General features: G+C 49.6%; 5 protein-coding genes and 1 non-coding gene across 13 annotated transcripts in view; 3 read left to right on the top strand and 3 right to left on the bottom strand.

The window, feature by feature from the left end:
* Positions 1-1,576: 1,576 nt before the first annotated feature.
* On the bottom strand, positions 1,577-8,158 carry TRMT61A (tRNA methyltransferase 61A). Of its 3 annotated transcripts, XM_036014193.1 has the most exons (5): positions 8,028-8,146; positions 7,251-7,448; positions 7,091-7,166; positions 4,460-4,726; positions 1,577-2,642 (listed from the first exon to the last, which is right to left on the bottom strand). In XM_036014193.1, the coding sequence occupies exons 2-5, from the start codon at positions 7,419-7,421 to the stop codon at positions 2,377-2,379; spliced, it is 780 nt and encodes a 259-aa protein (XP_035870086.1). In that variant the 5' UTR covers positions 7,422-7,448; positions 8,028-8,146; the 3' UTR covers positions 1,577-2,376. The 3 variants fall into 3 exon arrangements, with proteins under 3 accessions (XP_035870086.1, XP_035870084.1, XP_028362932.1); XM_036014191.1 differs by having other exon boundaries at positions 7,091-7,454; positions 8,028-8,158; XM_028507131.2 differs by having other exon boundaries at positions 7,091-7,448; positions 8,028-8,142.
* Positions 8,159-13,068: 4,910 nt separating this feature from the next.
* Positions 13,069-16,353, top strand: CKB (creatine kinase B). The gene is made up of 8 exons (XM_028507198.2): positions 13,069-13,205; positions 13,504-13,708; positions 13,920-14,074; positions 14,143-14,275; positions 14,534-14,705; positions 15,360-15,483; positions 15,694-15,883; positions 15,970-16,353. Exons 2-8 carry the CDS (start codon positions 13,516-13,518, stop codon positions 16,146-16,148), a joined length of 1,146 nt encoding a protein of 381 aa, XP_028362999.1. The 5' UTR covers positions 13,069-13,205; positions 13,504-13,515; the 3' UTR covers positions 16,149-16,353.
* Positions 16,354-27,025: 10,672 nt separating this feature from the next.
* MARK3 (microtubule affinity regulating kinase 3) lies at positions 27,026-119,001 on the bottom strand. 6 transcript variants are annotated; one of them, XM_036014150.1, is made up of 18 exons: positions 118,801-119,001; positions 97,028-97,219; positions 89,071-89,124; positions 68,190-68,238; positions 66,233-66,298; positions 61,306-61,376; positions 56,254-56,310; positions 53,209-53,445; positions 52,928-53,047; positions 52,371-52,470; positions 51,958-52,070; positions 51,299-51,452; positions 47,790-48,007; positions 44,152-44,255; positions 35,666-35,923; positions 31,956-31,982; positions 30,670-30,714; positions 27,026-27,959 (listed from the first exon to the last, which is right to left on the bottom strand). In XM_036014150.1, exons 1-18 carry the CDS (start codon positions 118,849-118,851, stop codon positions 27,614-27,616), a joined length of 2,262 nt encoding a protein of 753 aa, XP_035870043.1. In that variant the 5' UTR covers positions 118,852-119,001; the 3' UTR covers positions 27,026-27,613. The 6 variants fall into 6 exon arrangements, with proteins under 6 accessions (XP_035870043.1, XP_035870050.1, XP_028361557.1 ...); XM_036014157.1 differs by lacking the exon at positions 118,801-119,001 and adding an exon at positions 112,300-112,317; XM_028505756.2 differs by lacking the exon at positions 31,956-31,982.
* Positions 59,974-60,110, top strand: LOC114493719. The gene has a single exon (XR_003684321.1).
* Positions 110,743-111,056, top strand: LOC114491638 (non-histone chromosomal protein HMG-14-like). Its single transcript, XM_036014173.1, has one exon. It carries the CDS (start codon positions 110,743-110,745, stop codon positions 111,043-111,045), a length of 303 nt encoding a protein of 100 aa, XP_035870066.1. The 3' UTR covers positions 111,046-111,056.
* Positions 119,002-138,580: 19,579 nt separating the features above from the next.
* Positions 138,581-141,732, bottom strand: part of EIF5 (eukaryotic translation initiation factor 5) — an 8,861-nt gene continuing 5,709 nt past the window's right edge. The window contains exons 11-12 of the mRNA XM_028505700.2: positions 141,341-141,475; positions 138,581-140,806 (exon numbers count right to left, since the gene is read on the bottom strand). Of these exons, the coding sequence (XP_028361501.1) occupies positions 140,717-140,806; positions 141,341-141,475 (225 nt within the window). The 3' untranslated portion in view covers positions 138,581-140,716. The remainder of the gene's footprint in view (positions 140,807-141,340; positions 141,476-141,732) is intronic.

Here is a 141,732-nt window from a genome sequence, read left to right as displayed (position 1 = left end):
CCGCCCACCTTCCAGCAGCCCTCTGGACCCTGCACAGTGCCACCTCTCCTGAGCCTTCCCACATGACAGCAGGAATCCCTCCTTCTGGCCTGTGTCACGCCCTAGGGGGATGTGCCCAGCAGGGGCCTCTGATCTGGGAGGTCTAGGTGGGTGGGGGTGTGGAGGCCTGGACCCCCGTGAGTGGTATCTCCTCTGGGCCCGTGTCCCCACCTGTGCAGTGGCCTGGGGCGGGGCAGGAGGAGCCCACCCGCCCACCAGCGAGAGGCAGTGGGCATGTTGCCTGGATGACAGACAGGCCGGAGAGGCACTGGGAGGACCGGCACCCAGCACCGGGGGCGAGGAGGCCGGGTCAGCCAGGCCAGGGCTTGCTGGGGGAGGCGGTGGGAGCTGGTGTCCAGGACTCCAAGCCAGGCCCTGTGGTGGGACCCTGGCCTGGGGCCCTGCAGGCCACAGGGGGAGCCGGACAGCACGCCCCAGTTCTTCGTCAGGGGTGGGGCGGCCCGGGGCAGGGTGTGGGGATTTCCAAGGAAAACTGAGGGCTCCCAAGTGTCGGGGTGGGCAGGGGAGTTGCCGGCTGAGTCCTTGCCCTGTGACTGGCCCCAGGGGCTGATTCAGTGACTGGTGTGACAGTTGGTCACTCGCTGGCTCTGCCTCTCTGGGCATCAGGCTCCCCACCTGCAGAATTGGGGTGCGGCTGGACCCCCCCTCCTCAGCCTGCAGGCAGCCCCCTGAGCCAGCAGGGGCCTGTGGGTACAGAGGGGGGTTGAGCAGGGCACCCCTGCCCAGGGGTGGGGGGTGGGCGGTGCAGAGAGACACAGCTGAGAGGGGCCCTGAAGGATGAGTGGGAGCCCGGCCGTGTGCTCTGTGGGCCCCGGAGAGCCCGCCAGCAGCCCACACCCCGCAGGGCCCCTCCTCTGTCCCCTAGGCCAGGCAAGCACTTGGTCCAAGGTCAGGACGGGCCCTGGAAGTGGGGGTGGGAGCCCTGGGGCAGGACTCCTGGTTCCGAGACCCCGAGGGACCCTGAGGGGACGCAGTGGACCAAGGTCTTCCCCGGAGGCTGCACAGGAGAGGGAGCAGGGAAGCCACCTCGTCTCGGACACTGACACTGGGGGACGGGCCCTCCCGCAGGCCCTTGGTACTTGGCACCCTCCAAGGACCCACAAAACCCAAGGGGTGGCCTCGGGCCAGAGCAGCAGGTCTCAGGGCCCTTCAGGGAACACTCGAGCCAGCAAGGCACCCACGCTGTGACTGAGACATTGGGGTGGGCTGGGGCGGCGGTCGGGGGGGGCACCCAGAGCTCCGGGGCCAGCGGGCCACACTCTGCTTGCTTGCAAGCATGCGCTCCCTCCTGCCCCGCCCGCCCCAGGGACAGTGGCCCTTTTTGCAGCCTGATGGGGGTGGCCACACACTCGCTCCTTTGTCCCAGGCATCCCAGACCTGGCCCTGCAGCCTGGAGCCTTTGCTGTGGGACCGGAGGACCAGGGCCTGGAGGGTGGTGCCCGCTGGGGTCCAGCCCGGATGCTGCAGTGGGGGTGGGGCTCCAGCTCCTGGGGACCCCAGAGACCAGTCAGCAGGTGGGGCCACAGTGTTTATTTCTGCAGGAGGCTCGGTCAGGGCCAGCCCCTCGCAGGCGCCGTGTGTGGGCTTCCTGGCCCCACGTGGGGAGGCCGAGGCCAAGGGGGGACACCCAGGCCCTTCATGCACAGCGGCGGGCAGGGACGCCAGCCCCACACCACAGAGCAAGGAGGCAGCTGGGGGGCGGGGCACAGGAGGAAGCCGATGGGTGGGGCCGCCCCTCCCCCCTCAGGAGCAGGTTAGGCAGCAGGGAGCACCGCACGGCCTCCTCTCCCTGGGGGCGGAGCCAGCCCGGCCCCTTCAGCACTGGGGATGGTGGCGGAGGGGCCAGGGCAGAGCTGACCCCTCGACAGGTTAGTCTACGGACCTGGTGTGGCAGCCGGGCCTTGGGGGTCTGGGGTCAATGGCAGCACCAAGCCCCCGGCCCTCCTCCTTGAGTCTTTGCTCCCCCACCTCCTTCCCTGCGTGGGGCCGCCTGGGAAGGGGTGAGACCTGGGCCCACCTGCACCCCTGGGCCTCAGCACTCGGAAAGCCCTGTGGTTGTGGGGACTTCACATGGCAGTGAGCAGGAGGGCAGGAGACGGGCAGGGGCCTCCCTCCCTGGGGACCGGAGGCCTGGGGCTGGCCGCCCGCTTCCGCCACCTAAGAGGCCCCACCCTGCACCCCACCCCGCCCCACCCCCTGTGCACACACAGGCGCGGCAGGCGTCCGCTGCCCACGCGAGTCGGCCCGCAGCAGCCTGCGCCTCCCTGCCCGGGCCCATGTGCTCCTAGCTCCCTGGATCTCCTGGCGAGCAGCCGGCTAGCCTGGGTTCTTCGTGGCGAAGGTCAGGTAGCCAGTGTGGCCCACGGCCTCCTTCATGGGCGTGCCGCTGCGGAAGGGGCCGGCGTCGGGGGCGGGGCCCGGGGCGGCCCCCAGGTCCGGTGCGGGCAGGCTGACGGTGCGCACGTGGTACAGCTGCGGCAGCACCTCCAGCGTGCTCAGCTCCAGGAAGCCTCGGGCTGCCAGCGCCTGGCACGTGCGCTGCACCTGCTCGATGCACGGCGAGAAGGAGCAGAAGCGCCCGCCTGCGGTGGGGGGAGGACGACGGGTCAGAGGGCAGGGAGCCTGCCAACGCCCAGCCCGCAGGGCGGCCTCCTCCGGACGGGCGCGTGTGCCCCGAGTCCTTCCAGGAGGGGGGTCTAGTAAAAAAAAAAAAAAACCACCAAGAGCGAGGAGAGTGGGTGCTGGGCCTGGCCCTGGGCCTGAGGCTGGCCATGGGCTCCCCCAGCCACAGAGAGCTGTGGTCAGGGGTCAGGGTAAAAGCTGGGCTGGGGTCAGGTGGGGTCTTGACGTCACAGCTGCTGGTGTGCTGTGCCCAGAACAGCTTTTGGCCACACAGCCCTCACCACACACGTCGGCATGGGCAGGGGCAAGGGGCGCCCAGGTGGCCGAGGGTGTGGCCATCACGGGAAATCAGAGGCTGCCACCAGCTCCTGGAGCTGGAGGTGCCTGCTCTGAGCTGGGCCACAAGGCCGAGGGCGTAGAAGTGGGGGCAGGAGCTGACAGACTCGTCCTGCCGCCTCCCACGGGGGTGCCCACCGCGCCCCTCGGCCTTGTCCACAGCCAGCCCAGGTCCCAACCTTGGCAGGGAAAGTCTGGGACACCAGGGCACGGCAGGGGTGTGACCCGGCAAGCCATCGAGGGCCCGTGAGGCCCGGTCACTGCAGCCCTGACCCCAGGGCCGCAGGGCGGTCTGGGCTTGGAGCTGGACGCCAGGCCAGAGAGGAAACCGTGTCACCCCCAAGAGGGGACCCTGCCTCTGTGTACCTTATTGGGGAAACTGAGGCCCCGCCAGGTGAGGGCCTGAGGCTGCCGGCCAGCCCGGGGCCCGGGGAGCAGGGACTGCTGCTCTCGAGGCTAGCCTCGCCCTGCAGACGGGCGGGAGAGCGGCTGGAAACCGCCAGCAGACGCCAGCCCCACGAGTGAGTGAGTCAATGATCTCTGGGCCCAAGACAAACAGATCCAGGGAACACAAAGGGCCCGGAGGAGGGGCTCGAAGGGAGGTGGAGGTTGGGCGCAGCAGACCGCACGGCTCCCCGGCCAGCGACCACCCGCAGGGGCCTCGCTGGGACCGTGGTCTGCACCTGCCAGTGTCCACAGAGCAGTGGGTGGGGGGCAGGGCGCTGGTATCAGGGCAGAGCTGGGGAGGGTGCAGATGTGGGGGAGCCGGGGCCACCCCTTCCCCAGCCCCGGCCACCTTGGCAGAGACCAGGGGCCCGGGAGGCCAGGGTGAGCCCGAGCCAGCTGGCAGCAGACCCACTGGCCGCCGCCTTGCCGTGGGAGCCACCGGGCATCCGTCTCTCCGAGGGGCAGCCTCCCCCTCGGCTCGGCACGGCACGGGCCCCGCTGCTGGGAGGGGGCTGCCGCCCGGTCGGCTCCTTCTCCAGAAAAGGGAAGGACCCAGAGCCCAGCCAGCGCCTCCCTGGCCGGGAGCCCGCTCTCCGCCTCTGCACCAACTTCTTCCCTAAAAGGGGCCAGCTTGCCAGGCTCCTGGCTGGGGGGAGGGGCGGCTCTGCAGGGAGCCGCTGGGGTCAGGGGCTGACCTCCGGCTTCTGGCACACCCTGCAAACGCAGGGCCATCGCCTCTCTCACGGGAGGGGCTGCCACGCTGCCCTGGGCTCCAGACCCTCCCACCAAGCAGGCGCCCAGCTGGGGCCCTGTTCTCCCGTACCTGTCCCCTCCGGCCCCACCGGCTCCCCACACGACCTCCCCGGGGGCCGCCCGGCCAGCCCCAGGGACCCCTCGCTCAGGCCCCTAGAGTCCGGGTCCTGGCTGGGCCCCAGAGCTGTGTGGCCGGGCCCAGCTCGGCACCAGGGCACACCCCTCCCAGAACCCCGCGCACCTTCGACCTTGAGGGCGTCCCAGGCGTGGCCCACGGCCTCCCACGGCGACGGGATGTCCAGGAAGACGGCGTCGGCCTCGTGGCTCACGCCGAAGCCGCTGCGGCACACGTCCTGGTTGTGCACGGTCACCCAGCGGCCCACGCGGTGCTCCCGGAACTCCTCCCGGGCCTTCTCCGCCCGCTGCTGGTGGAACTCCACGGTGTGCAGGTGGCCCGTGGGCGCGATGGTGCGGATGAGGGCGTGGGACACGGATCCGCTGCCGGTGCCTGGGGGATGGCATGGGTGTCGGGCAGGACTCCCGGGTCCACCCGGGGAGCAGCCCTGGGAGCCCCGAGCGACCCCCAGAGGGCCCACCAGGCCGGCCGGCCCCAGGCACCGGCGGCACCACGCGTGAGCCACATGCGGGGCCTGGCTGCCCTCTGGCCCCGGGCTGGGGCAGGCAAGCAGGGGCTGCCCGGGTGTCCGCCCCGCCCAGAGCCAGCGCGGGAGCAGACCCCACCGCCCAGACCTGGAGACCAGGTTCCGCCAGAGGCTGGGGCAGGCCCGAGGCTCCACAGTGTCTGCGCGGAGCAGACAGCGTGGCCTGGGTCTGTCCCCGCTCGCCTGCCATGTGGGGGCCGGCCCCCAGGTCCCCGAGCTCAGGCCCACTCGGGCCGGTCCATTTCTCTGCCCTCCAGCCTCCTCCGCCCTCACCTTGCTGCCCCTCTGGGCGCCGTGACGCCAGCTCTCCACGGAGCCCCTCTCCTCACCAGGCAGCTGCCCCTCTCGGGGCTTCTGTCTTGCAGCAGCCGGCTGGGGCCTGCGCCCCCTGTCCGCCCCCCCCCCAGCCGCAGCTGCCGCCTACGTCGTTACAACTCCCCAGAGCCACATTCCTCCACTCTCCTCCACTTGACTCCCACCCAGCACCCCTGGCACACTCGCCGCCTCCCTGCAACACCCAGACCGCGCGGCACTGACAAGCGCCAAGCGTGGCCAGATTCGACGCCAAGTGCACTCCCTGCCAAGCTTTCCGCAGCCCCACCCACCACACCCACTGCTCAGCAGACGCTGCGAGGCGCCCTGGATGCTCTCCTCTCCCACCCACATCTGATCCACCAGGAACTCCTTCCACATCTCTCCGGGACCCACGGCTCGTCCTGTCCCCACCTGCCTGCCCAGCCCGCCTGGGCCCCTCCCTCCTGACTCTGCAACCGCCCCCACAGCCCCATCAGGCCAGGCTGACTCCCTCCGCACGACCTGGCCGAGCTCCGCTTCCACACAGGGTGGGGTCAGGCTCCTAATGACACTCTGAGCCGAGGCCGCGCCCTCCCTGGCCTCGCTGCTTGCTCCTGCCATGCTGGCCTCCGTGTGTGACCCTCGCCAGGGGCCTCTGCACGCTGTCCCTCGGGGTGACACGCCCCCTTGGCCCTTGGCAGATACCTCCTCCTCGTCACCTCCAATTCAGTGTTCCTCTGCGGACAGGTCTCCCCTGACCGCTGGAGCTGCGGGGACCCCTCTCTGAGTGACCCCAAACACGCAGCCCCGCCTCACAAGCCTCAAGCAACCACCACATGGACACGGTCCCACTGAGGAGCAGAAGTCTGGTCTGCCTGGCCCACGGCTGCACCTGCAGTTCCTAGAGGAGAGCCAGCACCCCCGAGGGGCCCGGCGCGTGCCCGCTGGCCAAGTGCTTTTTACTCGAGTGGAGCGAGGCCCTGGCTGAGGGCGCAGCAGGGACAGGCCGGAGCCGGCTGCCCACCTGCCACCGGCACCCCAGGGCCCTTGTGCTGAGGACTCGGCCTCTGCTCAGCCCACACACTCCTGGCCCAGAGCCTGGGGCCTGCATCGGACCCTTCCCCTGGCTGGGCAGCAGGGACCACCCAACCATCCATCTGGAGAGGCCGAGGCCCAGAGAGGGCCAGGGTGGCCCGAGGCCCTGAGAAAGCTGGCAGGGGTGGGGCCAGGGACTCCCTGTGACCCCTGACCCTGGCTGTCCAGCCCATAAGGAACACGCTGGGGAGCTGGGGCGCCTGGGCCCGGGCTGTGCTTGGCCAGGCTGCGTGCCGCAGCGTCCCCCCTCGACCACCCCAGTGCCCGCGGCTGTGCCGTGTGTGGGACGGCCTGGGAACAGCGTCCTTCAGGCATGCCCACCTGCACCCCAGGGCCCGGGCTCGGAGACACTGGCACTGGTCGGGGATGTGCACGGGGCAGGCTCCCCACACACCCTGGGAGCACCTCGAAGTAGCCCTGGCCACCCTCCAGGAAGGGGCGCCCCTCAGCCCTGGGCTGGGGTCCCGCTCGCAGCAGCTGGTGACCTTGGGCCTGGAGCCAGGCATTGAGGGAACGGCGGTCAGCACCTCGGTCAGCAGCAAGCAGCACGGTGGCCCCGGCCTCGGCCACCTCGTGCAGTCCCATCCCTCCTGGTCAAATCCCACCGACTCTCTCTCAGATCACAGCACCAGCCTCCTAACCAACTTCCGTAATTCTGCCCTCAGTCCCTGCAGTCAGCTCCACAGAAAGGTCCCGTTAAAACAGACCAAGTGGCACGCCTGTCTTCAGGAAGGGCCCGCTGGACGCTGCCTGAACACTGGGCCTGACCCCCACCTTCCTGTCGACTTCCGAGGCGGCACGGAGGAAGCTGAGGAACTCACCGGACTCACAGACCACGGAGCCGGGCCGCAGCTCCAGCATCATGGTGAGCAGGGCGATGTCAGTGGAGTAGAGGATCTGGGTGCGGTGCGGCAGGTTCAGTGTCCAGAGCTCAGGCGTGGGGTGCAGCACGTACACCCAGCCGCCTCGGCCACAGGTCACCTTGGAGCCGAAAGGGCGGCCAATGAGGTCTACGGAGTGCCTCAGGACGCCGTGCCGGGTTTGGGTCTGTGCCCCGCGCTGCACGCGCACTGCCATCATTGCACCGTGGCCCAGTGACAGGATGGCTGTGTCACCCTCTTTGATCAGCTCTTCGTAAGCCACGAAGCTCATGGTGCTGCTCTCCGGCGGTGCCTGGGAGGAGGCAGAGGGTCATGAGCGTGCGGAGGAGCGGGGCGGCGGGATGTGCGTGGTGGCTCCCAGATCCTGGGCCGTGGGGTGGGGGCGGGGTGGCTGGCCGGAGCCCTGGCACTGTCCACCTGGGGCGCCCAGTAGGGCTGAACCGGGCCGGCACTTGAAGCCCTTCTTGGTCTGGGTCACGAGACAGAAGCCGTCAGCCCAAATCACAGATGGAGAGACGGGGGCCAGGCGACAGCAAGATTTCCCACCAAGTCGGGACCGGGCGCTCTCATCGCCCTTCTCCTGGGGCCTGGCGCCCATTCTCCGGCTGTGAGAGGCCGCCTCGGCTCCAGGTTGGATTCAAAGGGACACTCCTCACCCCAGCCTCCCCAGGGCGGGCTTCTGGGCGGATGGCGGCAGGGGATGCCGGAGAGGCAAGGGCTGGGGACGTCCAGCGGGCTGAAGACTGATGCACCGGCCCGGCCTGTGCAGAGGGGGGGCGGGCCAGGCCAGGCTGGCACGGGGCTGGGAGGCTGAGGGACGCACCGGGTCCGCCGGGCGCCCTCGCCCGCGCACCGCCGGTGTCCCCGCGGAGTCCCACCTGCGATGCCGGGCCAACTGCGGCCCGGGAGGCCCCGCACGTGGTTCTGGTACCGCGGCTGCAGCCCTTCCGCCTCCGGCGCGGCGCGCGGCGCCCACCGATGACGTCACGGCGCCTCGCCGCCTCTCGCCCCCCCCCCCCCGCCCCGCGTGCTATTCCCGGGTTGACACTAGCCGGTGGGAGGCCCGCTGGACGTCCCACGGTCCCCGCAGCCGGACGCCGCGGGCTGCGACCGGGCAGGGACCTCGGCAGCCCGGCAGTCACCGGCCGCCCGGCCGGCGGCCCCCTGCCCAGCCCCAGGAGGACCCTTTCCGCGGACGCTTTGTCACTGCAAAACGCTGTGCAACGCCCCCGACTGGGCCCCAGGGTGCCTTCCAGAACAGGGAAGAGGGTCCCAGGACAGAGGGTCGTCCCAGAAGGCTTTGGCTGGGGTCAGCGCGGCCGCAGGAGATTGGGGGTCTGGCGGGGTCTGCGAAGTGGCTTCCTCCCGGCCCGCCTCACCCTCGGAGGGCGGGAGCTGCTTACAGGAGGGAGGCGGCGCTGGGTCCCCTTGGGCCCCGGTGCAAGGAGAGCTGGAAGAACTGAGCGCATTTGGGCTCGGGGGGATGGGGCCAGGGGCTGGGGGAGGGGCAGAGAAGGGAAGGCGAGGCTCTCTGAGTAACTCAGCAAGGCGGATTCTGAGCTGGCTCCTGGGGGAAGTGAGGGGCGGGGTGCAGGGACCCGGACTGTCTGCCTGCGGCACTCCGCTTCCTGCGGCCAGAGCTTGTCCTGTTAGCCCCGGGACTGGAGACCTCTGTTAGAGAAGCGCCAGTCCACCCCGCCATCCTGGGGCTTAGCCTGCACCTTAACCCAGGGCCAGTTAGCAATGACCCTAGACCACACTTCTAAGGCCCAGCTGCTCCAGCCTGGTAAAAGGGGAGTGGCCAGGCCTCTGCAGAGCCAGCCCCTCCCCAGAGCCCCGCCAGCCCCTGGGGCTCTGAACTCGCCCTCCTCTGGGGCCAGGACTGGCCAGCCTGTGGCCCTTGCCGTGGGCGCCTCGGAGTCCATGGTGGAAACCCAGGTGCCTGACCCCAGCCCTTGCCCTGGCTGGGCCTGGGCCTGGGCGCCCAGGGTAAGAAGGTGAGGGGCTTTTAGTGACCCCCTACCCTCTGCGGGTTCATGCACCTGTGGGGCCAGCACTCCGGCCACCAGATGCCTGGGTGGCTGTATCACGGCCCCCCTGCCGCCTGCTCTCAACATCCGAGACAACCCAGCCCTATCCACAGCTCTGTAACCTCTGCTCCAGGAGACTCTGCTCCACCCGCTTGGCGATGCTGGGCCCAATCTCCCCCTAATTGCTCCCTTGAGAGAGCTCGACTTTCCACTTCTCTGGGTGCGGGGTTCCTCTTTTCCCGGCTACTCGGCTGTGGTGTGGAGCCCAGGCAGGGCACCCGTGAAGTCTAAATTAGGGCTGCATGACTGGGCAGTGGTTTCCTGAGGTCCCAACTTCCCATTTTGGCGGTTGCTGGCTGACCAGCTCTTCTGTTGCCCCCTCCTCCAGGCAGCCTTCCCGGAGCTGCCTATCTGCACTGGCCTCCCCCAGGCCCCAGCTGATCGCCCAGGGCCCAGTCTGTGTGTCAGGACTCCCCTAGTAGTAACTGATGCCACATGAGCCCCACTGAGTGTCACTGCAAGGACTCCTGGCCATAGCCCTGTGAGGGGCCACTTTACAGATGGAGAAACCAAGGCTCAGGGAGGTTAAGTTACACAGTCAATGTGGCCCAAGTGGAATTGGGATTTAAAACCAGTAAACCTGGACCTGGCTGGCGTGAGTGTCGTCCCATAAATGAAAGGTTGCCAGTTCAATTCTTGGTCAGAGCACATGCCTGGGTGGCAGGCCTTGTTTCTCCCCCTCTCTCCCTTAGCTCGCTCTCTAAGTAATAAATCTTTAAAAAAACAACAACAGTAAATTTGGCTGCAGAGAACTAACGGTGGATTGAAGGAAAGTGGGAACAGGCAGGAGGAAACGGTCAAGGTCACCCTGGAGGAAAAGGAGAAGCTGAGGATGCCCACGGCTGTGGTGGCTGTCTGCCCACATCCCTGGCAGGGGTCATGTGACATGAGGACCCTCCTCTCCCCTCCGGCCAGCCCAGCCCAGCACTGTGCATGCGACTCCGAGGAAGCACCGCCCCTCCTGGCCCAAGCCAACTTCCCCTGTGGGGTCTGCAGAGCCCAGGCACGGGGCAGAAGGAGGAAGCAGCAGCTGCACCGGCTCCAAGGGTGGCCCCTGGCCCCCAGCCCGGCCCTGGCACCAGGCCCCCTCTGCCAGCCCTGCCAAGTGGCGGATGAAAGGCCAGGGACTCCTTTGAGGCTCCCCTCCCTCTCCAGGGCAGGTGTGATTTCTGAGGACCGTAAACTGGCCAGGTGATGTCACCCAGCTTCTCTCCTAGACGCCACCAAACCGGCTTCTGTGGGCCCCCGGGGGAAAACGGAGGGTCCAGAGGGGAGCCAGGCTGGCCGGAAGCACCCTTCCAGCGCCCGCCCCCTTGCTGCCCTGCTCTGGGACCACCCGGGCTCCCAAGCAGCCACTGCCTGGTACGGGGCCTCCCCATGACATTCGGGTCTAAAGGCCTCAGAGGCCTCCTCCCCTTCCTGCACCCTTGTAGCTGCTGAGCACCCTTGCTGTCAGTCTGAGTCCAGCTCGGGTCTGGCCTGACGGAGGTCCCCAGGGTGGGCCCAGGCAGGTGGCCACAGGGCCAGCCACTCCAGGACCCAGGGTCACTGGGAGATTGCTGCACCTCTGACCTGGCCCCCGCCACCACTTTCTGATCTTCCCTTTGCTCATTTGCAGAACGGGGACAAAACACCCACCTCGGGAGGCCGAGGAGTGCCAGGGCCCTGCAGGACACCCCCAGGGCCTGACCTTGGCCAGGGCAGCCCCAGGCCTCCGGGCCCCCTCTGCAGTGTGGACCTTCCCTCTCCCCAACCCCCAAAGCGGCCAGGTCCTTCCTCCGTGGCCTGCAGGTGGGGGTGGGAGGGGCCTTGTGAGGAGCTGCAGAGGCTGCAGGCAAAGAGGAAGCTCCGAGTGACCCCCCCACCCCCACCCCCGGGGTCTGAGAGTCAAGTCAGCCTCCAGGAGCCGGCAGCTCTGGTTTCTAGAAACAGAAACTTGAGCCCTCAGGCCTCCGGGGGTGGGGAGGGTGGCCGCAGATATTTCTAAAGTTGGGGGGAAGGGGCTGCAGGGGGCACAGATTGCAGAAATTCCGGGCTTAAAGGAGCCTGCCGTCTGACCAGCCTGGACCATTTTTACAACGGTTTGTTTTATGAGCCTAAAAAAAAAAGGAATTAAGAAAACCCCAAATGCTGACTGGGGACAGGCCCAAACAGGCCAAGGTGCGGGGGGTGGGGGCAGAGAGCCAGGAGCCCCCTCTGCCGCCACCACGGGGACAGCCGGGGGCAGCGAACAGGACTCCACACCCTCCGATGCGATGCCCACTCCACAGGGAAGGGACACACCGTCCCCAGCCAGCGCACGGGGCTCCCTCCCTCCCTCCGCCCCGCCGCTCCCAGCCCCGCCAGCCTCCTCCCATCTGGTGTTTTGTTCCCCGGCTGCTCGGGCCGACTGTGTTCGCTCACCCTGCTGCCCGCAGAGCTCGCGGTGCAGGCCCGGGGAGGGTTTTGTCAAATACACACACAGATCAGGGTTCTCCCTCTTGCTTTAGTCTCAGAGCTACTATGACGAACAGGAACCACAGAAGCTGTGGTTCACTTTTTTTTTAAATTTTTGAACCCCAACGTTTTGGTGTAAGAAACAATGATCCCCAACTGGCTGAGCCACACGAGGGACACTCTGTTGAAACAGCCGTGTACTATTCCACCCCGGGCACAGGACCCCTGCCCGGGCCAGGGCCCAGGTGATGGGCATCCGGCCGCATCCACGCTGTTGTGTGCGAGTGTTTCCCGGTGTGCATCTTTCCGTCCGTCTGCGAAGAGAAACGCGGCCGGATCCTCTCTGCGGGCTGAATTCCTAGAAGTGGGGTCACAGGGTCACGGAGTGCGAACATTCTAAATTCCAGCGGATACTGCCAAATTACGCTCCAAAAAGGATGTAGCAACCCACAGCGGCGGATGCCTGCCTGCCCGCATTCCGCCCCACAGCCGGCACTGGCTGCTGTCAATCTCTCTGTTTGGATAATCCGGGTGTGTTGGGGGGAGTGGAAGGTGGAGTCTTCGTTGTTTTCATTTGCGTGATTCTGACTCGCAGTGGTTTTTAAACCTCTCACGTACCGTTGGTTCGCGTTTCCTCTGGGCTTTGCTGGCGTCTGGGCTGGCTGCCTGTGGGGGTGGGGTGGTGAGGCTGAGCCTACCCCCCCGAGGAGAGGGCCCTGGGGGGTGGGGGTGGGGTCTGCAGACGGAGACTGTGCACTCACCGGCAGCCTCTCCGGGCGTCAAATACCAGGAGAAGCAGGGCCCGGGGGTCTCTGGCTGGGATTCCCCAGAGCGCTCAGGGACTTGCCCAAGGTCAAGGCATCGTGGTGCCTGGGGCTGGGCCGCGGCCAGGCTGCGCCTCCGGTTGCCTTTCTCTCTGCACCAAGATCGCCCAGGAGATGCCTGCGGGCACCTTGAAGAAGGTCAGCCTCTGGGAACCAGCTGGGGTGGGGCGGGAGGGGGGCGGGAGTCAGGAAGTGCTGCGGCAACCCAACACGCTCGAGACCGGCCCCTGGCCGCCGCCGCCGCCGCCGCCGCGGGGACTGGCGGGAGGAGCCAAGTGGGGGATCCAGGGTGCAGAACAGCCCGAGAGTCCTTAAGTTCTCGGGTGCCCGGTGGCTCTCCTGCCTCAGTTTCCCGCCCAGAGTAAGGGCCAGGGGGAGCTCCAAGATGTCCAAGGGTCTGAGCTTCCGACCTCGGGGTCCCGGGGCCGGCGACTGGTGGGGTGGGCGGACTGTGCTGGGTCCCGGATAGTGGGTCCTTAAGGTGGGTGGCCAGGGGGGGTTGGTCTAGGGCGACGGGCAGCGGACAAAGGGGCGACACCACCCCGCAGTGTGGGCCAATAGAATGAATGGGCTATAAATAGCGGCCAATGGGCGGCCCGCGTTGCATCCCTTAAGAGCCTCGGGAGCGCGGAGGAGCTGCTGTTCTCCTGCGCCGCTCCCGGAGCTGAGGAAGGAACGAGCGCTCCCTGCACCACCGGTCGCCGGGTGAGTGGGCCCGGGGGCCGGAACAGCGGCCGCGCTGGGTGCCGGGGCGGGGGCGCGGCGCACAGAGGGGCGTGGGGGCTGCGGCATCCTGCACTTGGGCACGACGGGGACCCCCGCCTGGAGCGGGTGCGGCGGCAGGGCCGGGGGTCCTGGGCGGTGCGGTTGCCCCTGCGCGCACGCGGCGAACCCCACTGTCCTTGGCCACGGCCCGGATGGCCGGCGCCGCGGGGCCCTGGTGGTCTGCAGGTCCCTGGGAAGCGGGAGAGCCTGGCCCCGCTGATGCCCGTGTCTTCCACAGCCCGCCGCCGCCATGCCCTTCTCCAACAGCCACAACGCGCTGAAGCTGCGCTTCCCGGCGGAGGACGAGTTCCCCGACCTCAGCAGCCACAACAACCACATGGCCAAGGTGCTGACCCCCGAGCTGTACGCCGAGCTGCGCGCCAAGTGCACGCCGAGCGGCTTCACGCTGGACGACGTCATCCAGACTGGAGTGGACAACCCGGGTACGGGCAGCGCGGCCCCGCGGCCCCGGGTGCCGGCGCCTTGCGCCTTGCCTGCGAGACGTTCCCCGGGCTGGGGTGCGGCGCCCTCGCGATCGCACCTCGGGCCGGGGTCTCCGCGCCCCCTCCCTGCGCGCAGCTGCAGGGCGGCGCTCAGCGGCTGCCTCAGGCCTGGCAGTGACGTCACTGTCCCCGTTCCGCGCCCCCCCCCCAGGCCACCCGTATATCATGACCGTGGGCTGCGTGGCGGGCGACGAGGAGTCGTACGAGGTGTTCAAGGACCTCTTTGACCCCATCATCGAGGACCGACACGGCGGCTACAAGCCGAGCGATGAGCACAAGACCGACCTCAACCCTGACAACCTGCAGGTGCGGGGCGGCCCGGGGGCGGGCTGGGCTGGGGGGTGTCCCGGCGCTCACCTCCACTCGACCCGTAGGGCGGCGACGACCTGGACCCCAACTACGTGCTGAGCTCGCGGGTGCGCACGGGCCGGAGCATCCGCGGCTTCTGCCTCCCGCCGCACTGCAGCCGCGGGGAGCGCCGCGCCATCGAGAAGCTCGCCGTGGAGGGTAGGGGTCCCCGCCCCCCGGGCCGCCTGCCTTGTTTACGCGTCACCCGAACCGCCGCGCGCCCTTATCTGCAAACGCGGTCCGGTTTCCCAAGGGACCGAAGCCCAGCCCGCGCCGACAGCCGCGTGGGGCCCGGCGAGGTCACCACCTCGGACCGCCGCCAGGAGCGCGTGGACTGGGCTTCCCACAGGGCCGGGCGCACGCGGGGAGGTGGCGGGCGCGTGCCGGCGGCGGCCCCCTGAGCGCGCCTCTCCGCAGCCCTGTCGAGCCTGGAGGGCGACCTGGCGGGCAGGTACTTCGCGCTCAGGAGCATGACGGAGGCGGAGCAGCAGCAGCTCATCGACGACCACTTCCTCTTCGACAAGCCCGTGTCGCCCCTGCTGCTGGCCTCGGGCATGGCCCGGGACTGGCCCGACGCCCGCGGCATCTGGTGCGTGTCCTCCCCACCCTCTGCGGGCCGCGCCTCCCCTCCCCTCCCCTCCCCTCCCCTCCACCCGCGCTCTCAGAGGCCTTGGAGGAAGAGGGAGGGGCCGCGCTCCTGGGGCCTGCTGGTGCCGCCCCAGTCTCCTCGCAGGTGACCTTGAGCGCCCAGGTGAGCGCAGGGGCCGGGCTGGTGGAGGCCTCCCCCTCTCTGGATCGTGGAGGTGGGGGACAGATCGTGCTGGCTTCTCGTTTCCACCCCCCTCTTGGGACCTGGAGCTTCTTGTTTTCGTTCTCACCCGCTTCCCGCCCCCTCCTCCGGGACTCTGTCAGGTGCTGGGTGACGCAGCCGCCTCCCAGTGGGGGTGGGGAGGCTTACAGCCTCCCGCCTGCCCTCACCTCCTGGGTGGGCACCTTGCGCCCCCCCGTCAGCGCCCACCCCCCAGGAACATGACTGGCAGGGTCAGGCACAGCTCGGGGCTTTTTGAACCCTTTCCAAGGCGTCCTGGCCTCCCTGCTGTGTGCCCCGCCCCCCCGCACTGCCGGAAGGACACCTCAGGGACTTGCCAGGTTCCTCAAGCCTGGGGACCCCCTGCAGTGTTTTTCTGGGACGTGCCCCGAGACCACAGCCCAGGAAGGCGGCTTGACTGTGCCCCTCCCCCAGGCATAATGACAACAAGACCTTCCTGGTGTGGATCAACGAGGAGGACCACCTGCGGGTCATATCCATGCAGAAGGGGGGCAACATGAAGGAGGTGTTCACCCGCTTCTGCAACGGCCTCACCCAGGTCGGGCCTGGCCACCCCACTGGGGCGGGGGGGACCCGGGCTTCAGTGCCGGGGAGGGCCCGGGCTTCAGTGCCGGGGAGGGCAGGGCTAGGCCCCAAGGGCAGGCCCTGCTGGTGGTGGGGGAGGGGATCCCGGGCCCAGCTGGTCCTTCGGGGGAGGGGTGTCTCCTGCCACAGGCCTCCCCTCTCATGCCGTCGTCTCCACCTCCAGATTGAGACACTCTTCAAGTCTAAGAACTTCGAGTTCATGTGGAACCCTCACCTGGGCTACATCCTCACCTGCCCGTCCAACCTGGGCACAGGGCTGCGGGCAGGTGTGCACATCAAGCTGCCCCACCTGGGCAAGCACGAGAAGTTCCCGGAAGTGCTCAAGAGGCTGCGGCTCCAGAAGCGAGGCACAGGTGTGTGGGGCGGGGTCTGCCGGAGTTCCCTCCCCCTGGGGCCGCCCCGCCCCCGCCCCGCCCTGCCCACCCGGCTGTCTCCCCAGGTGGCGTGGACACGGCTGCTGTGGGCGGGGTCTTTGACATCTCCAACGCCGACCGCCTGGGCTTCTCCGAGGTGGAGCTGGTGCAGATGGTGGTGGACGGCGTGAAGCTGCTCATCGAGATGGAGCAGCGGCTGGAGCAGGGCCAGGCCATCGACGACCTCGTGCCCGCCCAGAAGTGAGGGCCCGGCCCGCCCCCGCCACGGCCACCAGCCCTGCTGCTTCCTAACTTATTGCCCGGGCAGTGCCCACCACGCACCCCGAGGCTCGCCGCCTGGCGGCTGAGCCCTTAGCCTCGCTATAGAGACTCCCGTCGCCCTCGGTAGAGTTTATTTTTGTGATGGCTGAGATGTTGCTGACGCTGAAATAAACTAGGGTTTTGGTCTGCCCAGACTCTGCCCTTTCTGCTTCGCTGTCTGCAGGACGCAACAGGGCCAGCAGGCGGTCACCCTGCTGTGCCCGTCCAGGGCCAGGCCGTCCTGTCGACTCGGCTGCCCTGCAGGCCTGGGGTCGGGGGACAAAGCGAGGGAGGAGCTCCAGGGTGGCAGCGCCCCGACCTGAGCATCTGAGAGCATCTGTGCCTGGGGGGTGGAGCTTGGCACTGGCTCAGCCCCATCTCTGAGTGGGGGCAGTGGGGGTGCTGTGAGGAAGGGGGGCGGGAGCCGCACATCTCCCCCAAACACTCCACCCCACCACCCCGTCCCCTCCCCAACACCTGCTCTGCTAGAGTCTCGCTCCCCTTGGGCTGAACTGGCCCCTCTGTGGTCCCAGCCCAGCCCTCCAGGTCCTTCCAGGCAGCCCCGGGGCCCTTAGGTCTCCCTCCCCCTCACTGGTTCCACTGTATATACTGACTTTACACAGGAAGGAAGGGAGAGAGGAACATCAGGTTCTTGTTCTACTTATTCATGCATTCACGGGTTGATGCTTGACCAGGAATTGAACCTGCAACCTTGGTGTTGTCAGGGCGATGCTCCAACAGAGCCACCCATCCAGGGCACAGACTCCTCTTTAGGAGCCTCAGGTCTCCCGGCCCCTTGGCCTCCCACAGTGGGTCCCACTACAGGGTCCACAGGTGCCTGGCAAGGGGGACTGGGGCTGTCTAGCCATGCCCGGGCAGCCACGGGGCTTGGGGAGCAGAGGGGTCTGCAGAATCAGACAGGGCCCGGCTGCTGCTTCTCCAGCCCTTCAGCCCCAAGGACAGTCTGTGCTGCCACCTGCTGGCCAGGGCCGCCTGCTACACCCCACCCCCTCCAGGGTCTGGAGTTTCCCTTCAGCTTAGTCTGGGCAGGCCTCACCCTCCCAAGGCTACACCCTGTCCTGGGCTGGGCAGTCCTTCCCACTGGAGATGGTGGGTGCTCCTTACCTGAGTCAGGTGGGAGTCAGGGGCAACTGGTCAACCCAGGCCCTGGGGCTCAGGACAAGCTGGGGGTGGGGGGGTAGAGGGCAGCAGTGGAGCCAGAGCTGCAAGGGTGTCCTGGCATCTGCCTGAGGGCTGGACTCAGTCCGAGGGGCCCAGGAGCCCTTGCGAGTGGACACCCGGCGGGGCTGGCCCCGTGGTGCACAAGGCTGGCAGGGAGGGCGCTCTGCACCCACGCTTTGGGCCCCGGGCTGCGCAGCCAGGAAGGGCCGGGCCAGGGGCACGTGTCAGGCAGGGCTCCCATCCCTCAGCCTCAGTGTCCCCGGCCCACGGGGGCTGGGTCAGACCACCAGGCTGCGCGGAGCGTGGAAGGAGCACCCCGGGACGGCCGGCCCTGCGGAGGGGTGGAGGGCAGCGCCCTCCCCGGCCAGTCTTCCTCGTCGCTGCCACTGAGGCTCTGCTGCGCAGTGACGGCCCCTGCCCCGCCCCGCAAGGAGATGGGCCACCGGCATCTGGCGGCCTGCTCAAGCCGGCTGGCCACGTCGTCAGACTGGGCCCTCCCCCAGCACGTCCCCCAGGAAGGCCCGGGGTGGCGGGGCCCAGCTCAGCATTCCCTGGGCAGGGAAGCCACTCAAGCCGCCTCCCCGGGGCCGGAAAGGCGGAACCCTGCCCTCGCCAACTGGCCCTCAGGAACCTGGTCAAGGGGGCTCCCTGCTGCGGGGGCTGCCTCAGGCTCCGCCACGCCAGGCTGGACCCCGGGGCTGCCCTACTGGGCACCCTCCCCCCTCCCTCGGGCTGCCTTACCCTCCGGGGGAGGCCGGCGCTCGGCAGCCTGCACACGGACCTCTCCGTCCGGGGCCCCACGACCTTCCCTTTCCTCTGGACTCCAGAGAGCTTTAAACAGGGGAGATTAATTTTCCCTGAGATCACGGTCGAACACGGGAAGCCTAAGGAACGCCACACACACTACTGGGGGGACACACTCGGCTCGTTCACTGTCTCGGGCGGAGGACACCAGCCGGCCACACGGGCGGCATTCAGACCCGGCACTGCCGCTGCGGCCGGGAGAGGAGCCCGCTGCCTGGCCCCACAGCTGTGGCCCCAAGGACATCCGGACAGGACGACTCTCGGGGGGTGGGGGGGGGGCCCACCACGGGCCTCCAACTTCTAGGTGCCAGCAGCACGGGGACCAAGACTGCCCCCCGGCCAACACCCACTGCCCTCCAGAAACAGCTGAGAGACAGGATGACTCAGAACGGGGAAGAACGGGCCGGGGCCGCCGCGGCCACCACAGAGGGCCGGTCACACGCCTGGAACGCCTCCCCCGACACGGAGCCAGGCAGGCACCGACAGCAGTGCGCAAGGCTCCGTGAAAGCGCCGCCCACGTGCTGCGGGAAGCTGACGCGGAAATCGGTTATAAAACAGCCTGTCCTTAGATCCCACACGGAACATGTATGGAAAAACCCGGGCACAGCAGCGAGCTGTAGGTGGAGAGCTGACAGGTGACTTCCTTCTTTAAACGACTCCCAAACTCCCCGCAGTGAACATGTATTAGTTACGTAAGCTGAGCCAAGTTCTTTCAAGCGTTTTTTTAAAAAGTGCTCCCGTGTGTCACAGTTCGTGGGAGACTGCCGCGGCAGGACTCCGCTGTCACCGCCCCTCATCTGCTCTGCTCGAATGACCACCGCCCGGGGTGGACACTGGGACCAGGGAAACCGAGGCTCAGGGAGGAGGGAGGACCGGCCGACCTCGGCTCCCTCACGCCCCACGGCGCCCCAGCCCGAGCGTGCAGAGCTGCCGCTCCGGGCAGGAGCTGAAGAGGCGGCTGCCTGACAGTTCCTTGTTCCGAGTTTCTATTTGGAGCACCCAGCTGACACCAAAGCCTCCCACGGCACCCTGGGGGCTGCACCCTGGCCTCGCCGGATCTGGAGTCAATCTCCTTCCCTACAGGTGACAAAGGGAAAAACAATCCTGGACGACAGAAGTCCCCTTTCTGGCTGAGGTTTTCAGGAGCCAGGGACGGCGTCTCAGCTGGGAGGGGCGGGGCTCCGTACAGGAGAGCTGTCTGCGGAGACCCCGGGCCCCACGTCTGGCGGGCAGGACCCGGAGGACGTGTGCTGCGTGAGGACTCTTCCCGTGGCTCCCCCACGTGCTCCTGTCTCTGTGGGTGCGGCTCTGCTCGGTTTCGGAGGCCCTGACTTCCACGCCCTTCTCAGGGCTGGGGCTTGTCAGAGTGGAAGGCCTGACTTCAATAAGCAACTGGAGACCCAGGAAAACTACACGTACTCTCTCCAGCTCCTCCCATTTCCGAGGAATCTGTGTAGCTGGCCACTAGCCGCCCAGCAGACACCTACCCACCCCTCTGCCTCCTTGTTAACAAAACCTGCTCCCGAGCCTCCTCCCGGCCCGCGGCCGCCCAGCAGGAGCAGCAGGGTTCTGAGGCTGTCGCCGTGGGACAGAACATTCCTGTGGCCGTCCTGGGGTGAGAGGACGAGGGCCGTCCGCCTGGTGCACACGAGCAACGACCAGCGCTCCTGACTCGGGGATGGGGATCGGGGCTGGGACCCCACGCTGCCATCACTGACCCTCTCGGAAAGGTGGGGCCCAGGTGGGGGCTTGCCAGTCTGCTCAGGGTCCTGCAGGGCCTACAGGTGCAACTGTCCAGTTGGAACCGAGACCAATGGTTGCGGAAACAGCCCGCTCTCGAGCACCCGCCGTCCTGCCATGTCCGCATGCACTCAGGGCAGTGTGTGCAGGGCCTGGGCCTGCTGGAGGCCATGGCACCACCTCCAGGCCTTTGCAGTTTGGGTCTAACCTGGGGCTCCCTCCTGCGTGTCTCTCTCTGCTGTCCACACTGTGCCCTGCCCTGCCCACCCAAAGCCCGGGGCCCACCTCTGCTCCCGGCCTGCCCCGGCCCTCCTCCTGGGGAGGGCGTCCCCCTCCCCCATCGTGCTCCTCGGGAGGGACGCTCCGTCACGCTGCCCAGGCATGTCACTGCGTCACGGTGGACGCTGCGTCTGAGCATGCAGACTGGGGCTCAGGCCCTGGGTCTTCCCCTCCCCCTCACTCGGCCCCAGCCCAACGGGGCTGCCTCCATGACTGGTACAGGTGGTCGGCGTTGACACACACATGCTAAGGTTATCCCAGAAATACACAACCTGCTCAGCGCTTCAAACGCTTTCCGGTTCCAGGAAGAAGTAACAGAGGCTTTACATAACCGTCCACACTTAACCCCGCTGACACCGCGCAGCGGTGGACGGCCACCCGCACTGCCACACAGATGCCGCGGCTGCTGGGCCGGTCCAGCAGGGCTGCCGCCTCCTCCTCTTCATTCTTCCTGGAGGCCAGCCTCGAGGACACGGGAGGACACGCTCTCTCCTCCAGTCCAGTCCCAGGGTTTCGGCCCCATGTAGTAATGACACGACAGCAGGCCCCACGGCCCCGCCACGCACATGCACGCTGAGACACTCCAGGCCCGGGGATGCAGCAGGCCTTCCCGGGGGCAGGACTCCCCTCACCACTGCAGGCCGCGCGCCCCAGGACAAGCCCGTCAGGGTTCTGCAGAACTCAGAGCACGTGGGGAGGAGACCCAGGGACGGGGCAGCAGAGGAGGGGGCCAGCCGAGCTGGGGCTGAAGCTGGCCTGGGGGCCGGGCAGAGGAACCTGCCCAAACAGCGCCCGGAGTACGCAGTCCCGGTGCCTTACGAAACGAACATGACACATGTGCTGCTTCCCAGCTCATTTCCATGCAAAGCAGGCCTGCTTTGAAGAGGGACCACATCGCCGCCGCCTGCTGGCACTCCCTCCCGGGAGGCGGAGGCAGGTTGGTACAAAGCTCTCACCCTGGAAGGAGCCAGCGTGCCAGGTGCCCCATGCCAAAATGCTTCCTCTCCGGCCCCCAGGGGCCTGGCTCCCCACCCAGGGCAGTGGGGTCTGTTTCGGTTGGGGGCAGCAGGAGTCTGCCCCGAAGCCTCCGGGGCCACTCTCGGAGGACGCGTCAGGCCCAAGTCCCCTTGGTAGAACAGACGTGTGCTGTCTAGACACCGCACCGTGACGACGACAAGACGGGGCCCGCCAGGCCCAGTCGCTGCCCCGCGCGTCTGCATGCGTCCCACCCACCCAGACCCGCTCCCTGCTCCGCCTTGAGCCCTGGCATTCCTTCGCCCAGCACGGGCCCCACCGGGTTCAGGGCCGTGTCTGCAGTGCTGTCCTGCGAGAAGGAGCTTCTAGGAGACCAGGGCTCTACCTGGTTTATTTCTGGATTCCCCCAGCTCAGCACAGGGCCCTCTGGAGCAGCTGCTGCTCCACCCTAGCCTGCCCCAAATAAGTATGTGGGTGAAGGAACGGAGGAACAAACAGTGACGAAAGTCTTCAGGTCTCTTCCCGAAACACCCGAGAACCGGGCGGTCTGGCTTGGAGCAGCAGCCCTCAGGGACGGGACCCAGTGTTCATCTTCAAAACCTGAGCCTCGACGGGAGAGCAGAGGACCCCACGGGCGGGGAGGGGGGACGGCCAGCACTTCTGCCCAGCTAGCTACTGGACCCCCGCAACCCCGCTGGAGGGATGAGCTCTAGACACTTAAAGTAACGTGGAGAGGCGGGTTACATGGGTGGGAGGAACGGTGTGAGCAGGAAGCACGAAAGGCACAGGCTGGGGGAAGAGCCGAAGTCTGACCCCCTCTGTTCTGGGTGACGCCCCATTCGGGCCCCTATTCATCACCCCGCAGGGTGAGAAAGTGCCCCGCCACGGCCAGAGGCCACAGCAACGAGTACCTGGGGGTCTGGAAGAGGACGAGGACCTCGGAGCTTGTGACCCATCGGCCCCAGCACACAAACAGCAGCAAGAATGCACGTGGATTGGCTCAGTCGTGAGACCAGAGCCGATGGCGCCCGGAGGTCACAGCGCAGCCCCCGTTTCCTGGCCTTCACCCCCGGAGGCCCAGACCCAAGATCTTCTCGGGCCGTGGCCTGGTCTCCACCCCCAGGTGACCCCTGAGGACTGGCTTCCCTGCATCCCTGAACCAGGACCCCTGCTCAGCAGATCTCCCCGAGGGACCGGCGCCCTGGACACGGTGTCCGGGGGCGAAAGACACTGTTAACACCACGACTCTCACCCTGACGCCAAGTCCCAGGTCGAAATCCAAACACACTGACCGCGTGACTCCGTGGTGAGGGACACAGCTGAAGGCGCTAAGCCAAGTGTTTTGACCCTGACTCTGGTCTGAGGGCCGGCGTCATCAGAGGCAGGGCCCACTCCTGTCTGTCCGTCTGTCCACAGCACCCGCCCAGAGGACCTGCCTGGCCTGCCCCTGCCTGCGCTCAACGACGCGGGGCGGCACCAGCCGTGTAGGCTGCGAGGGGAGGAGGGGCGCCTGGCCCCCCAGAACCCACTCCTCAGGCTCTGTGCTGGTCCCCAACCACGGCTGTGATGCGGGAAGGGCGGGCATGAGGGCTGCGGGAGCCACCAGGACCTCTGAACAGTTCTGACTGAATGACTGAAGCCATTCGAGCTGCCTGGTGCTTCTGAGGTGTCTCTTGCCTGTGCTTTATCACTATTATTTGAATACTTGCTGTGCACTATGTACCAGGTGCTATCCCAGGTACCTGGGATACGGGGGGTGGGGGGCGGAAGGAGGAAGACCTTTGCCTCATGGGGCTGACGTTCTAGTAAGGGTGGGAGGCAGACGCGAGGCAAGTTTGTGAAGGGTGCTGGCTGCTAGTGCCGCAGCGGAGCGGGGACCGGCAGAAACGTGAGGCCAGAGCAGGCCTCTCTGGGGGGGGTGTGTGTCGGGGGGGGATACATGGGCCAGGCCCACAGGGGCAGAGGGTGGAGGGTGCAGTCCGCCCTCTCTGGGTCCTGCCTGTGCTCTTACACCAGCTCACCGCTCTTCCTGTCCCCCCGGGGACGCAGAAGGGCATGGAAGGTGGTGGCACAGGCTGTCAACTTTTTTAACAGCAGGCCCTGTGGGAAACCATTACCCCATGCCTGAGGAACTATGGGGTTTCCTTCTCCGCCTCGGCTGGCGGGGCAGAGTCCCAGAGTCTGAGCCCGCTGCCCTAGGGCTCGGTGCCCCCGCCAGCTGGGAGCGGGCGGCGGGGTGGGGAGGGGACAGCCTGTGATCCTGCGCCTGTGCGAGCAGCTGTTCTCACCAGCACCTGCCGGGCGCCCCGCCCTGCCCCTGCTGTCTGCTGGACTCTGCCCACGCCCTAGAGGGAGATGTCACTACCACGCTGACTTTCTACGAGGGAACCCGATGGCACGAAACTGGAGCCTGGAAACCAGGCTGCCTGGGTCAAGGGCGTATACCTCAACCACGAGGCCACACGGCCCGAGGCACCTTTAGACAGGGTCTGCCCTCTGGGTGGACTGAGTCCTCAGACGTCCTGCTTTGGAAGGAAGCCCAGCCCATGCCAGCCTTGATGGCCAGGCAGACCCTGCTGTGGGGGCCCGTGGGGCAGGCCCACAGCTCAGCCTCTCCGGGGCACCCTGCCTGGCACGGGCCGTCCACTCTGCTCTTGGCTCTGCTCCCCGGCACGCTGGCTCCCCCTCCTTGGGTCTGGCCCACACACGAAGGCAGGCCTCAGCCCCACCCACCCCACTCTCCCTGTCCCCAACCTTCCCCATCCCGTCATCTCCCTTTCCTGGGGACACGAGACAGGTCCAAGGCCCTGCCTGAGCTCTTTCTGACCCGAGGACCACGAGGCTGCTGAGACACTCTTGGCCCTGAGTCCCCTCTGACCCAGCTGCTACACTGACACCACCCGCGGGAAGTGTCACCTCTGCCTGGTTTCCAGTGCCTCAGGGCGGCAAGCCAGAGGCCACCGACAACACCGCTGGGCTCGGTCCCCTCCCGGAACACCAGGACACCCGGGTCCCACTGTCCGGGAGTCACACCGGGGCCCGTCTGTACACTGTCAGGACACCTGGAAGACACATCATTCGAGTCACACGAGTCCCTCAAGAGCAACACTTACCTCGTGAAGTGATCTCATGGTAAGTCACCAATTAAAAAAAAACCCAACCCCCCTGAATCAATAACCACCAATTACCCCCCCTGCAAGCACAGTTGTAAGCGTCAATCCAGGCCCGTGCTGACCCCTGGCTGCCCACACATGTCCCAGCGCTCCTGTGGTCTACGCCGGCCCGGGGGACGGCCCCAGACGGCCGCCAGGCCCCTGCACTTCCCACGCTCAGCAGCCACTCCCGTGGAGGCCACGGCCACTGCGCGTCCCTCACTGAGCAGGAACCGCCTGGACAGGGTGTTTCGGGCGGTTTCCACAGTAACAGCACCTTGCTCCTCATGCGCACAGGGAAGGCCTTCCTTTGAAATCCCATTGCTTGCCAGGCCCCTGGAGAGCCCCCCCGCCGAGCCGCAACCACCGCCGCAACCACCACCGCCCTTCCTCCCGCCAGTCAGCCGCGTTCCTGCTGCAGCTCTCGGCGCGGGCGGGTCTCCAGGCGCAGAGGCCGGGCAGCACAGCTGACACTCGAGCCTCGTTTCTGGAGCGGGACGGCGCTCTGCTGCTCGGGGACGTGACACCCGCAGCGCTGGCCCGCCAGGTCCCTCTCACCTCACCTCACCTGCCCTCACCTCACCTCGAGTCCAGGGACGTGAATGAGGGGAAAATGGGGCCTTGTCTTTGCTGCTTACGTGATTTTTAAACACTCTCGAATATTCCCTTCCAAAACTCACTGTATCCAGAGAAGGTGGCATCTAGAGGGAGGGGCTGGGCCCCCTAGGAATGGGTGCGAGTTCGTGTTTCGTCCTCGGTACAGGAAACACCGTGCTGCCCCTGAAGTCAAGTCAGTGAGCGTCCGTCAGTGACAAAGCCCTTGGCTCCCGTGGGAGGACACTGTCTCTCAGACACGCCCGTCGCTCAGGGCTCAGGGCTCAGGGCCGTATCAGAACGCAGGCAGGCGGCAACAGAGACGCAACGGGAAACCACACCCACTTTTCCTTTGCACGGTGGTCACCTCATCAGGGCATGCGGTGAACGAACTTCCCTTAAAGGAGTTTCCCTCACAGCGTTCAGTTTGTCTTTGAGGACAGGAGCAAGGACAATTTGAAATGTGTCCCAGGTGTACAGACAGGAAGAACAGGCTGCAGCCACACCTGCGCTGGGCAGAGCTCGGCCACATCTCACCAGCTCCTGCAGGGCGGCCAGCACGGGAGCCGGGCACAAAGAGCTCAGTCAGGGAAGCCCACCGGGAGGGGTGGGTGTGGACAAGGAAGTGAAGTGCCCCCAGGGGAAGGGGGGGGGACCTATTTATTTATGTAATAGCGGAGGTTCGAAATGTTCTGGTGAGGTGAAAAATGACGCGCTCCACACTTGGTCAAAGGGCACTCCCCCCCACTTCCCCTGGAGGCCCCGGGCCTGGGCTCCACCTCCCTCCCTGGCAGCCTGTCCAGGGGGTGCCCCGGGCCCAGGGCGGGTCCTCTCCTCTCCTCCAGAGAACTTCTTTCCCAACTGTCAACAGGAACCAGCCAGACTGTGGGCCCCCAGGGTCCCTCCAGTCTCCACCTGGTGCCACAACCTGCCCTCCTCGCCCACCCAGCCTAAACCTCTCCGCAGCAATCTGCCCTGACCCACCCCACACCGCATTCCTTTTGCTGTTCATGCCAGAAACCGAACAGCTGCCCTTGGCTTTTTCTCACTCACCCGTATCTGACCCCAGAGCAAATGCATGTGACTCTTATTTCAAAACGTACCCAGAGGCCACCCACCGTCCCACCAGGCCAGCATCTCCTAATTACCGCCAAGAGCCTCCAAACTTTCTGGGTTCTCCCCGCTCCGTACAAGGAAGCCGTACCACAGCTGCCAGCGTGGTCCTGTGCTGGAAACCTCCCCCCCGGGCTCGTGTCACACAAGGCCGGCACATTTGCAGTGAATGGCCTGCAAGGCCCGGGTGGGGTCTGCCCTCGAAGCCCCGCCTCCGCTCAAGCACCCCACCCATCATCCCTATATTGAACACAGCACCTCTCCAAGCACTGGGACCCCCGGAATGCCTCACCCTGCGCTGCAATTCTGTTCATGGCTTTTCCCGCTTTGCTCCCGAGCGGGGACTTTACTCACGACGGCTGACTGACTGCCATCCTATGGGAACACACGCTTTAAGAGGTCAGGGATCTTTGTTTTGTGCGTGGACGTGTCCGAAACTCAGGACAGCGCCCTTCGGTGGCAGGCGTGAGTGTCGTGACTGAGTGCCTGTGAAGAGTTTCCTACTGTGTGACCGACAGGAAGCCCAGACCAGTCAGCGCGGCAGCTCCCCGGGGCGCGTGGAGCGTCAGACTGACTGATGAGCTCGTCGCCCCTCAGACAACTGCAGGGGTGCGGGGAAAGCTGTCGGTCGAATTCGTGTAACGATTCACAGAAAACGAGAGGAAAAGCACATACGTCACAGAGAAGAAATCCGGAGCCATCCAGACCTCTGCGCACGGACGCGTGGAGTCTCTGGAGCACGCCGGCCCCTCCTGACACCCTCCTCCGCAGGCTGCCAGGAGGCCGTCTTCTCCCTGTGTGGCCTTTGGGGGAAAAGATGCTCGTAATCACAAGATGTCAGGGTCCCCGCTAAGGAGACAGCGGCCCCAGGCCTCAGGCACTTTCCCACGGCTTCTGTTCAACTTGCAGGTGAAGGCAAAAACAGGTGCTTTTAGGCACTACCTTGATCTGAGTCTTAAATACAGTACTGAGAGACAATGCGAGGTTTTACTGAGAAAAAGTGAATTTTTAATTATCTTGTGAATCTACTTATAAAAACACAAGCAATGTTCACAACTATAAATTTAAACCTTTCGCACTAAAAAAACACGAAACAACAAACACAAAACCACAGGCATGAACTGTAAACCTGTATTCATTATCAACTAGTCTTAAGGTTAATTCTTAGTAGTAGTTCAGTATTTTCCTCCTTGGCAATTTCAACGTTTTAGCACCAAATGATCTCTCACAGAGGTCCTGCGAACACCTCCGGCTGCCAGGCAGGGAGAGGCTTCTGTGTGCACTACCCCCCACGGCCCATGTGCGCCCACAGAGGCACGTGGAGGTGGGGGTCACCCGCTGACCGCCAGGGCACTGGAAAGAAGACAGAGGGCACACGTGTCACACAGCTTTAATGTAGTGCATTCGTGGGAAAGGCCAGCTTGCGCTCCCAGGCGTGCTCTCGTCCTCGTGTCTAATATCATGATTCAGAAGATGCAGACGTTATTGCCTAAATATTACTCTATACATTTCCGTCAGTGTTCAAGAAGACTGTAGACGGCTACTTTAATTTACACCATAATTACTGGGTTACAGCTTTAGCTCATTGGCAATTTTGGAAGCAATATTTTTGAAAGCTATGGATGTCCCTGATATCCGCTTGAACCGGACCCCGTTCAGAGACAGTCTTGGCAGCTTGCACACCTCCATCTCCCACTGCACGAGGTTCTCGGCGTGCCCGTCCCCGTGGACGCAGAAGAGCAGGAAGCGCTCTCTCTGCTCGTAGTCGCAGTTGTTGGCGTCCAGGACTTTGCGGATTTCCCGCATCATGTCATTGGGGTCCATAGAACTAGTGGTTTTCATGCTCCAGGTGAAGCGCAGGGAACGAGGTTTTGCTTCTTTGTTTTCGTCCTTTTGCTCCGCAGATACGTTGCGACTGAAACGCACAGTGGCAGGTTTATTTTTATTTGCACAGGAAAGCCAGCCCCTTCCACTCTAGCTAGTGCACGACGGACTCTTCTCCAGTGTGAGAACCGACGCCCATGCCCCTCCCACACAGGCTCACGTGCCTGCGCCTTTTTGAAGGAGCACTCATCTATTCGCCTCCCCCAAAGTCATAAGCCACAAGATGCAGAGAATCTACTTGGCTGTAAAATCTCTACCAGTCATGGTAGAGACTAAACTAAAATTAGGGACTTTTAGAGACTTACTAAAATAAAAAAAAAAAAGTAATAATTTGTTTCCACGCTGGTGTGGCTCAGTGGACTGAGTGCCGGCCTGTGAACCGCAGGGTCACCGGTTCCATTCCCAGTCAGGGCACAGGCCTGAGTTGTGGGCCAGGTTCCCAGTTGAGGGCATGTGAGAGGCAACCAGTCAATGCATCTCTCACACATCAATGTTTCTCTCCCTCTCTTTCTCCCTCTCTTCTCCTCTAAAAATGAATACGTATAATAAAATATATGACAAAATAATGTGTTAAATCAGGCAAAGTAGAGATGGGGTCAGGGGCGCGTGCACACGCTGAGCCCAGCTCGTCCACCACAATGTTCCTCTCTAACTCACTCGGCCTCCACCGTTAGCCGTCATTCTGGATAACTGGTGATCTGGCACAGCTCAAACTACTTTTCCTGCAAACGGTCCCAGGGGCTGAGTGCACAGCTGGGTAGGGGGGTGGGCCACTCTCTCAATCCCCTCTACCCGTACCTCAGTATTTTTCCTCCTATTTTGTTACTTTAAACATCTAGTTTCAGTTTAAAAGAATTTTTAGTTGACACTCTTACCACTGAAAAAGAAAAATGAAATGTTAGGGCACATTTGCTGCTGAGCACCAAGGCGACCAGACTGAATGCAAACTGCGGACCCACAGAGTACAAACTGCGGTCGCCACACCTGCGAGGTGCTGTCGAGGGGGGGCCCAGGCACGGTCTCTCGGGGGTCCCGAGAACAGGCCTCTACTGACTCGCTGTCTGGGGCCTTTGATTGTTACTGACACAAACTGTTATGTATATTCCCTGAGTGTCTATGTGGGGGCCTCAGTGAGGACAGTGAATACCTAACACTGTTGTGCATGAGAAACACCCAGCACAGGATATTTAATACACTTAATCTTCTGGCAAATTCATCAGAGCTGAGGGCGGGCCACAGGTTGTACTGTGCACACAGCTCTCCCTGTTGCCAACCTGCCTGCAGAACATTCCATTGGATTCACATCCATCAAAACTGGTTGGAGGCTTCCTATGTATAAAATGCTGTGTCAGATACTGAATAGATTATAAAAATGAGCAAAAGCTCTCAAACTAATCTGGGGTCAGGGGAGAGAAGCCTGCCTTGCAAGGAAGCAGCAGGTGCACAGGGAAGGCACAGGGCAGCCACAGCTGCAGGGTCTCATGGGAGAGCGGCTGGGCCCGCCTCTTGGGAGGAGCACCAGGGAGGGCAGGATGGAGAGGGAGGGAGTTCTGCCTGGAGGGGCGGCCTCTGGGAGGAGCTCCGAAGAGCCCCTAAGCGTTAACACCACCACAGAGGTGGGGCAAGGGTCCCTGTGCGTGCACAGGGAGCGTCGGCAGAGGCCCGGAGGTTCGGAAGGTACAGAAGGTTCGGGGCTACTGCAGACCGCCTGGGGGCAGGTGTGCCCACTGTCATCACCACACCCAGGGGCAGGGCCTATCATTCCTCTGATCACGGATGGGGAACAAACTTGAGTCTGGAATGGGGTGGACAGCTGCCCCGCGCTCAACCTAGCACCCCGCCTGCACGGGGGGCTGCTGCTGAGGCCACACAGGGCCTCACAGGACATGGTGGGTCAAGCAATGGGGCCACTGCAGGTCTCCACTCAGTCATATGATCAGAGCTGTGTTTTAGAGACGAGGAAGGGAGCAGATGGGTCAGCGTGGACCTGAAACAGCATGTGGCAACTGCTACAAAGAGGGACAAAGGGAGGGAGCAACTACAGAGATGGAGTCCTGAGCCTAGCTGGTGACACCCTGCCCAAGTCTGAGCAATGGCAGCTATACAAAATTTAAAGGCAAAACACTCAATTACAAAATCATTCCTTTAAAAGTCTAACTTGAAATATGAAAATTCTAAGCCCTGGCTGGCGTAGCTCAGTGGATTGAGTGCGGGCTTCGAACCAAAGTGTCGCAGGTTCAATTCCCAGTCAGGGCACATGCCTGGGTTGCAGGCCATGACCCCCAGCAACCGCACATTGATGTTTCTCTCTATCTCCCTCCCTTCCCTCTCTAAAAACAAATAAAATCTTAAAAAAAAAAAGAAATATGAAAATTCTGCTCATTATTCTGCTTTCATGCCTTGAGACTAGAACTATGCTAGAAGTTATCAAGGTGTCCAGAACAATCCCACCAACTCCCAGACCTCAGTTCAGGTCATTAGGGCCCAGGCAAGGGGGGTGTATTTTAACACCCAAAGGCCCAGGTGAAGCCCAGGTCAGGCAGGACTAGGAGGAGACTCCCTGGTGCCCTCCTGTGGCCCAGCACTGGCCCAGCTCAAGGGTGGCAATGGGGACAGTGGCAGCACCTGTGTATCCCAACCGCAGAGTACACACCCACCCAGCAACCCACAAGACAGCAGGAAAAAGCATCCCTAGTGCCATTTTTAAATGTAAAATATAGTTAAAAAATCGACGCCCTCACCTGGAGCCCTCATATCTCCCGTTCCTCTCATATTCAGTCGGAAGCCTCAAGGAACAGAAGGCAGAAGCAGAGAAGTGGGAGAGAGAAAAGAGGTCTTACACAGCAGCACACGACGCTGGCACAAACACAATACCGCAACCCCGACAAACCCCAGGTCACCGGGGGCTCAGGACTCTGCCCCTCTCTGTGGGGACCCGGCCAGCACGCCTCCTTCCCGGGCTGAGGGCTCCTGGCCTTCAGCTGGAGGTGTCATTCTGACTCTTTAAACTGCCCCCCCAAGTGCAGTGGGCTTCCACAGAAGGGAACTGGGTTTAGTTGAACTTAATTACAAAATTTTCTGCCCAAGGAAAACCAGGCGACTGGGAAGATCAATTCAGAACCACCACAGACCGGTGTTCCCCTCGGGAAGAAAGCAGTCTTCTCAGGGTGGCCAAGGACTTGGGTCAGCAAAGCCTCTGAGAAGCCCAGGGAAACCACAGGCTGGCTGGGAGGCCGAGGCCCAGTGTGGCCCAGCGGCAGCTTTTCTGCCTCGCCCGTGTGCACTCCGAGGTAGTAAGCAACACTTTCGGTCTTTTGACTGCCAGCATCAAAAAACAGTTACCTAGTAGGAACAACATTTACTACAGTAAACGCTTTAATTAAAAATGAGACATGGTTTCTTTGGTGGTTGGTGGAAACTGGCTTTGGATAGAATACTATTTACTCTTCGACTCTAAAAACATTCAGACATTTCTGCCATGCAGGTGCCCAAACCCAAACCTAATGAGACTGTAAGGTCTGACTATTATGCTTGTCTCCAGTATAAGAACATTAGCTCATTCTCCTGTCACTTTAAAACCTTTTGTTAATTCGGTGCTCCATGAGATAAAAACTGATGACGCACACATCACCACTTACCTTTGCCCATTTGAGGCCAACCATAAACGCACATTAAGTTACTGCACGTCTCATTCCTCAGACAGAAGCATGCTGAGGGGTATTAGTGTGAAGACAGAATTATCCGGATGCTGCACAGCCCCACAAAGACAGACGGTGTGCGCGGCATGCGGAGGCCTCTTGTTACGTGCGTGCCAAGTGCCTTAAAAAAGCCTGGCGGAGTTATCTGCTGCTCTCCGCAGTTCCTTTTCAGAGGAGTAAGTACTTAGTTCTCAGCAGAGCTTAGTTTTTTTAAGTAAAAAATACAAAAACAAACAAAAAACAAACAACAGGGCTAGAAAGCCAAACCTGATGTTAATTGCAAGAGCCAGTGAGGATTTAAAAAAAATATGTGTATATATAAATCCTACCTTTTGATAAACCTGAATGACATGTTTCTAAAAGAAATTAAGCCAAAAAAAATTAACAAAAATGACTTACACAAACGAAATATAAAATCTTGTCAATTACAGATCTTTGTCAATAGAGAAAGAAAAACAACAAAGAAAACAGGGTTCCTCTTCTGTCCAATCAACAATGAAACAGGGGCATTTGTTATAAAAGTAAAATTATTACAGGTAATTGAGTATGTAATCTTTTGAGCAGAAATTTGTAAAAGTCTGTATTGGCAAGCAAACACTGAGCAGTGAACAGCGGTGCCAGCTGAAGTAACACTTGTGTAAGGCTCTATTAAGAAAGTCAACAACTTGTTTTAAATAAATGACTTAAGTCATTTGCAATAAACTAATAACATTTGTCAATTTCTTCAGAATATCTTATGAACAAAACTGCACATTCTTATATAGAACCTTTAAATGTTCATTATAAAATGTTTAACCATTAATAAAATCCTTACTTCAGGAAGATGATATAAACATTAACAGTGGTTATAAATTACTTTTTAATAAAAAATAAGTCACTAGGGCTTAAAAAAGAGCAGACTTTTTAGATATGGAAACAAATGGAAATTACGTGACAAGGTAACAGTAGGGGTTCACTCTCATGTTTCAGCAATAAGCTGGGAAAGTGGTGTTTAACAGAGGTGACTCTGCTTGTCAAAAATTTAAGAAGACGCTTGGGGTGCGCTGAACAGAACTGGGCCAAAGAAATCGGAAACTGCGGGTCAGGCTGGTCAGGCCCGTGTGACCGCACTGTCAGCACTCCTGAGCAAGAGGGACCTGAACTCGTCAAAGTACTTCTAAACCCAGTGCTGTGCCTGAACAGAGGAGGCATGTGTATGCATTTGCTGACTTGCTGAATTAATGAACCCCTGGGTTTATTTTTTGTAACCCGGGATAACTTTGGCATTGCTTGAGGTACTGACCAATTTAAAACATCTCCAACTACTGTGAGTGAACACCAGCCACTTCACAATCACATTCAATATGGTACACAGCAAGTAGAGAAGGTCACACATTGAGAACATTTTGTAAATAATTATGCACTACATAAAGGCAGTGTCGTTCAAAAGATTGTTTTAGCTGAAAATTGATTAAAAGGTCTTTAAAACATATTTTCACCTCTAAGTTCCCTGCCTGAGGAAAGTCAGGGGCATGGCCAGGGCCCACAGGGCTGCTTCTCCGGCCTTTCCCTCCCTCCGACCCTCGCGGGGTCAAGAGCAGGCTCCCGCAGGCCCACCCCCGTGGGGGGCCCACAGCTCTCCCAACCACTCAGCCTGCGGGGCAGCACTGCGAGCAGCCCCACCCTCTGCCCACCACCCCGGGCAGGTCTCCCTCACAGGTCCTGAGTGCCAGCGCCCAAGCCTATCGAGCGCTACAACGGCCACGCTACACTCGCTGTCAGGGGAGGACCAGAAGCTGACGCTGGTGACGGCGGCAAGGACAACTGCTGTTAGGAAGGAACTGAGTACATCTAAGGACACACAGAGGGCACTCCATGGGCTACAGTACACTAAGTACTGCAGACCTCAGCCTGCAAACTGGCACAAACAGAAGACCACCTGTCTGAAAAATGGGGTGGAAAAGGTAAAATACACGTGAAATGATCCACCCCTGGAATTTTTCAAACGAGCAACCCAACTCTCCATTCAAAAGATTGATCTCCATTTCAAGACAGATACAAGACATAAATTTAGTTAGAACCCGAGGGCAAGGGCTCGCGCCCACGCCAGTGCTTCAGGGTTTCCTGTGGGAGCACCATGGAGGGGCCTCAGGGGCCTTTTCTGGAGTCGCCTCCCGGCTCAGCACTCACTTGTTCCTGTGCCTTAATCTCTCTGAACCTCACCCCCAGGTTCTTCCACGAAACTGGGGAGCACCTATTCCCAGGGTAGGCTGTGCAGATGAAATGAGTGGGTGAGAAGGTTGTATTTACACATGTAAAATGAGTGTATCTGTACCTATAATTCTATAGACATCTACTTATCTTAGTCCATAGCTAGCACTCAATGAATGGTAACTGATACTATTCTTATCAGTAGTGAAGATGAGTATTAAGATTAAAAAAAAAAAAAAGCACAAAGGAGACGATTACATAAGTTCAAGGACTTTAATGAGGAGCCCACTACAGAGGAAGTGCAGGGACACCAAGCTGACTGCCATGACTAGCCCTCAGCCCGACCTGGCTGCTGTCCTCTCCCTGTGCTCAGAGCTGAGCGGGAGAAGCACCAGCGAGAGCAGGCAGGGTCAGGGAGGTAAGCAGCCAGGTGACTGACACCCAGACTTCACCTTCCACCCACATTTGAGAGGCAGCCTCCATTTCAGCCGCGTCCCTGTGGAAGGCGCTGAGGGACAGGGTGGCCTGGGGTAGGCCATGGGGTGACACTGAAAGGAAAAAGTGAGTTAGTCTGTAGGTCACCGGATGCTCCTTGGACTGAACTCCAAGCCTGGCAAGACCCTAAGACCACCTGCTCTTCTGCCCAGTCTGGAGCAAGGTGTCTCAGCAAAGGGGCCAAGAAGAGAGTAAGGGACCAGACTGGAACTTTCTGAAGTGCTCTGGCCTCTGGCTGATGCTACTGGATGTCAGAAGTCATCCCTAATCTGGTATTCAATGTCGCAACAACACACCCCCCCTCTGGGGACACAGTTTAATGTGACCCATCCAAGTTTTAGACGACTGATCTAAAATAAAGTTGCTGAAGGGATTAAGGAGACTGCAGAAGTGGTATTTAGCTCACAGGTGAAAAAAGGAGGGTGGCATGACCCCGAGCAGTGGGGCCAGAGGGAGCACAGAGACAGAGGGAGGGTGTCAGCTGTCTAGATCCGAGGAGGTGCCCCACCGTGCTGTGGGCAAGACACACACATGACGAACGAGACGCCTGTGAGCAGGTTCCTGCAGGGCCCCTGAGACGCACTGTTCCACAGCCAGGCTCCCTCTGAGTCTCCTCTGGGAACCCTGAGCCCTCAGATTTCCTGGGTGAATTCCTGGCTGAAGGTGCCCTTGACTGTTTGCTTATGGTACAAAGTGGCATATTTTCTTTATCCTCTTCTAGCAGCCAATGTTTCTAGGCTTTTGCAACCTCCAGCTAGGTCATGGAAATAAAGTTAAAATAACTCAAGGGCCCCATGGAGATTTCTAGAGATTTCCCAAGACCCCAAATGACAGCCTACTGGACACATGAAGGATTTTATACACAACCAGATACTAGTTTCTTCCTGAGAATAAACCAGGGATTTAATCTCCACAGCTATACCATTTAAGAAAGTTACCCTGTTTTCACTGTCACTTAGATCAACAGACAGCATAATTTCAAGATTCAGACTCTAAGAAACTTAGTGCATCTCAGTAACAACGAAATGGAATGAGGGAGAGGAACAGTCTCCTTGGGAAACGTCTGGGCACTGAGCACCAGCCCCGCCTACCTTGGGTCGGGGCTCCACTACACCCCGTGACCACCTCTGCAGACAAGTGTGTGACACAAAGGAACAGTGACTAAAAGCTACCACCTCCCGAGTGCTGGAGAACTTCTACTGGGATTTCTCTTCTAAAAGGCTTTAAAATCTAGTTAGACATGTAAACCAGAAAAGCACATGCTAAACACAAAATAAACAGCAGCCAGGCAGTGGCTCCACACACAGGTCAGGTCTCCTTCCGTTTTCAACAACCACTTCCACCTGGTACTTACCTCCTCGTGAGTTTTGAGGTTAATTTACTGAAAAGGTTAGTGGAGCCTCGGCTTCGAGTCTGGGACAAGGGTGTGGCTTCATGGGACAGGCTGGGCGAGGCAGGCGGGCCGTTGTACGTGGCAGTCCGCCGTTCCCGGGGCTGGCCGTGGAAAGTGCTGCGACTGGCGGTGCCTCTGGGGAAGCGGATCCGATCCGGGGTGGCCGCACTGCTAATACTGTGAGTGGAGGCGACCGGCGTTCTCTGATCAGGACCAGTGCTACGGGGTCAGAAAACACAGATCCTCACAGCTCTGTTCGCCACATCCCATCTTTGTGGCAAACATGCACACAAAAATTTACAGTCACAATATACCTTTGATACAGAGTGGAGAAAATCAGTTTTAATAAATCCAGATCCAAGGGGTGTTTCACAGGACTCAGGAGCAAAAGGTAAGTTAAATGGGGAAGGGGACCAGAGGAATCATATATAATGAATCAAAGCCTCGTGGTGTTTAAGGGGACAGCAGACACAGTTCGAAGGACAAGATCATGCAGTTCTGGACACAGAACGGCTTGAAACGCAATCGTTTCTCCTTTGCCTCCCTCTCAGGTTGCTCCTGTGCAGAGAATCTTGCCAACACAAAAGAAACACAGTCTGTGCCAGTGAAGTGGAAGAACAGGAGGCTGGGAAGTTACGGAAGCACACACATGGCAAAACTTTCGTAAAACCACACACTGGAAGCCACCTGGAGAGGAGGGGGCTCTCACTCCCTCCACAGCACGCAGAGGCACGAAGACACGCACATAGATGGCCCGGGACGCAACGAGGAGGAGGTGCGGAACTAAAACCACCCACAGGAAGGGCACTCTGTGGACCTGACCGAAACCTCGGACTATAAAACCCACAGCACGAAACTGAGCGGCAGCGGGTACACTTTGGTGCCACAAGGAATGTGCACGTTTCTCACACAGCCGTGAAGTTACCTCTTGCACTGTTTACTGGAGGTAACAGCACCTCGGGGTGCCCAGAGGCTGACAGGGACATCGACGGCTGACGTCCCAGCGGACAGATGGGAGGTGTGGTGCAGACTTAGGCGGGGCTGGCTGCGTAAGCGGACATTTCTGTCAGGCCGGGAGGGGTGTGGGTTCAGGCAGAGGCAGAAACAACAGCACGAGGGACCAGGGACAAAAAGAGCAACCTGTGGGGTAAAGCACACACCTCCTTCCCCAAACCATCTAACTCCTGTCAAAACCCAAACTCTCTTAGACTGGTTTTGGGGATTCTGAAGTAGCGGCTAACTTGTAGCTGCTTTTTCCTCAAACAGTAGTTCTAAAAGTTTATTAGCTTTAAAGGAGACATCGTACACGTTTGGATGCTGATGTCGGAGGGACAGTGACTTCTGAGCTACACGTGAAAGGAAGCCTCTCCCGAAAGACAGGTGTCCGTGCACACGTGCGGGCAGCGTCAGTCCGGGACATGAACACGCTGCGGCCCTGTCCCGCTCCCACAGCACAGTGACAGTGAGATCACGGGCACGGGGACCAGCTGTTATTAAACCTTGTTAGGCTGTTTAAGTAGAGCTGAGGATTTTTCTACTCAGTAGACATTCACTTCCTCAAAAACAAGTCAAAACTCCTAAGGGGTCAAAGGAGCCCCATTTTTCAAGGTGGCATTAATGAGCAAATGAACCGTTTACAGACTGACAGACAAAAGTGGCCTCACGCCTGCAGCTGCACCTGGTACTCACAGCTGCAGGACAAAACCAGGACCTCGACATCCCGGTTTAATTCCAGCTCAGTCATCATGTCCTTGGCAGTGTCTCCGCTTTAAGGATAATCAGGATGCAGCATCCTGGCCACCCTTCTTCAGTACTTGAAACCCAGGGACCACCAGGTTCTTTCCCTCCCGCCCCACCATCCAGAGCAGCCCCGTCCACTGCTCCGCCCTCTCCTGAGGACCCCTGGCCTTCACCTGCACACCTTCCAATCTGCCCGCTGTACAGCCGTGAGCTGCCTAAAATACAAACCGGACCTCATCCCTCATCACCTTTCAAAAAGCACAGTCTTCAGGACGAGGCTCCAACTCCTCACCCTGGCACCCAGGTCACATCCGCAGGTACCCACAGCCTGGCTCCTGCCACGCCTCCAGGCTTTGCCTTCTAAGTCACTTCCTGGGACTCTCCCTGCTCCTCCTGACGCTGTGTAACCCCCCAGTCACGCATCAGGTCGAAGAACGTGCACAGGAGCTCTGGGCCCAGGAGGCTGATGTCTACTTCTACTCCCTTCAGTGCAGGTGATGCACACACCCACTGCTCCCCACCAGTGTTGCAGGACCCCCCCACTCCTGCCTGGCGCCCTGAAAGCGAGACCCACACTCTCTCCCACCAAGGCACCCGTGTGCGAGCAGAAGGCCCCAGCCAGGGCAGGTAGCCCGGAAGCGCTCTCCTACCTGAGAAGGGATGTCAATGCAATGAGCCACTGGAGTTTGGATAGCCCCGGTACGAGGGGAACGGGTCTTTCTAACAAATGCTCAAGAAGACCTGCTATTCCGTGAACTTCTGAGAATTCTGCCCTGAGACTTGGGAGAGTGGCTCCACCACAGTCACAGAAATGCTAAAAACAAAGGCCTCGGGAAAGTCAAAATGGAGTCAGTTTTGGGTTTCTGCCACTTAGCACCCACTCTTTCCTTGTAGTAATACCACCTAAGTCCTGCTTTGCGGGGGAAGGATTCGGGGTCCTAGACATTGCTGGCTCCACTCCAGACACTTCCGGCTTCCCTGGCCAGTGACAGGCATAGAGCCAGACCAACAGGGACGAAGGAGACGCCCCCTGCTCCGGTCTGAGCACAGCTGAGTGTGGGAAGATGGCAAGTCTGATGCCGCTGTGCCAGGCAGGGCCCACGACAGAGGAAGCAGAACAGAATAAGGTGTCGTGCCCTGGCTCTACTCTTAGACTTTCCAGTTTTAGGGACTCACAGATGCCTTGTTTCATTTTAGCTTTTTTTATACAGAGCTCTGTCACTTGCCACCTAACTGATTCAACAGTTTGAAGGAATGCTTGCTTGTTCCCAATGTATACATACAGATATACATTAACATATGTACATATGACTTAATTTTATTTTTAACAAGTTACAGATAAATTCAACTCTTTGGGCTCTACTATCTGTGGAGGACAGGACCAGGGTCAACATATTTCATCCCTCTGTCAGCTGCTGCCACTCGCCTAAACTGAGAGCTGGGATCAATGGACACATTAAAGAAGTGAGGACAAGAAGGGGAGGTAGGGGTTGTTTGGCTTTTTCCCTGGGGAATATAAGTGGTCCGAAGCCTCTGGGGAAGAAACAGGCTTTTGGTCAGGTACCGAGCAAGCCCACGCTCCAGCTACTCCCTGAAGAACGGAGCCACTGGATGCACAGTGTAGGCAACGTCTACACCACACTTGGCAGCAAAAAGGACCCTTCCTAGAGACCTTCCTAAAAAAAGAAATGTAACTGATATTTTCATGATAAATTATTGTTTTTGACATACTAATCTTGAAGGCAATTAAGCTAATTCTTTCTTTTTTAAAAAGATTTTATTTATGTATTTTAGAGAAAGGGGAGGGAGGGAGAAAGAGAGGGAGAGAAACATCCATGTGTGGTTGCCTCTAGTGCACCCCCTACTGGGGACCTGGCCCACAACTCAGGCACATGCCCTGACTGGGAATGGAACCAGCGATCCTTTGGTTCTTAGGCTAGCGCTCAATCCACTGAGCCACACCAGCCAGGGCAACAAATTATTTCTTTAGAAATTTAATCCACATTGCACCACAAAGCAAGGAAAAAAAAAAGGATGTGTTTTCTGACTTCTACAGTAGGCCTAACACTTTGATTCAGACAACAGTACACTCAGTAAACACTTGCTAAATTTTAAGTTTGTACAATTAAACTCACAAGAATTCTATTCACAACAGACAACACCAACATCACAAGGGGCCGCACAGGGTACAGGTCCATTGGGCTGGTTGTTGGGAAAGCTGGATGGCAACTGCCCCATACCTTGGTTACCTACCAGCTGGCTGGGGTGTGTGAGAGGCAACTGATCAATGCTGTTTTCACACACAGTCTTTCCTCTCCCTTTCTCCCTCCCTTCCCTTCTCTAAAAAAATAAATTAAAAAACCTAAAACAAACAACAAAAAAAACCTTCCCTCAAAAAGAGGGTTAAAAATGATGGTTCTATTCTGTAAGCCAGCTCAAAAAACCTACAGAAGCAAGACAATGACCACATCACATTGTTAGTAGTTCTGGGTCTAAGGAAGAACCATTTTTTAAACCTTAATAGAAATAACGTGTTTCTTAAAATTCAAATTGCACGAAGTTCCTATTACTCTTCCTAGGTGCTCTGTATTTTATGTCTGTTTTTTTCTTTTTTAATTTTAAACTCTAACCCACTGAAGGTTACTAGCAGATAAGTATTTCCAATTTGCTTGACATGACATCTATCCCATTCTGATATGAAATGTTTTGGTTGCTGACTCAAAGCACAGGAGTGACTGAGCAAAAGAAGAATTAAAAAAATATAATCCAAAAGATACACGTGGTAACTGTGATCAAGCATTCTCTGCCCAGTCAGGCCCTGGGACATGATGCAGGACAAGTGTGTAAATGGGCAAGATACCACAGCAGCTGGGTAATTATAAAATTTATGTAGGATATCAAATTCCTAAACCTCTGTGAAAAGGGTCTGCTGTGCTTTGTTACAATGAGTGACACCACACCAGTTCTTTGGGGGCCCTCCAACGAAGACACTTACAACAGTGACCTAGGGCCACCCTAGCACACGAAGGCGGGACGAAGTGCCCCTGCTGTGTGTGTGCTCAGCAATGCCACCGAGCTGAGAGACTGTGCAGAGTCAGTGTGCACTAAGAAAACCCCTCCCGGTCACACGTGGGCAGTTCATAGCCAACAGTGAGAGCCAGCGCTTGCTGAGCGCGGTGGTGGTGGCGGTGGCGGCGCTGTGTGGTGGGAGACCCTGGGAGCCCGCAGGGGTCTGACAAGGTGATGATGCAGTGAAGACGCAACTCCACCTCCTCACGCCTGGTTTACCCTGGCTTTAAAAAAATATATTGTGCTATTTTTATTTTTATTTATTTTTAAAATATTTTATTTATGTATTTTTAGAGAGGGAAGGGAGGGAGAAAGAGAGAGAGAAACATCAATGTGCGGTTGCTGGGGGCCGTGGCCTGCAACTCAGGCATGTGCCCTGACTGGGAATCAAACCTGTGACACTTTGGTTCACAGCCCGTGCTCAATCCACTGAGCTATGCCAGCCAGGGCTCGGCTTTTTTTTTTTTTTTTTTTTTAAGATTTTATTTATTTATTTTCAGAGGGAAGGAAAGGGAGAAAGAGAAGAGGCAACACTGACTGGTTGCTTCTCACATACCCCCAACTGGGGACCTGGCCTGCAACCCAGGCATGTGTCTCAGCCAGGAATTGAACCAGCAACCTTTTGATTTGCAGGTTGATCTGATTAACCCACGGAGCTGCAGTAGCCAGGCCTACACTGACTCAGGGCTGGAACACCATTGACAGACCAACAGCTGAAGGTGCAATCATCACACCACGGTTTCAGCAAGAGCTGGCTGACTTCAGCATGCCTAGTTTCAAAACGACAGTCTTAAAAATTTCTCACATGACTTGTGCCAAAGCAACAATGTACTACATACCCTTTCCCCACTAGACACCCATGACTAGCTTTATTTTTTACACAGTAAAGTTGATAAAACAGAAAGGTTGCACTAGTAAGAATCAATAAATAAAATTAATTTTAAAATGAAAATAAACTATATTAAATTATTTTGTGTTCACAAGAGAAATACATTTGGTGAGGCTTTAAAACATCATTCTATGTTCAGAGCAGAAGGCTGAAGACAGCTGAAGAAGAGCTTGTCTCAGACATGGGATAACCTTTGGCTTCAGTTTCCATATAGTTTTCATCAGCAAGCATCATTCCCAGGTTGGAATTCTGTATGCACACTCACCCATAAGAAAAAAGCCCAAAACATTCAAGGCTAAAATTGGAAATCACTGTCCTTTCAGACATTAGCACCGACCCTGGCATCCTGGAGCTCACCAGGACTTCAGCCAAGGAGTAAGATGTGCATGTGGGAGAGGAACAAGTGACAGTCTGCCCAAAAAGTCATTTGTGCACCGAGAAGGCTTGATGCATCTAATTTCTGACTCATGCATCTATTCCAAGGGCGAGAAAGTTGTCACATTTACTTACTGCCTTACCTAAAAGTAAAAAGTATGACCACTAGAGTGTGGCACTCAAACCTCCAATAATTTTCCACATTATTGGAAACCCACTTTCAATTCATTTGTAAGACAGAAAAGGAAAATCCAGATGTTATGAACATTATGGGCCCGTCTTGTGTGGTGTGGTGCTGAGGCTCTGTCTGGTTAAAGACAACACTTCAGAGGCAAGGAGGCCCCATCGGGATGAGGAAGAGTCAGCCCCCGAGAGGACAGGATCTGCAGGCAGGAAAGACAGGCGATGACTCCACTGACACTCGAGGACTGTGAGAACTACTTCCAGAGTGGAGTGCACTGTTGTAGGAAGGGGGGGTTTAGAGGAGCATATGCACAAATACAAAGGGGAGACAGATCCTGGTCCTAATAACCTCTTAGAAAGTCGGACTGAACCTCAGAGAACTGTACGCTCTCAAATTCAAAAGGAATCTGATACACTGTTCAACAATTTAGAAGAATTATAAAAAGAGGAAGGGCAATGAAACATTTTCCTAGTTCCACAGACTAAAATCTCTAACATATTAGAAACTTCTAATTAAGTCTTCTACTGACATCGTCTATTAAATCAATCTGAACTAGAAGAAATAGATTTGAGAATGTAACTGTAATAAAATTTACCAGAACAGACTACTATTAAGAAATAAATATATGAATCAGGACTTACAAGCTATCTAGCCTAGTTGCTATATGAGTTATTAATCGAGTTTAATCATAAGGAAAAAGACAATGTCAGAACAAGCACACATACACACGAATCAGAAAAGAGAATACAGCCCTGACAGGTGCGGCTCAGTGGATGGAGTACTGGCCTGCGAAGTAAAGTGTCACCAGTTCGATTCCCAGTCAGGGCACATGCCTGGGTTGCAGGCCAGGTCCACAGTGGGGGGCACACAAGAGGCAACCCACACGTTGATGTTTCTCTCCCTCTCTTTCTCCCTCCTTCCCCCTCTCTAAAAATAAATAAAAATTAAAAAAATTTAAACATAAGAGAATACTGGAATGTTAATATTTCTAGAAATTCAACGAATAGCAGTATGATCTCATATAGCACGCTTTTACCCTCGTACCAACTCAGAGCTAGGAGCTCTGTGGGAGAGCAAGGTGAAATACTGCAGTCTGGGCTTAAGGACGACGGGGGAAGAAGAGCCTTTGCTCTGATGACCACGGCAATCCACGATCACACATTTTATGTGACGCATGACATCCAGCAGAAAGAAAACTTACAGTGCAATTTCGAAAAGTGTATTTTGGGAAAAAAGAAAGAACCCATTTTGATGCTCGACGTGGGAATGTGACATGACCAAGCAAGGTTCAAGTTAAGGGGTCAAGGACAATGATAGACGACGCAAACTCATTTTCTAGATTTCTACCCCACAGACTTCCCTGCTCACCTCACAGAATTTAGTTTATGTACTGCTGTTCCAACAAGAAAGAAGAAAATCCACACAGCCCGAGAACTGTGTTGTGTAGAGACTACATTTAACTGTTCTACAAACTCATCCTCTTCTCTCCCTGACAAACCAACTCCGTGCCCTGGTCTCTAGACCCACTCCTCCCGCTTTTCTGACTCGACTCTATCCTGCAAGTCCAGGAAAGCCGTACGACGACGCTCTCCTTACTGATGTCCTACTGGGTATTTTAAGTCGCAGTAATCGGCGTGCACTTGCCTCTCCACCAGACTGCAACCATTCAGAAGACTGCACACTCCAGTACTTGATTCTCAGGTGCGTCTCTTTACGGTGGAGTGCATGTTAACACTCGTCCCCCGGCCCCTTGGGCACACTGCTCACATGCAGCTGAGGGCTCACCCACGCTTCTAGTGGTCTGCCTCTTCCAGCAGCGTGGCTTCCTGCTCCAGGTCCTTCTTCTCCCTCTTTCAGCCTTGATCAAGCAATCAATGTGCACAAAACAGTCTTGACTTCACTATTTTATGATTAAACTATAGCTTACCATCTACCGCCTCTGGGGAAGCTGGTTAACCCAACCCCTTAATCATCAGACACAGCCAGCTGGCCAGAGGATAAGCTCTGGACAATGAGAAGAATTTGGAATTCTAGTATTTTACTAAAAATTCATACTCAAAATGAACTTACCATTAAGAGAATACTTACCATTATTATTTCAATTTTGATTATAAAAACTGAGAAGTAAACAACATGCTTCAATTTCCCTTGGGAGAAACAGAGATCCTGCCAACAGGTGAAGTCTCCTACCTGTTTTCTTTGCCATTCTGAATGACTGAATGCCTGTCAGCTGTAGTTCTTTCACTGCAGACATAGGTATTTCGCCGTGTCATTCCACCAGATGCTGTGTTACTCTATTAAAAAAAAAAACCCAGCATTTTAGTCTTATACTATTTAGTAAGTGTAGTACAATGAGAAAAAATAACTTGCCTATGTAAACACGAGTGCTCAATCCTTAAGTAGGCCTGCACTAACACAACCACAGCACTGGCCAGAGAGGCAGAGGCAGCAGTGCCCTCTCCTCCTGGCAGAGGACAGGAAGGAGGGCCGAGTGGCTGGGAAAGGCTGGCTACAGTGATCCACACAGTAGTAACTCAAGGGTTACCTAAAGCAGGGACATGGAGAGACCCACTATTTAAAAACTGATACTTCTGAAATACAAAACTAAAAAGCATTATGAATGTACAAATAAAATAAGATATACACAGATGTCGAGTCAAAACAATGAAACTATCAGGAAAAACGCAGGGGCTAATGAATCTGCATGGCCCTGGACTTGACAGGAAAGTCACAGACATGGCTCACAAAAAGCAGGAGTAACAACAACAACAACAACAAACTGGTAAGGTCGTCTTTACCAAAATGAGAAACCTGTGCATCAGAGCACACCACCAACAACAATCAGGAGATGACAAAGAGAGGGCAGCGGCCCGGAAGGCTGAGAGAAGGAGGGGCACTCAAGGCCAGGTGTGAACGGGGAGCTGAGAGCACAGGAGAAGGCAGTCACTGAGGCCAGCCCGCAGACAGGCAGGGCCAGAGGGAACAACTCGGACTTGACCCAGTGCACGCTCTCCTCTGAGGTCATCACAGAGGAGCTGCACGTGGTACCCTGCCCTATGCTGGACAGACACAAGAGGGCCATGGAGTCCACGCCGATGTCTCTTCGTCCATGCCTGCAACTGGGAACCTTACGCTGCAGTGGCTCTGAGACAAAAGCCTAGCTATACATGGAGCGGCAGATGAGTGTCAAATGTACTCGGAGAGTAAAAGAAACTGAAGCTGTTGTACATCTCTGACAGTGTGATTCTGGGGCTGGTCCTTCACTCTGAAGAGGGCTGGGCCCTTACCTGCCAAATGTGACATCAGGACACTAGAGCCTTTCCTAAGGAAGACTCTCCAGCATCTTGGAAGCAGGGAAATAGAGAGAAGAAGCACTGTCATTGCCCTCAACACATTACCAATGGCCAGTGGAGGCAGAAAGCCACCAGGGTCTCTGTGATGGACAGCCGGGATCAGTGTGCAGACACTCGCACTGCCGTTCTCCATCAGCAAGTGCCCAGTAAGATGTGGAGCACACACACTGTCCAGCCAGTCAGACCTGTGCTGTCCGCGTGGGTCACGTGGTCTGGACTGGAACTGTTGCCCAGCCTCAAGGTGATGAGAACAGGTGACTCCCAGGGCACAGGGTTCCATGTATGAGTGAGCTTCCACAGTTATTGCCCTTGCTTCCTAGTGAACTGTTTTAATTTTTTAGAGAAAACAGTGTAATTGTGGTATAATTCACATTTAAAGTGTATAATTCACTGGTTTTCATTAGATACACAGCTGCGACACCATCACCATAATCACTATGAGAATATTTTCATGACCCCAAGAAGAAATCCTATAACCTTTATAGTTCAAGCACCCTAATACTCCGTTCCTTCAAACCCTGGGCAGCCACTAATGTATATTTTGTCCCTATAGATTTGCCTACTCCAGACATTTCATATATTATAAATGGAATCATATAATAAATATGGGATCTTTTGTGAAAGAAAAAAAAGGAATGTGAAAAGAACCTGCAGCACAGGAGAAAATCTTTCACATCATGTATGTGGTAAAGGCTGAATATCCGGACTATATAAAGAACTCTTAAAACTCAACCACAAAGTGACAAACAACCCAATTTAGAAATGGGCAAAGGACTTGAATAGATATTTCTCCAAAGAAGGCATCTAAGTGGCCAAGAAGCAGATGGAAAGGTGCTGGCCAACACTGGTCACTAAGGAAATGAGAGTCAAAAGCACAGTGAGGCACCACTCTGCACCAGTAGGGTGGCCCTAAGAAAAATGGAAGATGACCGCTGGCAAGGATGTGGGGCAACGGGGACTCTCACCGTGACAGGAAAGCACAATGGCGTGGCCACTGTGGGAGCCTGTTGGGCAGTGCCTCAAAAGAGGTAGATACAGAAGAATTACCTTGATGAGCCTGCAATTTCGTTCCTAGGTATAACCCCAAGAGAAATGAAAACTAAGTCCACGTAGAAATTTGCACCAGAGAGACTGGTGGTTGCCCGACGCTGTGAGTACACCAGATGCCACTGAACAGCATGCTTCACGACAGTTAAGTATATGTCACATAAATTTCACATCCACTTTTTAAGAGCTAATACTTTCAAACCTAAAAAGCAAGGAATGAAAGTTGTAACGAAGGAATTCTACCAGATAAGAACAATTTTTACAAAGATAAAAGCAACCACCTTTAACATGGCACAAGCAGGCCACATATAGAACTCTAAAATCTATGGGAGAAATGACAGTAACGTTACCTTTTCCCTTTATGGATAATCATATACAGGTGACTGATAACGCGTGGCTGTATTTTCAAAAGGGCAGTGTGCAGATGAGCAAGGGACAGGGACAGAGCTATGAAGGCACAGAACAAGGTTTCTACCCTCCTCTGGTAACTGTCACCAAAAGTTGGAAGCTAAATTTAAATGGCAGGGTTAAAGAATGACATTCCAATTTTATGGCATTAGGAAGCCCCTCCAAAAAAGTCTTTTCATACAGGGTTTGCTGGGACAAAGCCCAAGGTCAGAGGCTGAACAGACAAAACCCTCCGGCCCTGCTATGTGCCCGCACCCTAGAGGGCACAGACAAGACTACCTAAGGGAGCAGCAGAGCCCACCTGGCCCTCACTGCAGGGTTTGTCTGGGGCGCAGGAGGGCTGCGCCCCTGTTCAGGTTGTAGGAGAGAGTGTGATCACAAAACATCCTTAAGACTGCTCATGCTCTGCGACGTCTTTCTAAAAATCACGTTAGGAGTGCCAAAGTGCATTACTACATTCGGCCAAATAGGCCACATTTCAGCGATTGGAAAAGTGTCTGAAGCTGAATATATTCTATTCATTTTAACAAATACAACTTACAAACCAGGAGATTCTGTTAAGGGTAGGGATTAAGAGGTAGATTCAGGTCGGCAGTATAATTTTAGGCAGTCACCTTTCTCCATTTTCTTCACCTTGAAATTTAATTAATGCATGAAAAAGGACCCAGCACAGTCCCTGGCACACAGAAAAGATGCAGTCCAGGCTCTTCACTGTGAGCCCTCTGAACGTGCGACACAAACCCCCAACCCAGGCCCACGGGCAGTCAGAGTCCTAGCACCCTGAGTGTGTGGCTACCTGTCCACGCTGCCATCAACTGGTTTGCTCGCCTCTGTTAGGTTGTGCGGTCTTTCCACAGCCTTTCTCACGGCCTCTGACACAGCCTAAAGCTCAGCAAGTGTCCGGGGGATAACCAGACACCGCCGTGGACAGACAAGGGGCTCATCAAGTGGGCAGGCGAGCACATGGTAGCCTCTTGCCCCACAACCCCCCAGGTGGCTCTAGAGGTCAGCAGGACTTACACTGGGGACAGTGGAGCCAGTCTTGCGCTCAGGAATGTCTGCCTTGTTGGGATTGCTCGCATTCCCAAGCATGGGGCTGGCGGGAGCGATCCCCTTCCCTCCAGCCGCACTGCTGCCCGACCTCCGGGAGGGAGCGCCGTCTTCTTTGAGGTCGCTGTCGGCCGTGCTGGTCTGACTCCTTTTTGGATACGCCACGACTGCAGGGATGGCTGGTCCAGCTAAAATAGAGAGACCACTCTTTAAAAGTCAGAATATAATTTCACACTTTATTCTGTGAAAATAAACATTTTATAAGATGACCCAAGACTGTTATTTAAAAAAAAAAAAAAAAAAAAGGACAGTAGAGTCCTCTACGATGTTTCCTATTCATGCACAGTGTTCACCCTGGGTAATGAAGTCAATTTTCAAATTTCACTCACTAGACCCCAGCTTTCCACGTAAATGTGTAACCACGACTATCAATAGGGCCTACAGTTACCCTTCAGAGACCTAGCCGCACTAACGTGACACACACGCAGCACCGAGAGCAAACGGCCTCGCCCGGCACAAGCTGAGTACAGGGGGCATGATGCTAACGCTTATCTTCCCCCACACCACCACCAGGGACGTCCAATAACACTGAATTTTTAGTGTTACTACTGATTTGCTTTGAAACTTTTGTTACCATATTTCTATTTAGAAAACACAGAATCTTTTACGATTTAAGATTGTACATGGAAACGGACACTGATAAAATCCCCTGACCTCATTAAGACCGCCCACTTTCCCTGCATCACATCTGTGTACTTAGTTCTACACACTTTAATCACATGTGCAGAGCCACGTGACCACTGCCAGTCAAGACAGGAGACTGCCACCTCAAGGGTCTTTCAGACTGTTTCTCCAGCAACCTGTTGTCCACCCCACTCCTCCCCTAAACCCTGCACCACTAACCTGGTCTCCATTTCTAATTCAGTCATTTCAAGAACTTATGTGAATGGAATCAACTGTATGTAACCCTTTGAGGTTTTTTTCACCACTCTGCACAACATCCTTGAGACTCAGGTATGTTGTTGTGCCAACAGTTTGGTCCCTTTAACTGTGGAGCGGTGTTCCACAGCATGGATGTATCACACCGAAATCTGATTTTTATGAAGTCAAATTTGTCAAGTGTTTTCTTTCATGGTTTTAGCGTTTGCAGCCATAGTTAGAAAGGCCCTTTCTGGTCCAAGGTAAAAAGTAAATTATCTCACATTTTCTTTTACTATACCTGTGGTTTTGTATTTCTATATTTACATCTTCCTTCCTGTTGGAATCTACCCTTGTATAAGATGTGAGAAATGAATGCACATTTATTTTTCTCGGTAACTACTAAACTGCCCAGTATCCCAGTACCATTTACTGATGAATAAATCAGTGATTCTTTATCTTTTTTTTAACAAAGAACCCCTCGAAAATCTGATGAGTATCACCCTTCCTAGAAAGATATTTGCACCTGCACAGGGGCTTCACACATGGGTCCCAAGTTAAGAGCCACAGACACAAATGAAGTTGTGGTTGTGCAGAGGTGGCCTCCAGAGGCAGGAAACAGGGGCAGGTGAGAGGAGGTGGGAGGCCGGCGACAGGCCCGTCGGCCTGCACTGGGTCTCAGTGGGCACGTTTACCAGACTGGCCTCTGGGAGCTAAAGGAACAGTGTTCCTTTAGCACTTCAAGAACAGTGCCAGCAACATAATTAAATCTTTCCTTGGCTGAACACTACCGTCTTCCCCATTAAAATAAAAAAGAATGTGGAATTGTGTCAATGACTTCCTATATATGTACATGGATTTCTAGAAATATTCTTTTATGAACTTCTTTTGAATATTACAGGATCCAAGAAGGAAGAAGACTGATGATTGTGAAAAGACTCCTCCAAGAGGAAACACACACGTTAGTGGACAGTCACAGGAGCAGGGACCAGAAGTCTGGGGTTCTATCCTAGGTGTTCCCACATCGAAGTAACCTTAAGGGACTTGGTAAGCTCTCTTGGCCTATTTCACTGGTCGTAAAATGGCAATTTGGTGAGCATATGATACTATGTCTAAAGACCTTTTTAATTCTAAGATTTTCTGAGCTGGGGAAAAGAGGTATTACCAATCCAGATGGAATCCATACACTTAAAGAAGAATGAATTTATCAAGACACTTGGTATATGAGAGAACTCCATTAACAGCTTTCTCCCAGGATCTAGGAACAGTTCCATTTACTTATTTATCCTTGCCTGAGGAAACATTTATTCATTTTAGAGCAAGAAGAAGGGAGGGAGAGACAAATATCAACTGGCTGCCTCACATGCGTGGGGCATATGTCCCACAGGAGACTGAACCCACAACCTAGAAACATGTCCTGACTGGGAGCTGAGCCTTTGGTATACAGGACAACGTGCAAACCAACCAAGCCACACCAGCCAGGGCAGGAATAAGTCCCTTTTCATTGGATGGTTTGGAGCAATATGTAGGTATTTTGATAATTGCCCTGCAGTTCAGAGGCCTTGAAAACCCCTCCTATTAGCAACTAATATGAACACAAAAGAGACAGAGACCCAGATGAACACTTGGTCTATGACTGCCACAAGCACGGTCCCAGGTCTCAGCTCTCCCCCGAACAGTGCACACACAGGCAGTTTACTGACGAGTCTGTGCAATGTGCTGCTTCAGCCCAAACCATGCAGACAGATGGCACCAGCAGGAGGACAACTGGGAACTGAGCAAAGAGTCATCACTCTGGGTACAAAGCCAAAGCTGTCCACACCTGGAATGCTCTGTGCAGTTATGAGTGCCAGCTCTCAAGGTGAAAAAAAGGAGGTGGACAATGTCTAGAGAAGGGAAGTGAAATGAACAAGAGAAAAATAGATGTTCTGCGTGAGGATGTATTTTCAAAAGTTAGGACCAGCCCAACATAGATTTGGTCCCCGAACCCTGCAATACTGGACTTAAATTAGACACACAAACAGCTGGAGTGGGGCTGAGAATGACCCAGGTCAGAACCTGAAATCAATTAAGGAAAAACCAGGGTGCTCTACATTGTTCAGTGCTGCACCATCCAATATGGTAGCCACTGCCCAGACATTAAATTAAACTGACAAATGAAATTAAATTAACTAAACAATACTGAAAATCGTTTCCTCAGCTCAAGTGCTCATTATCTACTTGTGGCTAGTGGCTGCTGTCCTGGACAGCAAAGACACGGTACACTTTCAGCACAGCAGCAAGTCCTACCAGACCTCAGAGACGGGCAAGAGAATGAGCTGAGAACAAGAGGCTGAAGAGGGGGTCACAGAGCGGCGAGTGGGTCAGTGCTCACCCAGACAGGCCTCACCTCTCAAAAGCCATGGAACACACCGAGTTGCTGAGGCCCTGAGATAACCACACCAGCAGCCAGAGGACACGGAGTCTAGCCCAGCCCAGCCCTGGGAGGCCCCGTGCCGTGCGAGGAGGCCTCTGGTGTAAGGGAGACGCCCAGAGAGCACTCAGCAACAGTCTGGACTTACCATGGTCACTGTACCGCCGCTGCTTCTGGCTTGAAGAGATACTTCGCTGCACCTTGTGGTGAGGTGACTGGCCAGTGCTGTTGTTGAGGTCACTGCTCGGCCTCACCTTCGCAAGGGAGAGATTGCTGCTGGAGCTGGAATCGCTAGCGTCCAGCTGAGAGCAAATGAGAAAGACAGAGCGAACCACACGCTGAACCAAAGGGTTTATTAGGAAACGGAGTTTCTCAGAACACACCAACCTCTCACCAACAGTTCCCTTCCAAAGAAGCCACAGCACCACGTACAAAGATGGCAACCCCTGCGGGCCCAGGCAGCAGTGCTGCTGCGACTGCTGGGGGGCGAGGGACACCAGGGAGGACAAGTGGGACGGTCTTCTCAGCTTCTTGAATCTACGTAAATGCTCTAGCCACTGTATCTGATACTTGACCTCATTTCTAAACTATGCATAGCTATAGGTTAACTTAGGAAAATCAAGTCTGTGACACTATCACCACTAAGGTGATTATCTTAACATACAGGTAATAAGATTTATTTGTGGGTACACCAAAAAATGATATACCAAGTGTTATGTTTAAAAAAATAAAACATAAGACAACAGTTTACATAAACTGGTAATTTACATAAAGGATATTTTAGTTTTTTTCTCTGATTACCCTTACCTCTGAAGATTTTCTCCCCAACAACAAATAGGTAGCTGTGATTTCATCATATTTCATTTTACTAAGAGATTCTTGAATTTCTTCTTGGGAATATCCCATTCCCACCATAATATCTAAAAGAAGGGCATAATATAAGGTTACATGTTTTGTTGGTTGGGTAAGAAATCACAGTATTGTAGAATTTTTAAAATTCCTCTATTTGACCCAAAGATCACACATCTTCTAACACAAGCAGGCAGCTGGCTTATCTGTGAGTTGCTGAGTGCTGCACCACAGGATACTACACATGAGCTCCTAAACATGACAAACAGCTAAGCGGGTTCGTGCAACTTATGCTCAACTCCCCACGATTTCCGCTGCAGGCGTCCGAGTCAAAACAGAAATGCTCCTGTGCGTGCACACAGAGTAGTTACCTATTCTTTTCTGGTCTGAGATGTCTAGTTCTGGTTCAACAAATGGTTTAAGTTCATCCTCCTCATGCCCTGCGTTGATCCACCGGTCCTTCATGATTTGCTGAAAGGTGAACTGTTCATTAGTAGCAGGAAACAGTCTGACAATCATGGTATTTAGGAAAATTTACTTTCAACATTTTACTGATTACAGCTCAAAGGGTAATTTAAAAAAAAAATATTTTTAATCCCTGGCTGGCATAGCTCAGTGGATTGAGCTCGGGCTGCGAACCAAAGTGTCGCCAGTTCGATTCCCAGTCAGGGCACATGCCTGGGTTGCAGGCCATGGCCCCCAGCAACCGCACATGGATGTTTTTCTCTCTCTTTCTCCCTCCCTTTCCTCTCTAAAAATAAATAAATAAAATCTTTAAAATAAATAAATAATAAAATGTTTTTAATGTCTCAACTCCCACTGTAAAAGCCCTGGGATAGTTTTCAATATGCTATATAAACCATGCCAAGTTCTAAAAATACTTTACAGAGCCTCCAAAATTGTTAGTTGTTTTCGCTCATGCGGTTACCTCCAGAGTGCCTCGCTTTACTGGGTTGAGCACCAGGAAGCGTTTGAGAAGGTTCTCGCAGTCTGTGGACATGTAGAAAGGGATTCTGTACTTCCCTCTCAGCACTCTCTCTCTCAGCTCCTTTGGAGAGGTGGGGAGAAAAGAGAACTAGTGAGTCAACTTCGAGATTCAAAAACAACCCCCATGGCCCCTTCAGGACGTAACATGAAACTATTAACACTCATCGTCTTGTAAAATTCCGTCAGCTTTCTGAAGGACCTGGATGCGACCGCTTCTCATACCTTCAGGTTCTGCCCGTCGAAGGGCAGCGACCCGCTGACCAGCGTGTACAGAATGACGCCGAGGCTCCACACGTCCACCTCCGGCCCGTCGTACTTCTTGCCCTGGAAGAGTTCCGGGGCTGCATACGGAGGGCTGCCACAGAACGTGTCCAGTTTGTTGCCCACAGTAAATTCATTGCTAAAACCAAAGTCAGCTATTTTAATGTTCATATCAGCATCTAACAACAGATTTTCAGCCTAGAGGGAAAACATCAAGAAAAATGAAATTTAACCAAAATAGAGAAAACTGTGACAGATTTAGATATCTCATAAAAGTCTTTTGCAATGATATCAGTTAATACATCTTAATAAGGAAACATTCTTTCCAGGAAAAAATGAGGATAAATCAGAATTTCAATTTTTTTAACATTAACAACTGATAAGATATGAGGCTCAGATGAATTCTAGTGCTAATTTAATGAGCAAATGCTCCATGATAAAGAAAAAAAACTTTAAAATAGCTTTTCCAATTAGGATACTAAGAGGCTTTTAAAAAACGAGTATTTGCTTTAAACAGATAGCCACCTTCCATAAAACACCACATAGCTGTGTAAGGGCGATTATAGGGGAGGGGAGATTTCTAAACCTCACTCAAGATACAGATCAGTGAGTTCAATGATTTCAACAAACATCACTTGTGGCAATTACATGCCAGGTGTTACGTCAGCGCCTGGATCTAAAATGATAAACAAGGGTCTCTGTCCTCAAGAAGCTCATGGTTTTGAAGGGGAGAAGCAGAAAAATAAGTGGCTACACTCTGGACATAAGTGCTGTGACAGAGGTGGTGTGGGGAACTGTGGGCCAGCTCTGGAAGGGCAGGGTTCCCAGAGGGGGTGAAGTTGAAGCCGCTGCCTGGAGGTTTAGTTGACAGCAGTGGGTATGTTGATGAGAGATTAATACCTATTTCAAGCAGAACAAACAGTCTGAAAACCCAGAAGGTAAGAGAGAACGTTTTGCTCAAGAAACTGCCTAGCTGGCTTGGCTTGGTTGAGTGTCATCCCACAAATGGCATGGTCACCAGCTCAATGCTCAGTCAGGGCACATGCCTGTGTTTCAGGCCCGGACACTGATTGGAGGTGCATGAGAGAGGCACTAATCAATGTTTCTCACCCTTTCTCCCTCCCTTCCCATCTAATAATAAATAAATAAAATCTCTTATTTTTTATTTTTAGAGAGAGGGGAAGGGAGGGAGGAAGAGAGGGAGAGAAGCATCAATGTGTGGTTGCCTCTTTCGCACCCCCTGCTGGGGACCTGGCCCACAACCCAGGCATGTGCCCTGACTGGGAATCAAAGCTGGTGACCCCTCTGGTTCACAGGTCAGCGCTCAATCCACTGAGCCACACATGCTGTCAATAAATTTTTTAAAATGTTTTAAAAATAAATAAAAATGTTTTTTTTATAGAAAAAGAAAGAAACAGATAGGGCCCTGGCCTGGTAGCTCTGTTGGTTAGAGCACTGTCCCGATAAACTATGCATGTGGGTTGGCTCCCTGGTCAGGGCACATACAAGAATCAACCAATGAGAGCATAATAAGTGGAACAACAAATAAAATCTCTCTCCCTGCCCCCCCCCCCAAAATCAAGTGAACAAAAACAAGGACAGTACATGGGAGACAGATACAAGAGAGAGAAATGGCTGGGGACAGGGCCATGGCTGACTCACGAAGGGCCAGCACAGCAAAGTGACTAACAGGAAGTTTGAGTGTCCAACCTCAGGGCAATGGGAAGCCACTGCAAAGTGTGTGCAAGCAGGAAGACAACAATCTTATTGGTATTTGTGTGGTAAAAAGACTGTTCAGGTTGCAATGTGGGAAACACATGGGAGGGAGAGGCAACACGGGAAGCCAGGAAGACCAGGTGACACGCTAGCATGGTCATCAAGTCCAAGGCGCTGGTGGTCAGAACCAGGACAACGGGCATGGGCACAGAAAAGAGCACAGTCAGGACACCTTCAGGGGACTGTAGCAAAAGCACTGGGGACTGAGTGGACGGGAGAGCAAAGGAGACAAGAGGCCCCGGGATGAGAAATGAATGTTCAGTTTAGACAGGAAGAGCTTCATGCTGTGAACCTGCAGAGCCCGGGGTACCCGAGGATGCTTCGGTGAAAGTGTCCTTCTGTCAGCTGGACATCGGGTGAGCACTCTGGCTCAGCAATGGACTCGGGTGACGAACACGGGGGCAGCCACTGCAGTTACCAGAGTGGATGCTGAGTGCCGCGAGGGTGGGTGCAGAGAAGAACCAGAGAGTCGGTGACAATCATGTGGGGGCCAGTTAGGGGGGCACAGAGGCAGTGTTCTGGAAAACATGGCCCTGAGAGGGAGGAGAGGACAGGGCGGGTCTGGAAGGGCGCTGGTGAAGGACGGTGCAGGCTCACGCAGCTTCGGTGAAGGCTGCTGGTGAGGGTGCAGCTGAGAGCAGGAAAGCGTGCCAGGAGGCAACACACGGGGCATGGCAGTGCCTGGGGGGAGACAGGACTCAGAACACAGAAGCACCCCCGTCCTGTGACAAGAGGACAGTTCTGAGAGGTGAAGGGCGCGTCAGGTGCAGCTGTATGAGGACCTGCCAAGAAACTGAGGCAATTTCTGCTGGGTGTTTTCGTTTTCTCTGTGACACAGGAAACCTTACCCTAGGCCAAGAGCAAGGGCAGAGCGAAGGACTGTGAAGGACGTCTCAAACAGCCACTGCTGTTGACAGGAGAGAAACAGAAAAGGGGGCCAGGTGGCACGGAGGAGGCTGTCTGTCCAGGTGGGGGGTGCACGCTTGGAGGCCCCCATCTGTCTGCTGGTGTGGTGATTTTTCTTCAGAAACCAACTACTAGCCACCTTAACTGTGATGTAAAGTACTTCTAATAAACCTTTTCATTTCTAATGCTCTTCACTGTAAGTGGACTGAAAGTCAATCACTCCAGGACTGAATTCATCACACGTAAGAGCAGTCTACCCATGCCTCCTGTGTCCCGGCTGCATGGACAGCTGCGCGTAGCGCCCTGGGAAGGCGCCAAGCTCACCTTGAGGTCTCTGTGAACGATCCGCTTCTGGTGGCAGTACTGGACTGCAGACACTATCTGGACAAGAGAGACGCCACATTAACAGTCGTCACTGGTGCACACCGTAACTGAGGCGAAGATGCGTCACTCACGTTCGCACGTGCTAACTACGCAGTGAGCACTTGAATGCCTGTGCGGACCTCCCAACGTCGTTTTCTCGGGCTCTGAACTTTTTAATTTGAAGAGGTTCAGGAGTGGGGGCAGGAAGAGGTAGGTGCAGATGTCCTTCTTGCTCTTTCTAGTTTAACTGGAATGGCCACCTCTTCTGGGGCCCTATCCCTTAACACGGCAGTATTTTTGAGGATCTGGGTGACCCCAGCTTTCCCCTGCTCCACGAGCAGATGGCTCTTGGGCAAACTCACCAGGCCCCTGTCATCAACTACAAACCAAACTGGCAGTTCTGGACTGGCCATAGCCAGGTGTTCACCCAGGTTGGCTCTCCTGTTAATTACTATCCTTCCCAGGAGTTTGCTCCCTACAACACTCTCTTCCTTTCAGCTGATGTGGGTTCAAGGACAGCTAAAGTCACTCCCCTTCTCAGAGGATCAGTTTCTTCTTTCTTAAAAGCAGAAGAATAAATTATGTGCATGAACTACAAACCATGAGAACGGTCACTGCTCTCTCAGTGAGGACCCTCCCACTCCTGGCAGATGGTATGCTTGCAGTTGGCTTCTCATCAGTCCTACGGTTAACACTGTGCAACAACTGTTTTGAGGAAATTTCGCATTTACTAGTAATTCCTTCAAAAGTCTCCTTTTCTAATTATAAAAGTTTATATGCTCATTATAGAAATTTTAGGGAATACAGAAAAGTTTATATAAATACATTCCGGTATTACCACCAAGCAGAGAAAACATTTCTTATTTTGGTGTATTTGCTTCTAGTCTTTTAATTTTCTAAAAAAAAATTTTTAAATTACTTTTTAGAGAAAGGAGGAAAGGAGGGAGAAAGAAAGGGAGAGAAACATCAATGTGTGGTTGGTTGCCTTTTGCACGCCCCCAACTGGGGACTTGTCCTAACAACCCAGGCTTATGCCCTGACTGGGGATCGAACCGGCAACCTTTTTGTCCATAGGCCAGCACTCAATCCACCGAGACACATCAGCCAGGGCTCTAGTTGTTGTTTTTTTTTTTAGTATCATACACGTGTGATACTAAACATGTACACACACACACACACACACACACACACAAAGCTGGGGTTATAATGAAAATACCACTTGTTTCTTCAATCGTTATCAAACTTTAACTGGAGGCCACACACACTCACCTACGCTAGACACAGAGACTCAGAGGGCTGTTCTATCAGGTGTGGTTTTGGTTTGGAATAAGCAGCAAGGAGAAGCTGAGCTGAGTCAAGGTGGGGTGGCACTAAGCCAGGGCCTCCCTCAGCAGACCTCAGCTCAGGATAAAGTGACTGTTGCGGAGACCGGACTGCCTCCAGCTGACGCGGCCCACAGCCCCAGTGCCAGCGCGTGCGGTTCGGAGCAGCTGGTGCTCTGGACATGCTGTTTCTGTTCCATCAGCAGGAAGACTGGAAACTGAAATAGCTTTGTTTTCCCAAACAAAGTTACAGGCTTACTGCCTAGAACACAGGTAACTTTTATCCCACCTCCACCTGATCCAATTTTCTCTTAGACTTCCCTCTCATACTGACATTTCTCTAGTAGGTTGTTTTCACATTCTGCTTCTGAATCAGATTTAACAATTTCCTACACTTTCTCAAGGAGATTAAAGAATTTTCTTTATTTTACCTCCAAAGAGCTCAGAACCAAAATAATGCCACAATAACATGAAAATATTCAATTAATTATTGCCCCTTTTTTGCATTCTGCTTTCAAGCTGAAGCAGTTACTTTCAGAGAAGGCTGAGAACCCAGGTGTTTCCCAGGTCAGAATGGAAATGCAAGCCCAATTCACTTCCGGTCACACGAGACAGGACAGAAGCAGCAGGGCCTCCAGCCCACCAAGACAGGGGAAGAGACAAGGCAGAACCAGGAATCTAGCGTCTCTCTTTCAAAGAACAAGAGCTCAGCCAAAACAGTGTGAGCAGTAACTAGAATGAGAGTGGTGAGAAAGCGGGAAAAGGAAAACCCATCTGCCAATGACTGCGGAAGAAGGGCTGATTTTTGACAGCAAACAGATCATGCACAGTGGACTTTGTGTGTGGCGTACCTTCTGCTTTGTCATAAGCAGAAAAGCTTTTTATCCATCAAAGGAAGAATGATTTCTGAACATTTGGGAAGTATGGCAATGAGAAACAGAGAAACGCAGGAACAGCACCATCATGCCCGACCCTCCCAGGTGTGACCAAGCAGTCTCACAGAACTACTGCGGCAAGGACACAGCGTCACAGGCACTGTTACAGGACAGGCTCTGTTAAGTGCAGTATACCAAGTCATTAGCCGTCACAGCACAGACACCACCATTCCCGAACGTACGGAGCAAGAGCAGAGCGAACTTTATGGACACTTCTGACAATCCAATGTGGACTCACTGTGAGCCCTGACAACACTGAGGTAGTGGGGTGTAACGGGAACACCCTCGGAGGGGCTGGACGTCTAAAACCACAAATCTGGCCACTTGGATAAGAACCCTGTCTGGACAATGGCATGAGTAGGACCTCTGTCCCTGGTGGCCTCGACCACCCACTACTCGAGCTCAGCCACACCTCGGGTCAGGCTCGCAGCCTTGCTGGACTTGCACCCCACTGGACGCGTGCTGCCACCGCAGCCCCCGGCTTGAGGCCGACACCTGGCTCTTCACCTGCGGACACTGCCAGTGACCAGAACAGGACACCATACGCTCGCTATGCTCGCTTCTATCACGTGAGCTCTCCCTCTCTGTGTGTGACCCGCGTGTGACTCTGCTGGCTTGCTGGGGAGGTCTCTCCCCATAAACTGGCACAGTCACAATGTGTGTGAGTGACCTGTTCCGGGGATGCTCCCTTGCTCACCACACTGGGCCAATTAATGTTCCCCAAGTATAGGCCTCAGAACTCCTCAAGGAAATTAAAAATCAAAATCTGGAGAATTTTCCCAAGATTTAGGTTAGTAAATGTCTAAGTCCTTCTGACAAGCCAGATCCCACTAGGGGGTGGGCAGAGATGGCAGAAAAGAGAATTAGAGGTTTCAGTGCTAAAGGCCCCATAGGAGGCATCCAGGTTCAGAGCTGCTGCCGCCGCCAGCCTCTTCCTCAGTCAGTAAATCACAGTCCACTAATGTCCGAAAGTCGGACACACTCATCTGAGTGGGAAGGAAATTAAGTTTTATGAGTAAAAAAATCTTGACTTTAGGCGGTCGATTTATAAAAATTAAGAGTACAGCTATGGAAAGGGCCAAACAGACTTGTCTTGTAATACAGAGAAATTGGAGTTTCCGTCCATAGGCCACAGGATAAAGTAATAGAACTGAGAAGAACTTCGTAATTTACCAGTCATAACTTCCTCTTTTATAACTAGAACTGAGGATCAGAGAAGTGAAACAAGCGCCAAAACTTAGCTTCAACTTTCATGCTTAATAGGTTTTAATTCCAAGTACCATTAGAATTTTTTAAACTTTTAAAATTAAATTTAAGGAACAGCAAAAGTTAAGAAACTTACAAGTAAGCCTTCAACTATAAACTCTAGACCAAGCAAATCGAGAGGCAAATGTTAAGAGAAATCTTGAAAATCAGCTAAAACTTTGTCCTGGCCTATGCTTTCTCCGCTCCCCTGCGCTCAGTTGTAACAGGGGCCTGGCAGGACACACAGCAATCTCCCTCTGCATTTAGGAGGCTGCCCTGAGTACAGGGCCAGCTCTTAAAGGCACAAGAAGACAATAAGAAAGAAAAAATAAAGAAAATCTAAAACCACCTGTCCAGTTACTGTCTATATCTCTATCTCGACAACCTTATTATAAGTGAATAAAACAAAAATTTTAAAGTTCTGAGAGAAATGAAACTATACTGCCATTTAATATAAAAAACTTGTAATTATGGGAGTACAGAGTCCATCTCACAGTAATCAAGTGCGTGCTCCTTCCCTTCCTTTAAATCAAGGGTGAGCAAACCCTGGCCTGCAGGCCCATGCTGGTCCGCCCCTTGTTTTGGTGGAGAAAGCTTTGTTGGGGGCAATCATGTGAGAGCATTGGTGACATACTGTCTACAGCTGTGTCTATGCCACAACTTCAGAGCTGAATTGCTGTCACAGAGACTGTATGGCCCACAAAGCCTAAAATATTTACTACGTGGCCCTTTATAGAAAGAGCGTGCTGATTCTTAGTCTAAAAATAGCACAACACAACAACTGAAACTTTGAGTTTCAGAGTCATAGGATCTGGCACTGAATCAATGGCAGGTCTGCTACTTGCCAGACAACAAATTTCGGGTACATTATTTAATCTGCTTGTGCCTTAGTTTCCTTATTTTTAGCAAATGGGCATAATACTCCTTAACTCACAAGGCTGCTGCAAGAATTACATGAATGTAGGTAAAGCACCCATTCCAGGGTCTGCAGGTAATGATCAATCAATAAATTGTAATTATTATTAATAAAGACAGGAGAGTTAAATCACCTTTATGCTGAAAACCTGTGTCTCTTTAAAGGCCAGCATAAAGACAAAACAAGGAGGTTAAGCAGTTATTTAACAGAGTAAGTTCCGTTTGGTTTTGGCTTCTGCAAGACAAAGCTAATCATGAATTTTGGGATTCTAACACTCTCATTGCTAAAAACTTGAAGATGGTTATGAAAGGATCCAGTTGTTTTTTTTTTTTTAAGACTCAACTGTCAAAAACTAAGGGTAACAGTGAAGACTAAACTGCAATTACAAACCCAGAGAGAGAGCCCAAGGACAGCTCTACCGCATCGCTTCAGGCACCGAAGGCACGTAATGTGTTTGCGCTGAACTGAACAGCCCTAAGCCCTGCTCCGTCCTATGGGCCCTATAACCATTTATACGGGAAAACACTTGTTTGTTTCAGGGTTTAAGTTAGATAACTTTATCAAATTAATAAACTAAAGGTACATAAATTCATACCTGTCTAAATTTAGCTCTTGCTTCTTTTTCCTTCATTCTTCCATGTGCAACCAAATAGTCAAACACTTCACCTATAATTGAGAAAAATAAAAGTAAGCAGAAGTCCTACTTCTGGGCACTAATTTCCCATAAATTGATGTTTCATTTTTAGCAATGCCTTAATTTTTATTTTTAAATATAGGTATGAAGATAAACAGAAGTATGTGGAATTTACACTAAGTTAGCCTTAAGTGTACTGCGGGCAAAGTTCATCAACAAAATCTTGAAGCTAGAGAAAAGCCTTGAAATTAAACTCTCAGGTTTAAATTATACAACTTTTATTTTAAAGATTATGTTTTAATAAAAACTTAGCAATGAAAATTGAAAGTTAAAATGGGTAAGTCAAAAGAGAAAAGAAAAAAAAAAAAAAGAAAAAAAAATGGGTAAGTTATTTGTGTTAAAAGAGGATGTCTTCACTGTAGGACTATGACAAAACAGCATTTCCTGAATATATTCCTTCATCCCACAAACACGTATCAAGTACCTCCTGACTGCCAGGCACTGTTCCAGGCTCTGGAGAAACAGAGCTGTGAACAAAGCAAGTCCCTTTCCTCGTGGCGTTTACATTCTAGTGGGAGAGACAGGTGACAGACAAAAGAACACACAGTATGTCAGAGGACAAGAAGTGCTATGGAGAAAACCTGGGGAAAGGAACAGGCAGTGTGTCTGTGTGTGCAAGCATGCTGCTGACTGCTGTGAGCACACAGCAAGGGAGGTGGTGGATGGGCAGAGGGATGGGCAGGAGGGGTGAGGGCCTGAGGGGTCCAGTGGACTTTGGTAAGGACCCGGGCACAGCTTATTCTGGGCCCTGACCCTCTCCCCCTCCAGCAGCCAGGGTGATCCTTGTAGGAGATCAGTCATTTCATAGTCTCCTCTACTCCCACAGACAAAGTCCAAGTCTGCCAACATAATTTTAAAACACTTTCATACATGCAAATACAATAAAAACCTCTGAGGAGATTTAGGAACCATAAAGTCATACTCACAATTACTAAGTTATCAATTAGGAATTCGATCCAGAACAGATCTCTTTCCCTTATTAAAAATGTATTTAGCACTCGGACTAAGCAGCTAACCTGACAACCTCTCAAGGCTATCTGTTGGAGAAACAGCAGCAAACAGGTCAGGGACTTGATGGTTAATGGAAGGACACTGAAAACAGGGCAGTGCAGAAGGTCCCTGGGTGCAGGTTCAAGTCCTGCCACTAGTGATGGAACTGCTGGCACAGAACACCTTTCAAGGATTTAGTTTCATCTGCAAAATTAGGATGATTTCTGAGATTCTTTCCAATTCTATAATTCTATGATTCTACTAAACTGAAACACATCAGGCTTGGAGAAGTAGGTAGTAAATTTAAAGAAACTTGAGTTATTCACAATGGCAAACACAAACAACCAAAGCAAGAGAAGTCCTGGAGACCGAGGGTGCTGTGTTGAGATGATCAGAGCACACAGCCAAAGCCAATGAACACCACCACGGCCCACGCTTCAACAATGCTCCTCAAGGGAGGGCCGTCTCCGCGAGCCCCTGAGAAACTCAGAGGCATGTCACTTACCAGGCAGCACTACACTGCCCATGAGAGGCACTAGCTAGACTGGCCCCTCCTTTCTTTCCCCAAGCCCATCCTCCTTCTACTAAAACTGGATGTTAACCTGACTGGTGTGGCTCAGTGGACTGGACGTCATCCTGCAAAGCGAAAGACCACTGGTTTGATTCCAGTCAGGGCTCATGCCTGGGTTGTGAGCTGGGTCCCCAGTTGGGAGTGTGCTAGAGGCAACTGACTGATGTTTCTCTCACACATCAATGTTTCCCTCACTCTCTTTCTCCCTCCCTTCCTCTAAGAAGAAAAAAATAAAGTTTAAAAAAAAAAGCTGAATGCTTCTCAGATGTTTTTGTCTTGCCCTATGTAAGAGCAATCCCTACAACCTGGTACCTAAACCAGATGGACACAGAAAGCCACAACCAAATAACACAACCAGGAGGGGCATGTGGTGTCAGAAGGCTGAGCTTCACACCTGGCAAAGGACCGCAGTGAGATGTCCCCGACTCTACTTCTCAAGGGTGAAAGCCTGGCCACACCACGGAGTCATTGTGATGGCCAAAGAGAGATCGGGTTAGAGAAGGAAGGCACCTGTGCACTGCAGGGGTTACACAAATGAAAAGGTAATGAACATCACTCTGTAAGATGAGTAGAAGGTAGAGGACTCCATATAGATTTTTGTTCTGCAATTAACCTCCAGCTCTTCCTACTGCTGTTCAGTTGTGAAAATCCCAACCAAATTTTCCAACCACACATTTAAAATAGAAATCACACAATTAATAAGAAATTAGGAGTATGAATAAGTGGTATCAGAGGCATGCCTACTAGAACTTATTCTCACTCTCAACAGGCTTCTAATTTTTTATTTAATAGTAAACTCACTACAACGAGGCTGCGATTCAACTTTCTGTCTTCAGGTTTTGCAATCTGGATCAAAGTGCTAATGATAAAACAAAACTCTAACCCAAACAATTTAAGCTATAGAGTCAAACAGAGTATGTTTCCAGGAAGTTATCATTTCATAAATTCAGTTCAATTCTTATTTGTTGAGAATCTACTAGACAATGTGCTAGAGATAGGGAACACAACAAAATAAGCAACAAAACTTCTGACCTACACAGACAAACTCACACATGGTCCAAAAACTACAAGCCTACCCCAAACTCAACCCTACATTGAGAATCTTCGTAAAAGGCAACAGCCATATACCAGGTCTGTCCATACTTTAAACAGCTGGTATACGAAGTCTGTCCAGAAACAGCCCAGCCATTGTTCATATGATGAGAACAGTCTGCAGCACATGGATGTAACCCGGCAGCCAAGGGGAGTGGACTGGAATGCTCATGCGTGAACAGTGATGCCTTCACTGCACTAGTCAGTGGGGGTGGCAGACGCCACTGAGTGAGCATGCGTGCGGTGTGGCCGTCGCATTCAAAGTGACTGAGTGAGCAGAGCAATGAGTCCACATCAACTTTTGTGTTAAGCTTGAACATTCTTCCCCAGAAACTATTCGGATGATTCAGAAGGCTTTCAGAGACAATGCAGTGAGTGTGGCGCAAACACAAGCGTGTGGCACAAACACGTCAAAGACGGCCCAGAATCTGTTGAGAGTGACCCACGCTCTGGAAGGCCTGCAGCAAGCAGAGCACCTGAGACTGCTGGGCGTGTGCAGGCTGCAGCCAACAGAGATCCGCAACCGACAGTGTGAGGACTGGGAGCGGAGCTTCAGGTTCCAGAAACTACTGTGTCCGAGATTCTGACGCAGGATCCTGGCAAGAAATGTGTCGTGGCAAAATTCGTCCCGTGGCGTCTGCTACCAGAGCAGAAGGAACAGCGTGCTGCAGTTGCCAGTGACTTGATTCAGACGGCTGCCAGTGACCTGGATTTCCTCAAGAAGGTCATGACTGGAGATGAACTGTGGGTCTGCAGCTCGCACGACCAGGACAGGGAGGCCCAGTGGAAGCTGCCTGGTTTTCCACACCCGAAGAAGGTGCGGCAAAGTCGCGGCAAGGCCAAGACCATGTAACTGTGTTTTCTGGTTGGGAAGGTGTTGTCCATCAAGAGTCTGCTCGCCCCTCCAGACCAAATGATTAACGAGGAGCATGACCTGTGTTCTTCGTCAGCTGAGAGATGCAATACGATGAAAACGGCCGCAGCTGTGGGCAACCGGTGATTGGCAGCTTCACCACAACAACACGCTCATTCATGCATCACGTCTTGTGCAGAGTTTTTTGGTGAAACATCAAATCACCTAGGTGACCCAGTCCTCCTACAGCCCAGATTTGGTGCCCTGCAAATTCTGCCTTTCCCCAAAACTACAATCACTTTTGAAGGGAAGAGATTTCAGACTGTCACGGAGATTCAGGAAAACACGACAGGACAGCTGATGTCGATTCCAATGAAGGATTTTGCAGAGTGTTTTGAACAGTGGGAGTGACGCTGGGAGAACTGTGTGAGGTCCCAAGGTGCCTCTGTTGAAGGGAACTCAGGCATTGTCCTGTGTACAATATTTCTCATATCTTGTGTTTTCTTCAATCAGTGCCTCTATTTTTAATATTACATTGCTGGATACTTTCTGGACAGACCTTGTTTATTCATATCAAAAAATGTCTTCATTTATATAAACTTGAAGGCAAATAATTACTAGTCCTTAATCTTTGAGGAAAATCTAACCATATACAGAAGAACCACTATGTCTGGCCTTGGGAAAAATGGACACCTTTAACATTACAATACCACACACCACATACAATACCACACACCACACATACAATAATGGAATATTATACAGCCTTAAAAAGGAAGGAAATCCTCTCACATGCTACAACATGGATGAACCTTCAGGACATCATGCTAAGTGGCAGAGGCAGTCAAAAGGACACACACTGTCTAATTCCACCCATATAAGGTCCCTAGGGTGGTCAAGTTCTCAAAGAGAGAAAGCAGAGGGTGGCTGCCAGGGGCTCGGGCACAGGTCATGTTCACTGCGGACAGAGCTGTAGTTTGCAAGACGAAGAGAGCTCCGTGGATACATGGCGGTGACGGCCACACAACAACATGCACCACTCAGTGACACTGAACTGTACCCTTAAAGTGGTTAAAATGGTAACTTTTATGTTATGGACATTTTACCACAATAAAAGAATCCAAGTATTTAGATACTGTCAATTAAAAATGCTAATTGTGAAACAAGAGCAGCCTACAAATGCTAACAGTCAGGTTTTCTGATTCTCATCCTAGTGTATTATGATTGTGGATATTAAAGAAACCTTAACAATCACCTGGATGGGCAGGGTGGATGTGTATTCTTCTAAAAGGGAAGAAAGAAAAACACCACCAAGTTCTTACCTCCACTTGCATACTCCATGATAAGGTACAGTGTTTTGTCAGTTTCGATGACTTCAAATAACTTCACTGGTCAAGGAGAAAAGACAGGAGAAAAAGTAACAAATGTTTGTATGCATACACCATGTACATATAAACTGTAACTACACAAAGTAACTTTTTGTGTTTAAGATTTTAATAGCTGGCCCTCTAAAACCTGCTTTTAGGAAGGTTATCAGATATTACAAGAACAGAAAAGAGCTGGTAAAGCATGGGAGTTCCATGAAATCAATTCTTTCTGGGTTCTGGAACCATGGAAGCGTGCATTCAGTAGTCCAGGAAGATGTATCTGGCCCCATCCCTCTGTCACTGTCTGGTAGCACGGCTACACTGGCTCGGTGCCCTCCCAGCAGTCTTTGCACCTTAGGAAAAGCATTCTTATTTCTCGTTCACACTGCAGAGACTGCTCAGACCTACTCTACTCCTGCAAGTCCGTTGACTTGTTCTGGCTTTAAGGATATATATAATTCCACTTGAGACTTTTGTTGCTTGGGAAACATCACAATTCTCCAAAAACATGGTTTTTTGGTTACTATTATGAAGACAGAGATGGAAAGAAGAAGGGACTGTACTATAATTAATTGAAAACAATTATAGAAATAATTATCTATAACTATTGTAACTTTGCTATACCAGTTCCTGTTACAGACAGAAATAATATTCCTATTACTGCTAATTCATAAAACTATAAAACAATCAGATATATACATTTTAAAATAAAACTGAAATTTCTAAAGCTATCAAATCACTATTTCACATTCTACTTTATTTTGGTAATACATTCTTTAAAATTGAATTTATCACACGAAGGAAATGGTAGTCATCTTTTAGATTTTGGGCTATTTTCTGATGCTTTAACACAGAGTATTAGACCAAATAAAGTGCCTAATGCAGAATTTAATATATGTCTCTTGAACTGATAAAATTATCATATTTCTAAGATGATGTGTTCAGGCTGTCAAGAAAAAAAAATCACTGAAAGAAATTTAAGGCATATATGCTAATAAACTATCAACATATAAATAAAACCTTTCTAAAAATCCCAATGCAAACATTAGCTCTCCTGGGAAAACCCCAATGCAAATATTAGCTCTCCTAATCCAATAGGAATTTAAATTTTTAGACATTTACATCTATCATCAAAGACGTCATTTAGTAGTAAGTAGAGAAAATGCCAGTAAGGGTATAACTTAAGTAATTAAAAAATAAAATAAATATGTTTGAGTTAGCTAGTTCCAGGCAATAGTTAAGAAAGTGTTTTTAGGTGAAAAGTTAAAATTTGAAATCCAGAATTGGCTGGCTAACCCCCAAGGTTGCAATAAAAAAGTGAAGGAAGATTTTCTTCTCACTATTATATTCCTTGTTATTTTTCTTTTCCACGTATTTTACTGATTTTAAGATGAATATTTTTTCACATTTTAAAATATCACTGATAATGGGATGATGGCTTGGTAGCACTGCTATTTTCTTAGTAGTTCATAAAATAATGTCTTTTAAATAATGGTGGCTCAGACTGGATGAAACAACTTTTTCTCTCCTGTGGCTCCATTCTCTTCTTGTGCCTCAGGAATGGGACAGGCTATTAACAGGAAAGCCTTAATATCAAACGTTACCTCTCTTACTTCCTAGAAGTGATTTTGATAATAAACTAATACAACTGTCTGTCTTCAGAGCTACATCACTTTCAAAGTAGTATTTTTAGATTGTAGTAGCTATCACTGTGTAAAGAAGCTGTTATATTATTTTTAACTAAGTTTTAACTCATTTTTAGTAATTTCAAAAGTTTAATACATGTGAAAAACAATCTGGATATATATTCTATTAAATGTGTACCTACATCTCCTGGAATACAAGTTTAGCCTTATGACATACTTTCAAGAATGCATTTAGACCCAAAAATACTTAAGAAAGCAAAAAGTACCTATGTTTGGATGATTTAAAATCTTCATTATTCGTACTTCTCTGAAGAGCTAAAAAACAAACACACAATCCCCCCAACACAGGTTACTATACATCATATTCGACTTTTGCAATGTAAGTTTACATCTTGATTTAGAAAACTGATTCAATGATAATGTTCAGTAGTCCACACTAGGACTAATATGAAGTCTAGCGTAACTATGAAGTAGCTTTTTTTTTAATGGAATGAGTTACTCTTTTTTAAAAGATTTTATTTACTTATTTTTAGAGAGGAAAGGGAGGGAGAAAGAGAGAGAGAGAGAAACATCAGTGTGTGGTTGCTGGGGGCCCTGGCCTGCAACCCAGGCATGTGCCCTGACTGGGAACCGAACCTGCGATGCTTTGGTTTGCAGCCCGCACTCAATCCACTGAGCTACACCAGCCAGGGCTACTATGAAGTAGCTTTATAACCCAATACCACGTGTTTCGATTTTACCTTGTTGAGGAAGCAGAGGTCCCAGGAGAACAATAACACAATCTGAACTCTATTTTGTAACCTTGAACGCATAAGATCAGATTCAGGCAAGAATAGCCCGTGACTAAACTTAGTCTCACTCAGTATCTACCCTGGGGTTCTAATTCTGCAAATCAAAACTTTTATACTCCCAGTAAGCTACCCCCTGAGTGTATCAGATTTATAATTCCAACTGATTTCATGAGATTTTGATAAAGCACTTCAGGAAATCCTCAGTAGAGGTAGGTAATTTAGCATGGAAGCTGTGAGAGGCTTACACTAATGGCTCTAATCAGTACTGCCTCATGTGTTCACACTTTAGCACTGGCTATGTAACTTGCCTTGGCCAATGTGACATCATCAAATTCAAAGCAAACAGAGGCTGGGCAAAATGCATGTGCAGCAGGGCTTGCTTTCTTGGAATGACGTCACCATGATAATGAATAAGACAGTCTAGCCTCCTCTTTGAGGATGAAAGACTGTACACTGAAGAGACCCACTGTTCCAGCTGAGCACAGCCCCCACCAACTTGCCACGGGAATGCTGCCAAACAAGTGACCCCAAGGGAGACTGTGAGAAAGCAGAGCTGCCCAGCCATCGCAGAGGAGGAGGAGAAGCAGTAACTGCTGTAGCAGGAACACATGCTGGGAGTTCAGAGGTGGATCACAGCATTAGGGTCCAGGCTCATATGAGATGATCTCAGAACATAATGGAAATTTAGAGGCCATCTCATCCAACCCTCTTGCAAACAGGCAGAAACCAGAAAAAGAGAGGACAAGACCTTCCAAAGTGCTAGCCCTCCGTAGGGAGTCCGGCCAGAACCAGGTCCCCCACACCCCCCACACCACAGCCTTCAGGAGACGAGGGCTGGGAAGAGTGCGGACGGACTAGACAGAAGGGAAGCTGGAAGACATCACAAGGCACTCACTGTCCTCGTCCTTGCCCGCCACTGCTGATCTAGAAGTGTGCTAGCAGCTACCAACTGGGAGTATGGAGAGAGACACGGATGTATCTGACCTACAAACTGAGCTCAGCTCTTAAAAAACACGGAATCACATTGAACAGACTTTCTGGCTAGAATACCACACCACCTCTAAAGGCAGGAGCACATTTTTCAGCAACAGAAACACCACCAGGTGCTATTGTGGTCACTCCCCACCTTTAATGTCCTGAGAGGAGTCACCCTGAAAACCACTTGGGTTTGAGTTCTCCCTTTTCTCCCCTCTGCCAAGCTACTCAGAAATCCTCTTTTCCAACCTGTTAGAGTTGAATCTGTACCTATCACGTGATTCTCCCCATTATTTCCACAACTCTTTAGAAGAGCTCCAGATAGGATGCCACACCACCACGGCTCAGGATACTGCACGCAGAACGAAGCCAGGCCATGGCAGACTCTCGTCTCCCCACAACTTCAGCTCAGCCACGGGCCTCCAGCCCCCTCCGCTCCTCTCAGGCATCAGCACATGCCACGCTCCTTCCTTCCTGAGCGCCGTTTCTCCTTCTCATCCTTCCAGTCTCAGGCAGATTCTCTGAAAACCATGCCCACGCAGGCCTCCTGTGTTTTATAGCATCCTTCCCTAGAATGTTTTTCAAGATGTGATGGTACTTTTCTGTGCACCTGTTTACTGTCACTTCACTGTCCACGGGGAGCACATCTGTCTCCTTTACCTGTGGTGTAGCTGAAACCCAGCCTGGCACACAGCAGGAACTCGCATGTGTGACAAATACCAAGAACTGTATAGTGTGTGCTGCCCCTCTGGCATACTTATGGCCACACTGCTCCTTACCAACCTGTCCTAGTTCTGCTGGCAGGAGAGCAGGTCGAGAAAATGTAATCATTTTTAAAATTCCCACTAGTAACACGGTGCTGAAACAAAGTAACGAGAATGAAACAAAGTAACGAGAACCAAAGAGCTGAAAAAAGATGGACTATTACAGGAGTTCAAGGAACAGGGAGCTCACACACTAGAGGGCACCATGGAAGTATTTAGGATCATGTAGGACCTGAAAAAGGATGTCCACAGTTGAAAAGGGGTTATGTATGCTCTGTTCATGGGGGCAAAGATATGGAGGTGTGACCAACGAGAAAGAACTATTAAGAAAGACCGAGTGACCCATCTGGCAGAGCAGCATGTTTCCAAGTGTGGACCCCGGGCCACCTGCATCAGGACCACTAGGGTGAACTAATGGTGCAAACTGTAGGTTTCTGGGCCCCACCTGTCACTAGATCTGAAATGGGCCTTGAGAACCTTACTTTTCAACCAAGTAAGGTGTGGTGGTTTTTAAGTATGTCCACAGACTCTGTGGCACTCCTCCCCTCAAAAGGAAGAACTTAATCTCCCTCCAAGTGTAGGGCACTTGGTGACGTGTTTCTAAGGAACGGAGTGAGGCAGAAACAATGGGGGAAAGGGAAGGCACTTAAGAGACTGACCTAGACAATAAAAGGTACTGTGGCTTCCTCCCTGCTTTCACAGATCAATGGTTTTTGTCATGAGGACACTAAGCTCCTTAAGGGACAGGCCCAGATGGCAAGGAGGCCTTGTGCCCACAGTGGGTGAGCAACTGCAATCTCTTGACAGCAGCCAGGCGAGAGGGCCCATTTGAAAGTGATCCACCAGCCCCAGCCAAACCTTCAGATGCCTGCAGCTGTGGCTCATCCAAGAGCACCTAAGTCAGAACCATGCAGCTAAGTCACTCCCAAACACAACTCAGAGACCGCGAGATAACACGAAGTTTTGTCTAAGTTGCCAAGCTTTGGAGTAATTTCTTAGAGAGCAGTGGATAACCAACACACTACAGACAACACACGGAAGTTTGAGAATCCCTGAGCTACAGCGTAAGTTGCACCAAGGGATGGGCTGTGAAAACACACAGGAAAGATGCTGGGAGCAGGAACACAGCCCTCAAGGCGCAGGCAGAGAGCGCTGCTGGAGACTCCCTGAGTAGGGCAGTGTCCGGACATCACCAAAATCACCAGCAGAATCACACATCATGTGGAAACGAATTAATGAACTCTACACCAGGGGTGTCAAACTCATTTTCACCAGGGGCATCAGCCTTGAGGCTGCCTTCAAAGGGCCAGATGTAATTTCAACTCCTTAACAGTTAAGCAGCAGTTACATTTATACAGTCCTCAAATTATCTTGGCCCTTTGAAGGCAACTGCCAGGCGGATGTGGCCCCTGGTGAAAATGAGTTTGACACCCCTGCTGTGCACCAAGTCAGTTAATGGGGGTGGGGGGGGTGCAGGGAGGGATGAGGGGGAAGCAAGAAGCTAGCAGTTACCACGTGCCTACTGTGGCTGAAGCCCAGAGCCAGAGGCTTCACGTCTAGGATCACGTCCAACTTACTTTTCCCAACTCTATCAGGTGCCTGATCTCCAGCACCAGGAACGGAGGGCTGAGAGTTAAGGAATTTGTCCAAGGGCTCCCCACAGCTAGGAGCTGCCAGAGCCAGGACTTGAAGCTGTCTGACTCCAATGTCCACATGCATCCCAGGATTCCACTCAGACACTTAGACATTTACAGGGAAATTAACTGACGGATTACAAGCTGTGGATACAGAAAACTTCAGAGCAACAGGTGGGCTGGCACAGAACTTTTAAAAAAGTCAACAATTTGCATATAAGAGATAAAAATGCAAGAGATTTCATATATTCCGATCAACTGTGAACCTGATGACTTAGGATAATTAAATTTAGACAGAAATAATTTATTGAGAAGAAAACATGAAGTTTAAAAGTCCCTACGAGGACTATAAAAACACTGTTTAAATCTTGTTATTGTAAAAGAACATTTAAGACAGATTTACCTATTTCTACTATGTTAATTCAACTTACTTTTCTATACCCACTCTCAATCTTATGTAGACACTAGCTGTAAAAAATAACAGAAATGGCCCTGGCTGGCGTAGCTCAGTGGATTGAGCTCGGGCTGCGAACCCAAGTGTCGCAGGTTTGATTCCCAGTCAGGGTACATGCCTGAGTTGCAGGCCATGGCCCCCAGCAACCACACATTGATGTTTCTCTCCCTCTCTTTCTCCCTCCCTTCCCTCTAAAAATTAATAAAGAAAATCTTGAAAAAAATGAACTGAGCATATAACAGAGGGCATGGGGGAAGGGGTGAGGGAATTACAGGCATAAAAGGGTGACAGATCAATAAATAAATCGCCATGACGAAGTATGCCCTTCCCCAGACACAGAGGCATGAGGCAGAAGGGACAGGCCAGAACGCAGAGAGCCTGAAGGACAGGACAAATGACTACTTATGTGCAGGCAATACTGGAAGGGAGTCCATGACCGCCCTTGTCTTTAATAGGAAATAGCTGCATCATAAATCCAAGGTTAACAAACAAAGAGCAGCAGCCTTGCATGAAAAGGAGGAGACACAATCAAGAAATATTCAGAGGGGGAAGGAGGTGGAGGCCAAGCTGACACTGACACCCACGTCTGTGGAGATGGGTGCAGGGCAGGCTGAGCCTGGGCAGTCGAGTGAGGACAGTGCGCACACAACTTGTATTTGGTAACTGGGCCTGAAGTTCAGGACAGAAATCTGGGCTAGAGATTACCAGCACAGAGGTGCCATCCTCAAAGGAAACGGCACAGCCTGACTGTATAAAAGGAAAGACAGAACCACCAAGGGACAAACACTTCAGAGAGACGAGTCCACAATGCAGGCGGGGAGAAAATGAAGCCCAGCCACTGGAGCCCCGCAGACCAACCTGTGGGCTCAGAAATGTTTGAAAACAATTCTCAGATCCTGGAGCACCTCTGGGTGCTTCCTGAAGAAGGAAGGACGCCACACCTGCCTTCCCTCATCATCGTACGGAAATCTGTTCCGTTGTCTCACTCACCACACTGGTCACAACACCTCTGCTGAATGGAAAGCATACAAGACCCTCTCAGACAAACCAGGGAGAGAGGCTGGGAAAAGCCCAAGGTTCATGGAGAAAAAAATTGTCGAGAAAATGCATTGGTGTAAAAAAAGAAAAAACATGTGTCTTTGGTTCTCCACACAGAGATATATCTCTGGAAGGACTGACAGAAACTGATGCCACCAACTATCCCAATGGCAGAGACCTGGGTGGCTGGAAGTCAAGGGGTAGGTGAAGACTTCCTTCTGTATTTCTTATGTCCTTTGAACCTTGAACTACATAATTGTATTACCTATCTCCCTTTCTCAATTAATCTGAATTTTAAGAAAAAGCGTTGAGAATAAACAAAAATAGAGTGTTTCTGGTTACAAGGGAAATTCCTAAATAAGAAAAGCTAGCTGAAAACCAGTGTATTTTGGTAACTCGGCAAGAAGCGAGGTTACTATTCCTTCGCATCATGCGATTCAAAGCTGCTGGGGGTGAAAGGTGAGCAAATCTCCCAGGGCATAGGTTTCAAACCAAGCAAATATAGGAACCAGAGCAGTAAGGCAAAATTTAAGGCATATGAGAGATTATCCTCACTCTCAGAACCACCTTAACATGAAAATAAAGAACAGAATAGGCAAGATGACAAATGCCAGGGGAATACAATAACTACCAGCATCATTAAAGACCATTTGTTCAACACGAGCCAAAAACAGCGACCTTGCCCACCCAGGGAACGCTGCCTGTAGATGTGTGGAGGCAGGGTATGTGCAGATGTGCTGCAATGTGCTTAACTAGAATTTCACTGTAGGTTATCACTAAAGTTTTGCTATTATAACATTATCGTGATCACCCTTGTATACACATCCCCGCAACTGTATTGGCAGAGTAGATGCCCAGAAATCAATTGGCAAGGGCATACATGCTTTTAAAACTTTTGTTACTACTGTATTACTCTAAAATATAATTTACGCTATTGTCAAAATTACAAGATTTTCCATTTCCCTGCACTATTGTCAACACTATGGATTATCAGTTTTTTACAGATCTGATTGGTATCTTTTAGGGTGGTGAACATTTTTACTTGAATATTCACTATCTGTCCTATTAACTGCCTAGTGTATCTTCTGGTGATTTCTATTACATTATATACTTCTGTTTCTTATTAATTTACAAGACCTTTTTATAAATACTTGATTCTTAAGTGGGAGGGTCAAGGGCGCTGACCCCCTGCAGAGTTGGAAATCCACATGTAATTCTTGACTCCCCCAAAACTTAGATGTCCCATAGTATCTGTGGAAGACTGGTTCCAGGAACCCCATAAACAGGAAATCCACTATATAAAATGGTATAGATCAATGTATACAGCCAGCCACTGGCATCTGCAGACGCCCAACTGCAGGTGAAAAAAAGCACAGGTATTTATCAAAAAGAAATAATGCATACAAGTGGACCCACGCAGTCCAAACCTGTGTTATTCAGGAGTCAACCGCAGGAGAAAACAAGACCTTCCTCGGCCACGGCTGACAACGTTGGGTACTAATCCAAAGCCACTAGGCCCTCCTCTGCTGCCTTTGTAGGAGCTATGCTTCCAACTTCACTATTTCATCTACTGTTCACCTACACATTTCTAAAAAGCTCGAATATACTGCCCTGGCTGGTGTGGCTCAGCCTGCGAACCAAAGGGTCGCCGGTTAGAATGCCAGTCGGCACATTCCTGTGTTGCGGCCCAGGTCCCCAGTAGGGGGCGCACAAGAGGCAACCACACACTGATGCTTCCTCTCCCCCTCTTCCTCCCTTACCCTCTGTCTAAAAATAAATAAAATCTTTAAAAAATTAAAAAAGGAGTCCGACTACTTATTGTCTCTCACTCTACCCTCAATCCTCCCTCACAAGGGCAAGCACTTTCAGAACTGGTATTTGCTGCCTTACTTCTGAACAGCATGTTTGTGAGGCTCTTCAATGACTTTTTAACCCCCCCCCCCCCCCTTGGGCTATCTACTGTGTTAACATGGGCAGTTATGATTTGGCTTTCACATCCTGTCCTCCACTCCACATCCCTTGCCTCCTTCCTCCTCATAAGTTATCATGATGTTTGTCTAAATTACTCATTTACATCATATAAATGTTACTTACAGCCATGCTAGAAATATATTTCCACTCATTTTATTTATTTTTAAATGGTTTTTGCCCCAGCCAGGTAACTCAGTTAGTTAGAGTGTCTTCCCAATACGCCAAGGTTGTGGGTTTGACCCCAGGTCAGGGCACATACAAGAATCAACCAATGAGTGCATCAATAAGTAGAATGACAAATAAATTCTTTCCTCGGTCTCTCCCCTAACCTCCTCTGTCTCTAAAATCAATAAATTAGAAATATTTTAAACCACATTTAGCCCTGGCTGGTGTAGCTCAGTGGATTGAGTGCCGGCCTCTGAACCAAAGGGTCACCGGTTCGATTCCCAGTCAGGGCACATGCCTAGGTTGTGAGCCAGGTCTCCAGTAGGGAATGCGCAAGAGGCAACCACATATCCATGTTTCTCTCCCTCTCTTTCTCCCTCCCTTCCCCTTGCTCTAAAAATTAAATAAAATCTTTAAAAATATATTTAAATGTTCTTTTATTTCCTTGGAGGTATTACCTGGCTCAGTTATTTTGTTAAATTTTCTACATACCTGTCACTTTACTAATGTACCCTTAAACTTTCTGACAGAAGTGTGAATCTCCTCTCAAATACTTGCAAATGATCATCTTCCCCCTTTATATCAGTAGACACTCCTATTCTGGAGGCCTTGGTTCTGTCCTCAAGGACCATTGGGTTCAATTTTCTGTTCTGGAGTCTTTGCTTGTCTCTTTCTTGGCATTCTCTCTTGTGGTGGTGAAACGTAACCCACTGACAGCTCCTGAGGAGGGAGCTGCTGCCTGACTCAGGATGTTTTGGTTTCATCTTCACATCTGATTGACAGTTTGCTGGGTAAAGAGTTCTAGGTTAGCACTGTTTTCTCTCAGAAAATCCACCCCCAAGCTTTAATGAGATATAACTGACATATAATATTATATAAGTTTCACATTTACAATGTAAATGTAATTTGATACAAATATATATTGTAAAATCTACCAACAATAAGGTTAACAACACATCCTTCACCTTACAAATTAGCATTCTGTTATTGTTATAGTGAGAACATTTAAAATCTACTCTCATTGCAGCCTTCAAGCACACAGTACAGTAGTGTTAACTACTGCCACCAAGCTGTACCTCAGATCCCAGAACTTGCCCATCTTCTGTCTGTAATCCCCGTTAACCACCATCTGTTCATCTTCCCCATCCCCGATCCACCTGGCCACCACTCTGTTTTTATGAGTTCAGTTTATTAAGATTCTATATATACATAAATGATATGTACTGTCTTTCTTTGACTTAACTTAGAATAATGCCCTCAAGTCTATCCATGTTGTGGCAAATAGCAGGATTTCCTTTTTTTTTTTTTTATGGCTGAATAATATTCCAATGGGGGAGCATGTTTCTTTCAAGGTAGATATTATTTATTTCCCTTTGATTTTATTTTTATTTTCACTGAATTTACCGGAGTGACACTGGTTGATAAAATTACATAGGTTAGCCCTGGCTGGCGTAGCTCAGTGGATAGAGCGCGGGCTGCGAACCAAAGTGTTGCAGGTTCGATTCCCAGCCAGGGTACATGCCTGGGTTGCAGGCCATAACCCCCAGCAACTGCACATTGATGTTTCTCTCTCTCTCTCTCTCTCTCTCTCTCTCTCTTTCTCCCTTCCCTCCCTTCCCTCTCTAAAAATAAATAAATAAAAAAAAAAATCTTAAAAAAAAAATTACATAGGTTGCAGGTGTACAATTCTATAATAGATCATCTGTATGCTGTATTGTGTGTTCACCACCCAAAGTCAAGTCTCATTCCATCATCATTTATCCCCCGTCTACATTCTTCTACCTCCCCCCACCCAGCAATTTTTTATTTCTGCAAATGGATCCATGGTATGCTCTAAGTTTAACGTATTTAAAATATTCGGTTCTTTAGTAACTCTTTAAAAATAGCACAATGAATAATTGGTACAATTAAAAATAAAGTGTAATACTATCAATTCTCAATTTACTTTAAATATCAACTTCATTAATTCCTGCCAAAAAGAAAATAAGTCTGACAATAAATTAAAAAGTTTCCCATAAGGCGGCAGCAACACCAAATCAGGATTTTCCACTTCTATTACTGCTTTTGAAATCCCACAATAAAGAAATACACATCCATTTTCAGTCTCCACACGTCAAACACGTAGAGTCAACAAGGGCCGCAGTTGCTTTCACTTCCCACAGTCCGTTCCTGCCAGCGGAGCAGAGCCATCACGCGCAAGGGAATGCAGAGGCCAGGCTGTCAGCAACAGCCAGGGTCCTCCTAACGGACCCCTTCTGTGAATGGCCTGAGCTGCTAGCCTGCTGCAAGTCCACAGGAAAAGAGGAAGGTACCAAGACAGGAAAAGATGAACCGAGTTGTTCAATGAAAAGGATCTGTGCTTCATCGGGGGGAAAGCGGTGAAGCCCTAGGCATGGAGTCACTCCCTGGAGAGCTGGAGAGGGCAGGACACAGTCAGCAGGGGCAGGAGTCGGAGACTTTTAGGACACCGGGGAGGTCAGCTGCAGAAGGGAAAAGGCATCACAGACTTGGACGGGAACCGAAGAGGTCGAGGAGCCATTCCCCCCTGGGCTGCACACTGGGGCCCCTCAGCCTCACCCTGGAGTCGTCGAACCAGGACCTCTGGGGGATGTGCAGTGGGCATTTTGAAGAAACCATGGCTTTTTGTTTTTTAAACTCCACAGATGATTCTAATGCACAGCAAGGGTAGAAAATGACTGGTTTAAGGAGGCTAAAGCAAAAAGCGCCCCAAATAACCCAGGGTGGTAGCAGTAATTTCATCCTAGACCACATGAAAAGCATGAGCTGGTCCTCTCTGCCCTCAGATTATACAGTTCCCTGATCTGCTCCATGACTAAAATTCCCTGAGATGCCAAAAAAGGCCACCACTGTTACAGAGCTCTAAGCATTACCCGTGGCTCCAGAACAAACACCGGCTCAAAAAAGACGGAGCAGAATTTCTTCACAAAAAAAACCTGATAAAAGGAATCTAGAGTCAATCATACTTCAATAACCTACTGCATATTTACCATAGATATCAATTTGATGTTTAGTCTTCTTTTAAAACACAGGGATTTCCCTCCATCTCTTACTAGAAGTGTGGACTTCAGAATGGCACTTGAACCTCACTCAAAAAATGCCTTACTGTTGGGCCAGCAGGATCAACTAAAGGACGGATTCTCCACCGAAGGGCCTTGTTGGATGTTGGAAGTAGATGAATCCGTCCTCATCCAACTTACGTAGCATTGAATGAGAAGTGATAGCTCATACAAAGACTCGTTATTCAAAAATACCCCAAAAGACTGGAATTACTACAGAAAACCAATAGTTCTTTAGCAGGAATCAAATAAATTCAGGTAAGGGGAAAAAAATGACAGCTGGCATGAAATGAAGTAAGCCTGTGTTGAGGGCAATTCCTGTGGCTGGCCCAAGAGGCTGAGTACTTACTCGGGAGATGGAACCAAGGAGACCCAAAATAAACTGGCTATATTTGAAGTAGTAGATTTAAACTCTATAGCTCTGTATGGCAGAATAGAGAACAGTGTTGTTGAAGTTTCTAGAAGACCGATGCTAGTGCAAAGGAAAAGGAAAAACCTGATAACCAGAGCATCTGACACTGAAACAAGATAGCAGAGCAAGGAGCAGCATTCGTATCTACACACGTTTAAAGCTGGCTAATGAACCAGTTACCATAAATGTGCGTTTCTTTTTTTTTTTTAATTTTAATTTTAATTTTTTTTTTTTTAGGGAGGGAAGGGAGGGAGGGAGGGAGGGAGAGAGAGAGAGAGAGAGAGGGAGAGACGGAGAGAGAGAAACATCAATGTGCGGTTGCTGGGGGTTATGGCCTGCAACCCAGGAATGTACCCTGGCTGGGAATCGAACCTGGGGCACTAAATGTGCATTTCTTAAAATCAATTATTTCACCCTCGCTGGTGTGGCCCAGTGGATGGAGAATGGGCCTGTGAACCAAAGGGTCACTGATTCGATTTCCAGCCAGGGAACATGCCTAGGTTGTGGGCTGGGTCCCCAGTAGGGGGCATGCAAGAGGTAACCACACATTGATGTTTCTCTCCCTCTTTCTCCTTCCCTTCTCTCTAAAAAATAAATAAAATCTTTTAAAAAATCAATTATTCCAGTAGATGTTATAAATTTCTTCTTTTTAATTAAGTGGTTCCAGTGTAAGAAATACATTATGGTATAAATAGTGTCACAGAGTTTGGTGACAATTAAGTTTCTGCCACTGAGTAAACCGAATAACAAAATCTTAGAAATAAGGACCCTGGGGAAGGTTAGGGAATCACTGAAAAGTTCATTACAGAAACGACTGTTCCTTAAAAGGGCTGTGGCTTTCAATGCTCCTGGTAGGGCCAAGACAAAACCTCTAGCCCACATTCGTCCAGCACGTGGCGCTGCACTGCCCCCACACGCCCACAGGCCGCCTCCACCCCTCAGACTCTGTGTGCACCGACACCGAGAACCCCGGCATCAACACTACAGTGAGAGCTACAGAGGTCTTCCCATTCTTTGTCACTTGGTGAAAAATATTTAGATCCTTCAAAGAAGAGGTAAAATTTACACCAACCACATCGACTCACTGAGAGTCCGCTGCCCTATGCATCTCTTCATCTAGCCGTCAATTTGGATAGCCTTTACTATCCTTTGTGATTAATCAGTAATCAAGTGAGTAGATAGGTTTTCTTGAGTCCTGTGACCCAAGAAGAGGGTCATCAGAACCCAGACTTTGTAGGTGGTCGGTCAGAAGCACAGACATCTGAAGGGGAAGGCAGTGTTGTGGGCCTGAAGCCCTTACCTGTGGAATCTATCTAACTCTATCTCCAGGAAAACAGTGTCAGAATTCAGTTGAATTTTCAGACACCCTGATGGAGTCAGAAAATTGCTTGTTGGTGTGGGGATGCCTGCACACGCATACTTGCATTGGGTCCAGGAACCCTTTTCAGATGTCGATTCCATGAAAGCAAGAACTTCATTTGACTCAATATTGTATCCACAGTGCTTAGAATAGTGTCTAGCATACAGCAGGTGTTTAATAAGAAGTGTTTGTTAAATGAGTGAATAAACAAACAAACCTGCATAAAAACGTGGCTTATGCAATTTTTGGAAGAAATGGTAGGGTATAAGGTTTGCTTGTGTCAAGTAGTTGAAATAGTCCTGCAAGCTTCAAAGTATTAGACACTTTCTTTATGGCTACCAGAAAGGACAGCCCCAGGTTTGCTCCCATCCAAGTTTTCACAAATCCTGAATGGGGGAAACTCAACCAATCACGGTGAGTGGCGTCACGGAATGCAGAGAGTCTGCACTTCAGAGGCAGACCAATACCCGGGTCTGTGCTCCACCTCTCACTGACTGAAAGGGTGGACTACACCCACTTCTCAGTCTGTCTCCTCACCGGGAAACCAACATGGTAATGAGACTCAGGTAACAAGCCCGAAGAAGAAAAGAGACCTATCAGAGCAGCTACCCGGAAATTACGGCCTGCCCGTGTGAGAGCATGGGAGGCACAGGCTGGCACTGATGACGGTGAACGCCTACGTGCTAACAGACACTGCTCAGCACCAGTGCTCTCCCCTGTGAACCGTGGCGAACATGTGTCACTGAGAACTCAGCAACGCCTGAATTACTACCAACCCCACCTACCAAAGAATGGCTGCCCACCACGCACCCATCACTTACTCACTAGTTAGGTGACTTTGCACAGGTTAGTTTATCTCCCTAGCATCTATTTTCTGAATAACAGAACTTTACAACCTCGTGAAACTGAAAGCATTAAATGACTACTAAGAATAAATTTTGTTCCCCCCAAATTCACATGCTGAAGTCCTAACCCAGAAGGCAAAATGGGAATCGACTAGGTTTAGATGTGGTCATGAGGGCAGGTCTTCATGATGGGCTCAGTGCCCTTCTCAGTGGAACCACTAGGGTGCACCCACTGGCACCGCGCTGTGCAGCTGCAGCCCCAGCCCCAGCCCCAGCCCCAGCAGGGGCAGCAGCAGGAGGAGAACTCTTGCCAGAACCGACTGTGCTGGGCCCTGACCTGGGACTGCTCAGCCTTTGCAACTATGTGAAACAAACACCTGTGGCTTCAGCCTGTGGCATTGTGTTATAGCAGCTTGAAAAACTAATACAATGAGTCAGTTTGGACAATACACTTGAAACCATGCTCAGCATGTAATAAATGCTCAAATATTAGCTGTTATCACAAGTAGTCTAAAATGGAGACAACTGTACTTGAACAACAGTAAAAAAAAAAAAAGTAGTCTATAGCAATTAAGTCCTACAGAAGAGACCTAGCCAGAACCTACCATTCAATTCCTAAGCTCTACTTACTTCCTGTGAGGAAAAAATTATAAACAAAAACATCCCTCACCCCCTAAAACCAAGCAAACAAAAACCTAATTTTCCACAGGATGCACAATAATGGCATGGCAAATGCCCCGACCTTACCGTGTGCCAGATACTATTCTCAGCTCTTTCAAGGCCCTGTGAATGTTAATTTATTTAATTCTCTCTACAGCCGTTAGGAGGTAGTTATTATTCTCACCTTATAAATAAAAAACTAACACCCTGCCCTGGCTGGTGTGGCTCAGTGGATTGAGCTCTGACCTGTGAACCAAAGGATCTCCAGTTCGATTCCCAGTCAGGGCACATGCCTGGGTTGCAGGCCAGGTCCCCAGTAAAGGGCACACGAGAGGCAACCAGACATTGATGCTTCTCTCCCTCTCTTTCTCCCTCCCTAAAAATAAAAAATAAAAAAACCCCTAAGACCCGGGGAGGTTAAGTGCCTTGCCACAGCAAGGATGATGGGCTGAAGCCTGGCTTTGAATCCATGCAGCCTGGCTTTAACATGTTCCTACACTACTTACACTTCCTCTCTTTGTGTTAAAGGTCTATTTACTCCAAGACTGAAAAGAATGTTAATAACTTTAATTGAGCTACACTTAGTGTACTGGCACATCTTACTAAAGTCTAATATTTTTTAAAAGGTAATCCACGTTTTTTTAAATTTTATTTATTTATTTTTAGAGAGGGAAGGGGGGGTGGAGAGAGAAAGAGAAAGAAAGAGAGAAAGAGAGAGAGAGAGAGAGAGAGAGAGGGAGAAAGAGAGAGAAACACCAATGTGCGGTTGCTGGGGGTCATGGCCAGCAACCCAGGCATGTACCCTGACTGGGAATCAAACCTGAGACACTTTGGTTCGCAGCCTGTGCTCAACCCACTGAGCTACGCCAGTCAGGGCTTGTAATCCACGTTTTTAAAAAATGAGCTACGGCTTACTTCTTAATGATAAACTCAGATTTAATAAAACAAGACGCAGCAAGATTACCTGGGTCTCTTCAGCTTTTTGAGCTAAAGCTAAAAATGACTTTAAAAAACCAGGAAGAAGACTAACGTATTATTCATGCTGTTTTCAAAAACATCAGAGTTATACCACATTACAAAGTTCTTTAAAGGCTGACCAAAAAGACACTGATGAACAGAAAATTTCCAATGGAGAAAAATACAGGGTCCAGCAGAAGTAACACCTGCTTCAGTGTGGTTGGTAGGGCAATAATATGGGTGTACTAATTTACAGTTTTAATTTGAACATTTCACCTAAAATGTGATATGGTGTGCTTGAGTGTGATACTGTTATGTTACAGAATTATATGCTTATGATTTTGTAATAATAAAAGATTTTGTACTAAAAAGGGGGTGTTATATCGACTTCTGGCCAAGATGGAGGCATAGGTGGACATACTGTGCCTCCTCGAACAACCAAAATTAAGGACAACAAAAATTTAGAAACAAAAGACAACCAGAATAGACAGAAAATTGAGCTGTATGGAAGTCCCGACAACCATTCATCCAGACTGGTAAGGGGAGGAGTCAGCAGCCGGTGAAGAGGGGTCCTGACAGGAAAAAGCAGCGGCTGGCAGACCCGGGCGCACAGGGCACAGGCGGTGGCTAGCAGTTGCCGGTGGCAGACCCCAGGCATAGGTGTGGAAGGCAAGAGCAGACCCAGTGAGGCGCACAAAGCAGCTGGCTGTCCACAGTCACACATCTGCGCACAGATAAACCAGGTGAAAACAAGCAAAGAGACAGGCCATGCAACCCAGGGCTCCACCGCCAGGAAATAAAGCCTAAAAGCACTGATTAAAAACACCTGTGGAGGTTGAGATGCTGGGAGAGACTCACAGCCTCACGGGAGAGTTCGTTGGAGACACCCAAAGGGTCCTAGAACGTACACAAGCCCACCCACCCAGGAACCAGCACCAGAAAGGCCCAATTTGCTTGTGGGAAGTGACAGAGGGAACTGAAATCCGGTGGAGAACAGAGCAAGCACCATTGTTCCCTCTCTGACCCTCCCCCATGTACAGTATCACAACCCACTGACCTGGGTTGACCTGCCCTGGTGAACACTTAAGACTCCACTCCTCATTCACTATGCAACAGGTGTGACCAGACCACCACCGCCCCCACAAAAAAGGCTCAAACAGAAACATAAATCAAAGCTCCAGAGCCAGTACTTCTCAACGACCAAGAGATAGCCAACCTATCAGGTGCACAGTTCAAAACACTGGTGATCAGGATGCTCACAGAATTGGTTGATTTTGGTCGCAAATTAGATGAAAATATGAAGGCTACACTAAGTGAAATGGAGAAAAATACACAGGGAACCAATAGTGATGGAAAAAAAAACTGGGTCTCAAATCAATGGTGTGGACCAGAACGAAGGAAAAAATATACAATCAGAAAAGAATGAAGAAACAAGAATTCAAAAAAATGAGGAGAGGTTAGGAACCTCTAGGACATACTGAAACGTTCCAACATCCGACTTATAGGGGTGCCAGAAGGACAAGAGGAAGAGCAACAAGTGGAAAACTTATTTGAATAAATAACAAAGGAGAACTTCCTCCTTCTGGCAAAGGAAATAGACTTCCAAGAAGTTCAGGAAGCTCAGAGAGTCCCAAAGAAGTTGGACCCAAGGAGGAACACACCAAGGCACATCATAATTATATTAGCTAAGATTAAAATGAAGGAGAGAATCCTAGAAGCAGCAAGAGATAAGGGGACAGTCACCTACGAAGGAGCTCCCATCAGACTGTCAGCTGATTTCTCAAAAGAGACCTTGCAGGCAAGAAGGGGCTGGAGAGAAGTATTCCAAGTCATGAAAGGCAAGGACCTACATCCCAGATTACTCTATCCAGCAAAGCTTTCATTTAGAATGGAAGGGCAGATAAAGTGCTTCCCAGATAAGGTCAAGTTAAAGGAGTTCATCATCACCAAGCCCTTATTTTATGAAATGTTAAAGGGACTTACCTAAGAAAAAGAAGATAAAAAATACGAATAGTAAAAAGACGGCAAACTCACAATTATTAACAACCACACTAAAACAAAAGCAAACTACGCAAACAACTAGAACAGGAACAGAACCACAGAAATGGAGATCACATGGAGGGATAGCAACAGGGGAGTGGGAGGAGGAGAGAGGGGGAAAAGGTACAGAGAATAAGTAGCATAGATGGTAGGTAGAAAATAGACCGGGGGAGGGCAAGAATAGTATGGGAAATGTAGAAGCTAAAGAACTTATGACACATGGACATGAACTAAAGGGGGGAATGTGGGTGGGAGGGGGTGTGCAGGGGGAGGGGAGTAAAGAGGGGGAAATGGGACAACTATAACAACATAATCAACAAAATGTATTTTAAAAATCATGAATAACCAAAAAAGGGGGGGTGTTATTTGTGCCAGACCCTGTATAATTCTTACTAGAATCTTATATTATTAAATCAATGTGTGAGCCTAAGTATCGTCAACACTTTGCAATGGACATGATTTTAACACCTGTGTTCTAACACTGCCTGAATAAGCCAGTCCATATTTTTGGGTAGTCACAGTATAGAAAATTACATATTGTTGATAGCAGAATGTTCCTGAAAGTGACCGTCGGCTTTTAAAGCAGTGCTCCAAACTCCAGGGCTTAATATTAAAATAGAAAGAGAGCATGTTCCATGGGAGGCACAGGCTGGCACTAATGATGGTGAATTCCTACACAGTGAATTCCTAACTGGTGAATCCTGGATGGTGTGGCTCAGTGGATTGAGTGACAGACTGGGAACCGAAAGGTCACTGGTTTGGTTCCCAGTCAGGGCACATGCCTGGTTTGTGGGCCAGGTCCCCAGTTGAGGGTGTGAGAGAAGCAACCACACATGGGTGTTTCTTTCCTTCTCTTTCTCCCTCCCTTCCCCCATCTCTAAAAATAAATAAAATATTTTAATAAAATGCTTCTAATTTGTAAGACAAGAATATAAACTTATACACATAATTTATAACATTACCCTACAAACTGAAACATTACACTTACTAAGTTGTTTCACTTGGACAGACCTGGCTGTAGAGTAAGTCTTTGTGGTTGGCTGATACTTGAACTACATGACAGACAACCTCAAAGTCTCACCTATCACATTATGTGCCAAAATTAACATTGATGCAAATCTGCATAATCATAGTATCAGACTAACAGACAACCTATAATGCACTAGACTGATAATAATATGACAAACAGTAATTTTTAATAATAATAAAATAGAACAGCAATTAAAATCTAAGGCTAGCCCTGCTGTAGCTCAGTTGGTCAGATCATCAACCTAATATACCAAGGTTGTGAGTTCAGGACCCAGTCGGGCAACCAATGACAGCATAACTAGGTGACAACAAGTCAATGTCTGTCTGTCTGTCTCAAATCAATTTAAAAAAACAAACAAAAAACCCTATGGCCAAAAATAAGCAATCAAGAAAAGAGGAAAAATTATAACCAGCTCAAGAAAATATTATGATAAAATTCTTTCTAGAAAACTGCTAGGATTGCCTGCAAGGACACTAACGGTGGAAGATTTGTAATATCATTTGAATACTGACCTTGAATCCTCAGTGAACTTCTTTATATGCTAATTTTAGTTCTGAATACTAAATTTCAGTAATCCCTAACTTACTTATTAGTACTAAGTCCTTAGTTCTATAAAGACAGAAAAGTTTAGCCCTGGCTGGTGCAGCTCAGTGGACTGAGAGCCAGGCTGAGAAGCAAGAGGCTGCCTGTTCGATTCCCAGTCAGGGCACGGGCCTGGGTCACAGGCCGGGTCCCCAGTGCAAGGCACACAAGAGACAATCACACAATGATGTTTCTCTCCCACCCTTTCTCTCTCTCTTCCCCTCTAAACAATAAATTATATATATATATATATATATATATATATATATATATATATATATATAAATAAATAAAAAGAAATGAAAGTTTAAGGAAACGAATACAATTCCATCTTCAAAAGAAAGGACTGGAATTTTTGGATCTGTTCCAGGGCCACTTTGAGAACCCTGCTTACAGCCTGTCTATTATGCCTTTCAGAACCACTTGTTTAAATATCATTTCTAGTGCAAGGTAAGGTCTACCCCCCGCCACCCCACCTCACATACACAAAAAGGGATTCAAAATTCTTAGGATATAAATGGGAAATAACCATTAGGAATGTACACAGGGCATTCCACTTATAGTATCTTACACACACAGTGCTCTGCAGTTTTCAGAGCTTTTATAATATGCATTACTTCATTAATAATCCATCCTGAGGAGATGAAGTTACAGTCGAACATCAGTTCTTGAACTTAATTCGTTACAGAAAACTGTTCAAGAAGTGATTTATTACAAAACCTAATCTTCTTTGTTTGTTGCCGAGAGACACGTGACTGATCACACAGGTTATCAGCAAAAGAGATGTTGGGTAGAGCAGTAGTCTCCACCTTTTGGTACCAGGAACCAGTTTTGTAGAATACAATTTTTCCACGGCAGCAGGAGGGACAGGAAGCTTTGCTAGATCTCCCGCCATTCACCCCCCGCTGTGCTGCCCAGTTCCTAACAGGCCACGGACCTGTACTGGTCCGAGACACAGAGGTCGGGGATTCCTGGGGTAGAGAATTGAGATCTGAAATTTTGTTAGACAATCAAGACCTTTTTTTCCAAGAACAACTTGGTCAAGAACTGAACTGTTCAAGAACCAGTGTTTTGCCTATATATCCGTTTTATAGGTGAGAAAATTAAGTGACCTGCTGAAGGTCAAAGAGGACATATGGCTAAGTGTCACAGCTAGGATTAAAATTCAGGACTTCCTGCCTAGTGGAATGTCTGTTTAACCCCCACCTACTATAGACCAAATCTAGAAATCAAATGAAGATACAAAAAGGTTTTGCAAAACTAAAAATACTAGGAGGATCTTATTATAAAGATCATTAGCCCTGGCTGGTGTGGCTCAGTGGACTGAGCAGCGGCCTGCAAACCAAAGGGTCGCCCATTTAATCCCCAGTCAGGGCACGTACCTGGGCTGTGAGTGAGGTACCCAGTAGGGGGCACACAAAAGGTAACCACACATTGATGTTTCTCCCTCCCTTCAAAATAAGTAAATAAATAAACAAACAAATAAATGAAATCTTTAAAGATCATTAATCATTTGCAGATGCACCAAAGAAATACCTACATTTAGGCCTTACCTGAGCAATTAAATCTCCCCTGCAGGCCAGTCACTGGGGATTTGAAGAGACCCAGATGATGCTTACATGCAGGAGGTTAAGAACTCCTGAGTTACATTAGGTGATACAAATGACAGGAGTGTACTACAAATGTTTTTTCAACTACCACTCAGTTTTCCATTTGTATGAATTAACTAGTACTCCTTAATTCAACCTAGTGTGACAATTTATAAAGCCAAAAATGCTGACCTTAAAGATCTTAGTATTACTAATATGGTGTGTAATGCTGACTAAGACTAATTACATGAAAATACATTGTTCTGTCTTTTTTTTTTTAAGATTTATGTATTTTTAGAGAGAGAGGAAGGGAAGGAGAAAGAGAGGGGGAGAAACATGTGCAAGATCGATTGGCTGCCTCTTACACACCGCCAACTGGGGACCTGGCTTACAACACAGGCATGTGCCCTGATCGGGTACCAAACCTGCAACCTTCCAGTTCGCAGACTGGCGTTTGATCCACTGGCGTTTGGTACCCGCCACACCAGCTAGGCTGTTCTGTCTTATTTTTAAAAACTCTGTTCTAATCACTACTTAGAACATTCAATTTAAAAGCACAGCCTTCTGTTTGCTGTTAAGAACATTAAAAAGCATTATTTTCAACTGAACAAAAAAATCCAACAACACTACAGCACTACATTTAGATAATACTACAGTTAAGTTGTATGCTTTTGAGGAATATAAAGCTTTACTGTACTAAACATAATAAATAAAAATAACGGTAGCAGTAGTTAAGAGGCAAATTATATGGCAATTAGCACAGAAAATCATTTTAAAAGTACTGGATACCTGACCAATCTTACCTTTTGTAGACTTGTTGGATTCAACTGAGTTTTGTCTATTATTTTTATTGCAACCTAGAAAAAATAAATAAAAATTTATGGATTTTAAGAATTTGATAATTACAAACTGGTAAATTTCGTAAATGCCCAGGCGTATGGCATTGTTAAAAAGCAAGTAAACCTTAAAACCTAAAACTCAACTACTTTAAATAGTATTTTATATTTTATAATTGAAAACAGGGACTTTGTGCAAATAAGGGTAGTATTATAACATTTTATATGAAGATACCTGTTGACACAGGACAATAGTATCTCCCACAAACCAAAAAATAAAAAGATTAAACAATAAAAACACTTCTAAAAACATCACAATGCAGCAAATCTATCTATTCACTATTTACTGACCCTTTACCCATGTCTGATTCTGAGACCCAAAGGCAAGCAGCACAGTTTTGATAGGTTTAAACAGCCCGGAATGCCCCCCAGAGTGTCTTGCACACAGTGGGAACTTGGTAATTGAGCAAATATATGAACAAATACATAAATGTTGAATCTGCAAACCTTAAAAACCTTTTATTATCAAAAGGATAGAAAAGATATATGCACTCCTATGTTCACTGCAGCACTATTTACAATAGTCAAGATATGGAAGCAATCTAGTAGTCCATCAGTAGATGAATGGATAAAGATGTGATTACACACACACATACAGAATATTACTCTGCAATAAAAGAGTGAAATTTATGACAGCATGGATGGACCTAGAGGATATTACACTAAATGGAAATGAGTCAGACAGAGAAAGACAAATACTACATGATTTCACTATGTGGAATTTTAAAAAATCAAAACAAATGAACTAAAACAAAACCAGACTCCTAAAAGCAAAGAACAAACTGATGGTTGCTAGGGTGAGGGGTTGGTGAAAAATGCAGGGTTGGGTGGGAAAGATTAGGGAAAATACAGTCAATAACAGTGCGATAAGTGTGCTAGACTTAGTGTGCTATTCACATTATCAAGTACATAAATGTTGAAGCACTATGTTGTATACCTGAAGCCAATGTTATATGCCAACTATAGTTTAATTTTTTAAAAAGACCGAAAAACCCTTAGGTGGTTAAAGAAGGAAAATGGACTAATTCCACACTAATCTGTAGACTAACCAAGTGAAACATACAGAGGCAAAATATGGGTCAAAAGGAATGAGTGTGCCCTAGGTGGTCTAAAAACAAGCCACTCGGAAACCCCAAAACCCCCCAAACCCTGTAATTTCTAGTTATATGCACTTCTGATCTTAAAAGAAAAGCAAAGAAAAAGAAAATCAGCTTCACTCATACTTAGTAAGTGAGCCTAGACCTGCATCCTCTCCTGGCTGGTTTGTCATTTCTCTCGTACGGGTGATTTCTAGAAACTGTAACATCCAGAATGGGGAGGTGGGGTGCCAGCAGAGGACGGAAGGACACCGAAGTGAAGGGAAAGGCTTTGCTGTGAGCTGGGGAACACAGGTGAGCAGGCTCTGCACCGGGGTCCAGGACAATCAGTGCCCGGCCCAGTGTCACCGAGGCTTGCTTCCTGCTGTGCGTGCACCTGGCAGCTCCAGTAAGAAGGGCCAGGAAGGAAGAGGCTGCAGCCAACACCCGAGGAAAGCACTCACAGAGCCTGTATGTCAACGGTTCTCAAACATTTTAGTCCCTTTGCCACTCTGGAGAGTACTGGTGACACCAAATCAGTACTCCTCAGTACTGATTGTACTTACAGGCTGACTGAGCGCCAGCCTGTGAACCGAAAGGTTGAGTTGTATCTATTGATATTTATCCTATTACAAATGAAAACTGAAAAAGTGTAAAAATAAGTGAACAATTCATTTAAAAATAGTAATTATTCAACAAATGGTGCTGGGAAAAACTGGATAACCACACGAAGTATGAAACTGGACTTTTACCTAACACCATATACAAAAATTACCTCAAAGAGGATCAATGACCTTAAATGTAAGACCTAAAACTATGACATTCTCAGAAGAAAACAGGGCAAAAGCTTCGTGACGTTGGGTTTGGCAATGATCACTTGGATATGACAACAAAGTGCATCAAAAGGCAGTATCCAGCTCTTTATCGTGGCACCTCAGAGGCAGTCGGCTGCTTTGGGATGAAGCTGACCACCCCTCTCCCAGACACTGGCTGCCAGAAACTCCCTGAAGTGGATGATAAACCCAAACTTTGTACCTTTTATGAGAAGCGTATGGCCAAAGAAGTTGATGTTGATGCTCTGGATGAAGAATGGAAGGGTTATGTGGTTCAAATCAGTGGTGGAAATGACAAATAAGGTTTCCCCACAAAGCAGGGTGTCTTGACCCATAGCCACATCCACCTGCTACTAAGGGGCATTCCTATTACAGACCAAGGAAGACTGCAGAGAGAACGCACAAATCTGTTCAGGCTTGTGTTGTAGACACCAATCTTAGTGTCCTCATCCTTGTCATTGTTGCGGAAAAAGGGAAGAAAGGTATTCCTGGTGGGGACCTGGAGTCTGTATGCCAGTGATACCACCGTGCCTCACTGCCTGGGGAGCAGAAGAGCGAGCAGAATCGGCAACCTTTCAATTTCTAAGGAAGATGATGCCCACCAACACATGGTGAGGAAGCCCCTAAACCAAGAAGGTAAGAAACCTCAGGTCAAAGCACCCAAGATTCAGCATCTTGTCACCCCACGTGCCCTTTGACACAAATATCAGCTTATTGCTCTGAAGAAATGGTAAAAAGAAAAATAAGGAAGAGGCCACAGAATATGCTAAATTTTGGCTAAGAGAATGAGGGGGGTCACAGAAAAGCACCAGGAACAGACTGCCAAGAGACAGGCTGTCCTCCCTCCAAGCTTCCACCTCTGAGTCTGAATCCAGTCAGAAATGAGATTTTTAAGAGTAAAAAATACATAAGATCAGACAGCAAAAAAATAAATAAATAAAATAAATACAACCCTAGTGGGTGTGGCTCAGTGGATTGAGCGCTGGCCTGTGAACCAAGGGTCACCAGTTTGATTCCCAATCAAGGCACATGCCTGGGGTTTCAGGCCAGGTCCCCACTAGGGGGCGCACAAGAGGCAACCACACATTGATGCTTCTCTCCCTCCCTCCCCCTCTGTCTAAAAATAAATACTGTTTTAAAAAAGACAGTATCACCAGAGTAAAAAGACAATCCACAGAATGGGAAAGAATATTTGCAAATCATATATCTGGTAGAGGATTAATATCCAGAATATATACAAAACTTCTAAAACTTCAACAACAACAAAAACTCAACTCAGAACTGGGTAAAGGACTTGAAGAGACATTTCTCCGAAGATATACAGAGGCCAATAAGTGCATGGAAAAGATGCTCGACATCACTTGTCATTAGGGAACTACAAATCAAAGCTAGAAAACAGCACTGCACAAGCAACTACCAAAAATCGATTAATCAACAAAGTAAGACTTGGTGAGGATGCACTGTTGGTAAGAATGCAAAAACAGTACAGCCTCTGTAGAAAACAGTGCCAAGTTCCTAAAAATATTTTTTAAAAATTACCATATGATCTAGAAATTCCACTTAGGGTACATGCCCGTCACATTTTAATGAAATTCTCACACGCCCTTCTGTATTCCCTTTGTTGTGATATCACACATCACATAGCCTTTCGAAAATTCTACTTTACACTCATGAGAATGGACAACGCAAATAATGTCTAAACAGTATTACAAAAATTGTTTTCACTTTGTAGGCCTACAAAAACAGTCTCAGTAAACCCACAGAGGTCCCCATGCTTACTTTGAGAACTGCTGCACTATTCATATTAACGCTTTTAAAAAAATGCTTAACCTGGTCTAATGCCTCCATCTGCCAAAGCAGAGGGACTGCAGGGAGGGAAATGCTGCAGTAAGGCACCCAGGGAACCTGATCCTGCAGTGGAAGGAACCACCACCCCTCATCCCTGCCTGGGGGAGGGCAAAATCAGAATTGGAGGAGGAGCAAAGAGTAAGTATGTGCACCTGAAAAAAGCAAAATCAGGATTCTAATTCTGTATTTGGAAAACGTAATTATCTTGATGGAAAGTATACAAATAAAGTGAAAGGAAATACTGCTACTGGACTATGCCCGTGGTGGCCACCCTGCGACTGTCTCAAACAGGAGAAGACGCCTTGTCCACTGTCACAGCCCGCACACACAATGTGTGCACAGGCAGCACTCCGTGACTGCCTGCTGAGCTGACCCGAGGTCTAGACCACTCACACCTGCGATGGCATACACCTCAGAGATGGAGATGAAACAGTAAGGAAACAAGGTTTGGGTATTTTAACAGATACCAAGGTGGTTTAAAAAATTACATCACTTCAAAGTTGAATGAATTTTCTTTAAATTTTACTTTCATAAGTGATTTTATGTGGTACACTTGGACCTCCAAAATTCCACAGAAACCCCAAAGAAATGTTGTTCTTTTCTGGCCATCACTCTATTTTCTTCCTCCTCCTCCTCACAGCCAGATCCATCCAATATGCTGCCTTTCCAGTTCCTCTTTCCTCTGATCTTCTGAGATCAGAAGTGATTCTCAAAGCGAAACACTCACTTAACATGACATGTGTGTGTGTGTGTGTGTGTGTGTGTGTGTGTATAGCTCCTAATCCCCTCTTCCTTCCAGCTCCCTGTCGGATGACTCAACTACCAAAATAACCTTGGCCCACAGCTGGAGCCTGGAGGACAGCTCAGACCTAGGTCACCAAACAGGAGGCAACTGTGGTGCAACACTGCCTTAGGAAGATGGAGACTGGAGAGAAGACCCCCCCCAACATTCCCAAGTTTGTGGAGGGTTTTTTTTGGGGGGGGGGGGCGGGGGGCAATGCTGGGGAGAAGGTATGCACAAGAGTGTTCATTAGGCAAGGAAAGAGGAGTGTCCCTGCCACTTGCGTGAAGTTCTGGGAAATTCCACTGATTCACCCTGATGTCAGAAGCACATCACAATGGAAAAATCACAGAATAGGAATAAAGAGAACTCATGCATGACAAGGGATGAAGTTTCCCCATGACATTCCTTCACCCAAACGGCCCAAGAAGCCCGTAGAGCACACCCACTGGAGGAAAATCCTATCTTCCACTTCCTGTCAATTAGCTACTAGTCGAAAGATCCTCGCCTGCAGCTCCAGACAGCTGTTAAGCCATCCACCAGGACTGAAAGAGCAGATGAGAAGAAAGATCCCAAGTCCTTCAGGACACAGTGGCCTGGAAGAATAGCCTATTCCTCAGGTTAGGCTGAAATAACAAAAAGCACTACAGACTGGGCAGCTTAAACAGAGGAAATGTGTCCCCCACAGTCTGGGAGGCCAAGAGTCTGAGGTCAGGGTGCCAGCGTGGTCAGTTCCTGCTGAGGACTCTCCTCTGAGCTTGCACGTGGCCGCATTCTTCCTGTGTCCTCAAGAGGCGGAGAGAGAAAGCAAGCGCTCTGTTGTCTCTTATAAGGACACAAACCCTATTGGATCAGAACCTATACTTATGACCTGATTTAACCAATTACTTCCATAAAGGCCCTATTCTCCAAAACTGTTACATTGGGGGTTAAGGCTTTAACATATGAATTTGGGGGGACACAATTCAATCCACGCAATAAAGACCAAGCCAAACAACTAAAACAGGTAGTACAAAATAAAACTTCCAATGAAAACCTAACCATACACAACATGGAATAACGTCACAAGCATAAAGTGGAGTAAAACGGGCAGACACAGAATATGTACTGAATGATTTCATTAGTATAATGTTCAAAAACAACATCTCTGGTGTTAGGAGGCAAGACAGTGGTTACCCTGAGGAGGAAGAACTGTTAAGTGATTAAAGGAGGTAGAAGGAGGGCTTCTGGGGTCCAAATCATGGCACACTTTTTCCCTGGGTCATGGAACTGCAAACACGATTACTCTGTGATATTTCATCAACCTATACTTGTATACATGGTGATTTTAAGCACTATTCTAGGATGTGTTATATTTCAATAAAGGCTTTATTAAAAAAAAAAGTCAACAATGACTTTAAAAACCATAATGAGCCCTGGTCAGGTGGCTCAGTTAGTTGGAGCATTCATTGTTCCAATGCACTAAGGCTGCAACTGATCCTCAGTTACGACACAGACAAGAATCAACCAATAAATGCATAAATAAGTGGAAATATAAACAAATCTAGCCACTAACTAGTCAGATGCAAGCACTTCTGGAGACAGAACCTACTAGATGGCCCTAATCAGTTGGTTAGAGTGTTGTCCCAAAACACGCCTAGGGTGTGGTTTTGATCTCCGGTCAGAGCACATTCAAGAATCAACCATGAATGCATAAAATGGAACAACAAATTGATGTCTTTCTCTCTCCCCCAACCTCTCTAAAATCAATCCAAAAAAAGGAAAGACAAGAGAAGAGAACCTACCAGATATAAACACAGCAGACCAGGCTCCAGCCGTGTGAGTGAAGCGAAGGGGAGCAGGGCTGTCCGTCCCACTCCTCTTCTCGCCCACCTCCCTCAGTCCACACAGAAACACTGGCAGAATAAGCCCCTGCGAGTGGTGGTAACTAAACTCAGAAGTGTTCTTCTTCAGTTCAAAAAGCGTTGATCAAGAACAAGAAAAACTCTACCCACTCTTTGCTGTTTACTGATTCCCAAAACAGTCCAGGCATCACAACAAGGAGTCCTAACCAGGGATGTGTCACTAAAATAGATGTGAAATTTGAAGAAGGAAATCTTTAGTTGTCTCAGAAAATGAGGACATGTGTAGGGCACACCAGAGTGAACAGAGGCTGCTTGCTGGCAGGAATGATAGGTCCAGTCCCACTCCAACAGCTCTGGGCATGATGGGCGGCTGGCATCAGTCCCTCAGCATACCTGTAACACCATCTTGGCGTATGTCCCAGGAGGGTCTGGGGCAAGAAAAGCATTTCTTTAAAAAGCTTCCCTCAAAAGTATAATTACAGTCAGACCACAATATCAAGTACCTGATAGGTGCCAAACACCGACACCTACCCTACAGACTAGAGGGGGAAGACAGGTAAACAATTCCAATAAATAAAAAACTTTTTATCTAGGGAATATCAGGATTTTTTAAAAAGGTTTTATTTTTAGAGAGAGGGGAAGGGAAGGAGAAAGAGAAGGAAACATCGATCAGTTGCCTCTCACAGGCCCCCAAACTGGGACTGAACCCACAATCCAGGCATGTGCCCTGACTGGGAATTGAACCAGTGACCTTTTACTTTGCAGTACAATGCCCAACCAACTGAGCCACAGCGGTCAGGGCAGGAAATAATCAGGATTTTTAACATGAACCCCATGCCCGGGGAAAGAGAGTCCGACAACTACTTCCCAGGAATGATATCGACAACAAAAGCCTGCAATGTGTTTCAGGCAGAGGAACAGTAGACAAAAATCTAAATGCAAGAAACAAAGCACATTGTATACTGCCCAGGTAGAAAATGAGGAGGGAGTTAACTTAGTAGTTTTGATAGAAGTATTCTTGATAAATACATGCTTGAGCAGAAAGCCGGTATCACAAGGCAGAAAAGTACGTGCCGTCATCCACAATAACCTATCAAACATAAGCTATGAGAAGAGTATTTGGAAAGACGAAGAAAGTTTGTGATTATAAATCCATTAAAAAACAGCATTAGTGATATGCAAGTATCATGAGCTTATACATGAAGTTGAAAACAATTTTTACTATGGTGGCAGATACTACTAAAAAAGAACACATCACCCATTTTTAAAGGCAAAAGATAACTCAAACAATCAGGGTAATATTTACAAACATTTAAAGGAATGAGAAAGCAAAAGAATCCCCAGATAATTAATGTTTCTTCTTTTAAAAAGTTTAATTAGTTTAGAAATGAGCCCAAATCTATACATTCTCTTCCTCTTCCTCTCACATGGAGCCAAACAGAACAAATGTAGTAACAGAAATTAAGCATAATTCTCATTTACCTCTCTGCCTGTAAGGATGTGTCTTGCCAATTTCACTTTTGCAAAATTCCCTTTGCCGATTGTTTTCAACAGTCTGTAGTTTCCGATGTGAGGCTGTTCATCTGCACAGGAAGCTATAGAGTTTCTACACCGAGCTCCAGAGCGCCCAGTGCGAGAGGTCACTTCTTGCCGCCCATCTCCATGTGACGTGTGCTACAATACAACATACAACAAAGATAAGGACATGAGAACACACAGTACCCTATGGAGCTATAAGGGTCTCTAGCTGAAAAAACAAAACATTGCTGCTTTAATTTTAATCCTAGAGCACCTAACACTTTGAAGAAAGTTGCCCACATGATAGAAATTTACGAGGAAAACAAGGATGCTGAGAAGAAAAATACCCAACACCAAATGTTGCAGTTCAGCTGGGTGCTTGAAGAGAGATCCTTCTATACCTGGCTGTAACATGACACAGAAGCAACAGGCCTGCCAGCAGTCGTTAGGTACCCAATTTTTCCATGTGCTATTAAATGCTTTGGCATACAGGACCCTATGCCACACCCTTTTGCGAAAGAGGCACCATACTAACATCACCTTCCCAGAAGAGGGAACTTCTGTGATTGACCCACGGCCACATCACTAGTGAGAGAAATCTAGAGAGAATCTGGATTCCCAATTTCCGTCTACAATATGCTGCTAACAATAATTTAAAACAATGTATTTAAATATAGAGCCAAACTCTTTAACCTTGTGACCTTGTGTGACCCTTGATAATGTTTTTTTTTAATTGCTTATGCTATCACAGCTGCCCTGGTTCTTCCCCCTTTGCCCCCCTCCACCCAGAACCACACATTCCCTCAGAAATCCCTACACCATTGTTCATGTCCATGAGTCATACATGTAAGTTCTCTGGCCGCTCCATTCCTATACTGTACTTTACACCCCCATGGCTGTTCTGTGATACTTATCAGTACTTCTTAATCCCCTCACCTGTTCACCCACTCCCCAAAACCCCCCTCCCATCTGGCAACCATTAAATGCTCTATGTATCCATTATTCTGTCTGTTGTTCTTGTTTGCTTAGTTTGTTTTTTTAGATTCAATTGTTGATACATTTGTATTTTTGCCATTTTATCATTCATAGTTGTAGTATTTTTTCTCAAATAAGTCCCCTTAACATTTCATATAATAATGGTTTGGTGACTAAAAGACTCTTTTAGTCTTTTCTTGTCTGGGATGCTCTTTATCTGCCCTTCGATTCTAAATGATAGCTTGGCTGGGTACAGCAATCTTGGCTGTAGGTCCCTGCTTTTCACTACTTTAAATTTTTCTTACCAGTCCCTTCTAGCCTGCAAAGTTTCTTTTAGAAATAAGCTGAGAGTCTTCTGGAAATTCCCCTGGAGGTAACTAACTTCTTTTCTCTTACTGCTTTTAAGATTCTCTCTTTATCTCTAACCTTTGACATTTTAATTATGATGTGACTTGGAGTGGGCCTCTTTGCATCCAACTTGTTTGGGACTCTTTGTGCTTCCTGGACTTATATATCTAGTTCCTTCAGCAAATTAGGGAAGTTTTCTTTCACTGTTTTTTTCAAATAGATTTCCAATTTCTTGCTCTTTCTCTTCTCCCTCTGGCACTCCTATGATGCGAATGCTGGAACTCTGAAAGTTGTCCAGAGACTGCTTACACTATCCTCATTTTTTGGAATTCTTTTTCTTCTTGTTCTGATTGGTGGTTGTTTGCTTCCTTATATTCAAATTGTTGACCAGATTCTTGGCTTCATCTGCTTATTGTTATTTCAGTTAGTGATTCCTTGGTTTCTAAAGAATTCTTCTCCTTAATGGTTTTGTTCATTTATTTTAGAGAAAGGGGAAAGGAGGGAGAAAGAGAGGGAAACATCAATGTGAGGCTGCCTCTCACGCGCCCCCTACTGGGGACCTGGCCCGCAACCCAGGCATGTGCCCTGACTAGGAATCAAACCCACAACCCTTTGGTTCACAGGCCGGCATTCAATCCACTGAGCCACACCAGCCAGGGCTGAACCCCTGGCTTCCGCCTGGATCTTTTTTATGCTGCTAAGGTCCTCACTGAGTTCCCTGAGCGTCCTTATGACCTAGTGTTTTGAACTCTGCATCTGACAGACTGCTTATCTTTATTTCATTGAACTCTTTTTCTGGAGTTTTGATCTGTTCTTTCATTTGGGCCATGTACCTTTGTCTCCTCATTTTGGAGGCCCCCCTGGGTTTGTTTCTGTGTGTTAGGTAGAGCGGCTTTGACTCCGTGTCTTGGTGGTGTGGCCTAATGTAGAAGGTGTCCTGTAGGGTCTAGTGGCACAGCCTCCCCTTTCCCCCAAGCTGGCTACTTGAGGGGCACCCTCCTATGTGGGCTGCATACCCCTTCCTCTTGTAGTTGAGCCTTGGTTGCTGTTGGCACATCAGTGGGGGAAATTTACCCAGGCCACTCAGCTGCAAGGACTGGCTATGACCACTGACCACCAACCTCCGCACTCCATGGAGGATCAGCTGTGCAGGGGGTCAGGGTGGTGGTGCTCCCAAGTGGTTTTTGCTGTCCACTGGGTGCACTGGCTCTGGGGCTTCCTGGGTGGTGCAGGCCAAGGTCAGCCCCCACTTGTGTTTTGCCTGGGGCCACTCTGCCTGAGCTATAAGGCAATCTGAGATGGCTGCTGCTTGTGCTGAGCTTGGAGATTCCCAGGTGAGCCAAGCTGTAAATCTAGGCTGGCTGCTGCTAGTGCCAGGCCTGGGGCTCACTGAGGCCAGCTGTTGATTGATTGAGAGGATTTAGGAAGTTGGGAAGCTTGAGCCAAGACCAGCCACTCATATGGAAAAGCAGCTTGGATGTGCCTGTGAACTGGGTAGGGTGGAGTCTGAGAACCTCCGAGGCGGGTCAAGCAGTGTTAGCCAGGTTGATGGGAGTCTCGGATATGGCACCCGCTTGCAGGCTCTGTGAGGGGAGGGTTTATTACAGTGGCCTCTGCTTGCCTGGATGTCAGACACTTCAGTTCCTCCCTGTATACCACTGGGGCCTTTCAAGTTGCTCCCTGGTGCTGGAGCTCAGAGGGAGTGAGTCTGAGTAGGTGAGTCCGAGTGTGGGCTCTTTAAGAGGAACTGCTTGGGGCTCCAGCAGTTTCTTCCACCAAGTCTATCGCCACTGGTTTTTGAGGCCGTAAGTTGTGGGGACTTATCTTCCTGGCACTGGAACCCTGGGCCAGGGGGCCTGGTGTGGTGCTGGTACTCCTTGCTCCTGAGATATCCCTCCCGAAATTTTATCCACCACAGATGGGTGAAGGACCAGCCCATTCTGCACCTGCACCCCTCCTACCAGTCTGGATAGATGTGGTTTCTTTAATTCCATAGTTGTCAGATTTCCATTCAACTTGATTTCTGACATTTCGGAGTGATCGTTGTTCTATATTTTAGTTGTAATTTTGATGTGGCTGTGCAAAGAAATGAGCCATGTCTGCCTACTCTGTCAAATTGACCAGGAGATAGTATTTGTTGAATAGATGAATCAAGTACTTAATATGCTCTGTAAAGGTAAAAGAAATCATATATGTCTCTAAGTGTGCTAAACATAAAAGTACTAGAGTTATAAAACACCAATACAATTCTGCAGGGACAAGCATCAGTTCCAGCGCTCCCTGCTTCCCAGCCTGTGCTCAGTGGATGGAGGCCTGCCCCACCAGCTGCCAGCTCCTGCTCAAGCAAGGCATCTCCCTCTCCCAGTGCTCACACAGATGCCTCCAATCTGCTTCCTTCTTTCTCACTTTCTGTCCAGGAGAATGCCCCTTCCTTCTAATGTTCTCTCTCTACGAAGAGGTCAAAACAAGCCTGATTGTAGCTGACAGACATCAGAAACTATTTCTAATATACTATTATCAAGTAAAATGAAAAACAAGTGTTTTAAAGTATAAGCTTAGGAATTTGTGCCATAAACCTCTGATCTCCTCCAAAAATATCCTTTTCAAGGGAAACAACCATCTGGGAAAATATATTTGCAAATGATACCTCAGACAGGGTTTGATCTCCAAAACATATAAAGAACCCACAAGACTCAACTCCAGAAGACAAACAATCCAATTAAAAAATGGGCAAAGGACCTGAACAGACACTTCTCCAAGGAGGACATACAGAGGGCCCAGAAACATATTAAAGGGTGCTCAGCATCACTAGCCATCAGAGATGCAGAACAAACCAAATGAGATACCACTTCATACCAGTTAGAATGGCTATCATAACCAAACCAACAAACTAGTTCTGGCGAGGTTGTGGAGAAAAAAGAACCCTAGTTCCCTTTTCCACTGTTGGTGAGAATGCAGACTGGTTCAGCACTGCGGAAAACTATGGAATTTCCTCAGAAAACTAAAAATGGAACTGCCTTTTGACATGGCAATTCCACTGCTGGAACTATACCCTAAGAATCCTGAAACACCAATTCAGAAGAACCTATGCACCCCAATGTTCACACAGCAGCACAATTTACAATAGCCAAGTGCTGGAAGCAACCTAGATGCCCATCAGTAAATGAATGGATCAAAAAACTGTGGTACATTTACACAATGGAATTCTATGTAACAGAAAGAAGGAGCTCCTACCCTTCTTTTGCGACAGCGTGGATGGAGCTGGAGAGCATTATGCTAAGTGAAATAAGCCAGGCGGTGAAAGACAAATACCATATGTATGATCTCACCTTTAAGTAGAACCTAATCATCAAATCAAACAAGCAAGCAAAATATAACCAGAGATATGGAAATTAAGAACTGACAGTAACCAGAAGGGATGTGGGAGGGGATAATGGGGGGAATAGGGGGAAGGGTTTTAAGGAAGGAATATGTATAAAGAACACATGGACAAAGCCAAAGTGGGGTAGGATCAAGGGTGGAAGGTGGGGATGGCTGGGGTGGGGGAGAGTACAGGGTAGGGAGGAATGGAGAAAACTGTACTTGAACAACAATAAAAAAATAAATGATATTTTAAGGTAAAAAATATCCTTTTCAAAATTGCCATGTTAATCTCCATCTACTTTCTCACATTCATCTATTTTTCCCTGACAAGTCAGGTTCTGAGATAGTTTTTTTCTGTTTTACTCAATTATCACGTAACACTACGTTAGATAGTTTTTTTCTGTTTTACTCAATTATCACGTAACACTACGTTACAATGATGTCTATATTTTTATTATGTGTGTATGTTTCAGATAGTAAAACAGGATTTTACAAACTAGTTATAAATCTAAAACCTGTAACATCATTTCTGTAACAAAAAGGATTCTAATTTCCAAATCAGAATTTAGGGGAAATGGCCTAGTTATAAATGAGGTCTTGCTGATCAAAGAAAAGACTAAAGCAAGCCTAGCCAGGTAGTGCAGTTGGTTAGAGCATTGTCCTAATCTGCCAACGTTGTGGGTTTGCTCCTCAGTCAAGGCACATACAAGAAACAACTAATGAATGCTAACACAGTGGAACAAAATCGATGTTTCTGTCATCTCTTTCTCAAACCAATCAGTAAAAAAAATTTTTTTAAGAAAAGATTAAAGCAACAACTAAATTATAACACGAGGCTTTACAGAAAGCTGATTTTACTCTGTTGTACACAAGACGCAATACTGTAATGCAATTTTGTAGATCAGCTAAACTATGGCTTTAAAAGAAAATTGTTGACCATTTTAAGATTTGTTTGTTTGTTTGTTTGTTTGTTTATAGGGGGAGGGAAGAAGAAAGTAAGAAGAGAAAGGTCCATGTGAGAGAGAAACATCAATCGATTGCTTCTCAAACACACCTTGACTTGAGGGCTGAACTTGTGACCCAGGTATATGCCCTGACCAGGAATACAACCCAGTGACCTTTCGCTTTACAGGATGACGCCCCACCTACCAAGTGACCCCAGTCAGGGCTCATGTTTATTTCCAAACTAGATTTAAGTTTAATAAAAACTAGACAGTAATTTATTGTTCCTTTGATTCCAGAACAGTAATTGGCATATAACAGGTATTTAATAAATATTAGAATGACTTAAATAAATATCAAAACACTAATCACTATGGTGTTTAGATGGTTAAATTAAGAAATTTCTCAGGCCCTGACTGGTGTAGGTCAGTGGATTGAGCACAGCAATGTGAAATGCATTGCTGCTGTATGAATATGAAATGAGTTTAAGGCCCTCTCTGATCCACACCACCCACTATTCTCTAGCGCAATACTGGTTCCCTAGTTTGAGGCCTTTTCTTCTCTTCAAACCTAAGAAAACCCTACTCGTTATTCCCTTATGTTTGGATAATTTGTCAGCAAACTTATGAAGCCTCCAGGACTCTCTCTGCATCCCATCAGAATTTCTTTCTTTTCCTGTAGGCTCGCAGGCTATTGTGCTTGTATCTGTATCTCTAGTACATGAGTTTGTTGAGGGTACTACTATCCACCAGACTGACTCGTGTGCTGAGTTCCTGGAGGATTACACGGACTTCAGGGAGAAACTCATTCCCCTCACTTGAGGTTAGGCATAGCAGAAAGCCTAAATTTGGCTAATGAGATGCATGTGAAAGTGACATGTCATTCCCATGTGGAGACATTTAATTGCCAATGCTTAACTCCATCCTGTCTTCTATTCTTCTGAACTCTGAGCATTGTCCAAAGACAGAGGCCACAGGACGAAATCAGTCTGGACAAGATCTGTCTTCATGGAGCAAATGAGCCCCCAAGCAAACTTGGTGTAAACAAGGATTTTTTGCTGTGTTAGGTCAGTAGATTTCAGTCACATACAATACCACAGCATAACCCTGACTAACCTAATACACCTTCATGCAAATAATCATAATGCAAAGCAAAATTAAAACTGAATTGCCCCATCAGATTATAAATCCATACAACAGACTGAAATATCTGATGTTTATTAAATTCTAATAGGGTTAAACAGTATATTTAACTTAATGTTTCCTTACATAAAGTCCATAAATTTACAATCTAATGTGCTTAACTTAAAAAACTTTCAAAACAGAAGCAAATTAAATTGCTGTTTGCTTCTACACGGCCTTCATTTTTTCCACGTACCCACCAGTGGCCCTAAATAAGAAAAAGTTTCCTATTCCTGTATCATAGCACTCAATGCCACTACTAAACTTTTTAAACTAACTTTGAATTCTTGTACCCTTAGTCAACTATTTCACACATGGGATTTTTTTCTCCCTAAGAAGCCAATAAACAACCTGAGGACATAACAATGTTACATAATTCTTCTGTACTCATTTTATATTTTTCAGCAGCACTAAGCACATAAGAAATACTGAGCTGTTGAATTTAATTCTTAAAGATAAAGGAGTCTCAATCCTTTTCCCTCCCATGAAATAGAATCAATACTATTTCATCCATCATGGAAACTAGAATATGTACACTGCTATAGAAAATAATGCAAAAAAAGCCAAAGATAGGAGATTAACAAATTCATAGTGTTCATTTTCAAATTAAAACTTTTCTTTAGTGAAAAACATTTAAGTTGCCTATATTATTAGGGAATAAAGCAAACGTTATAGTTATCAAATCAACATCCATGCCTTCCTTCTTCATTTCCAAGAGAAGCTGGATGTATCTAGGAGGCAACGTGGCCAGCTAAGTTCTTGTTTTCCCAAACTCCCCTGCTGCTAGAAGTAGCATATGGCTTAGTTCTGGCCAGTTCTAATCAGTGAACCACTACTGGAAGGTTCTGCGGGCCGGGGAGAGGGGGGACAAAAATATTTTTTAAAACCACTAGCTCAAATAGTATTGAACTGCTAAATCAAAACTAGAAACTGTCTAGATTTCTTTTGTGAGTAAAACAAACCCCTACTTAGTTAGGTGGTGTTGCTCTCAGTCAAAGCACTACTGTTACAGGGTTCATGGCTGTAACAATACTAATATAAGAAGCAATAAGAAAATAAATGGGAAATGCACTCCATTTTGTGTAATATGTATTAGTTCATAAAAACAACTGTCCATATATACAGCCATAGAATATAAAACATCACAACCAGAAGGCATAAATGAGAATATATGCCTTAGACACACACAAAACTATTACTGACATAATAAATAAGGTTCCAGGTTTGTTCTTGTATCTATCTAGTAAGGCACCAAACTGAAATGTAGAATTACTTAAGAAATCAAGTTTAAAAGTTTACAACAACTTTATACTGTTTCAGTTCTTCCAGAACAGGGCTTGCTTGGTCCCTTCCTTAAAACACAAGACATGTGCCTAAACATCCTTTCTAATCCTTAAAATAACAAGCCACCTCTTTAACACATGGGCAGTTTTTCAAATGTTGGGGGGGGGGGGGGGGAGTCTATAAAGCCAAACTGTTTCAATAAAGGGCTGTTCCCCAAGTATTTTGTAATTTAGAGATAATCATAATATCAGATTCCACTTTTCAAAGCTGAGCAATTATTTCATTCTCTGCAGAAAAAATATGATTCAACAATTTGTGATTTAAAAACCTCTTACCAAACTAGGAACAAAACAAAACTTCCTTAATTTGATAAAAACCATACACCATAAACGTTCAGCAAATATTACACTAAATGGAGAAACTCCAGAATCATTTAAGATCAGAAACAAGAAGCTGCTTAACATAACACTAGACTATGACCAATACTTGAAGAATTTTCAGATGTAAGGTCAAAGAAAAGAGATGAAACTGTCATTATTTCTATATATTATCTACCTACAAAACAAAAAAATCAGAAATACTATTGAAACTCATGAGACAGCTTGGCAAGGTACAAGATCAACCTATAATATTCTTCCACATCAGTAGCGACCTACCACAAAAATTAAAAGTAACCATTCATAATACAGTAGTCCCCTCTTATCCAATTTCACTTTCTACAGTTTCAGTACTCATGGTTCAAAAATATTAAATAAAAAGTTTCAAAAATAAACAACTCATAAATTTCAAACTGTTGCCCTGGCTGGTGTGGCTCAATGGATTGAGCATCAGCCTATGAACCAAAAGGTTGCCAGTCAGGACACATACCTGGGTTGTGGGCCAGGTCTCCAATGTGAGAAGGCAACCAACCAATGTATCTCTCACCTATTAATGTTTCTTTCCCTCTCTCCAAAAGTAAATGAGTAAATCTTTAAAAAACACTTATTAAAAATAAATAAATGTCCAACTGTTTACCATTGTGAGTAGCATGAAGAAATCTTGCACCATCTCCACCATCTGCTTTGTTCTGCCTAGGATGTGCATCATCCCTTTGCCTAGAGTCTCCATGCTGTGTATGCTCCTGGCGCAGTTAGTAGCCGTCAACTACTTGGTACTTTGTCAACTACTGCAGTAGGATTGTCAACTACTGCAGTACTCAAGTCACCCTACTATTACTCCACTGAACATACAAATGGTAAGAAAGTGAAACAGCCTTACTGCTGATATAGAGAAAGTTTTAGTGGTCTGGATAAAAGCGCAAACCAGTAACAACATTCCTTTAAGCCAAAACCTAATCCAGAACAGGTCCTAACTCTCCTTAATTCCGTGAAGGCTCAGAAAGGTGAGGAGGCTGTAGAAGAGGAGTCTGAAGCCAGCAGAGGTTGGTGCATGAGGTTTAAGGAAATGAGCCATCTCTGTAACACAAAAGCACAAGGTGAAGCAGCAAGTGCTGGTGTGGGCAGAGGCTACAGCAAGTCCTCCAGAAGATCTAGCTAAGGTATTCATGAAGGTGGCTACGACAGATTTCCAGTGTAGATGCAAAGGCCTTTCACTGGAACAAGATGCCACCTAGGGCTTTCCTACATACACAGGGAGAAGTCAAAGCCTGCCGCAAAGCCTGAAAGGACAAGCTGACTCTCTTGGCAGGTGTTAATCCAGCTGCTGACTTTAAACCAATGCTCACTTACCACTCCAGAAACCCTAGGGCTCTTATGAATGACGCTAAATCTACTCTGCCTGTGCTCCCTAAGTGGAACAACAAAGCTGGTGACAGCACATCTGTTTACAACCAGGTTTCCTGAATATTTTAAGCCCACTGGTGAGACTAGTGCTCAGGCAGGGGGAAAAAAAGATTCCTTTCAAAATATTACTGCTGACAATCCACTTGGTCAACCAAGAGCACTGATGGAGACATACAAAGAGATTAATGCTGTTTTCATGCCTGCTAACACATCCATTCTACAACCCACAGGTCAAGGAGTAATTTTACTCTCAAATCTTATTATGTAAGAAATACATTTTGTGGGCTACAGCTGCCGTAAGTAGTTCCTCTGATGGACCTGGGCAAATAAATTTAAAACCTTCTGGAAAGGATTCACAATACTAAATGTCATTAAAAACATTTGTGATATATGGGAAGAGGTCAAAATATCAACACTAGCAGAAGTTTGGAAGAAGTTGATTCTAATCCTCATGGGTGACTTTGAGGAGTTCAAGATTCCTGTGGAGGAAGTAAATACAGATGTGATGGAAATAACATAGAACTAGAATTGGAACCTAAAGATATGACAGAATTGCTGCAATCTCATGATATCAAACTTGATCAGATAAAGAGTAGCTTCTTATGGATGAGCAAAGAAAGTAGTATGTATGATTTTTTAAAAGGTTTTATTTATTTACTTTTAGAGAGAGGGGAAGGGAGGGAGAAAGAGGGAGAGAAACACCAATTGGCTGCCTTTCGTGCACCCCTAACTGGGGATCTAGCCGGCAACCGGGCATGTGTCCTGCCTTTCAATTCATTGGCCGGCACTCAGTCACTGAGCCACACCCACAAGGGCAGAAAGTGTTATCTTGAGATGGAAGGTATTCCTGATGAATGAAGATGCTGTGATGACTGTAGACATGACAACAAAGGATTTAGAACATGACAAACTTAGTCAATAAAGCAGGGCAGGGTTTGAGAAGACTGACTCCATTTGAGAGTCTATTGTGGGTAAAATGCGAACAAACAGCACTGCTGCTCAGAGAAATCATTTGTGAAAGGAAGAGTTCATCAATCTGGCAAACTTCATCGTTGTCTTAATTTGAAGAAAACTGCCACAACCACCCCTTTGATCAGTCTAACAGCCATCAACATTGAAACAAGACTCCCCACCAAAGAAAGATTATACTTGCTGAAGGCTTAAATGAAGGTTAGTATTTTTTACAATAAACTATTGTTGAATTAAGGTGTACACATCGTTTTAGACATAATGCTATTGCACACTTAGACTACAGTATAGTGTACACACAACTTTTGTGTGTGCTGGGAAAACAAAGAACTCACGTGACTCACTTCACTGCTGTACTGTGGTGGTAGGAACCAGACCTACACTACCTCTGAGGGATGTCTCTACAGTACAGTATGGTATTTTCACAGAGAGGCAGACCACGTTCACCTCACTTTAATATTACAGTATATGGTCGACCCTCTATTTGTGGGTTCAAACAATCGCATACAGAAAATAATAAAAAAACAAAAATGTTATGTTAATGCTGATGTGTACTATCTAGTTAGATCAAGTTGACAAGGAGGTCTCACAGTAAGACCTTAATTAGACTGGCAAAAAATTAGAAAGCTAGATAATGCTAAATGTGGGCAGGAACTATGGAAACAAAACCCCTGCACACTACTGGTGGGACTGTGGGCTGAGGCAGCCATCCAGAGGAGCAGCCTGCCACTTCCTGTGCCCAGGCAAGTTCACGCCTACCTGTACATCCCCAAGAAATTCTTACACAGCTCCATAAGGAACGGACAAGAAGATATCCATTGTAGCATTTTTTGAGGAAGCAGGGAATTGGAGGCAACCTGAAAGTCTCCCCCTGGCAAGTAGATAGGTAAAAAGTGGTAGATACACAACACAGAGTGATACGCAGCAGTTAGACACAACAGATTAGATACATAGATGAGACATATGCAACATGTACATAAAGTACCAAACATACATATTTTAAGAACACAGAAATATACACATATGACAATATATTGAACAAGTTAGAATGGTAAGGAATAAGGGAAATGACATATGGGAACTAACAAAAATAAGTGTAACAAAAAATGGCCTCATATTCACCAATGATAATGTGTCTTTTTGCAGAGTTTAAATAAAAAGGGAAACTATTACTTCTTATACCCATAAATTCAGTCAAATTGGTTTCACTTTTAATAAAATACTTGTATTAGTATAGCAGGTGAACTACCATAATAATGAAATATACTGAAAAACAATTTACTTGTCTCATCTGCATAAGAACTACAAGAAATAAATTGTGGTTAAAGAAAACTTTGACTTAGTAGCTTTTCCCCAGTTAACTGTACATTAAGCACCTATCAAGTGCCAGGCACTACAAGGGGTTAAAAAAAAATGTGGTGTCAAACCTTTAAGTCACTCACCATCTAGCTGGGGAAGTAATATGGGGAACAGTAACCACTCTGTGAGAAAATCTGAGTGAATACTCCAAGTGCTGCCTAACAAATATAACATAAGCTACATATGTATTTTTCAACTTTCTAGTAGCAACACTAAAAAAAAAAAAAAAAAAAAAAAAAACAGGAAAAATAACTTCAGTTACTCCAATATATTCCCAAATATTTAATTATATAAAATAAAAAGATTAAGATTTTACATTTTTTTCAAATTATCTTTGAAATCTAGTATAAATTTCATACTTACAAAACATTCCAATTCAGACTAGGCACATTTCAAGCCTCACGTGACTGGTAGCTATTGTGCTGGTAACATAGTAGGCATTCAGAGGATATGACCGTGTGTGTGTGTGTGTGTGTGTGTGTGTGAGTGAGAGACAGAGAGAGAGAGAGAGAGAGAGAGAGAGAGAGGTGGAAAAAAAAAAAAGATGCCCTAGAGGTGAAGGGACAGAGCCTTTGAAAGGTAAGTAGTAGAGTTATTTTGGGAAATAAAGGTCATTTTAAGCCAGGCACTAGGCATAAGGAAAGCTAAGAAAGTTTGGGGTCAAGAAGACCTCCCTTAACTTGCACATCTAGCCAGTTTTATCTCTCACAACTCATTTTATTCATGCGCTACTAACACTTCAAAAAAAAAAAAAAAAGGCTTTCGTTCCTTAACATCGTGATTGCTAACAATTTCTTATCTTTATGCTCTCATTGAGGAGGCTGTCTTTCTGCCGTTTTCTCCCTTACAATCCCCAGCCCTTAACTTAGTTAATTTCCATACTGAAGTCCTTGACTATAAGCTCCTTGTGGGCAAGAACCATCTTATTTTTGTATTCTGATTATACCGGACCTGGCACCAGGAGGTATGAAATTGCTGGGTAAACAAATAGCCATGCAGAATTGTCTGGCTAGAGTATAAAGTTTATACAGGTGAGCAGTTAGAAGTAACAAAGCCAGAAAAGTGGGTCAAGAGCTTTGAATACTGAGCTCAGTTGTTTAGAGCATCATTCAGATATACCAAGTTTGCAGGTTCAATCCCTTGTCAGAGCACATACAAGAATAAACCACTGAACACATAAATAAGTGCAACAATAAATCAATGTTTTCCCTCTTCCTTTCTCTCTCTAAAAATCAATCAAAAATATATTTTAAGAAAAAACTTTGAATACTAAACCAAAAATTTTAGATTATCCAGTTTTACAGTGACACTACAAAAGCTATACATATTAAGAGGATATCAGACTAAGGCCCCATCTCCGGTCTGGGCAGTTTGGACAGCAGGGAAAAGCTGTAATGGCCAGGAAGTCGAGGTTTGCAAAGGTTCCCTGGGAGCCTCGGCCCTCAGGCACCCAGCACATGCATGCCCTGCAGCCACAATGCCCAAGAGGAAGGTCAGCTCCAATGAGGGGGCGGAGAAGGAGGATCCCAAGAGGAGATCCCGGAGGTTGTCAGCTAAACCTGCTCCTGCAAAAGTGGCTACCGTGCCAAAAAAGGCAGCAGGAAAGGATAAATCGGCAAAAAAAGTACAAAGGAAAGGGAAAATGGGAGAAAAGGGAAAACAAGCTGAAGCGGCTAACCAGGGACCTAAGAAAGATCTACCTGCAGAAAATGAGAAAACTAAAAACGAGGAGGGTCCAGCCTCGGATGAAGTAGGAGAAAAAGAAGCCAAGTCTGATTAATATCCTGTATCACGACTTATCAGTGGCCCCTGTCTCCCTTCTTGTACAATCCAGAGGACTATTTTTATTAACTATTTTGTGAATGCAAGTTTTTTAATAGCTTTAGAAACATTTTTAAGAAGGGAAATCTATTTCATCCCACTTTTTTAAGTGTAAATTATTTTTTTAAAGAGGTGAAATCATTTGCTGGTTGTTTATTTTGTGGTATAACCAAAAAATAGTGCAATATTGAATATGGAAGGCTTTGATTGTCTTGGGTGTCAGCTAAACATTCCATAGATGGGGTAGTTTATACATCCTATAATACAAAGTATACTAAATGGCAATTTGGAGTCAGTTGTGTATCTACTATGTCTTGAATATTTTGAATTACTTCTATTCTCATGGTTTTGGTAGAACTGTTTCCTAAAGAAAACCACTCCTTAATCTTGGATACCCCTGTCAGAATTTTGTACACTCTGAACATCTTTATTATGGTAGTCCAGTTTTCCTAGCAACACTGTTAATGTGCTGTGAAAGAATGAAAATTCTATTATGTAGTATGTATGATATTAAATTGTAAATTAGTCAGGCTTTGATGTAACCAGCGAACACAAAGGTCACCAGTTCGATTCCCAGTCTGGGCACATGCCTGGGTTGAGGGTCAAGTCCCCAGTAGAGGGTGCACAAGAGGCAACCACACACTGATGCTTCTCTTCCTCTTTCTCCCTCCCTTCCCCTGTCTAAAACTAAATAAATAAAGTCTTAAAAAAAAAAAGAGTCTTAGCTGAGCTCAGGCTTCTAACCATACCTGCTGCCAGGGTACCAGATATATGAGTGAAAAAGTCACAAACATGGACCTTCCAGCCCCACTGTTCATATCCCCTCTAGTCTTTCAAAATCCCCCAAAGTCCCAGACATAGAGGAAGAGAGATAAGCCATCCCTGCCAGAAGCTGTGAGCATAATAAAATGGTTGTTGTTTTACACTACTACTAAGCTGTGGAATGGTTTGTTCCACAGCAACTCTAAGTAGAAAAACTATACAATAGGCAGGAAATAAGCGTTAACGCGGGCCTGCAAACCAAAGGACCATTGGTTCAATTCCCAATCAGGGCACATGCCTGGTCTGCGGGCCAGGTCTCCAGTTGGGGGCCTGCGAGAGACAACCACACACTGACATTTCTCTCCCTCTCTTGCTCCTTCCCTTCCCTTCTCTTCTAAAGATAAATAAATAAATAAAATCTTTAAAGAAGAAAAAAATTGGAATACATTACCATGGTTCTTTATCACTGAGTATCTCTAACAGCTAAATGGCAACCTTCTTTTAAGAGAAGAAAACATAAACTCCTGTAGTCCACTGCACTAGTAAAGCTCATACATGCCTATGGGCAGGCACACCAAGGCAGGCCTAGGTTAAGCAAGGGCTAGGCAAGTGAAGGAGGACAAGGAAGAGGTGGAGTTAGTATGTATACAGAAAGTCATCAAAACACCTCAATGCCTCAATAACAAAAGCTGCCTGCCCCACTTTAAATTATTCTTCTGGATGAATATTAAGTCTAAGGGCAAAAGGCTGAGTTAGGAAATGGTTCTAGGTCTACTCCTACCCAGGATTCTCATTCCACTGTAGAATCTGCTATTGTAGTCAATGAAGTAATAAAGGTACCGACTGCCTTGATTGGTGTGGCTCACTGGACTGAGCACCGGCCTGCGAACCAAAAGGTCACAGGTTCGATTCCCAATCAGGCCACATTCCTGGGTTGTGGGCCAGGTTCCCAGTAGGAGGCCCTCAAGAGGCAACCACACACTGATGTTTGTCTCCCTCACTTGTTCCCTTCCCTTCTCTCTAAAAAATAAATAAAATCTTTTTTTTAAAGGTACTGAGTGTATGTGTAAAGAATAGGGTTATATAAAATTCTGGAATTAAAAATCTTCGGGTTCATCTTACTCAAATCTCATACAAATTCTACCAATACAGATTTTCATGTAAAATGTTCGTAATACAAACCGCACAATATTTAACTTCCACCCCAAAGCGACTGCCTATTAGCAAGAAATACAAACAAAAGACCTGCTTTGTTCAAGTTTCAACTGTGAATGCCAGGACTCCATGTAATCCACAGAAATAATGCCTTACCTAGTCTGCATAAGATTATGTAAGACTAACCATGGCTGAGCAGCCCAGGTGGCTAAAGCACAGTGCTAAAGAATTCTAGTTTGAAGAAAAAGTTGGGACCCCTCCCCCCAAAAAAGCCCCTTTCTTCCAGGCCCTCTCAATTAGGATATAGACAGGTACATACAGGTCAGCACAAACCCCTCTTACTACTTGCAGACCGACTCCAGGCACATACTTTAAATTCCTGTGTAAGACAACATTCAAACTGGGAGATTCCCAGGGAAGAGATGTTTTCTTCTTCAGGTTTAATATGACAATTTAAAATGGATGTAAGACAAGTGAATTTCTGCTTTAGTCCTCTCAGTGGACTTGATCAGAAGATTGCTGCATTCCCTAACCCTTATTCCAGCTTGGGAACAAATTCCGGATAAAATTTGACTTCATACAGAATTCTCTTTGGAATTAAAGATAACAGGCCCTGGCTGGTGTAGCTCAGTAGATTGACTGTGGGCCTGAGAAACAAAGGGTCGCCAGTTCAAGTCCCAGTCAAGGCATATGCCTGGGTTGTGAGCCAGGTCTCCAGTAGGGGGCGCACGAGAGGCAACCACACATTGATTTTTTTTCTCTCTCTTTCTCTTTCCCTTTCCTTCCCCTCTCTCTAAAAATAAATAAATGGAGTCTTTTTAAAAAAATAACAGATACTATTTTATATTAAACTGTGTATAAATCTCCTGTAATTACAACATAATCATGTGCTACATCAATAATCAAAATAATATTCTACTCACTATAAATTTTCACCTCCACCTAATTTATGAACAGAAGGAATTAAAAATAACCCTCAAATTGAAGTCTATAAGATCTTTTCCCAAACACTTTGACCAAATAAAAAATATTAATTCTGCTCTAGCTGGTGTGGCTCAGTGGATTGAGCACTGGCCTGCAAACCAAAGGGTGGCTGATTTGATTCCCAGCCAGGGCACATGCCTGGGTTACAGGCCAGGTCCCCAGTATGAGGTGCTCAAGAGGCAACCACACATTGATGTTTCTCTCCCTCTCTTTCTCCTTCCCTTTCCCTCTACCTAAAGATAAATAAATAAAATCTTTTTTAAAAATTATTAATTCTTCAGAGACTTTTTAAGGCCCAAACAGCTTGATTCAATTGATAATTGTATAAGTTAAAAAAACAGATTAAATGAGATTGTCGTATCATGTATCTTTAACGAGACATTACATAAAGTACTTTGTACTATTGTCTGATGTCCAGTAAGAATAAGGGTAAATATTTTTATTCTCCACAACAATACTTGCTTACAAATAACCAATTTTAAAAACTCATGGAACCAGAAAATTTTACTGAATCTATTGGAAACCTCTCATCTGTAGTCACAATACAAGCTACAGGAATGTAAGTTTAACCGGCAAACCTCCACTGAACACTAAAGCAATGATTCGTATTTTTTGTCTATTTTTTAATTTTCATTTATTGATTTTAGAGAGAGAAAGGGAGGTACAGATAGAAACATTGCTTTTGTGGTTCTATCCACTTATGCATTCGCTGATTGATTCTTGTATGTGCTTTGACTAGGGACTGAACCTGCAACCTGGGCATGTAAGAACAATGCTCTAACCAACTGAGCCACCTGGCCAGGGCAAGGCAGTGATTCTTAAAGTGGGATCCCTGGACCTGCAGTATCTACATAACCTGAAACTTGTGAAAAATGAAAACTCAAGGTCCAAACAGTGGAATCAATGTCTGGAGGCCCTCCAGGTGATTTTGGAGTTTGCTCCAGTTTGAGAGCTTAGCTCAGGGTGCTCTGATCTGCAGGACTGTAGAGCTTGTCCTAAAGAACAAGAGCAATGCAGCAACGTAACACGAGGTATATCCTCTATGGCACACTGTCATGCACATAGTAAGTACTCAAATTTGAATAGGTTAATAATAATCTCATATTCCCAATAGTTGGCTATATAATAACACCATCAGTTCATCTATTTCACAGAGATAAGAAATTCTGATGACTGTTTGCATTAACTAAGTACATGGTACACACACACCAAGAGCTGTTAAGTTCATTGGCAAAGCCCTGGGGTCTCTGGTACTTTGGCAAATAACCAGGCTTACAAAGTGTCATAGACTTTGAAACTTCAGTGAAATACACATTTCTACTTTTACTAGTGTATAAACAGGATTTTTCCATGGCTCTATACCAAGTCAACGGTAAAACATACATTAAAATGCACACTTTTTAAAAATTTTATTGATTTATTTTTAGAGAGAGGGGAATGGAGGGAGAAAGACAGGGAGAGAAACATCAATGTGTGGGTTGCCTCTTACATGGCCCCAACTGGGGACCTGGCCTGCAACCCAGGCATGTACTCTGACTGGGAATTGAACTGGCAACCCTTTGGTTCACAGCCTGCACTCAATCCACTGAGCTATACCAGCCATGACTTAAAATGCACACTTTTTATTTAATTTAATTAGTATCTTAATTCACATATTATTCAACTATAATAGATGGACCTGGGATGGATTCTAATTTCAACAAGGTGTTCAAAAAGTAGACAATTGAGGAAACTTGAACACTGACTACATATCTGATATGCAGAAATTATGATAAAAGGATTATAATTACTGTTTTTGAAGCTTTATCTCTTCTAAAAGCTTTAGAAATGAAATGATAAAATGTATTGAATTTGCTTCTTGGGGAGAAAACAAGTGAAATTAAAAATCAAGACTGGCTATTATGCTGTTGAGCACATGGGGGGCCAACTACAAGCCAGGTTTCCCAATCCTGGCACTACTGACCTTCTGGGTCAAAGAGTTCTTTGTTGGGGAAAAGGGGTACTACCCGGAGTACTGTAAAATGTCAGCAGCACCCCTGGTCAGTAGCAAAGCAATCCTCTTCAGTTGTGACAACCAACAACGTGCCCAGACACTGTCAAACATCCACTGGAGGGCGAAACTGTCCCTGGCTGACAATGTATTAAAAATCTCTTATTCGTTTGAAATTTTCAACAAGACTTTTTTTTTGTCTTATTTTAATCATACTCTGCATTAGTATAACTACATCTCTGTAGTTGGATAATCTTTTACATAATATTTTTGGAAATCGCCTGATACACAAAAAAGCAAAGGAGACTGAGCTAGAGAACTGGAACCTAGTAGAGGTTCTGCTACTACAGTCAGTGGTCACAAGCAGCTCCTGTCACCTGTATGAGCCTCAGCATTTCATTATGTCTGATTATCTGACTGGTCCTTTGTGTTGTAAAATGTTTTTTACACCCATCAGCTAAAAGTGGATATTCACATTTGGAAATAAATGAGAATATAATATACGAGAACAGAAAAAATCCTCATAGCAAATTACCTACCTTTTATTATTTCTGACCAATAGACAACATTCTTATCAAAATACATGTAGTTATTTAAACTTTACATAGCCCTGGCTGGTGTGGCTCAGTGGACTGAGCGCCAGCCTGTGAACCAAAGGGTGGCTGGTTCGATTCCCAGTCAGGGCACAGGCCCGGGTTGTGGGCCAGGTCCCCAGTAGGGGTGCGTGTGAGAGGCAACCACACATCGATGTTTCTCTCCCTCTCTTTCTCCCCGCTTCCCCTCTAAAAATAAATAAAATTTAAATAAATTTGCCACAATATGGATGGATCTTATGGTAAGAAGATAGTAATGAGAATATTACGGTAAGTGAAATAAGACAGAAAAGGGCAAGAATCCTGTGATTTCACTCACATGGGGCAGAAAACAAAAAACAACAAACGAACAAGCAAAACAAACTCACTCCCAGAAACACACGGCAGAAGGGCGGCCACCAGAGGGGGAGGTGGGGGCGGGAGGACCGAGAGGGTCGCGGGGATCAAGCATTCGGTGATGCAAGGAGTCCAGGCTTCTGGAGGCGCGCACCCAGGAGAGGGCGGAGTGTCCTACTAGGCTGTATTCCTTAAGTCTACAGAATGTCATCAGGCAGTGACACCCGAACACATCTAACTGAAAATTTAAATACAATCTGCAAGGTAAGCGAAATGGAAACTTCCGCTGGCCTAGCCATAAAAACCGAAATGCCCACCCCTGGCGAGCGGATCTGTAAGAGCGGGCACACCCCAACAGTGGACCACCGACACACACACGCACACACACACACACGCACACACGCGGGTCCGCCTCACGGGGAGTGCGCCGAGGGACGGGCGCCAGGCCCAGGGTCACACACTCGGACTCCGGGCGTCCAGCGCCCCAGAAAAGGCGCAAACTGCAGGGACGAAGGGCGGCGGCCGGGGCCTGGGGAGGCAGGGAGAGGCCTCCCCCCGCAAAGGGCCGCGGGGGCCCTGTCTGGGCGGCAGAGGAGCTCCGTCTCCACCGGGACGGTGGCTCCGCGGCCACACGGCTGTCCAACTCGCCCAGCCGCGCCGCCACAGCCCCCACCGCAGCCGAGGGCTGCTCAGCCGGCGGAGATTCCCGTTCTCCTCGCCCCACGCGGCGGGCAGGCGACCAGCCTTCGGCGGCAGCGCGGCGACGGCGGGGGCGCAGCCCGCGGTCCGCCGGACGTGCAGCACCGGCCCGCACGGAGGTGGAAACAGGGAGCGCGGCACCCGGACGCGGGGCGCCGCCGACCTCGGACTGCAACGCCGTCGGCGAGGCGGTCCCAGCGCGCTCCGCGAGGACAGGGGCTCTCCGCGCGCCCCGCGCCGTCCTTAAAGGACGGTCGGCGGTTCCCGACGACCCCCCCCCCCCCGCCCCCGAGAGACCCAGCGGGAAACGCGGCGGACGCGCGCCGGCTGCGAACGCCTCACTGGCACGTGCCCGCTGCGGCAGGGCCCGGCGGCAGGTCACGCAGGGGGGCGCAGTACCCGCTCCGGCCCGCGCGCGGCTTCCTTCCCCGAGTGGGAGCCCTCCACCCCGGGGAGTCGGCTCGCGGCCGCGCCTGCCCCGCCGAGGGCCCGCCGTCGGAGCGGTCCCGGTCCCGGCCCCGGCCCGGTGGACGCGCCGCGCACCGCTGACGCGCCCGGGGTCACAGCCGGAACTCTCGGCCGAGCAGCGGAAGCCCCGGGCGGCCGCAGCGACCCAGCGCGCTCCGCAGGCCCCCGGGCGGCGCGGGGCCGTGACGGGAGCCCTGGGGACGGGCGAGCGAGGGCGCTTCCCCCGGGGCCGGCCGTCCCCGGCCAGCCGTCGCCTCACGACGCCCGCCGCGGAAGCCCCGGCGAGTACCCCCGCGAGCCCTCCTCTCCCCTCTCCCCGTCGGAGAGCCCCGCGCCGCGCCCACGCCGCCTCGGGCAGCGCCGCCACGGGCTGTCATCCCCCCGAACGGCGGGCCGGCCTCCCCGCGCCCCCCGGAGGCCCCGCGCCGCTCCGCGACCCGCTCGGTCCCAGGCCGTTCTAACGGCCGGCCCCGGCCCGGCCCGCTCCTTCCCCGCGGCCGCGCGTGGCCCCGCAGCCCCTCCAGAGCCGCTGCCCCGGGAAGCGCCGCCGCCGCCGCAGGGACCGGCGCGCGACCACCGGCCCCCGAACACCGCCGCGGAGCGCGCCCGCGGCCCCGGCCCGCGGACGCACCGGATCGCGCGCGGCCGCGGGGCCACTTCCCGGGTCCTCCCAGGAAGCGGGCCGCCCCGGCCGGCCGCCCGCCCGCCGCCACCCCGCGTCACTTACGTTCTCGGTGTCCCGCTCGTTGACCGTGGGCAGCGGAGTCCTCGTGGACATTTTCCGTCACTCCGCTGGCGCACGACGCGAGGGGGAAACAAAACAGCACGGCCGCGGGGGCCGGCGGCGGCGGCGGCGGCGTCGAGGGGCCGGCGGTTCTGGAGCGGCGCCGCGGGAGGGGCTCCCCTCCCCCACGGCCGTCTAGATCCCGGGCCGGGCCCGGGCCGTCCCCCGGCGGGTCCCGGGGCTCATGCTCCCCGGCCCCGGCGGCCGCGCCGAGGAGCCCGCGGGCGGCGGTGGCGGGGCCGGGCCGGCGGCGGCGGGCTGCGGGTCGGCCCGCCGGCGTCCCCGCGCCTCAGGGCGCCCCGCGGGCCGGGACCCCTGCGCCGCCTCCTCCGCCCGTCGCTCCGCCGGTCTCAGCGCCCGGGCCTCCACACAGCGCCGCCGGTGGCCCCTGAAGAGAAGGCGGAGGAGGACGTGCGAGAGGTGGAGCGCGAGACAGGCCGCCGCGGGCTGCGGGCGCCCACCATGGAGGGGGCTGCGGAGACGGCGCCTGCGCCCGGCTGCTCTTCCCCCTCCCGCTCGCCGGCCGCCTCAGCCTCCGCCTGGTGGCCGCCGCCGCCGCCGCCGCTCCCGGCACCTCAGAGCCTCACGGACCCAAGATGGCCGCCCGACGGCTTCCTCCGCTGCCTCCGGTGGCGGAAGTGACGAACCGCCCCTCCCAGAGCTCGGCCAATCGGCGCGGCCGAGGAAGCCGGACCCGCCGCTGTTGCTAGGGGCGACTTGGCCCAGTCCGGGGCCCAGGGGGCGGCGCCCCAGGCTGGGAACTGGTGGCGGGTCTCGCTCCGCTGGTGCCCGCGGGCGGCGGAGGCAGCGGTTCCCAGCGTCCGGGGTACGCTGGCATCCCCAAAAGAGGCAGCAAACGGCCCGGGGCAGCGGCCTGAGTCCCACCGCTGGGTTGGCATTAGCAGTGCCGATCGAGTGCCTGCTCTGCAAAAGCTGAGGTCGCGTCCCCCGGACCGCGCTGCACAGAATGGAGTCACCGCAGCGATGACAGGGCCAGAGAGGCGGGAGGTGCTGAGCTCCTGCATCGTACCCGGAGTCGAGGACTCAGTCACCCTTCCTGCCCGGCTCTGGGTAGCTGGGCTGGGCTCGGCATCCTGCCCTCGAGGAGCTCGCTGTCACCAGGAAGATGGACCCGGACCCGGTTAAATGCCCAGCGGAAGGAAGAGTACTAAAAAGAGTGTTGGCGGGGGCGGGGTTGCAGGGCAAACCGATGCTCTATAAACTACCCCCCCCCACACACACACAGACACACACCTGTTCCTAAATGCCTCTGGGGATTTCTAATACACCAGCGTATAGCTGCTGGAGGGCTGGAAGCATCTCCGGCCCCAGCCTGGGACTGAGCTCAGAGGACACTTGCAATCCAGCACATCGGAAATGCTGCCTCCTCCGGAAGCCTGCCTTGTCCACTCTCCTCTGCATGTGCCCTGTGGTTGTGCCCAGAGCCTGGCCAGCGGTGGATGGCATGCACCGGTGCGGGGTTCTGAGCAAGGAGATCGTTATGGGTTGGAGTGACATGAACTGTTATGGAGAGGCTGCCTTGTGGATCCATTACACTTGTTGCCTCGGTGAAGCCTCAGTGTAACCCTGTAGGGTGGAAAGGCACACCTGGACATCTGAAGTCTAAACAGGGTACAGTGACTTGACCAAAGCACCCAAGCTGGTTAACTGCAGAGTTGGGATTTAAACCCATACCCTAAAACTTCCCAACCAGATAAGCCTTTGTAATGGGTATGTGCTGCTTTTCTTTTTCTATTCTTGTTTTTTCCTCTTTTGACCCCTAGCAGGTGAACCGTATTGCTATGCCTGGGACACTTGCTGCTCTGTAAAACTCATATGTCTTTCAACACCAGAACCATCCCCAGGGAACACACGCTCCCAACTTAAACACACGTGAGGACTAAGGTGGAAGAGGGCTTCCATCTCGCCCTCTCTGGCAAGTGCTCACAGTCCAAGGGCAGCCTTGTATAAATTGTTATTGGGGAGCCTGGCCGGGTAGTGCAGTGGGTTGGAACATCATCCCAATATGCCAAGGTTTCGGGTTCAGTCCCTGGCCAAGGACACAGACAAGAAGCAACCAGTGAGTGCACCACTAAGTGGAACAACAAATTGATGTTTCTCTCTCTCTCCCCCTCACTCTCTCTAAAATCAATTTGTTGAAAATCTTATTGTCTTTCTCCCTATTGGCCAAGCATAAACAATTGAATTCTTGTTAGTTAAATGTGTGTGTCATACACTTCAACTGAAATGGGGGAAGCACAAGATTTTCGGAGCCCCAGCGGGGGCATTTGGCCCGACTTGGGTTGGGTCAGGGAGGCTTCCGAGGAGAGGAGAGGAGAGGAGAGGAGAGGAGGTGGCTGTGCTGAGTCTGAAGGCACGAACAGAGTTAGCCAGGTGAGGAGGGATGGAGGGCAACCCAAGCAGAAGGATGGCCTGTACAGGGATGCAGAGGGCAAGAGGTGAGCCTGGAGGGGTGAGCAGGAGCCAGGCCAGGTTTGCATACACTATGGCACTTGGTACTGCATCCCAAAGACAGAAGAGTCAAGTAGGTCAACTGGAAAACACCCACGGGACCCATAAAAGGGTGTTAGCTTTGGTCAGGAGTACTGGGTACGAGGTTTCCACCCAAATGGTGTCTAACCGAAGCCACACATTAAATGAGTCAGTGAATGCCAAAAGGTAGGAAACTAAGCTGACACATCTCCACCCAAGGTGCTTCTGGTTCTCATACAGGCAAAAATTTAAAAAACACTTTGAAAATTTCATTGCACTTATGTCAAATGACATCATGGTACTATAAAGAGCTGGGATTGGGAGGCAAGGTATGCCTGTTACATGCACAAATAAAAAAACAAAACAAAACAAAAAAAAAACAAAGAAAAAGAAAAGGGAGGAGGAAGAGGACTAGAAGGAGAAAAAGAAGAAAAGAAAATGCGAAGTACCGCTCTACCTGAAGGACCCTCCGGGGCTCTGGATTACACCCACACACAGACCTAGGGTCTAGAAGGAATGGAAGGGCAAGTCTGGAGATCGTTCTTGGATGCCTGCTGTCCTTTTTCATGTTGCTCGTTTCTTATTGTCCTGTTAAAATTGGTTCTATCTCAGCCTCCTAAATCGGAAAGACATAACTAAACACGCCAAGCTGAGCGTGTGCATAGGTATGCTCTGTCGAGTCCAGAAGAAAGATGGGCTGAGAGGTCGGAGGCTGAAGGTGATGCAGTCCTACCCTTGCTGCTCCAGGACAGAAGAGGGACTGAGCCTCCTGGAGGCGACGTGGGTGTCTGAGGCCGCACACCCACTTAGCAGCAGAGTTGGAATGGGGCCCTGACATCCTCAGCCCTTGACCTGTGCCCGGGGCATTCCTAACCAGGGCCAAGGTGTGGGGCCACCGGATTGGACCTCCGAGCCTGTGCCCTCAGCACCTCGTCCAGGCTGCACAGCGGTGGCCACCGCAAGGCCCGCAAGCACGGCACCCGTGTCCGAGTGCGTGGGGACTACGGGGGACTCGGCAGTCATTCTCCCGTGTGTGCGTCTGTGTGGTGTTGTGTGATTGGTGGGGCGCAGAGAGAGGGCGGAGCACTGCACCAAAGCCACAGAGACTGAGACGAGAAGGGGTGCGGTAACTGTGAGTGCTGGGGACATCAGGCCTGCGGGCAGTGGGAAAGTCAGGGCAGGGCCCCGTGTGCCCCCAGTAGGCCACAGAACCTTGGAGGCTCCAGGAAATATGAAGTCTGTTCCAGACTCCACCCTCTGGCTCTTCTGCAACGTGCGGAGGGCGGAGCTCCCAGGCTGCTCCTCCAACAGGCACTCCTGGCCTTGCCCTCCCGCAACTGTCTGTGGCCCCTGAGAAGGCCCAATGGCCAGCCTGGCTTCCCTCTTATATTCCTGGCCTCTCCTACAATGTGTGTGTTCCCATTCCACAGATGAGAAAACTGATACTCCTAAAGGTTAATATGTTTGCTGAGCTCCCCCGGCTGGTAAATGCTGACCCCGGCATTGGCCACAGGCCCACAGCTCCACCTTCCGTGCCCTGGAGTCCGTGTGGGGTCTGGAGAGTGTCTGAGCCAACCGGCGAGGTGGGTCTCCCGTCTCAGATCCCACTTCCAGCACCAGCCAACCCTAGGCACCAGGGGGCTCAAGGAGACTTAAGAACCTGGTACCCCTGAATCTGGGCAGTGAGAAAATGAAACTGAATGATGCATGACTGCCTTACCTATCGACGCTGGGTGCTCAAGTGGCCAACCTCTCAAACGGACGGGGAGGAAGCTGAGGCTGGGGACAGGGTAGGGACAGAGGTACTGGGGAGCCTGGCATCATTTCCAGCTATGACGATGCAGGAAGTTGAAAGGCCTCCCGAGGGGGCACCAGCTGGGTCTCAGTAGTTGGAATCCCAGCAGCCACATCACCAAAGCAGGGGCTGGGGCTTCTCCGTGGGGAACAGGGTGCAGCACCTCCACCGTGCCCCACAGCGCCATCCTCCCCTGGTCTTAGCACATCAGTTTCCCATGGCCATGGTGACAAATGACCACAGACGGTGGCTTAGAACAACCTACATCTATTCTTACAGTCTGGAGGTCAGAGACTGAAATCAAGAGGTCAGCGGTGCCACACTCCCTCTGGGAGTTTAAGGCGGGGTCTGTCCCTGCCCTCTTCCAGCTTCTGGTGGCAGCCTCACTTCAGTCTCCAGTCATATCACCATCTCCACTTCCGTCGTCTGTGTCACTGTCTAACCTCCCTCTATCTTCCCTTTGTAAGGACTCTCGTGGCATCTCGAGCCCACTCCGATAATCCAGGACAGCCTTTGCATCTGAAGACCCTTAAAGAATCACATCTGCCCCAGCTGGTGTGGCTCAGTGGATTGAGCGCAGGCTGCAGACTAAAGGGTCACTGGTTCGATTCCCAGTCAGGGCACACACCTGGGTTGCAGGCCAGGTCCCCAGTGAGGGCTGCATGAGAGGCCACCACACGCCGATGTTTCCCTCCCTCTCCTTCTCCCTCCCTCCCCCTCCCATTGAAAGTAAATTTTAAAAATCTTAAAACAAAAATAATCACATTGGCAAGATCTTCCCCATCTGGAAGGTCACATTCGCAGATTCCAGAATCAGGGCCTGATGTCTCTCGGGGGCTACTGTTCAGCCCACTTATACTCGGGCTTAGTGGGTCCAACTACCTTGTCACCAACCTGAAGTGACCAGATGACCAAGAAAGTGTGGCCAATGTGTGTGGGCAGTTTATCTTGGCCATTTCTGTGGTTTCAAAAGAAAGGATAATTCTTCACTTGCTAATGATGCACTTAATTTTCTCTTGAAGTTGGTGCGCTTGGGCATAATGAATGGGACTCCGTGTGGGAAGATGACACCCTGCCCTGGCCCCTGGCTGGCTGAGTGGCCTTGCTTAGGACCCTCCCTGCCCTCCCTGCCGGTCACAGTGACTTGGACGGTTCATCCTATTCTCCAGCACACATCAGCTGGGAGAGCTGCTGTCACGGCAGCTCTTGGAAAACATCTGCAGCCGGTATAATTCCAGGTCAAAGACAAAGGCAGAATTAGAGGGGGAGAAACCCTCAAAGGCCTGGCCTCCCATCCGGATAAACCCCGTCCTCACGTGGACCGCTCAGGAGCAGCGCGCAGCGGGGCAGCCCGGAGCCCGCGAGTTGTCAGAACAGGCTCCCGCTCCGGTGGGTGCGGCCTCAGACGTGAGCTGTCCGGGGCCGGCCTTCTGAGTCAGCCCTGAATCCCACCTACATGCCCTCCCCGCAGGGCTGCTGGACTCAAAGCCTCCTTTCACAAAGAGGGCAGGGCACGGATGACTCGGAGTGTGCGATGTGTCTCAGCTCGGATGAATAATTGATGTGCTTCAATATTAACAAGCAGGAGCCGGTTTCCGTAGCCAGGGAAGCCCCAGAGAGACCCTGTTCAGGCAAACTCTCTAATGTAGGTCTAAGGCAGGGCGAGCAAACATACAAACAACAGAACTTCCCTAGAAACCAGAAACTTATACACATTTACACACACACAGATACTTTATAGGTCAAAGAAATCAGGAAGGAAAATGTAGAATTGAATGGCAATGAAAATTTCACTCATCAAAACTTGTGGGATACAATGGAAACGGTATGTAGGGAGAAAATTATAATCTTATATGTCAAATAAGAAAAAAAAGAGGAGCTAAAAATGAACGAGCTATGTGTTAATATTATGTAGTTAGAAAAAAAAGCCCCGGCTGGCGTAGCTCAGTGGATTGAGCGTGGGCTGCGAACCAAAGCATCGCAGGTTCGATTCCCAGTCAGGGAACATGCGTGGGTTGCAGGCCACAGCCCCCAGCAACTGCACATTGATGTTTCTCTCTCTCTCTCTTTCTCCCTCCCTTCCCTCTCTAAAAATAAATAAATAAAATCTTTTAAAAAACACATATACCCAAAGAAAATTAAAAAGAGCAAAATGAAAGCAGAAGTTAATGAAACAGAGAACAAATGAGGTCATCAAAACCAAGAGAAAGTTATCCGCAAAAACTAGCCAGGAAGGTGGAACACTAGCCTGGCTGAGAAGAAAGGGGAGAAGCACCGGGGAGGCGTCCAAAAGTACAAAGGGAGACGAAAAAGATAAGAGCACACAGCCAACACATTTGTGTCAATATTTTGAAAGTTTATGCGAAACCAATTCTAGAAAATTATATCGCCGCTTCCCAAGAAGAAGTAGAAATGAATAGTTCCATAACTTTGAAGGAAACTGAAACAGTTTCACAAGCGGTTTGACCAAATTGCCCAAGAACATATTATTTCTGTTGCATGCAAATTCTCTCGCGCAAGAGGAAAGGCCGAAAATCCACCGCCTAAGCAAGCACCTCGGGAAGCTTGGGAAGGAAGAGCAAACTAAACCCAGAGAAAGAAGCAGAAAGGAAATAACAAAGAGGTGACATTAACGAAACTGTCAGCAAAGCCAGGAGGCTCAGCAGCTCGGGTGAGGCTGATGGAAGTGAGAGGCACCCAGAGAACATGTCACATGCAAGGACATCACTAGAGAACGGCAGTGAGAGGGCATGCTACACACCTTGATAGTAATCTATTTAAAAACTTGGATAATGTGGACAAATTCCGAGAAAAATACACATTACCAAACTGGCATGAGAATAAATAGAAACTCTAACCAGTCCTGTAACCAGCAAGAGGTGGAACCTGCAAGTCAGAACCTTCCAACAGAGCAAGTCCTGGACGGGTGACTTCAGCAGCTGCTCTCCCAGGCATCTCACACAAACTCTTCCGGGGAAAAGAAAGGGAAGAGGCACTCATAGAAGCCTTCTCCCCTGAATCTGACGAGGACATTACCAGAACAGAAAATTGCCTGCCAATGCTGTCTTGCTCAGGAGCATGTATGTGCTGAGCTACGGAATGTTAGTAATTAGTTTATGTGCGCCATGAGGTGAAAAAGGGTGAAAATCACTTCAGTAGTCTTTTAGATTACATAGAAAATAAAACACGTAGTAATAAACCAGTTATAATATCGTACTAGTTTTTAAATTAGTAATTGTGTTTTAAATGTATTGTTCTCTTAGATCATGTAGAAAACAAAAAGGAGAGTTACAAACCATTGTTGAAGTAATATGACCTTTTATCCTTGTCCATGTATTCACCTTTACTGAGGCCTCTCTTTCCTCCTCCAGCTTTGAGCTACTGTCTAGTGTCCTTCCGCCCTGCCGGCCACCCTCGAGCGTTTCTTGCAGGACAGATCTAGTGACAAACCTCCTCAACTTCGGTTTATCTGGGAATGTCTTAATTCCGCCCACATGTCTGAATGACAGTTTTGACAATATAATTCTTGGCTGACAGAGTTTTTCTTTCGGCACTTTCAGTCTATCAACACACTGCCTTCTGACTGCTAAGGTTTCTGATGAGACATCTGCAGGTGATCTTACTGGAGACCAAAAAAACCCAAAAATCCCTGTGTGACGAGTTGCTTTCCTCTGGTTGCTTTCAAGCTTCTCTTTGTCTTTCAAAGGTTTGATTATAGTCTGTCTCAGTGCGAGTCTCTTTGAGTTGACCTTACTTGGAGTTTGTTGAGGCTCATGTCTTCTATTTACTTTGGGAAGTTTGCAGACAGTATTTCTTCAAATATCCTGCCTCTTTTTCCCTTGTTTTGCAACTCCCACAAAGCATATGTTGGTCCCCTTCACGGTGTCCACAGGTCACTAAGGTTCTGTTCACTTTTCTTCTACTTGTCTTTGATCTGTTTTCTTTCTGTTCTTCAGAATGAGTAATTTACATCACTCTTTTTCATTATGTTTTTTAAATATAGTTTATTGGTTATGCTGTTACAGTTGTCCCATTTTCCCCCTCCACTCCCCTCCCCCTGCACACCCCCTCCCACCCACATTCCCCTGCTTTAGTTCCTGTCCATGGGTCATACATATAAAATCTTTGGCCTCTACATTTCCCATACTATTCTTGCCCTCCCCCTGTCTATGTTCTACCTACCATTTATGCTCCTTATTCCCTGTACCTTTTCCCTCCCTCTTCTCCTCCCACTCCCCTGCTGCTAACCCTCCATGTGATCTCCATTTCTGTGGTTCTGTTCCTGTTCCAGTTGTTTGCTGAGTTTGTTTTTGGTTTAGGTGTGGTTGTTAATAATTGTGAGCTTGCTGTCTTCTTACTGTTCATAGTTTTGGTCTTCTTTTTCTTAGATAAGTCCCTCTAACATTTCATATAATAAGGGCTTGGTGATGATGAGCTCCTTTAACTTGACATTATCTGGGAAGCACTTTATCTGCCCTTCCATTCTAAATGAAAGCTTTGCTGGATAGAGCAATCTTGGATGTAGGTCCTTGCCTTTCATGACTTGGAATACTTCTTTCCAGCCTCTTCTTGCCTGCAAGATCTCTTTGGAGAAATCAGCTGACAGTCCTATGGGAACTCTTTTGTAGGTAACTGTCTCCTTATCTCTTGATGCTTCTAGAATTCTCTCCTTCATTTTAATCTTGGGTAATGTAATTATGATGTGACTTAGTGTGTTCCTCCTTGGGTCTAACTGCTTTGGGACTCTCTGAGCTTCTTGGACTTCCTGGAAGTCTATTTCCTTTGCCAGATTGGGGAAGTTATCTTTATTATTTGTTCAAATAAGTTTTCCACTTGTTGCTCTTCCTCTTCTCCTTCTGGCACCCCTATAATTCGGATGTTGGAATGTTTCAAGATGTCCTGGAGGTTCCTAAGCCTCTCCTCATTGTTCTGAATTCTTGTTTCTTCATTCTTTTCTCATTGGATGTTTCTTTCTTTCTTCTGCTGCACTCCATTGATTTGAGACCCAGTTTCCTTCCCATCACTATTGGTTCCCTGTACATTTTCCTTTATTTCACTTAGTGTAGCCTTCATTTTTTTCATCTAATTTGTGACCAAATTTAACCAATTCTGTGAACATCCTGATCACCAGTGCTTTGAACTGTGCATCTGATAGGTTGGCTATCTCTTCGTCGCTTAGTTGTATTTGTTCTGGACCTTTAATTTGTTCTTCTGTTTGGGCCATTTTTTTTTGTCTTGACGCCCCTGTTGTGTAGTGAGAGGCGGAGCCTTAGGTGTTCACCAGGGCAGGTCAACACAGTCTCTGGGTTGTGATACTGTACGTGTGGGCGGGTCCAAGAGGGAACCACGGTGCTTGCTCTGCTCTCTGCCAGATTTCAGTCCCTTCTGCTGCTTTCCTCAAGCAAACGGGGCCCTTCTGGTGCTGATTCCCGGGTGGGTGGGCTTGTGCACATTTTAGGACCCCATGGATCTCTCCAACGAACTCTCCCATGAGGCTGAGAATCTCTCCCTGCCCCTCAACCCCCACAGGTGTTTTCAACCAGTGTTTTGGGGCTTTATTTCCCCGAGCTGGGACCCTGGGTTGCGCGGTCTGTCTCGCTTCCCAGTTTTGCCTGGTTTATCTGCGTGTGAATGTGGGGCTGCCCGGTTTACCAGCTGCCTTGTGCACCGCACCCCTCCACTATCTGCTGCCTTGCTGGGTCAACCCCCTCCCGACTGCGTGCCGGTCCACCAGCCACCTTTTTGCTGCAACCCCTCTCTGCCCAGCTGCCCCACTCCGCCCCTCCTACCGGTCTGGATGAATGTTTCTGCTTTAACTCCTTGGTTGTCAGACTTCCATACAGTTCAATTTTCTGTCAGTACTGTTTGTTTTTTTGTTTCTAAATTTTTGTTGTTCTTATTTTGGCTGTGCGAGGAGGTACAGTGTAGCTACCTATGCCTCCATCTTGGCCATAAGTCCCTTTTATTGTATTTTATTGATTATGCTGTTACAGTTGTTCCTATTTTCCCCCCTTTGCCCTCCCCTCCACCCAGCATCCCCCACTCCCTCAGGCAGTCCCCACACCATTGTTCATGTCCATGGGTCATGCATATAAGTTCTTCAGCTACTCCATTTCCTGTGCTGTACTTTACACCCCCATGTCTATTCTGTGAGTACCTATTTGTATTTCTTTTTTTTTAATATTTCGTTTATTTATTTTTAGAGAGGGAAGGGAGGGAGATAGAGAGAGAGAGAGAAACATCAATGTGCGGTTGCTGGGGGTCATGGCCTGCAACCCAGGCATGTACCCTGGCTGGGAATCGAACCTGCGACACTTTGGTTCGCAGCCCACACTCAATTCACTGAGCTACGCCACCCAGGGCCTATTTGTATTTCTTAATCCCCTCACCTCTTCACCCGTTCCCCAACATCCCTCCCATCTGGCATCCATCAAAATGCTCTCTGTATCCATTATTCTGTCTCTGTTCTTCCTGTTTGCTTAGTTTGTTTTTTAGATTCAATTGTTGATACATTTGTATTTTTGCCATTTTATCATTCATAGTTGTAATATTTTTTCTCAAATAAGTCCCCTTAACATTTCATATAATAATGGTTTGGTGACGATGAACTCTTTTAGTCTTTTCTTGTCTGAGATGCTCTTTATCTGCCCTTCGATTCTAAATGATAGCTTGGCTGGGTACAGCAATCTTGAATTTTTCGTGCCAGTCCCTTCCAGCCTGCAAAGTTTCTTTTAGAAATAAGCTGAGAGTCTTCTGGAAATTCTCCTGGAGGTAACTAACTTCTTTTCTCTTACTGCTTTTAAGATTCTCTCTTTATCTCTAACCTTTGACATTTTAATTATCATGTGACTTGGAGTGGGCCTCTTTGCATCCAATTTGTTTGGGACTCTCCATGCTCCCTGGACTCACATGTCTATTTCCTTCACCAAATTAAGAAAGTTTTCTTTCATTACTTTTTCAAATAGATTTCCAATCTCTTGTTCTCTCTCTCCTTCTGGCACCCCTGTGATGTGAATGCTGGACCTCTTGAAGTTGACACAGGCTGCTTACACTCTCTTTTTTTTTTTTTTAGCTCTTTTGTCTTCTTGTTTGTCTTCTTGTTGTTTCTGGCTTCCTTTTGTAAAAAAATTTATTTGTTTTTAGAGAGAGGGAAGGGAGGGAGAAAGAGAGGGAGAGAAACATCAGTGTGTGGTTGCCTCTCACATGGCCCCCAATGGGGACCTGGCCTGCAACCCATGCATGTGCCTTGACTAGGAATGGAACCAGCGACCCTTTGGTTCCAAGCCCATGCTCAATCCACTGAGCTACACCAGCCAGGGCTATTTCTTGCTTCCTTATGTATCAAATCATTGATTTCATTCTCAGCTTCATCCACTCTACTGTTGTATACCTGTAAATTGTTATTTCAGTTAGTGTATCTTTTCAGTTCTGACTGGATCTTTTTTATGCCGTTCAGGTCCTAAGTTCCTTGAGTGTCCTTATGACCAGTGTTTTTACTCTGCATCTGAGAGATTGCTTATCTTCATTTCATTTTGCTCTTTTCCTGGAGTTTCAATCTGTTCTTTCATTCAGGCCGTGTTTCTTTGTTTCCTCATTTTGGCTGTGGGCTGCGTATGCCCCCTCTTGTAGTGAAGCCTTGATAGCTGTCAGCAGGTCAGCGGAAGGGATTCACCCAGGCCAGGCAGCTGTGAGGACTGACTGTGACCCCATGGAGGATCAGCCATGCATGGGCAGGGTGGTGGTGCTCTGATATGGTCTATAGCTGTCCACTGGGTGTGCAGCCTCTGGGATTTCCCAGGTGGTGCAGGTGAAGGTCAGCCTCCACCTGTGTTCTGCCCAGGGCCACCCTGCATGAGCTGTAAAGCAATCTGAATGGCTGCTCCTTGTGCTGAGCTTGGAGATTCCCAGGCAAATCCAAGCTGTGAATCTAGGCTGGTTGCTGCTATTGCTGGGCCTGGGGACACTTTGTAAGAGGTATGAAGGCTGGAGGCTTACTGAGGCCAGCTGTTTCTTGTTGGATAGGATTTAGAAAGTTGTAAAGCATAAGCCAACACCAGGCATTCCTATGGAGAAGTCACAGTTACCAGTTTGGGTGGGCCTGCAAGTTAGGTGGGACGGGGGTCTGGGGATCTCCAGGGAGGGGCAGACAGTGTTAGCCAGGTTGATGGAGTCTCATACATGGCACCAGACTGCAGGCTCTGTGGCTCTGTGTGGGGAGGGTTCAGAGAAGGGATAATGGCCTCTGCCCACCTTTCTGTCTGGGAGAAAGCTGTCCCCCAGCTCCCATCTTGACGCCAGACTCTACAGTTCCCCCATTTGCCACTGGCACCTTTCAGGCTGCTACTCTGGTGCTGGAGCTGAGAAGGCGTGCATCTGAGTAGGTCTGTGTGTGGGTTCTTTAAGGAGAACTGCTCGGGGCTCCAGAAGTCTCTTCCACTAACTCAATCTCCACTGGTTTTTACCACCAGAAGTTCTGAGGACTTATCTTCCTGGCACTGGACCCCTAGGCTGGGGGCCCCATTTTGAGGGTTGGAACTCCTCACTCCCAAGATACCCCTCCCAAATTTTTATACACCACACGTGGATGCGGGACCAGCTTGTTCTGCATCGCCACCTCTTGTACTAATGTGGATGGATGTGGTGTAGCTTCGTAGTTATCAGAATTCCATTCAACCTGATTTCTGACAGTTTTGAGTGATGGTTGTTCTATATTTTAGCTGTAATACTGATGTGCTTGTGCCAGGAGGTGAGCTGTTTTACCTATGCAGCCATCTTGTCTGGAAGTCCCCCACCATCCTGTCTTTAAGTTCACTGATTTTTTTCTTCTGCCTTTGATGCCCTCTAAAATTTTCATTTCAGTTATTGCACTTTCTAGCTCCAGAACTTCTTTTTTGGGGTGGTTTTTTAAGTCTTCATGGACATTTCCATTTTTTCCAGACATTGTTTTCTTGACTTTCTCTACATCCTTCATTCTTTAAGTATCTTTAAGATGGTTGTTTTAGCGCTGGCTGGTGCGGCTCAATGGACTGAGCCCTGGCCTGCAAACCAAAGGGTCAATGGTTCCATTCCTGGGGCCCATGCCTGGGTTTCAGGCCAGGCCAGGTCCCCAGTAGGGGGGCGCATGAGAGGCAGTCAAACATTAATGTTTCTGTCCATCTCCTTCTCCCTCTGTTCCCCTCTCTAAAAATAAATAAATCTTCAAAGAGTTGCTGGTTCAATTCCCAGTGAAGGCACATGCCTGGGTTAGGGGCCAGGTCCCTGGTTGGAGGCTTGGGAGAGGCAACTGGTCAATGTATCTCTCACACGTCAATGTTTCTCTCCTCTTTCTCCCTCCCTTCCAATCCTTCTAAAAATAAAGGTTTATTAAAAAGATGGTTGTTTTAAAGTCTATGAAATCTGCTATCATACCATTTTAAAAGAGTTCCTGTTGTTTTTTTCGTCTAATGAACCATACTTTCCCATTACACTGCATACCTTGTAATTTTTTAATTTTGTTGTACACCGGACATTTGACTATAATGTATTAACTCTGGAATTCAAGTTCTCCCTTTCCCCCAAGGCAGTTGGGTTTTGTTTTATTACTAATTGTATAGGCTGTCTTTGTGGCCAGGGTCAGCCTGAGGTGTAAACTTAAGGTCTTCTCGTATCTTTTCTGGGCCTTTGCCTGTCCCTGGGCACGCATGGTTAGTTTCTGACTTTTCCTGTATATCCAGTTGCTTTTGAATGTCCTAGTCTTGAATGTGTGGCTCCCAAAAGGTGGGAGTGTAAGAACACGAAGAGGAAGGATGGAGGGCACCCTGTCTTTAAATCTCCCGGAAGTCACTTCAGCCCACGGAGGAGGAAGGGCTTGCAAGGCCGGGGAGAGGGGAAGGAACCAGGGCCTCCCCCCACCTACTTCACCTACACTGCTGTCAGAAGCAGCCGTGTCAGCACAACGCACAGACCCCTGGCATTCAGAGGACAGGGTCTTTACAGCCCACGCCAGTTCCTAAAAGCTGTGCGCATGTGGCTCCAGGTGCACCTGCGCACAGCTGCTTGCTCCGAGGCTGGGGATGGACGCTGGGTAGCGACTGCTGTGCCGGAGTCTGAAGTAACCAAAATGAACTGCAACTGTATTGTCCAAGGAAGCTGAGAGCCTTCCATAGACTCGAGTTCCAGAACGGTGACGTGAGGCGGATTCCGCCAGGGCAACTGTCGTCTGGGTGGGCAGATTCCTGGTGATTCCTGCTCTTCCCAGAATCCTTTTCAAGTTTACCCCTTCACAAGTGTTTCAATCTAGTTTTGGGATTGGCGCCTGTTTGCATGAAGTCACAATTACTGGTATGTTAAGAAACCTAAATTTCAATATAACTATTTTAATATACACATGGACATTCCTGGTTGTCTTTTTTTCATTGCTTTTAAAAAAATTATCACTTCTACAAATACATGTTATTTAGTATAATGTACCTGAGGAGTACCCAAAGTTGGGGATAGTAATCTAAACCTGTTACCTTGTTTTTCATTCCTGGTGGTTTGTCCTTATGTTTGCTGATTTTTTAGTAACAAACATGTTTCTATCTAACTAACAAAACAGGAGCCTGGGAAGTGGATATTTTGTTGGACTTGACCTGTTGGATCGGGAGGGGATGTGGAGAGAGGCAGGCTTCCCTCAGCAGGCCGCCAGGACTATCACGGCCTTGGTCTGCTCCAGACCCCCGGGCTCACCGTGGGGGCCCCGGGCTCGACCTCCCGGTGCCCAGCCTCCGTTGGGCTGACTCGGGCTTCCACCCTCAGGGACCCCCATCTTTCATGTCTGCTTGCGCCGCACAGGTCTTCCTCTATTCAAGGTGAAGTTCCTGTCTTCTCTATCCACCTACCACCCTTCCCAGGGACGGAGCACTGCTGGTAGAGCAACACATTAAAAGTGTATCTGAGCCCCGGCCTGTGAACTGAAAGGTCGCAGGTTTGATTCCCAGTCAGGACACATGCCTGCATTGCGGGCCAGGTCCCCAGGTGAGGGTGTGTGAGAGGCAACCAAATGATGTATATCTCACATGTCGATGTTTCTCCCCCCCCGCTTTCTCCCTCCCTTTCCCTCTAAAAATGAATATATTAAATCCTTTTCTAAAGTATATGGAGTTAATTTTTGCAGAAACAAACCAACTTTTAGTGGTTGGGGCTTTCTGAGCCAAGAGTTCAACACATGCCTCAAATGGAGTCTACAGTATTTAGTTTTTACACCAATCTTCTTTTTTAAAGATTTTATTTACTTCTTAGAGACGGAAAGGGAGGGAGAAAGGCAGAAACACACATGTGCGAGATACACAATGAACAGTCGCCTCTCACATGCCCCCACCTGGCGACCTGGCCTGCGACCCAGGCATTTGCCGTGACTGGGGACCCAACTGGTGACCTTTGGGTTTGCCCAACTCACTGAGCCAACTGAACCATGGTCTAATCACGTCCAACCAATTGATATCTCTCACATATTGATGTTTCTCTTTCTCCCTCCCTCCCTTCTTTTCTAAATAAAAAATAAAAATATACAAATGAAATAAACTGTGTCCTCTTGGTCTTCATACAGAATTATGTATGAACTGGCTAGGAGGGAAAAGCATGCTCTAAACCACTCATTTGTGTCCCAATGCCCCACCCACCCACCCATCCACCCATGCGTTCACCCAAACATCCGTCTACCCACCTGCCTGTCCACCAGTGTACCTAGTCATTTACCCACCCACCCACAGGTCTATCCACCCATAATCTATCCAGGCACTTGCTGATCTCCTGGGTACCTCCTCTGTGGGCAAGCCCCGGAACCTGGGGTGCAGGGAAGCCAAATTCCTCCCCACCCTTGGAGACGGCGGCCAATGGGGAAGGAGTGGAAACTGCCCACAAGCACAGACTCTGCTGTGGCCTTGCCAGACGTGCCCCCGGAGCGGGACTTCCAGGTCGGTGCTCACACCCCGCCGCCTCCTGGACCGCTCCACCCAGCTGTGCCAGAGGCCCCCGAAACCCTTGAGGTCCCGAAGCCGCATCATCTGCTTCCCTCCGTGCAACCCGACCTCCTCCTGATGTCCTTTGTGTCGTGGGGTGTGGTCTCCATAGCTCGATTTCCCTTCCCACAAAACGCCCCGTTTGCGCCTCTGCCGGGATCCACCATCTGCAGCTCCCCGTGGCCCGGAGGGTATCGTCCCAGGGGCTCCACCTGCACCCCCGGGGCAAACCCTTCCTGACAGACCCTCACCGGAACCTTCATCACAAAGGTACCCCACCACCCCTCAGGCAGGGGCCTCTGAGGGCTCCCATAAGGCACACCGTGTCTCCCCCGTCAGCCGAGACCCCCGCTGCAGGACCTGTGCCGCTGCCCTCCTGCCTCCCACACTGGCTAGCGGATCCCTGAGTGGCTGCTCACGGAAGGGTGGGTGTCGCTTGCTTTCGGTCGACTGGTTATGAGGCTGCTGAGCAGATGTCCTCAGGAACTGCTCATCAGAGAGGACCTAGGTTCCACTTGTCCTAGATGTCCCCAAGTGCCAAGGGTTCCCGTTGCCCCAGTCACAAACCCCTTTCGCGAGGCAGGCCTTGGCAGCCACATTTCAAACCCTTCACCGACGCCCTGCCCCTTAGCCCCGGTCCAAAGGAGCTGCCCGGGGAGCTCCTGGAGGCGGAAGCATCCGAGGGGAGCGTGGAGCGCCGGTGGAGGTGGAGCCAGGCGCACCTCCCCAGGAATCGAACTGCAGGTCTGGAGAACTGACCACTAGGAAGCGGGAAGAGAGGCTTGACGGACACGGCACCAGGGAACTCAAATCCCGAGGTCGCGGGTGGCCATGGCGGGCCAGGCCAGGAAGCGTCTGGGCAGTGGGAAGCAGGACCCACAGAGCAGCAGACAGGTGAGCAGCGCCCCTGCAGGGAGGCTTTCGGCCCGCGTTCCTGGAGCCCCGGCTGGCGCTCTGTGTCCACTGGCTGCACCTGGCACACTCAGGTCCTCTCAAAGCCAGGTTACCGTCTTCCTCCTCCAACCGGCTCCACAACTTAGGGCTCCTTCTCATCATCAGAAGCACCTAACACGTGAGGCCGGTGTCACACCAGATGCTTTCTTTCACTGTCGGCATCCCCAGCCCCAAAATTACATAGGGCTGTCCCTGGTCCGGAGCCCGGAAGCACAACACTGTGCGTGTCTCCTCGGGCCCTGAACCTCCAGGGACACCCTCCTGGGTGCTGGCCTTCACCCAAAACCAAGAGATACAGGACAAGGAGCTTGCTCATCCCTCCGGTCCAGAACACTGCGCCCTCGGAGCAGCCAAGCCCGCCTGGGGGCCCTAACCTTTCCAGGCTGAAGGGCATCCTTGTCCCACCGGTGTGTGGCCCTCAGTACAGCTGCTATCAGTCAGGGGATGGCCCACTCCTCCCCCCGAGCCTCCCACACAGCAGGGCAATGTGAATGCGACTGTTCCTGCAGCTCAAGTCTGATGCAGTCCACAGGCCTCAGGCCTCGATGAGGCCCTGCTGCCCCTGCCCCACTGCCCACTGCACTCAACTACTGGGTTCATTTACAGACGTGCCCCCTCCCGCCTCACCCCCCACCCCCACCCTAAGGCAAAACCCAGTTCATTATTTGAAGTGATGCCTCCTTCATAAAGCTGCTCTCCAAGTCCCCAATTACTTCTGCCCTTTATAGTTCCACCCCTCCACCTGTGCCTGCTTTGGTCTGGGCTCCCCTGCAGGGTGGGCACAAAGGGCAAATGCAAGCCCACCCGAAGACTGCGGAACACTAGCAGCTCAGGGTACGGGAGACGGGGGTGTGTGCATGCCCCACTCCTCTGGGGCCCGGTCTCTCAGTCTGACAACAGTTGTTTCACATGACTCCTGCCCCCTCAGCTGCAGCTTCCCCCAAGGACACGCGGGGAAGCTGCTATCCCGTGTCCCAGGTAGGGATCAGACAGGTCTTCCTAGTGCCACAGGAGGCCCAAATGTTAACTCAGGCAGAAGCCATGGGGTCCGGCTCCCACGTGGGTGTGCTGTTGACCTTGGGCCAATCCAGTCTCCTCTGGGCTTTTCTTCTCCATGTAGTGTTAGCAAATCCCCATACCACCAGTCACACGGGGTGCTTTGGAAACCTCCCTTCCCTGTGCATCGGGACCCTGGAACCAGACTCGGCCCCACCTTGCCCACTGGCCTTGCACCCATCAGTGCATCTCACCTGGGGACAGAACGTCTCCAGCACCAGCTCACGGCCTCAGGACGCTGGTGTACCTCTGCAGCCCACTCCACTGCGGGAGGAAAAGGCAGGGCTGGCTACTAACCTGAGTGCTATTTGCTGCTGATACCCCAGTAAGGGCCACTACCTGATTATTACTGCAGAATGAGCGTTGCTCATGCCAACCAGCTCTGGCACGTTAGGTCAGGGTTGCGTGAAGCATGAACTGTGCCACCCTGAAACTGTTCCCTAGGCAAAAGAGTGTGTTCCTTTAAGCTGCCTGCTGCCCCCGTCAAGCCTGAGCCCTGCTCCGGAGGACCGGAGGCCCCAGCACGCTGCCTGCCCCTCCCGACAGAACTGGCAGCATCAGGAGGTTTAGGTGCACACAGGGTTACCAGGCCTGTCGGGCAGGCCTGGAAGAGCCTTCCAGTTTCACAGGGAGGCTCTAGCCAGAGCCCGGTTCAGCTTCCCTTCAAGGGCACTCACTGGGTGGACGACCACAGAGCAGGCACCAGGGCAGCTCAGAGCCTGCCTTCTGCTCTGAGATCCCAGTGCCGTAACCCATGGCCCACATCCTGAGGAAGACTAAACTTCTCTGTACCTGCCATTCCCCCACCCTAGCACGCAGGAATGGTCTGAGCTCCTGGCAGTGACCCAGTTGAGTCACTTTTCTTCCTTCAAACCTTTAGAACCCAAAGTGGTACCTTCTAAGTTCACCTACTTCAGAAAAGACTTGCTTAGAAGGCAATCTTCCTCATTTCCCTCCCTTTTTTTCAACTACAGATACACGCTGTACCCAGTTGCATAACTGCAGGGAGACCTTGTCTTTACCACGCTTCACAGGTGTTATCTTTGTTACAAATTGAAGGCAATACCGTCGACCAGCAAAATGATTACAACTCACTTTATTGGGGTGGTCTGGAACCACACCTGCCGTCTCTCTCAGGTATGCATGCTTCTGTGTATGTACATGATGCCTGAATTCCCTAGTAAGCACCCATAAAGTTCCCATAAAATCAGATTAAGGCAGACCTTTGTAGCCTATAATCAATTCAAGTCGCAGAATAGCAACACAGGCCTAGAAACACCACTGACCCCAGGTAATAAGCAACGTGTTCTGTGAGTAGGGCGGGCAACTGCAGAAGGCAAAGTTCAACACAAACCCAAAACAGCAGCTACAAAACAGGACCGACTTCAATACTCTAATATCTTAGGAAAACTTAGGTTAATTTTAACATTAAAGCAGAGACAAAATATAATTTTAACATTGTTTTAATCAAGTAATGTAGCTGTTTGAAACAGGAAATTTTAAGACAGTTGAATAGAGCAAAGTGAAAGATTACTCTATTAGGATAGCCTCTGTGAATAAAATTCTTATGTGGACTTAAATCTATTGGAAATTTGGCACCAGACTGAACACAGGTCTAAGTCAAATTTTCTTTAGTGTTTAGAAGCCCTGAACATTGTTTCCTTTAAAAAAAAAAAAAAAAAAAAAAAAGGAAATCAACTTCTGTAACATAACCTCATTACTAGCTTGACACTGTGTACATTGAACACAACTTGACCCAGGCCACCAACATCTCCTGTAGAATTTCAAACAATGAAAGCAAACTGGCCTGTGGCAAACAGCCTGGAACCTGGGGGAGACGAGAGTGGGCAGAAACCTCTTTTCTTTGGTGTGACAAAGCACCTTCCTTCCAGGTTTACGGCTTCTGCTTCACTCTCATCAAAATCTGTCAACAGGCAGCTGGAGACCAATTCATACCTCTCCAGTAAAATCACTAGATTTTAATTCTTAAAATACCAAGCTAACAAGGTTTTATTGTATCAAATGTTTGTATAATTTCAATGTGAAAACATTTTTACATACATTTGTTAAGGTCTCATTATAATCTGAAATGGATCACAAACAGGTGAATGATGTAAGCCTGTGCCCCAAATTAAAACTAACCCCCCATGGTTCTTGATTTCCACAGTGCACTTTTAATAAAAAGGAATAAATGCAACAATTTTTTACTTTGCAAATGATTTCTCAGATATGGCCAGAACCCATAACATGTAGGTTCAGATCAGCTAATTGGGCAGAATTCAAAAGGAAGTTATTTCTAAATCTAAAGCCCAGGACGGGCAGGGCCAAAGCCCTAGTCACCTGTATTCAGTGGCCATCACCAAGACTTCATGAGTGTCTGATTATATTCAATGTGAAAAAGAAGACACCCCAAGTCTCCCACCAAACTATAGGCTGACTTAGAAGTACAATTTTAGTTCTCTTTTTAAATAAGACATTTTGCAAAATAATAATAATAATCATCAAGTTTTAGACATAGCAACACTTATTTCGGCAAGATAGCAACCAAAACCTACGTGTTCAAATGTAGAAGACATTAAAGAATAAGCCCCAGTATCAGGGAAAACCCACACTGAACAAAACACACAATATGTCTGAACACTTTGAAATTGTAATTTAAACCGTTAAGCATGAAAGCTGAAAAATTATGGGTTTTTTTGCTAGGGATTAAGTGCACCTTTTCCTTCTTCCCCCAAATAAAATCATAGAATTTACTATTTAATCATATCCCGAAGCTGAGAACTTTCTCTCAGCACAAAGCAACAGCCACATACACATAAAACACTTATTTATTAATGTAGTAATTCCCCTGGCTCATCCAACTTGCAATGCACATGACTTCAAAGACTACAGTTTGGGGCAAGTGTATGCAAACCCAAAGGAAAAAAAATTTCAAGTTTTAAAACCTGCTCTTAAAATTCTTTGTAGGACACCTGGGTCCTTTTCTCTCTCAGTAAGATAAAGGCGCCCCACTGTCCACCCTGGCAGGGAAGAATGCGCATTACCAGATGCCAATCTGAGGGACTGGAGATAAGACATAGGAAAGTCCTGTATTTCTTAATGGCTGAATAAGATAATTACAAATAAGTGTATGCTTACATTCTGCTAAAGACCTCTTGACCGTCTCAGCACCTAGCAGTTTCTAACAGGCTCCAAGAATTCTATCCAGTTAAATGATAGTACAATGCTTTTTAAAGGAGCTAATTATTTCAGCTTAAGTCATTCAGAGCCAAAAAATTTTAAGAATGACCGAAATCAAATATTTTCATAACTGTATAAATGTGATCCAAATGTGTCCACCACTAATTTTTCAAAAAGAAACATGCTATAAATAAGCGAACTACATCTGCTCACTGATATGTGTATGGACTCCCGAGATATCTTGTTGGGCTTAATTACAGACCACTCACAGCAATACGTTTTTTAGCAGAAAGTGTAGCATGATGTTAAGCCTTTTAAGCTTTTGCACATACATGTTGCACTTCTGGCTGATGATGCAGAAAGATTCTCAGCATTACAGTTAAGCTGGGCCGCACCCACCCCTTTAAATGGCATCAATATCAATGTCATCGTCCTTGTTATCAGACTTCACAGCTTCAACTTTCGGCACATTGGCAGTCTTCGAATACACCACCTAACAACAAAAAAATTTTTAAGTTGCATGTACACCTTCATGTCAGTGGTAAGCAAGGAAGGAAAATTAGCCCTGGCAGGGTAGTGCGGTTGGGTACAGCGTTGTCCCAATACACCAAGGTTGTGGGGGTCTGATTCCTGGTCAGGGCATGTTAAGTGGAACAAGAAATCAATGTCCCTTACCTGGAAAATCAGTCAATTTTTTTAAATTAAAAAGAACCCCAAAAGAAAAAATCATTTAGATGCAGCCATTGTTCTATTTTTTCAAAAACCCTCTTTCCAGTTGAAGAGCTGTGCTGTTAGTTTCTACAGACCGCTAGCACCTCTGCATGTGCCCGGATCACTTAAATGGAGCTTACACTGGAAACTCAGACATTTATTTGGAATCACGTGTGGGGATGATTCTCACTACCCTTTATATTCAGGACCATCTTTCAAACCATCAAGACAGCGTTTTATTGCCTGAATCGCCTAGGTTGGCCATTCTCAAGCGCCCACCACGCACACTACATTTAACCCTTTCCTCAGTGCTTACCTCAATGTTCTCATCTTCATCTTCTTCTTCACCACCAGAGGATTCCTCCTCTGCTTCCTTCAACCACTTTATAAATGGTTCTGCTTTGACACGAATCTCTTTGGCAAGTTCTTTTGAGACATATTTCTTTGAGGCCTAAAAAACATAAGGAACAATTTTTAGTTTAAAGAATTAAAAATAATTTCAGTTCTTTGTACAGCTGCTCAAACTGAGCTCTTTGAGGGAACTGGACCATACGATAATTTTTTTAAAAAAGATTTTATTTTTTGGAGGAAGAGGGAAACGCTGATGTGAGAAGGAAACATCTGTGGGTGCCACTCACATGTACCCAGCTGGGGACCTGGCCCACAACCCAGGCAGGCCTGTGCCCTGACTGGGAACTGAACTGCACT

Source organism: Phyllostomus discolor, chromosome 1 (genome assembly GCF_004126475.2).
Source record: "Phyllostomus discolor isolate MPI-MPIP mPhyDis1 chromosome 1, mPhyDis1.pri.v3, whole genome shotgun sequence".
In the NCBI taxonomy this organism is placed as follows: domain Eukaryota; kingdom Metazoa; phylum Chordata; class Mammalia; order Chiroptera; family Phyllostomidae; genus Phyllostomus; species Phyllostomus discolor.
The sequence above is the reverse complement of the archived record's forward strand: the minus strand, read 5'-3'. Positions and strand labels throughout refer to the sequence as shown.

What these genes read in the sequence shown, in the direction of transcription:
- CKB (XM_028507198.2), top strand. Translation starts at nt 13,516, where the DNA reads ATGCCCTTCTCCAACAGCCACAACGCGCTGAAGCTGCGCTTCCCGGCG. An exon ending in CGAGAAGCTCGCCGTGGAGG is followed by an intron (nt 14,276 to 14,533) that starts GTAGGGGTCCCC and finishes GCCTCTCCGCAG; the next exon opens with CCCTGTCGAGCCTGGAGGGC. An exon ending in CCCGACGCCCGCGGCATCTG is followed by an intron (nt 14,706 to 15,359) that starts GTGCGTGTCCTC and finishes CCCCTCCCCCAG; the next exon opens with GCATAATGACAACAAGACCT.
- TRMT61A (XM_036014191.1), bottom strand. Translation starts at nt 7,421, where the DNA reads ATGAGCTTCGTGGCTTACGAAGAGCTGATCAAAGAGGGTGACACAGCC. An exon ending in CTCCGTGGTCTGTGAGTCCG is followed by an intron (nt 4,727 to 7,090) that starts GTGAGTTCCTCA and finishes GCCATCCCCCAG; the next exon opens with GCACCGGCAGCGGATCCGTG. An exon ending in GGACGCCCTCAAGGTCGAAG is followed by an intron (nt 2,643 to 4,459) that starts GTGCGCGGGGTT and finishes CCCCCACCGCAG; the next exon opens with GCGGGCGCTTCTGCTCCTTC.
- MARK3 (XM_036014150.1), bottom strand. Translation starts at nt 118,851, where the DNA reads ATGTCCACGAGGACTCCGCTGCCCACGGTCAACGAGCGGGACACCGAG. An exon ending in CAAGAGCTAAATTTAGACAG is followed by an intron (nt 56,311 to 61,305) that starts GTATGAATTTAT and finishes TCTCTTGTCCAG; the next exon opens with ATAGTGTCTGCAGTCCAGTA. An exon ending in GCGGCGGTACAGTGACCATG is followed by an intron (nt 48,008 to 51,298) that starts GTAAGTCCAGAC and finishes TCTCTATTTTAG; the next exon opens with CTGGACCAGCCATCCCTGCA.
- LOC114491638 (XM_036014173.1), top strand. Translation starts at nt 110,743, where the DNA reads ATGCCCAAGAGGAAGGTCAGCTCCAATGAGGGGGCGGAGAAGGAGGAT.